We start from the raw sequence: 144,179 nt of genomic DNA on the forward strand, positions 1-144,179 counted from the left end.
ACATACATTACATTACTGGTCCTGAGTTACATCCTGTATTATACTCCAGAGCTGCACTCACTATTCTGCTGGTGCAGTCACTGTGTACATACATTACATTACTGATCCTGAGTTACATCCTGTATTATACTCCAGAGCTGGACTCACTATTCTGCTGGTGCAGTCACTGTGTACATACATTACATTACTGGTCCTGAGTTACATCCTGTACTATACCCCAGAGCTGCACTCACTATTCTGCTGGTGCAGTCACTGTGTACATGCATTACATTACTGATCCTGAGTTACATCCTGTATTATACTCCAGAGCTGGACTCACTATTCTGCTGGTGCAGTCACTGTGTACATACATTACATTACTGGTCCTGAGTTACATCCTGTACTATACCCCAGAGCTGCACTCACTATTCTGCTGGTGCAGTCACTGTGTACATGCATTACATCACTGATCCTGAGTTACATCCTGTACTATACTCCAGAGCTGTACTCACTATTCTGCATCCTTTAGCCATATTTCCCAGCAGTCTCTGCTTGTACAGACTTTATCTAGTGATTTCCATGCTTTGTATAACACATTTGGTCTTGGAGACACCTGCGACACATCAGTGAGTGAGTGCAGTGATCTAGTATAACCTGTCCTCCTGGGTCATGAACTCATCTTCTGCTCCAGGTCCAAAGTTCTTCTCCTGGTGATCTTCATGTTCTTACTTCCAGAAAATCTCAGACTATTAGGAGGTGGCGGGTTTATATAATATTTACATAGTAGATTACCAGACTTGATCTCCCTTGTAAGGGAACGGAGTCACCATATTATCCACTATGATTACTGCACTGGAGTGTAGCGCCTGGTACCTGAGTGTGGCCACTGGCTCAGCTGCCACATTGGGAACATTAGTATAGTGGGCGCTATGCTAACTATATAATCACGTCCCGGTACTAGTAGTGTTGGAGGAGCGCTCTGCTCGACCCACACCACTAAAGATGTGCTGGAAACTGCAGGTAACTTTTGCAGCTTACTTAAAGAGACAGTTTTAGGATAATACTGGTAGAACCGTTTCTATATGGACATGTGGTGACCTGAAGGCAGGGAACACCACTAATCACTGGTATTGGGGGTTTCACTACAACTCTGGCCCTGTCGGAAACAGCCCACCCGGTAGATTTTTGCTAGCAGTTTGTGGCGGAGTACGTCTTTAAGTTTAAACCTAGTTGTTACTACGTCTTCAGCACTTTTAATGATTCCCAAGGAATTCCCTTATGAGGAGCAGAAGAAAATGTATGGGGAAATGAAGAAGTCCGTGAGCCCACTGGCTGAGAGATGGGTGGGAAACAATATGGCTCCGGAAAGCTTGCCACCCAGCTTTCCCAGACTACTGCATGGCAATTATGACTATATAAATAATCCTACCCTCCTGATAGAGCAGAGTAATGCGGCCTTTTTGTAGCAGTATTTTTTATGTCACACAGGTGGCGTTGACCGTGTCTGATATGCAGTGTCATGTAATAGTTTGTGCGCCCCTGGTAAAAAAAATTCCTGTTATTGTGAACAGTTCAGCAAGTTGAAGATGAAATGATCTCTAAAAGGGCGAAAGTTACAGATGACAGATTTTATTGTATTTTAGGCAAAAAAAAATGTGTATATATACACTGCTCAAAAAAATAAAGGGAACACTAAAATACCACATCCTAGATATCTCTGAATGAAATATTCCAGTTATAAATCTTTATTCATTACTTAGTGGAATGTATTGAGAATGATAAAACATAAAAATGATCAATATAAATCACAATATCCCATGGGGGTCTGGATTTGGAATAATACTCAAAATCAAAGCGGAAAATCAAATTGCAGGCTGATCCAACTTCAGTGGAAATGCCTCATGACAAGGAAAAGATGCTTAGTATTGTGTGTGGCCTCCACGTGCCTGTATGACCTCCCTACAACGCTTGGGCATGCTCCTGATGAGGCGGCGGATGTTGTCATGAGGGATCTCCTCCCAGACCTGGACTAAAGCATCTGCCAACTCCTGGACAGTCTGTGGTGCAACGTGATGTTGGTGGATGGAGCAAGACATGATGTCTCAGATGTGCTCAATCGGATTCAGGTCTGGGGAACGGTCAGGCCAGTCCATAGCTTCAATGCCTTCATCTTGCAGGAACAGCTGACACACTCCAGCCATATGAGGTCTGGCATTGTCCTGCATTAGGAGGAACCCAGGGCCAGCCGCACCAGAATATGGTCTCACAAGGGGTCTGAGGATCTCATCTTGGTACCTAATGGCAGTCAAGCTACCTCTGACGAGCACATGGAGGGCTGTGCAGCCCTCCAAAGAAATGCCACCCCACACCATTACTGACCCACTGCCAAACCGGTCATGCTGAAGGATGTTGCAGGCAGCAGATCGCTCTCCATGGCATCTCCAGACTCTGTCACGTCTGTCACATGTGGTCAGTGTGAACCTGCTTTCATATGTGAAGAGCACAGGGTGTCAATGTCAAATCTGCCAAACACTGTTCTCTGGCAAATGCCAAGCGTCCTGCACGGTGTTGGGCTGTGAGCACAACCCCTATCTGTGGATGTTGGGCACTCAGACCATCCTCATGGAGTTGGTTTCTCACCGTTTGTGCAGACACATGCACATTTGTGGCCTGCTGGAGGTCATTTTGCAGGGCTCTGGCAGTGCTCCTCCTGTTCCTCCTTGCACAAAGGCTGAGGTAGCGGTCCTGCTGCTGGGTTGTTGCCCTCCTATGGCCCCCTCCACGTCTCCTGGTGTACTGGCCTGTCTCCTGGTAGCGCCTCCAGCCTCTGGACACTACGGTGAAAGACACAGCAAACCTTCTTGTCACAGCTCTCATTGATGTGCCATCCTGGATGAGCTGCACTACCTGAGCCACATGTGTGGGTTGTAGAGTCCGTCTCATGCTACCACGAGTGTGAAAGCGCAACTAACATTCAAAAGTGACCAAAACATCAGCCAGAAAGCATTGGTACTGAGATGTGGTCTGTGGTCCCCACCTGCAGAACCACTCCTTTATTGAGGGTGTCTTGATAATTGCCAATAATTTCCATCTGTTGTCTATTCCATTTGCACAACAGCATGTGACATTGATTGTCAGTCAGTGTTGCTTCCTAAATGGACAGTGTGATTTCACAGAAGTTTGATTTAGTTTGGAGCTATAGTCTGTTGTTTAAGTGTTCCCTTTATTTTTTTGAGCAGTGTATATTTAATATTTTATATTTTAAAAATTACAAAAAATGGGCCGATGTAAAAGTGTGGGCACCCTGCATGGTCAGTACCTAGTAACGCCCCCTTTTCCAGGTACCACAGCTTGTAAATGCTTTCAATTCTTGTTTGAAGTATTTTCATCCATTCTTCCTTGGAGAATTCCTCCCGTTCTGTGAGATTCCTGGGTCGTCTTCCATCCGCTGCTATTTTGAGGTCTAACCACAGATTTTCAATGAAGTTCAGATCAGGGGACTATGGGCCCTTTGTAAATCCTGCAGCTTGGGCCTTTTGAGGTCGTCTATTGTGGATTGTGACGTGTGTTTGGGACCATTCTCCATGTGTAGCTGCCATCCTCATCCTCTTTTCACCTTCAGCTTTTTTACAGATGGTGTTATGTTTCCATCAAGAATGTGTTTAAAATGTAATTGAATCCATTCTTCCCTCTTCCTGTGAAATATTCCCCATGCCATTGGCTACAACACAACCCCAATGCTTGATTGATCCACTCCAATGACTAATGGTTGATGAGATGTTCTTTTCCTGCTATTCTGTGCCCTTTTTCTCCACACATACTTTTGATCATTGTGGCCAAAGATTTCTATTTTTACCTCATCGGTCCACAGGACTTGTTTCCAAAATGCATCAGGCTTGTTTAGATGTTCTTTTGCATACATCTGATACTGAATTTTATGGTGAGGACGCAGGAGAGGTTTTCTTCTGATGATTCTTCCATGAAGGCCATATTTGTGCAGGTGTCTCTGAACAGTAGAACAATGTACCACAACTGCAGAGTCTGCTTAATCTTTCTGAAAGTGTTTTGCAGTCAAGCGAGGGATCTTATTTGCCTCTCTAGCAATCCTACGAGCAGCTCTCACTGAAATTTTGCTTGGTCTTCCAGACCTTATCTTGACCTCCACTTTTCCTGGTAACTGCCATTTCTTAATTACATTACTGAGGAAAGGACAAGTTCAAAACGCTTTGCTATCTTCTTATAGCCTTCTCCGGCTTTGTGCTTCTCCACCATTCTCAGAGTGTTGGGCAGCTGCTTAGAAGAACCCATGGCTGCTGTTTTTTGGCACAAGGTAAGAGGAGTCTGGGTTTTTATAAAGCTGGGAAATTTGCATCACCTGGACTTTCCTAATGATGATAGTGAACAAGCCATAACCCTAACAGGATAATTAAAGTCTGAAACTTTGGTCAAAGTTATCTGAGCACGCAAATCTTCAAGGGTGCCCAAACTTTTGCATCGGCCCATTTTCCTTTTTGTAATTTTTAAAATGTAAAAGATGAAAATATATATTTTTTCTGCCTAAAATGCAAAGGAAATGTCATGTGTAACTTGAGGGCTTTTAGAGATCATTTCATCTTCAACTTGCTAAACTGTTCACAATAAGGCTAAGTGCACACGTAGCAGAAACCGCACCTATTTTTCCTCGGCTTTTTTGTGCTTTTTTTTTGCGCGGTTTTGATGCGTTTTTGATGCGTTTTTTTCCGCAGCGGTTTCAAAACGCATGGAAGAAGCCAAAACCGCGGAAAAATCCACAAAATTAATTAGCATGCTGCGTTTTTTACCGCGATGCGTTTTTTTCTCGGTAAAAAACCGCATCAATGTGCACAAAAAGTGCAAAATGCATAGAAATGACTGGGAAGCTTATTTTTAGCGGTTTTATAGTGAAAACCGTGGTAAAAACCGCTAAAAAAACGCTGTGTGTGAACACAGCCTAACAGTAATTTTGACCAGGGGTGCCCAAACTTTTACATACCACTGTAGCTGTAATATTAGTGCACCTGTGCGGTATTTTTTGTGTTATAGGTGGCATTGCCCTCTGTTGATATATGGTTATAATATATTAGTGCACCTGTGCAGTATTTTTTATATTGCTCGTGGTGTTTTCACGTCTACTGATATATAGATATAATATACTAGTGCACCTGTGCGGTATATTTTATGCTACACAGGTGTGTTGACCTCTTCTGATATATGGGTATGATATATTTCTGCACCTGTGTGGTTGTGGGAACTGCATGTGCAGGTCGGTTCAGGTTTAGTCAGGCTGGATGAGGACGTTGTAGAAGATCTATGGGACCTCAGGCTGTTTTTTCTTTTTTTCAGTTTTTGCAATCAGTAAGCATGCTGAGACTTATAGTTCCATCATATATTATGTGGCAAGGGTTTAATCCTAAACACAGGCATAAAATGAAGCTCTTTGGACCCAATGCAAAATATCCAACAGGGTCATCAACTATTAATAAAATGTGTCTTATTTGATGCAAAGGGACCTTTTGGGGACCCCCTGATCCAAAGGGGATAATATGGGAACAGATACCCTCAGGATAATGCACAGGTGCAGCTGAGACCAAGTGTAGACTGTGGGGGTCCACTGTATCACCCTTCCCCCTACACCTGGACAATTACATGCTGGGGTGGGAGGAGGAGGGCAGAGGTGTCTGGGTGGGGAGGGGTGAGGTTTAGGGGAGAGACAGGACATGCTGGGTTAGTTGGGAGAAAGTTTTTCTTCTGTGCAAGAGACAGAGAGGAGGAACCTGGGCTGGTGAGTGTTACCTTATATTATAGGGGGGCCCTTATAATTTACCGTCATGTGACCCAGGACAGGGGCCCTGGCACCGGGCTCTAAATGTAGGGTAATCTGTGCGGTCACCCAGAACTAATCAACTGCCCATGCTGAAAGGGCATATACCAGAAACTGCACAACTTATGGATCGCTGTATGGCGGTATTATTCACTAGTCCTAGTACCGTAATGTTTAGTATGGTGGCATTATGTGAGCGCGGTGTGGTATGGTGGAACAGTATGGCATTATTTGACCACCACCGGTGTACACCTAAGGCTGTGTTCACATGTTGAATGCGGTGTATTTCTGCCAAATTTTGGCTGCAAAAAATGCTGCATGTGAACACAGTCTAAAGACCATGTTTCCACGATGGCGTCAGGTATTCTGCACCCATTATAGGCTACTTGCATTTTTTTTGTTTTTTTTTTAAAAAAGATGCACAGTGCAAAAAAGCGCATGGTGGGAACATGGCCTAAGCTTACCCACACTGCTCATCCCTCGGACCCCCCTGGCAGCCGCTTATCTCCTGTGTGAACAGACAGATAATTGGGGGTGTTGAAATCCATTTCTTCCCTAGGAGTGAAGTGGTGACTCCCAACCCCATATGCGTTATGTAATATGTGGGGACGTCTCCACTACCGAAATCTGGTGGTTCTGAACAAAATGGAGAAATGGCGGCACAAACGCTGCTTTTTCCATTGATTTGTAGCCTAATGTTGTGGGGCTCGGTGGCCATAAGTGTTCAGGATGGGAATAATCCTGCAGTCTGGCCCAGGCAGCCATGATGGCCATCTCCTCTATTCTGGATTATCGTGGTGGTGTCTGTATCTAGGGTCGCTCGGTGACCACCACAATGGCCGCCATTCTGCCCCCCTCTGGATTGTGTTCCTACGCGTCTAATTCCCCCAGTGACCTCTGATCTTAGGGGCTTTTTTTATGAGCAAAACGCCCGTATAAAAATCAATAAGTAGCGGCCTGTATCAAGGGTAACGTCCTAATCATGGCTCCTGGGGTTAGTGCAGGCCCGGCCTACTGTGAATGCTATAGTCCTTGTTCCCGTTTCACTACAGATCAGGACTCTGGGAAAGCTGGGTGACAACCATTGTACAAACATGTCAGTCACGGGGGCCTTCAGCGGTGTGTTTCCAGTTTTCTAAGAAGATGGCCGCTCTTCCGATTGTCACCCGTCACCATGGCCATAAAGACGTAAGCCACGCTTTACTGGAAGCTCCCGCCATCCTGGCACCTCGGCTCCTTAGACATATTCTCCTTGACACTGAGGTGATCGGAGTTTGTACTCGTTCATTGTTCTCAGAAAAGTCTCCAAACTCAGAGAGGGTCCGTGTGCTGCCATTACTGACAGTCACTACAGGATGTCGTCTGGTAACCAGAAGCCGGCACCTATACAACATGAGATGAGGAGAACATGGCTGCTTCCACTTATGATCTATTCCCATCTTGCCGTGTTCCCATTGCATAGACCGCCTTAAACGGCTGTATCCTAATCTCCATATAGCCCTCCTGGCTGTTATAACCTGATATAGCCCTCCTGGCTGTTATAACCTGATATAGCCCTCCTGGCTGTTATAACCTGATATAGCCCTCCTGGCTGTTATAACCTGATATAGCCCTCCTGGCTGTTATAACCTGATATAGCCCTCCTGGCTGTTATAACCTGATATAGCCCTCCTGGCTGTTATAACCTGATATAGCCCTCCTGGCTGTTATAACCTGATATAGCCCTCCTGGCTGTTATAACCTGATATAGCCCTCCTGGCTGTTATAACCTGATATAGCCCTCCTGGCTGTTATAACCTGATATAGCCCTCCTGGCTGTTATAACCTGATATAGCCCTCCTGGCTGTTATAACGTGATACACTGGCCTCGGCAGACAGTATCACACACATGATGAGATTAGATACACCGGCCTCGGCAGACAGTGTCACACACACGATGAGATTAGATACACCGGCCTCGGCAGACAGTGTCACACACACGATGAGATTAGATACATCGGCCTCGGCAGACAGCGTCACACACACGCGACGAGATTAGATACAGCGGGCTCGGCAGACAGCGTCACACACACGCGACGAGATTAGATACAGCGGGCTCGGCAGACAGCGTCACACACACGTGACGAGATTAGATACAGCGGGCTCGGCAGACAGTGTCACACACACGCGACGAGATTAGATACAGCGGGCTCGGCAGACAGTGTCACACACACACACGCGACGAGATTAGATACAGCGGGCTCGGCAGACAGTGTCACACACACACGCGACGAGATTAGATACACCGGCCTCGGCAGACAGTGTCACACACACACGCGACGAGATTAGATACACCGGCCTCGGCAGACAGTGTCACACACACACACACACGACGAGATTAGATACACCGGCCTCGGCAGACAGTGTCACACACACACACACGCGACGAGATTAGATACAGCGGGCTCGGCAGACAGTGTCACACACGCGACGATATTAGATACACCGGCCTCGGCAGACAGTGTCACACACACACGACGAGATTAGATACACCGGCCTCGGCAGACAGTGTCACACACACGCGATGAGATTAGATACAGCGGGCTTGGCAGTATACGGACATATAATGGCCGCCATTTCTTGCTGTATTGCAGGTACCCGAGCCCAGCTGGGCATTATGACGGTGACATACACGGCCCGTGTGGCTAATGCCCGGTTCGGGGGCTTCTATAAGCTGCTGCTGCTGTGGCGGGGCAGTATATACAAGCTGCTATACAAGGAGTTCCTGGTGTTCTTCATGATGTACGCGGGCCTCAGTATCACATACAGGTAAGATGGCCGCTGTGGGCGTCACTCACCGGGATCTCGTGGTTTTTAGCGCCTTTTTTCTGTTTTCTCAGGTTCTTCCTCACTGACAATCAGAGACGCTGCTTCGAGAAAGTGTCACTTTACTGCAATAACTACGCCAACCTCATCCCCGTGTCCTTCGTGCTCGGTGAGGGCCTCGAGACCACCGCTGACCCCACGCGTCACTGATATATGGTCGAGTAACATTTAGCCATAGAGCGTGGATGTAACTGAGGCGTGGGTCATACCGTGCCTCCATTACATCATTCCTAGGCGGCGCTCTTGACACGTGCCACATTTCCTTCTCTCAGGTTTCTATGTCACGCTGGTAGTGAACCGCTGGTGGAACCAGTACCTCTGCATGCCAATGCCGGACAGGGTGATGTGTGCCATCTCCGCCACCGTCCATGGCTCCGACGAGCAGGGGAGAATGTACCGCCGCACACTGATGCGTTACTGCAGCATGTCCGGTCTGCTCATCCTGCGCTCAGTCAGCACGGCCGCGTTCAAGAGATTCCCCACCGTAGATCACGTGGTGGAAGCAGGTGAGGCTTCCCCCCCTCCCTCCCGTGCTGCTGAGGCTTCCCCCCCCCCCCTCCTGTGCTGCTGAGGCTTCCCCCCCCCCCTCCTGTGCTGCTGAGGCTTCCCCCCCCCTCCCTCCCGTGCTGCTGAGGCTTCCCCCCTCCCTCCCGTGCTGCTGAGGCTTCCCCCCTCCCTCCCGTGCTGCTGAGGCTTCCCCCCCCCTCCCGTGCTGCTGAGGCTTCCCCCCTCCCTCCCGTGCTGCTGAGGCTTCCCCCCCCCCTCCCTCCCGTGCTGCTGAGGCTTCCCCCCCCCCCTCCCTCCCGTGCTGCTGAGGCTTCCCCCCCCCCCCCTCCCTCCCGTGCTGCTGAGGCTTCCCCCCCCCCTCCCTCCCGTGCTGCTGAGGCTTCCCCCCTCCCTCCTGTGCTGCTGAGGCTTCCCCCTCCCTCCCGTGCTGCTGAGGCTTTCCCCCTCCCTCCCGTGCTGCTGAGGCTTCCCCCCCCCCCTCCCGTGCTGCTGAGGCTTCCCCCCCCCCCCTCCCGTGCTGCTGAGGCTTCCCCCCCCCCCCCTCCCGTGCTGCTGAGGCTTCCCCCCCCCCTCCTGTGCTGCTGAGGCTTCCCCCCCCCCCCTCCTGTGCTGCTGAGGCTTCCCCCCCCCCCTCCCGTGCTGCTGAGGCTTCCCCCCCCCCCCCCGTGCTGCTGAGGCTTCCCCCCCCCCTCCTGTGCTGCTGAGGCTTCCCCCCCCCCCCTCCTGTGCTGCTGAGGCTTCCCCCCCCCCCTCCCGTGCTGCTGAGGCTTCCCCCCCCCCCCCGTGCTGCTGAGGCTTCCCCCCCCCCCTCCCGTGCTGCTGAGGCTTCCCCCCCCCCCTCCCGTGCTGCTGAGGCTTCCCCCCTCCCTCCCGTGCTGCTGAGGCTTCCCCCCCCCCCTCCTGTGCTGCTGAGGCTTCCCCCCCCCCCCTCCTGTGCTGCTGAGGCTTCCCCCCCCCCCTCCCGTGCTGCTGAGGCTTCCCCCCCCTCCCGTGCTGCTGAGGCTTCCCCCCCCCTCCTGTGCTGCTGAGGCTTCCCCCCCCCCCCTCCTGTGCTGCTGAGGCTTCCCCCCCCCCCCTCCTGTGCTGCTGAGGCTTCCCCCCCCCCCTCCCGTGCTGCTGAGGCTTCCCCCCCCCCCTCCTGTGCTGCTCTGCATGTAATTGTAACAAAACCCCAGTGGGGTCTGTACGTGTCACTAGGAGGATGGGGGTGATTGCGTGACTCTGGTGCCCCTTTATTTTCCCGCAGGGTTTATGACTCGTCACGAGAGGAAGAAGTTTGAGAATCTGCGCTCCTCCTATAATAAGTACTGGGTCCCGTGCGTCTGGTTCTGTAGCCTGGCCGCCCAGGCGCGGAGCGAGGGCAGAATCCGGGATGACCATGCATATAACATGCTGATAGAGGTGAGGGGGGCTGGCGATATGGGGCGATGCTCTGCAGGATCTTATTACACTCAGGCCGGTTTCACACATCAGTTTTTTTCTCAGTTAAAATCCGCTAAAATGGCGGATAGCGGGTCCGTTCCTGCACTGACCACAACGTTTGGCACCGACCGTTGTTTTAATGGATCCGTCAAAGGAAGAATTTTAAAGGAACCGCTGCTTGGGGAGGGGGGGGGAGAATTTTTTTCAGCCGCCAGAACAGAGTTTAGGGTTAAATTTGCGGCCGAGGCAAATCCTCCGGGCATGCGCAGTGTAAAATGCAGATCCGGCCGCCCGAAAAAACATTGCAGGGTCCGTCCAGACATGTCGGCGGACGCCAATATTTTGGCGTATCCGCAAAAAAATGGATCCAACGGATGGCCGTCCGTCAAGACCCGCTGGTAACGCAACTCAATGGGGAAAAAAATGGATCCGCCAAGCAAAATGGCGGATCCGTTTCTTTTGCAAAATGGCGGATCTTGACTGATTTGGAAAAACTGATGTGTGAAACAGGCCTAATGGACACCCATCATCTCCTGAATGTTAGACAGTAGATATGCGAGAATATTCCTTTACATTTTTTTTTTTTTTTAAATCTTTCCTAGACCACTAGGGGGAGCTCACTGCTTATGGATTTTCTATACAGAGCGCAAGAAGCTGCAAAAATCCATATTATGTGAGCTCCCCCTAGTGTTAGGTGTAGCCCATACAGTTTTTTAAATAGGTTTTAGCTAGGTGGTGCTGCTTTCAAGTGTCCACCACAAGGTGGCACTATTAGCATGTGATGAACACTAGGTGGCGCAATGATCATATAGTGAACAAATGCCATTGTTACACTGATATGAACAGTAGGGACCTCACATTTTTTGTGTGTAGCCATATTGGAATTCTTGAATTCAGTAATTGCAGTCATGTTGCAATATATATATATATATATATATATATCTGTGTGTGTATGTCCGGGATTGGCATCCTCACCGTCAGTCACAAAATTTGGCACAGTCACACGTCTGGACCCCGAGAGCGTCATAGGCTATGTTGTGAGGCGAAATTTTAACCCCACGCGTTCCAATTCACCAAACAATTTTGCCCCTATCTACATAATGGGGAAAAAGTGAAAGGAAAAGTGTTGGCGGCAAATTGACAGCTGTCAGATGTGAACAAGGGGGACTTAAAGAATGAGAGCGATGGCGCCAAACAGTATATACCGTACAGTTACTAAGATGGGGCCCTGACATGGGATACTCACCACACACGGGGATATGAACACACAACATGCGCCACACACTACCACGTGCTTCACCACATCTACCACCCTCAGCACACATTTCACCACACATACACCAACCTCGCCACATAAAAGTCCAAACACAAAAGTCGCCACTCAAAACTCGCCACGCTGTCCCAGAGCTGTTTAAGAGATGAACGCTGAGCTGTGATTGGCTGCTATCAGCAACAGTTTTCTTTGTAGACAGTTGTGGTAACTGAGGCCTATTATTCTTATCATTTCTATGGTGTTATCGTCCTTCTGTAAAGCTGGAAATAACACAATATATTACCGTGCCAACACAGACCACCCTCTGACACAGACTGCAGGGGGAGCCCAGTATCACACAGGATAGGATTAGATACATGGCCCAGTATCACACAGGATAGGATTAGATACACGGCTCAGCAGTCAGTATCACACAGGAGAGGATTAGGCCTGTTTCACACTTCCGTTTTTTCAAATCCGTCAAAATCCGTTGTTTTCCGTTAAAAAACGGATCCGCCATTTTTTGCAGGATCCGTTTTTTTTGTCCCATAGACTTCCATTAGCGGTTACCGCGGATCCATCAAAAAACGGAAACGGATCCGTTTGGCGGACACAAAAACGGAAGTGTGAAACAGGCCTTAGATACACGGCTCAGCAGTCAGTATCACACAGGAGAGGATTAGATACACAGCTCAGCAGTCAGTATCACACAGGATAGGATTAGATACACGACTCAGCAGTCAGTATCACACAGGATAGGATTAGATACACGACTCAGCAGTCAATATCACACAGGATAGGATTAGATACACGACTCAGCAGTCAGTATCACACAGGATAGGATTAGATACACGACTCAGCAGTCAATATCACACAGGATAGGATTAGATACACGACTCAGCAGTCAGTATCACACAGGATAGGATTAGATACACGGCTCAGCAGACAGTATCACACAGGAGAGGATTAGATACATGGCTCAGCAGACAGTATCACACAGGAGAGGATTAGATACACGGCTCAGCAGACAGTATCACACAGGAGAGGATTAGATACACGGCTCAGCAGTCAGTATCACACAGGAGAGGATTAGATACACGGCTCAGCAGACAGTATCACACAGGAGAGGATTAGATACACAGCTCATCAGACAGTATCACACAGGAGAGGATTAGATACACGGCTCATCAGACAGTATCACACAGGAGAGGATTAGATACATGGCTCAGCAGTCAGTATCACACAGGATAGGATTAGATACACGGCTCAGCGGTCAGTATCACACAGGATAGGATTAGATACACGGCTCAGCGGTCAGTATCACACAGGATAGGATTAGATGCACGGTTTTTACAGTCATATGTGAAAGTTTGGGCACCCCTATTAATGTTAACCTTTTTTCTTTATAACAATTTTGGTTTCATATATCTAATAACTGATGGACTCAGTTATATTTCTGGATTCAAATGAGGTTTATTGTACTAACAGAAAATGTGCAATCTGCATTTAAACAAAATTTGACGGGTGCAAAAGTATGGGCACCTCAACATAAAAGTGACATTAATATTTCGTAGATCCTCCTTTTGCAAAAATAACAGCCTCTAGTCACTTCCTGTAGCTATTAATGAGTTCCTGGATCCTGGATGAAGGTATTTGTGACCATTCCTGTTTACAAAAAAATTCCAGTTCAGTTAAGTTTGATGGTCGCCGAGCATGGACAGCCCACTTCAAATCATCCCACAGATGTTCAATGATATTCAGGTCTGGGGACTGGGATGGCCATTCCAGAACATTGTAATTCTTCCTCTGCATGAATGCCTGAGTAGATTTGGAGCGGTGTTTTGGATCATTGTCTTGCTGAAATATCCATCCCCTGCGTAACTTCAACTTCGTCACTGATTCTTGCACATTATTGTCAAGAATCTGCTGATACTGAGTTGAATCCATGCGACCCTCAACTTTAACAAGATTCCCGGTGCCGGCATTGGCCACACAGCCCCAAAGCATGATGGAACCTCCACCAAATTTTACTGTGGGTAGCAAGTGTTTTTCTTGGAATGCTGTGTTTTTTAGCCTCCATGCATAACGCCTTTTTGTATGACCAAACAACTCAATCTTTGTTTCATCAGTCCACAGGACCTTCTTCCAAAATGTATCTGGCTTGTCCAAATGTGCTTTTGCAGACCTCAGGCGACTCTGTTTGTGGCGTGCTTGCAGAAACGGCTTCTTTCGCATCACTCTCCCATACAGCTTCTCCTTGTGCAAAGTGCGCTGTATTGTTGCCCGATGCACAGTGACACCATCTGCAGCAAGATGATGCTGCCGGTCTTTGGAGGTGGTCTGTGGATTGTCCTTGACTGTTCTCACCATTCTTCTTCTCTGCCTTTCTGATATTTTTCTTGGCCTGCCACTTCTGGGCTTAACAAGAACTGTACCTGTGTTCTTCCATTTCCTTACTATGTTCCTCACAGTGGAAACTGACAGGTTAAATCTCTGAGACAACTTTTTGTATCCTTCCCCTGAAAAGCTATGTTGAATAATCTTTGTTTTCAGATCATTTGAGAGTTGTTTTGAGGAGCCCATGATGCCACTCTTCATAGGAGAATCAAATAGGAGAACTACTTGCAAGTGGCCACCTTAAATACCTTTTCTCATGATTTGATACACCTGGCTATGAAGTTCAAAGCTCAATGAGGTTACAAAACCAATTTAGTGCTTCAGGAAGTCAGTAAAAAGTAGATAGGAGTGTTCAAATCAAGAAAATGATAAGGGTGCCCATACTTTTGCACCGGTCAAATTTTGTTAAAATGCAGATTGCACATTTTCTGTTAGTACAATAAACCTCATTTGAATCCAGAAATATAACTGAGTCCATCAGTTATTAGATATATGAAACTGAAATAGCTGTTGCAAAAACCAAAATTGTTATAAAGAAAAAAGGTTAACATTAATTGGGGTGCCCAAACTTTAACATATGACTGTATGTGCAATATAATCATTATAATTTGTTATTACTAACCGTAGTTAGTTACTATGCCCAGGCAACGCCGGGCTATTCAGCTAGTGTATATATATAATATTTAGTCAGCCATTTGCATTAATTTGATACTATAGGTATGCAGGCCGGATCCTATATACTTTTTTTTCATGGTAGACGCCAGGTGGCGCAGTTATAATGTAGTGGACGCCAGGTGGCGCTGCCGTAATGTGATGGACACTGTTATCATTTGCCTCTAGATGGGTGTAGAGTGCCCCTTGTGGCTGATAGGAGAATAGCAGCTCTTGAAAGTCCATCTCTATAAGCTGCACTAATTCTGTTCTCCATACCCCTGCGATAGAATTAGGACTCGATCATATGTTCTCTTCCTTTCCACATTTGCAGGAACTAAACGCTTTCCGTGGGAATTGCAGCATGCTCTTTCACTACGACTGGATCAGCGTTCCGCTTGTGTACACTCAGGTGAGGGCGAGCCATTTAGTCTTCCTGACATCGACACCGGCCCTTTAATTCTATCCTGCTGAACCACATAAAATACATTTCCCCAGGAATAGCGCCACGCATGGCTGTTTGTAGTATTGCAGCTAATTCTTTTGTAAGAGAATGTGGCTGAGCTGCAGTTCCACAGTCAGACTACAGACGAGAGTGGCGCTGTTTCTGAAATAAGCAAACTTTTTTTTACTTTTGGGTAAACTTTTCCTGGCATTAGGTGGTGACCATCGCTGTATACAGCTACTTTCTGACGTGCCTGATAGGACGGCAGTTCTTGGACCCCTCTCAGGGTTACAGCGGCCATGACTTGGATCTCTACGTCCCCGTCTTCACCCTCCTGCAGTTCTTCTTCTATGCCGGCTGGCTGAAGGTATTGCCTTTAGTGCTAGTGGCAGGTTTCTACGTAGCATTGCACTGTGTGTATATGGGTCATATGGTATCCCCCTCCCCCACACTTTCTAGGTGGCGGAGCAGCTCATCAACCCATTCGGGGAGGACGATGATGACTTTGAAACCAACTTTTTGATTGACAGGAATTTCCAGGTAATGAAAGTTTCACTAGCAACTTCTCTGCAGTTCATTTTTGACGCCCTACACAATTATTATTTTTTTTTTTTTTATTATTAAACCAAACTTAAAAGTTAGTTATATTATTTCTGGTCATTTCTCATATTATTGGAGGACTAGTGGGTAATATTAAGGATACCGGCCCCCTTCATGAGCTCCAAAGACCCCATTTTCCCTTACAAAGCTATAGATTTGTGATCACATTCTGTATACCTGCTGCCGCCACTAGGGGGAGCTCACTACATAGGGATGGATACAAGAAATTCCTATGTGGGTGAGCTCCCCCTGGTGGCAGAAAAAGGTTTTATCATAAAATTCTGCTTCTGACCAAATGCTCTAAAAGAAATTTTCAGATACTAAGACCCCCCCAACACCACCCTAACTGTACCCCAGGAATAGGGTATATGGCTTGCCCACTTTATACCTACCAAATCTCCTAATTACTCTGTACTACCCTCGACCCATGTGTAGGTGTCCATGCTGGCTGTCGATGAGCTGTATGGTGATGTTCCCCTTCTGGTGAAGGATAGATACTGGAACGACTCGGACCCTCGGCCTCCATACACTGCTGCCACTTTGTTCCAGAAGCACCAGCCTTCCTTCCAAGGATCCACATTTGACATGGCGTAAGTATGAAGTACTTTATTGCTTGCAGGAAGCTGAGATATAGAGGGCTGTTTGTTGGGGGGTCTTTACACCACTGTCCTGGGAGAGATGGTGGAAGCGCTGCAACAATATGACTACCATGCTCCTTCCATGTTAAGGATCTCATCAAACAGCTCCTCAAAGCTCAGCTTCCTGGGCCACCAGTGGTCACTTCTGGGGGATTTTAACATTAATCACCTTTGAATTTTTAGGTTTGGATTCAAGATAATATTTTACTGAGAACTCCAACGAACAGCTCCTCATATCTCAGCTTCCTGGTCCCATCTGGGTGTGACATATGGACAGTAGCACCCTGAATTTAAGTGTTGAGTGATGTTGACAGCAACTTTATGTCGCACCCAAAAATGTCCAGGAAACGGAAGCAGCTGTTTGATGGGGTTCTTGATATTTAAATTGGTATTCCGATCTCCAAGATCCCATCCCAATATGTAGTAGATGTAATAATAATATCCGGAAATATCTCCAATTAGAAATGTAGTATAGTTCTTCTGATTCGCTGTGTCTCTTAACTCACGTGCAGGACTTTAGGTATCCAGGTAACCTTGGGCATCTATGGTTGCAACCACTAGCAACTAGCTTAACTCACTGTATCAGTGTTCGTAACCATGGATACCTAAGGTCTTGCAATGCCCTACACCTGAGGAAAGAAACATGGCTAATCAGAAAAACTATACAACATTTCTAACTGGGAGTTATTTGTTATTATTTATTATTATTACACTTACTACATATTGCGATAGGATCTTGGAGATGGGAATACCCCTTTAACGCTTTAGTGTGGGAACTCCATCAAACAGCTCCTTATATCTCAGCTTCCTGGATATTTTGGGGTGAGATGTCAGGATGGTATTGGTATTTACAGTTAACTTTACTCAACGCCTCCAAAATTCAGGCTGTGACTGTCTCGATCACCCCTAGAAACCTCCAGGAAGCTGACATCTGAGGAGCTGTTTGATGGAATCCTTACACTGGAGAATTAAAACCTGTTCATTTTTAGGTTTGGATTTTTTAGGTAATAAATTCTACAATGTGAGAACCCTATCCTACCCCACCTCATATCTCAGCTTCTGGGACCGCCATGGGTGTGACACTAGGGCAAGGGGATTTCGCACCTCCATGAAGTTGTTTCAGGTTTTGAGAGGAATTAACCATTTGTGTTCCACTCAGTCTGACCAAGGAGGACATGCTGTTCCAGCCCCTTTCCGACATTGAGGAGATGAACGAGGAGACCTACACCCGGCCGTTCCCGCTCTTCAGCCGTCTCTTCCCGGGAGTGGGACCCTCTCCACTATCGTCATCCGCTGCTCTCACTGCCCCATTAGTGGCCCCCGAGAGCCAAATGACTTTACTAAGAAGATCAACTAGCTCTTCCTCCAGGACTTCTGACAGTCTGTATCAGGAGGGTCCTGTAGACCCCACACAAGCAGAGACCCTCCCTCATCCTGAGACACGACCTCCTGACGTCCCAGTCCAGTCCATATTCCAGGCTGAATCCCCCCCGCCTGCCAGTGAGCGGGTTGCCCCCATAACAGACACCATTGCTTCTGCCCAATAGGCTTCGAGAGGCAGACTGTGATGTTCATGGACAATGCAGATGAGAATGCGCTTCATCACTGCGGAGTATCGCTGCACTGCGCCAAATACGTCGTCCATGCGCTGCACTCTCTTATCTGCTGCCATAGACCACTGATTATGGATGAACGGCTTCTCTATTCTCCATGATCCTCTGAAAAAGACTACCGTAATTGTTTGTTGTGGTAAAATAATTCCTAGATCACTTCTGTCTTTTTGTGGCATAAAAGTATTTACGCCTTGTTTTTGGCTAAACACAGTATTAACAATGTAATCTATTTTATTGTACAACGTAAAAAACACAAGTAACATAAAGACCCGATGTAAACAATGTACCGTAACTATTGGACGATGCATCCCTCTTACTAATAAAACTGTCTTATTACCATTATAAATAGTCACTTCAAAGCTGTTACTCAGTTTAGTGCCCTTGTAAGGCTGTGTAAGCAGTTTATTCGCGGGTTTTTTTTTAAGCGTTTTTACCGGCAAAAACGCTTAAAAGAAGCATCCCATTCATTTTAATGAATTCCGCACTTTTTGTGCACATTGATACGTTTTTTTATTGCAAAAAAACGCATCGCGGTAAAAAACACAGCATGCTCATTAATTTTGTGGAAAAATCCACATTTCTAACTATACTCTGAGACTGGGGATGCTCCGGAAAAAAATTCATAAAAACGAGCAAAAATCGTGCGAAAAACGCGCGTTTCCGGTGAAGCAGTCAGGAATTTTCTGCATACGTGTATACATAGCCTAATAATGCAGACCAAATAATGGTACCTGAACATTAATAACACACCACAACACAAATAACTACTATAGTACTAAGAGGCAATATTATAGTAGTTATATTCTTGTACATAGGGGGCAGTATTATAGTAGTTATATTCTTGTACATAGGGGGCAGTATTATAGTAGTTATATTCTTGTCCATAGGGAGCAGTATTATAGTAGTTATATTCTTGTACATAGGGTCAGTATTATAGTAGTTATATTCTTGTACATAGGAGCAGTATTATAGTAGTTATATTCTTGTACATAGGAGCAGTATTATAGTAGTTATATTCTTGTACATAGGGGGCAGTATTATAGTAGTTATATTCTTATATATAGGGGCAGTATTATAGTAGTTATATTCTTGTACATAGGGGGCAGTATTATAGTAGTTATATTCTTGTACATAGGGGGCAGTATTATAGTAGTTATATTCTTGTCCATAGGGAGCAGTATTATAGTAGTTATATTCTTGTACATAGGGTCAGTATTATAGTAGTTATATTCTTGTACATAGGAGGCAGTATTATAGTAGTTATATTCTTGTACATAGGAGCAGTATTATAGTAGTTATATTCTTGTCCATAGGGAGCAGTATTATAGTAGTTATATTCTTGTACATAGGGTCAGTATTATAGTAGTTATATTCTTGCACATAGGGGGCAGTATTATAGTAGTTATATTCTTGTACATAGGAGCAGTATTATAGTAGTTATATTCTTGTACATAGGGGGCAGTATTATAGTAGTTATATTCTTGTACATAGGGGCAGTATTATAGTAGTTATATTCTTGTACATAGGGGGCAGTATTATAGTAGTTATATTCTTATATATAGGGGCAGTATTATAGTAGTTATATTCTTGTACATAGGGGGCAGTATTATAGTAGTTATATTCTTGTACATAGGGGCAGTATTATAGTAGTTATATTCTTGTACATAGGGGGCAGTATTATAGTAGTTATATTCTTATATATAGGGGCAGTATTATAGTAGTTATATTCTGGTACATAGGGGCAGTATTATAGTAGTTATATTCTTGTACATAGGGGCAGTATTATAGTAGCTATATTCTTGTATATAGGGGGCAGTATTATAGTAGTTATATTCTTGTACATAGGGGCAGTATTATAGTAGTTATATTCTGGTACATAGGGGCAGTATTATAGTAGTTATATTCTTGTACATAGGAGGCAGTATTATAGTAGATATATTCTTGTACATAGGGGCAGTATTATAGTAGATATATTCTTGTATATAGGAGCAGTATTATAGTAGTTATATTCTTGTACATAGGGGGCAGAATTATAGTAGTTATATTCTTGTGTTTCAGCCATTGGGTGGTGTGAGCATTGTCTTACTGACTTGTTCACACTTGTGCATGTCACATATGTTTTTAATCCGTTTTTCCTTGCTATGCATGGTTTGGGAGACCCCACCCCTCTCCTGTGTGACATGCACATAAATGAGCTGTCTTACACCACAACCCCATATACTAGGAGGCGCCTGTCTGTATCCTGTTTATTTAGACACTGTTCTCATATTCAGGTTTTAAATACATTAGATAGGGACTGCTTCGTGAAGGGTTACCGTGACGTGGTGAAGCGGCTTGGTATACATTTTTTGCAAAAAACGTATCAACTAAATACCCTGTATTTGTTATACAGCACTTGCTGATTACTGTCATGTTTTTTACTGCAGAGTATTTTTGCAAATTTGTCATTTTGTGTTCTTTTGTTGTGTATAAATATTAAGAGGCAATATTATATTAGTTATATTCTTGTACATAGGAGCAGTATTATAGTAGTTATATTCTTGTACATAGGAGCAGTATTATAGTAGTTATATTCTTGTACATAGGGGGCAGTATTATAGTAGTTATATTCTTGTACATAGGGGGCAGTATTATAGTGGTTATATTCTTGTACATAGGAGCATTATTATAGTAGTTATAGTCTTGTATACAGGAGACAGTATTATAGTAGTTATATTCTTGTACATAGGGGACAGTATTATAGTAGTTATATGCTTGTACATAGGGGCAGTATTATAGCAGTTATATTCTTGTACATAGGGGCAGTATTATAGTAGTTATATTCTTGTACATAGGGGGCAATATTATAGTAGTTATATTCTTGTACATAGGGGGCAGTATTATAGTAGTTATATTCTTGTACATAGGGGGCAGTATTATAGTAGCTATAGATAGTGATGAGTGAACGTGCTCGCATAAGGTGTTATCCACATGCTCGGGTGCTGATTGTCTTCGGCGTGCTTGAATATGTTCAAGTCCCCGCGGCTGCATGGCTCACGGCTGTTGAGCAGCCGTAACACATTTCCTGTTTGTTTGGCAATCTTTGCCTGTGTTGTGGCTGTCGAACAGCTGTGATGCAGTCGCAGGGACTCAGACATATTTTTTGAGCACACTGCAGACTCCCGGTCAGCACCTGAGCATGATCGGATAACACCTTATCCGATCACATTCGCTCATCATTAGTTATAATAGTAATTGGCAGAAAATTTCGAATGGTGATTAAAGAAGAACCGCAAAGTGGATTTTGTCACCAAAGGTATCAATGTAGTCTGTATAAGGGTGAGTTTCCACTATGCGCATTGGACGGAGCGGAAACCCCGCCCCCTTCTGTACGCACGGTGATTCCAGATGTGCTCACTGAATCGCCGCACTGTATACATAGAGTAGGCTGTTTACCTTGTGGAGACTGAGCGTCTCCACAAGGTAAACAGACATGATGTGATCTAAAAAGACGCGCCGCATGTCCGGAAACGCAGGGCCGCCGGATGTGTGTTCGCATGCATAGTGGAGACGGGGTTTCATAAAATCCCCTCCACTATGCTGTAACATCTGGACACTGCGGCTGTACACAGCATTCAACCTGCAGCTAATCTGGATGTAATCCGGAAAGTGGAAACATACCCTAATGGCACCATTACAACTGGTCTTGTTGAGGTAGCTTTTGAGGGAGGGCTAAATTAACCCTTCACGGTTGACCAAGTGATTTCCAAATTAATCCACGGGGCATTGCTAGCAACTGGGAATGACCAGACGGAGACGGGGGTCTCTGTATGGGAGGATCAAGGCAGATCACTAAGCCCGTTTATTTTGTCACCTCTTTTTATAGTATTTTGCTTAATTATGCAAAGTACTCAGCTACCAATAACATCGTCGTAATACATTTACTTTAAGCCAATAGTATTGCAAGAAAATTGGAATATGTCCCTAGCTGCGTGATGTAGAAAATAGAACAATAGCACATTCTTCAGGGTCTCATATCTTGTACAAGCTGGAACAGTCTGGTTTCATAACAACCGTGAATGTTATGATTGAGTCACCGAAGGAGGCAAAAACAGAAATGCTAGCTAAGTCCAGAAAACCAGAGAGGTTGGCAGCTATCGGATTGCAGACCCCTGAACCTATTAACACAGCTAGCAGTAGCCGTGGGGGGTTCCTACGATGCCCTAGACCCCTCGATCACAGCCGGAGAATTAAATAGCCTAAAGACAGAAAGGGAAATCTAAACTGCCCCAGAGCAGACCCCAAAGCAAAAGGCAGCCCCCCACATATAATGACGGTGAAGCAAGGAGAAAGAGCACAACACAGACAGATAGACTGAGCAAAGACGGGGCCCAAGCTAACTAGATAGGAAAGGACAGGAAGGCTGCTGTCTGCAATCCGTGAAAAACCCTATGAAAATAAGAGCCAACAGACTGACAGTGAAAAAGGCCCTGAAGACGCTAGGCTTCAAAAAGACTGTCAGTACTCAGGAATATTCTGAAGACAGAGCAACCGGCAAAAGGAGAATCAGCTCACCCCAGCAGGGAATGGCAGAATCCAGAAAAGCAAGGCAAACAAAAACAAAACACAAATGCTAAAAGGCAAAGCAGAAAACTTAGCTTTAGAGGAGCAGGAATCAGACTGGTTTCCTAGAAGTCCACAGAGAAATCACCCGCAGGGCAGAAGGGCGTCGGCAGCCTTATATCCAGTCCGTGACTCCACTCAGCCAGTCATCCTCATTAGGCTCAGGTGCCTGATAATCAGGCTCATTACCTTCCTTTACCAGAATAGGGAGTTCACCAGACCTCAGTGACGAAGGGGAAAATGAACTCACAACACGTGAACTTTTATCTAGTTAAGTTGCAAAATTTACCTCGTAAACAGCAAAATGGCGTCGCAAGCACAAAAAAGGAGTCTGGAGAACAAGATGTCCCGTAAATCTGAATACTGTACTTCACAATCCCCCCTAGATAAATTTTGTTAACTAATATGCAGCATCAGAGATGCTATCCCAAGCCATAAGCTCGAGGGGTACTGGTCTTCACATGGCTGATGCCGTGTTATCAGTCATGGCTGTTGAGGCACACCCATCCCCCCTGTATGCTGCAATTTACGAATAACAATTTTTGATAACGGTGGTGGAGATCTTTTGAAGGTAGCCATGCACTTGGCTTCAACATCTTCATCAAGTAACCTTTTGATATCGGTGCAGAGAAGAGCAGGGGCGACGACACCTTTGGTATCATCATTAGCTGTTCTAGTGTAGAATTTCCTAATACATACAGAAATACACCAAAGAACAAGTTTTAGTATCACATATACAACAAGGATACAGGCAGCAACGTGTAACAAGCTTTGTAAGATCCCAGCTATCCAGCCCCCAATTCCCTTAAACCAATCGGCTGGATTGAGAAAGGAGAAGGTGTCTGACCACCAACTGTCCTTATTACAATCATCGTCTTTATCATATTGATCTCTGAGTCTTTGAATATCTTCTAACTTTTAACTTCTACCAATAATAGTAATATGGAAAATACGAAAAACCAAAACATCATGTCCCCTTTATTTGCTATTGGCTTGTTGGGTGATGAGGAGGACTTCATAGGGACCGTCATACAAGGGTTCTAGTCCGTGCTTCCTGACATGCCATTTCACGACTACAAAATCACCAGGCTTCAGATTATAACAGGTGTCGGTTTCTGCTGAATCTGGAAGAGAAGCGGAAACTAGAACATAGGTGTTAGCAAGATTTTTACTAAGCAGAATAACATATTGAACAGCACGGTCAGTTTCTTCTGATAACTGCTGGGGCTGGAAATTTGCAACTGGGGGCCTAGTACCAAACAATATCTCATACGGGGACAAGCCATGTTTTGTAATAGGGGTAGTACGGATGTGGTATAGTACAATGGGTAGGAGCTCTGGCCATGGAGCCGTAGTCTCCTGCATCATTTTGGTCAATTATCCCTCAGTGTGCCGTTCAGCCTCTCAACTTTCCCACTGGATTGTGGGTGGTACGGAGTATGGAGGGCTACAGTGGATCCAAGCATTGTCAGAACTTCTTGGTACACATGAGAAGAAAAGGCCGGACCTTGATCACTTTCAACAACTTCTAGAACCCCATATCTGCATATAACTTCCATCACCAGTTTCTTCGCTGTGGTTTTTGTGGTCATGTTGGTAACAGGGAATGCTTCCGGCCAACTGGAGAACATGTCAACAACAACCAAACAGTATTCATACCTTCCAGACTTAGGTAACGTGATAAGGTCCTCCTGGAGACTTTGGAAAAGATAGTCAGACTTAGCAAGGTGCTTTGGTGGTACACGTTGAAGTTGACCGGGATTGCAGGTCTGACAGATATTACAGGCACGGATGAGCGCTGTCAAAACTGTGGAAATTCCTGGGGCCCAGTAGAATTTTTGCACCAGTGCGAGGAATTGATTTTTTTCCCTCGATGTGTAGGTCCATGTGCCCATGTGGCAATAGCAGGGTACATCCGCTTAGGGAGACACACGAGTTGGTCCTTTTCCAGAGACCATTATACATACGTGCCTCATCAGTCTTCCATTGCTTCACCTCTTCCTTTGGAGACATTCTCTGCATCGTCATTAAGCGGTCTCGAGGGGTCGGACAGACAACTTCAGTCTGTTGTAGATCATCAGGTTCTTGTAGGGTCAGTGCTTCTTGTAACTGTTTACACTGAGAGTGTGTGGTCACCATAGTTGGTATGGTTGGTTCAACGGGTAAGAGAGCGGCGGCTTTCGCTTGCATATCCGCAAATGCGTTGCCAACAGTCTGTGGACTGTTCCTAGGACCGTGCGCATTAACTCTGATAATGGCCACCTGTGTTAGGAACGGCGGAACACACTAAATAAAAATAATAATAAAGTGCGTACGCCGCTCGGGGTCCACCGTGCAGTAGGTGATATAATGGCTGCTAAGTGGTGGCAGGAGCAATATGGCGGAAATGCGCACAGGGTTAAACGTCACCCAGGTGCGCAGAGCAATCTCAGTTAATTCACAGAGATGCCAAATAAACACAAACACAAAAGACTGAGCCTGTTGTAGTCACAGTACTCAGTATAAATACACACACGGTATAAGGTCACAGGAGTAGCCCCAGATGGCGGCACTACGTCCGTCTAGACCTACCATGTGCGGAGCGTCGCAACTGCGAACGCAAAGGGGCTGCTACTGCAGCGCGGCGTGGACACTGCCGCCAAACGACAAGGCTAAGGCCCAAGCGCAATGTCGGACGCAGGCAGCTGTGGCTGTTGCAGCAGAGGAGCGCTGGCGCTGATTCTCAGTCCCTAACCACATACGTAATATCAGAGGGAAGGGGTTTCATAATGAGTCATTCACCAGAATCATACATCCGTCCTCATACACACAGCAGCAAGTAAGTCTACACTAGCCCATGGCGGAACAGCCATGCGCGCCTTTTATAGCAGCCGGGACCTTCTGCGAGCCTCCAGATCTCTGAGATGGACCAATGAGATCTGGAGCAGGACCTGAGCACATGACTCCCGATATCCAATGGGAGATCGTCCCATGAGCATGCTCAGTAGAAGGACAGAAGGACTTGGCCTCATGAGAGATTTGCTGCAAGGCCATCTCCTCTGCAGTAGATAAACAGCAGGAGACTGCTGAGATGTGAGGTTCTGGATCCGTGCAGAGTAAACGCAGAAATCTGACGCCTAACAACCTGAGTAGGTAATTTGATCGAGTCCATAAGGGTTTTAACTGCTTCAGCATTTTTCACTGGGGTTCCGGCAGTAGTAATAAACCCTCGATTGGCCCGTAGAGCCCCCAAATCATGAGCAATACCAAATGCATACCGTGAGTCCGTGTATATATTAGCCCGTCTGTTCTTGGCCAAAGTACATGCAGTAGACAGAGCCTGGAGTTCTGCTTCTTGTGCTGACTGTGAGGGTGGGAGCGCAGCTGCGTGCTCTACAGTGTCTTCTGTGGTAACAGCGTATCCCGTGTGGAATCTACCAAACTCGTCAGCATATCTTGAACCATCCGTGTAAAACACCAGATCAGGATTTGGGAGTGGATTCTCACTGACATTTGGTGGAGTAGCTGTTTCTTCAGTCAGAAGTTGGCAACAATCATGTTGGAGGTAATCCTCATCACTGCCATCTTTCCTTATAATTCATTATTCCGTCTTTTAAGGCGTTGTAAAGGGGTTGCATTATGCGAGATGCATCCGGTATCCACTGACAACAATAAATACATAGTCCAAGAAAACGCTGCAGTTCAGCTTCATCTTTTGGGAAAGGAAGGGAGCTGATTGTTGTGTGCCACTGATAAGGAAGAGCTATGTGCCTGCAGCTGCGGCGGGGTCAGTGGGGGATATTGGGACAGCAGCTGGCTGCTGGTTTGCTTTTTTTTTCCTGCTGATACAGAGTGAGTTAATTTCTTCTGGAAACTTTTTTTTTTATACTTTTAATGCATCGTCCGGAGTGGAATAAATCTCTCGATTTGCTGCAATTTGCCTGTAGAAGGCCATGGGGGAAGTCTCTGGATCGGGTGACTAAAGTAGGAGGGGGTGGATACTCATAACCTCTAGCAATATTAGGCATAGCAGGGACTGAGGCTGGCGGCGGTGGCTGATAATAGGTACCGTCAGCGTTTCTCCCGGTCTCCTTGTTCCACAATTGTAACAGACCTCTCTCCACTGAGGATTAGTAACTCTGCATATGGCACAAATCCACCCGGCAGGATCATAGGGTGGGGGCGCACAGAGTTTTGGTAGTCCAGGATATATTGGTGCCCTGGGGTTAAGGGGCACAGAGCTTACAGTCGGGAGGAGAAGCTTGATTTCCTGGGGAGGGACCTTATCATCTAGCAGGGAGACCTCTTGTTTCAAATCATCACTTTTAACTGTTTGTCTGCCTGACACATTAGTCTCAATCTCAGTTCCTTCTTAATCAATCACTTTCTCACACCACAGTCACTTTCTTGTACCACAAAACATCCAGTCCTTGCCATAATAATTGACAATTTTTTCCTTCAATCAGAATTCGCTTCCTCTGTTCTTCCTAACACCTTCGTCACACAATTAATGTGCCAAGCCACGAAATTCTTCTTTTTCTTCCACGGATTCTCACCTTTAGAGCTAAATATCCTTACTTCAGTTGTGCACAGTACTGGAGCGGCCGTTCAGTCTGTTCCACAGGGTCAATCCCCCTCTGGGATACCCAAATTCAACGCGGTACTCAGTGAAAGGAGGAGGGCGTCTCAGACTATCCCTCCGGACACCTCTGGTTATATATATATATATCTATATATACCTGAGTTACGTATCCTACCCAATCTTCGATCACCTCTCCACGCCCAATACTAACAGTGATCAGGATTTCAGGATATTTTGACTATAAAGAGAGTCACAATCACTGGTCAATCCGGGGTGTCCGTCCCTTATAAGGTACGGTTCGAGCACTGGGCCCCCAACGGGACTGCACCTCTATATGATTCCACCCAAGGATCACTCTACCATCAAGGACAAACCTCAGATCCTCTTTGCAGCAAAAAGCACAGGAAAACCACACCAACGGTCAGTCTGAACAGTATAACTACCAACTTACCGTGGTTGTCGTGGGGGATGATCAGTCCCAATTTTCCAGCACCTGTGTCCAGTCCGAGGGTCCTTTGTCTTGTTGTCCTCCGGGGGCAGAGGCGTCCCTGTTTGGGGGCCCCACGCTGGCCAGCCAAACTGTTTTGGGAGGGCTAAATTAACCCTTCACGGTTGACCAAGTGATTTCCAAATTAATTCACAGGATGTTGCTAGCAACGGGGAATGACCACACCGAGATGTGTCTCTGTATGGGAGGATCAAGGCAGATCACTAAGCCCGTTTACATTTACTTTATAAGCCAATAGTATTGCAAGAAAATCGGAATATGTCCCTAGCTGCGTGACGTAAAAAATAGAACAATAGCACATTCTTCAGGGTCTCATATCTTGTACAAGCTGGAACAGTCTGGTTTCATAACAACCATGAACTTTCATCTAGTTAAGTTACAAAATTTAGCTCGTAAACAGCAAAATGACGTCGCAAGCACAAAAATGGAGTCTGGAGAACAAGATGTCCCGTACATCTGAATACTGTACTTCACAGTCTTTACTTTACAAACTGTCATGAAACCTTACTTTTTCCCATCTGACAAACATTGCCACAATTAAAAGATGTTACTCCAGCAGGAGACCTTTCACCCTTGGTACATGCCCTAATGACCTCACGGCTGGACTACAGTAATCTAGAATGTGGATGATATTCACTTGTAAAGTTTAATGTATAATTTGTGCTAAGCCCAAGGGGGCGTTACCAGCGATTTTCTTGGGGTGTGTTCTTTTTCCCCTGCATGACATTGACCAATCATAAGAAGGAGGCATGGTGTAAAGTATAAAAACAAACCCACTCCCCTACAAAAGGTCAGTCCTGCTCTCCTCACCGTCGGCATCTAGTGTGTTAAGCACAGCAGAGCTGTGTGTCATTAGAAACACCCTCAAGGCACTGTCACCTCTGCTCTACTTCCCCTCACCCCACGCTGACAGTGTTTTGAGCTGCAAGCATGGTTTGTAATGACACCCAGCTCTGCTTACTCTACACACTAGATGCCGACAGTAAGATCAGTGATGACAGTAGTGCTGTATGTCATTACATGTCACAAAGAAAGCTGACTAACATTCTCTGTGGGTGTGGTTAGCTTTTTTTTAACCACCCCCTGCTTATGATTGGTCAACAACATGCAGGGGGAAAAGTACACACCCACATGTTTTAATAAATACTACCCTAAACTTCACAAGCTAATATTTTCACATCAGCAAGAAATAAATTAAAAAAAATACATTTTATTCAGCTCTGCGGACACCAACGGTGGAACAAAGTCACTTTGGAAAACTGCAAAAAGAGAAATAGAGGGGGTTGAATTGTTTCAAACCTCAGATATTGAGGATTCCTCCTTTACTAATAACTGGACTTTCAGCGCACTTTATTGGAACTTCTTACGGGTTCTGACAAAAGAACCTTAAAACAGATCAAAACCGATATTGAGATTATACATGAGAAAATCCAGCGTTCTCTCACTGTGGATGAGTGCAAAGGAGATAATTTAACCGAATAGGAGGCTGGTGTACAAAATATTAAGAGGAAAAAGTTCCCGTGATATTTAGAAAAATATTCAGGATTGAGAGTCCTCAGTAGTTGATACCTTTTACCGTGATATTTAGGTGATGATCAATCTAATCTCACATACTCATGGCATTATAAAACTGAGAACTTCAGATCTTATCCTCCATCTTTATCACATCTACTTGGTCTGAGGAAGAATGTGGAGGACGTTTTTTAGGCAAACGCACGGTACTTCTAGAGGTGGGCGTCCAAGAATATCTGATACAGCATTTCAGAATCCCCATTGCCAAAAGGAAAAAAATGCTTGCCGAAAGTCAGGGACAAAAGATTAAAGAAATTCTAAAGAATTAATCTCACCATTCCACAAAGGGAGGTCTGATCTAGAGGCTAGTCCTACCTAGTTGGGGGATTTGATTACTTCACTGTTGTTAAAGACTTAAGCTTTTGCTCATAAATTCCTTTTCAAGAAACATTTTCATCCTAATTCCACTCCATTATTTACTACTGAGGTGGAATTACTGGCCCTTATGGATTTGGAATCGATGCTTATTGAGCAACTGCATCTTCCAACCCGTGCATCTGCATTCCCTATCTCCCACAGGTTGAGATTTTTTGTTGGACTGGTCAAGGATGAATTCTCTCGCCATAATGGTGGAATTGTTCATGGTAACCTTACCTGGCCTCAAAGACAGGCCATTGAAGAACTTAAGGATATGGATGATTAAACGGGTGGACGGGCGTGGAAATGTGGTTTTATGGCCAATACAATGTTAGGCGTCGGGTTCCTGTCTCTGCCCAGCAGGAATCCCGAGCCTCGCCGTCGGCGGTCTCCCATTCCTCTCCGGCAGCAGAGAAGCCTGCTCAGCCAAGACGTCGTCCTCGGCATCTTGCTCAGCCTGCTGCTGTTGGCTTGGTTACTGATGCTAATCAGGGTTCAGCGATTGTAACCTGCAAAAGACAGCAGCGTCCGTCTTTCGGTCCACTGAGCTTGCCCGTGGGAAGTCCTCTCATTGGAAGTCTGAGGTTACATGCTTAGGTCCTATTGCTGCTCCCATTGGACCACTAGGAGTGGGAAGGTCCCGGAAGGACGCTGCTATAAAAGAGTCGCACTGCCACACGGCCATGTGCTAGTATAGACAGTAATGGCTAGTGATGTGTGTGATGATGGATGCTTGTCAACCTCTGAATGACTCATTAAGAGCCCCCTTCCCTTTGATACATATGTTGGCAGGGTTTAGAGTCTGAGTCAGCGCCAAGCGGTGGCACTGCATAGCGCCGCAGTGCTTCCTGCACCTCTCACACATTAAGTCAGAGCGTCTCATCTGCACCTCTGTACCGCATACGCCGCAGTGTTCATGTCAGTGGTGCCGTGTGCAGTTTCTGCGCCTTCCAGCGCTAATCATAGGCTGGTTAGTGGCTTCCGCCAGGGCGGCGCTGTACACACGCAGTGCGGTAACACAACTTTTGGCTGCACCCTGTGACTGCTAACAGGGCACAGCGTTTCTCTAGGGTTAATCCCTGGCGCCGCAGTAGCGGTTCCCTAAGCCGTAGTCTGTGAGGTAACAGGCCTCGGCGTCTCTTTCTGCGGCTCTGTGCTGTAACAGAGTTTGCTCCTGTGCACACCGGGTCAGCAGTTACTCCGCCGGTGTTCAGTGAGCGTCTGCCATTACCAAGCAGCAGTTTACTATCTCTGCACAGTGGACTCCGGGTTGCGATCGCACTTTATTATATTTTATATTTAGTGCGATCCGCAATCCTAACAGTATACTAGCGCATGAATCTGGCTCTAATGGCGTATGAGCAGCGACTTTTTGTGTGCATCCGGCAGCTGGAGGGCAAGTTGGCGGCTCTTGAGCATCCAGCCTCAGCTGCGGATGTTACCACGGTCGTGCTCCAGGCAGCCACTGAAGCTGTCTCCCATGTGTCCACTGCCATCCCTGTCCCGACTTTGTCCCAACTCCCGCTGCCCGAGACGTTCTCGGGCGATAGTGCGTCATGTAGGGGTTTCGTGAGCCAGTGCTCTATACAGCTAGAGTTGCTGGCTGCACGATTACCCTCCGAGGGGGCTAAGGTGGGATTTATCATTTCTGTCTTGCTGGGCAGGGCTTTGGAGTGGGCCACACCGCTGTGGGAGCGTGGTGATCGTGTGGTGCAGAGTACCACTCAGTTCTTGGCCACTCTGAAGCAGGTCTTCTTGGCACCGCAAATCTCCCATGACACCGCGCTGCGGCTGCTGGCATTATCGCAGGGCTCGTCCTTGGTCAGCCACTTCGCCATCCAGTTCAGGACGCTGGCCTCTGAGTTAAAGTGGCCAGATAAGGTCCTCATATCAGCGTTCTGGAGAGGTTTAGCTGACCATGTGAAGGACGCCCTGGCCACCAGGGAGGTTCCCGCCACACTGGAAGAGCTCATCACCGTCTCCACCCGTATAGACCTTCGCTTCATTGAGTGAAGGATGGAGCAGTCCCAGTGTAGGCAGAGGTTTAGGTTGGCACCTAGTTTCGCTAAACCTCTGGAACCTTCCGATCGGGCATCCGAGCCTCAGGGGGCTCCTTGTGCTGGATCCTGGTCCCAGTCCGCTCGAGCACCTGTGGTCTGTTATGCTTGCCGGCAGTCTGATCACCTTGTCAACCGGTGCCCACAGCGGTTGGGAAAACACTCGCCTCTAGTGGACATAGGAGGGAGTTCACTAGAATCAGCGGCGTTTTCCTCCAAGCTGACCTTTAAGGGAACGCTTGAGGTCGGTTCATCCACTCTGGAGGTTTGCATGGACTCCGGAGCGGAGGGCAATTTCATGTCTTCTGCCTTCGCTCAACGGCATGCAATACCTCTGGTTATGATGGCCAACTTTACCCTCACAAATTACCCACCAGACCGCCCCGTTGATACTCTCGGTGTCTCCATCTCATCAGGAGACGATATCCCTCCTCGTCATGCCGAATGGTATCGATCAGGTCCTTTTAGGGGTTCCCTGGTTGCGGTTCCACTCTCCCCATATAGAGTGGTCCTCAGGTATGATTCTCGGTTGGGGTAAAGCCTGTGAGGGTAGATGTCAGAGGGAGTGCGTTTAGGTTGCTTCCACCGAAGTCCCCGCAGATCTTTCCTCTCTCCCCAAACACTATCAACAGTATGCAGATGTGTTCTCCAAAAGGGCGGCGGAGACTCTTCCGCCCCATCGCCCCTACGACTGTCCTATTGACCTCTTGCATGGTGCAGAGCCTCCTCGGGGTTGAGTCTATCCCCTTTTTTTCCTGGAGACAGAGGCCATGTCTCAATATATCAGGGAGAATCTGGCAAGGGGATTCATTACGAAGTCTGTGTCACCAGCAGGGGCGGGATTCTTCTTCATCCAGAAGAAGAGTGGAGAACTGTGTCCATGCATCGATTACAGGGGTCTTAATGCTATCACCGTTAAGAATAAGTACCCTCTGCCCCTCATATCTGAGCTGTTTGATAGGCTACGGGGAGCGAGAGTGTTTACCACACTCGATCTGCGGGGGGCTTACAACCTGATTCGCATCCGTGAGGGGGACGAATGGAAGACGGCAATTAACACCAGGTATAGGCACTATGAATACCTGGTGATGCCCTTCGGGCTCTGTAATGCCCCTGCTGTCTTCCAAGAATTTGTGATCGATATCTTCCAGGATATGCTTACCACCTCAGTAGTAGTCTATCTGGATGATATTCTCATCTACTCTCCAGATATCGACTCCCACCTAAGAGATGTTCGCAAAGTTTTCGACCTCCTGCGGGCAAACTCCCTCTATGCCAAGTTGGAGAAGTGTGTGTTTGAGCAGGAGTCCTTGCCTTTCCTAGGCTATATCATCTCCGCCCAGGGATTGGCTATAGATTCTGCCAAGCTACAGGCGGTGATCGATTGGCAGGAGCCCTATTCTTTCAAAGCGGTGCAGCGCTTTATGGGGTTCATAAACTACTATCGCCAATTCATCCCCCACTTCTCGACTTTGGTAGCCCCCTTGGTGGCCCTCACCAAGAAGGGTGCAAATTCCAAGTTGTGGTCGGTGTCTGTCTCCAAGGCCTTCTCCTCCATTAAGTCCCATTTCGCTAGTGCTCCCATTCTACATCGCCCCGATGTAGATAAGCCCTTCATACTGGAGGTGGATGCCTCTTCCGTCAGTGCTGGAGTGGTCCATTTTACAGAAGGACAAGCAGGGTTGGAAGCAGCCATGCTTCTTTTTCTCCAAGACCTTCACATCGGCGGAGAGGAATTATTCCATCCGGGACAGGGAGTTGCTAGCGATGAAGTTGGCCTTTTCGGAGTGGAGACACCTCCTGGAGGGGGCTCGCCACCCTTTCCAGGTGTTCTCCCACCACAAGAACTTGGTGTATTTGCAAACGTCCCAGCGGCTGAACTCTCACCAGGCCAGATGGTCCCTGTGATGTACAATGTCTGTGAGGTATGGGGTTTTGTCTACAAAATATGATGTTTTCTGTTGTAACTTTCCAGAAAAATCCAGCCCTCTATGCCAATGCAGGCTGTCAGCTCATGCAGCACCTTCCCCCCTCCTCTTTTCGCCCATGGCTCACTCACACACTGACCAGTGCCCCCCTGCCTGGGCTAGCTCTGAAACCTTAAACCAACTTCCTCTCGAAGAGCAGGGGGAAGGGATCCCTTTGTTCGGAAAAACACAGGCTGTATGCCGGTATATGGGAAACATAAAAGTCATATTACGAAAACCATACCCAGTAGAGATATGAAAATCATATTTCTGCGATCCGAGCAGACCCAGCTTCGCTGTGGTGCCTGTTGCAAAACTCTCGGATGTCCAGAACCTGAGATATGATTTGCGCCCAAATGGACGGTCATATCGCATAGATGTTTGATGTTTTCTTGATGGGCTCATTACGCTGGGAAACATGATACCACTGATGAGTCCATACCAGCTTCTCCCATAAAGTTATAGCTAATCTAAGTTTTGTAGCCAAAACATAACTTGGATAAGAGAGGTGGGATCAACCCAGAATGCACCTCTCCGTGATGTCACATAGGAAAGTCTATAAGGCATTTCCTGGGCAAACCAGGTCAGAACAGCTGCAGAGTCCGTGCTGACAAGAACTCCAGATGAATGGAGACGTGTGGCTCCTCCTCCCTTAAAGCCGCATGGTCTGCCTAAGGAACAATATGGAACTGTGAGTGTAATCTCTTTGTTTTCTCCACTTTTATTTTATACCTGTACTGTACATATTTTATGTCTCAATTTTATAGCAACTTTTATCTGTAATCACTGTCCTCTTTCGGAAAATAAATGAAATTATTTAGATCTGTCTCCATGCTCTAAGAATCGAACTATACGCCTTTGATAGATAATCGCTACTAATTCAAGGGGTTTGCCACGGACCCTCTTAATTTAACACTGTGAATTAAGTAACCGTGACTGGTGGCAGCGCGTTGTGTACGGCTATTACGGCTTGCTGGCAGTCTAGAAGGGTCTTATATTGCTGAGTAAGGGGCTTCAGCCACAGCATTGATAATTCCCTTACTGCAGAAGCCTAATTGCCGGTTCACAACAGGCAGCCCGTCCGGCGACTAATTATCCTAGGTGCAGTTCCCTGACTGACCTGAGGGTAAGGGGGGCGCCGGAGAGCTGCGAGTTCCAAAGTGGAACTGAGAAAGTGGGATATACATAAATCCCCGCAGAACTTGGAAGATTGATAGCAGTGGTGGGGCATCCAAATTAAACTCCCCCTGCGGCAAATTGTAGAGCGAGATTAGCTTGCTGGATATTTTTGGTCACATGGTGCCAGTGTTGGGATAACTAAGATAAGCCCCACTGCGCCTGTGATAGCCGTGTGCCGGCATTGTGTCACGCCCCTCCGTCCGCTGATACACCGGTGTCAGTGGTGGGATCGTGACATAGTGGTGACACAGGGTCCGCTGTCCGTCGCGTTTTGGTGGCAGCGGGACCCCCGTTAGTCGTCGCCCGTAAGTGGACGAACGGCCGTGGGCTGTTCGTCACATATTGGTGGCAGAGCGGTGGGATAATCCTAGAGCATTAGTGATTTGGTTTGAGCAATCATTCCTCTCACTAAAGACCTGCACGGTTCCTGCGGGAATCCTGCATCATAGGTTTTGGAGAACAGACTCAGTGGTTACTAGTCCTGAGACATTAGTGTGTACTTGCAAGTATCCCCCTCCCGTTTCTTCGTTTTTCTTTTTCTATCTTTTATTTGGCAACCATGGCGGCGATGACAGTGGAGTGGTATCAGAAGCAGAAAAAGGACACCCTTGCTGGGTTATGCACGTACCGAGGCATAGACGCCGCAGGAGGAACCAAAGATCAAATGATCGCGGCTCTAGTGCAGCTGGACAACGACCAGAATCCAGCGAGCGCAGAAGTTGGCCCAAGTGGCAATGGGGCTGCAGCAGAGGCTCCACTCCTGAGCGCTGGCCCCACATTCAACCAGGACGGGGTGGACCCCTATCTGCAAATGGCCTTGGACGCACTCCCCGCCGAAGACAGTGATGGGCGGGTGAGGCTGATCCAGCAATATCGGCAGGAGGCCCAAGCCGAGCGTCAAGCCCAGGCTGAGAGAGCTGAGCGCCGAGCGGAGGCTGAGAGAGCAGAGCAGCGAGCCGAGAGGGAGGCGCAGAGGGCCCATGAGCTGGAGATGCTCCAGCGGGGGTGGAATGCCCCCACAGCCCGAAGCCGTGAGCCCAGCAGCGTCCAGACTCCTAAACCCCGGCCAGAGCATTTTCCCGTGATGGAAAAGGATGGGGACTTGGACACGTTCCTGCGAGCCTTTGAGAAAGCCTGCAGACAGTACCAGCTGCCTAGAGACCAATGGGCAAGGTACTTGACCCCAGGGCTAAAAGGCAAAGCCCTGGAGGCATTTGCTTCTCTTCCGCCAGAAGCCGATGACGACTATGACGCCATAAAGCAGGCGCTGATCGCCAAATACCGGCTGACACCTGAGGTATACCGAAAGAAGTTCCGACACCTCCAACGTGGCCCACACGATAGCTACAGTGATGTGGTGCAAGGACTCAGGACCCACTTTGACCAGTGGATCCATGGACTGTCCGTTGAAACCTTTGAGCAGCTACGGGACCTGATGATCAAAGACCAGTTCCTGCATCTCTGCCCAGCTGAGGTCCGACAGTTCATCCTGGACCGCGAACCAACGAACGCGGACAAAGCGGCGCAGATCGCCGACAACCACGAGGCCAACCGGAAGCCCGAGACGCGGAGGCCAGTCGCCACCAGCTGGAAAGGGGGTAAGCCAGCAACCAACCCCAATGCCCCAGCTAGCCGTCCCTCCGGAGGCCCAGTCCCTGTTGCCAACAGCAGGCCGGCTACTGACAGTCGCCTGTGTCACCACTGCCAGCGGCCTGGTCACTTCTTTTACACCTGTCCGAATAGGCCGAAGAACCCCCCAGCCAAGGCCCCCGGGCCCAACGCCTCTGTTCTTTTGGTGGGAGGTGTGGTTGGGAGGGCTGACGACAACGTTCAACCTGTTCAGGTGGGGGCCCGTCTTGCTACAGGCCTCAAGGACACCGGGGCTGAACGAACCCTCATCCGTCCTGGACTGGCGGCCCCTGAAGAGTTTGTTGAGGGGAAAACCCTGACTGTCACCGGGATTGGAGGCACCCGTTGTCCCTTGCCAGTGGCACGAGTTTTTCTTGACTGGGGTGCCGGGAGCGGGTTGAGGGAGGTGGGAGTGTCTGAAAATTTGCCCACTGATGTTTTATTGGGGACTGACTTGGGGAGGATGGTTGCATACTATGTCCCTGACACCCTTCCCCAAACTGATAATAAGGGTAACGTTAACCCTGATGATGTTGATGATGGGAAACTGAATGTGTTACCTGCTAATGCCTTGATGAGTAATGATGCAACTAACAACCATTCTTTCCCAAGGTATGATGCTGATGTGATTGTACCAAAGCAAACTGATAACCATTCTTTTCCTAGGAATGATGATGTTGATGTATCTGTGCCGACTGAACCCGTTAACCCTTTCTTTGAAACGGTAGATGTGTCCACAGGTACCGAGGTGCTCAGCCCCGTCACTCTGCGGAGTGAGACGGCTGAGGAACCCCTGGCAGGAGCAAGCAACGGTGCTCAAGAGAATGGGGAGGTGCATGGGGACCATGAGGAAGGTAATGCCATGCAGCTGACCAGTGCCACCGAGGAAGGTAACTGGCCCATAAGTAGCACTGCTCCTAAAGTGTTGGGGGTGGATGGGGAGGTAGAGCCCAGGGCAGCACCAGCTGGTGGGTCTGTAGAAATCCCCAGGGAGACAGCATACATAGCAGCTGTCACACGCAGTCAGAGTGCCCAGATCGCAGGTAACGCACTGTCTTCTGGACCCTCTGCTGCTACAGGAGAGACTGAACCAGAGGTGAACCCAGAGCCGGTTCCAGAGGGTCCCAGTAAAGAGGGGACCCTGACGTCACTTCTGGCAGCCTCCAGCATGGAGTTCCAGGCTGCTCTGCACTCAGATGCCAGCCTGGAGAAATTGAGAGGTCTCGCCGAGACGCCCACCTCCAAGTCTGATAAGGAGAGGGTGTTCTGGGAACGAGGAAGGTTGTACCGGGAGACAGTACCCGGAGATCCTAAAAAGGAGTGGTTGAGGGAAAGGCAGCTGGTCGTCCCCTATCAGTTCAGAACCGAGTTGTTGCGGATTGCCCATGAGATTCCACTCGCTGGACACTTGGGGATCAGCAAAACAAAGGCACGGCTGTCTCAACACTTCTATTGGCCCAAGATGGGGACAGATGTATCACACTACTGCCGCTCCTGCGCCACCTGTCAAAAAGTGGGTAAGGCGGGGCCTGCTCTTAAGGCTCCCCTTATTCCTTTGCCGGTGATAGAGGAGCCTTTCCAGAGAATCGCGGTGGACCTTGTAGGACCGCTGTCCGTCCCCAGCAGCTCCGGAAAGCGATACATTCTCACCGTGGTAGACTACGCTACCCGGTACCCAGAGGCAGTAGCTCTGTCTTCAACCAGGGCAGATAAGGTGGCTGACGCACTGGTGACCATCTTTTCAAGGGTAGGATTTCCCAGGGAGATGCTTACCGATCAAGGGCCCCAATTCATGTCTCGCCTAATGGAGGCTCTCTGTGAGAAAATGCAGGTGACGCACCTGGTATCGAGTCCGTATCACCCACAGACTAATGGTTTGTGTGAACGCTTCAACGGTACCCTCAAACAGATGCTCCGCATACTGGTTGAGACCCAAGGGCGCGACTGGGAGCGGTACCTCCCACACCTGCTGTTCGCTTACAGAGAAGTTCCGCAGGCCTCGACCGGGTTCTCCCCCTTCGAGCTCCTGTATGGCAGGCGAGTCCGGGGACCCCTTGGGTTGATAAGAGAATCCTGGGAAGATGAGCCAAACCCCACAGAAGTGTCCATCGTGGATTATGTCATGCGCTTCCGTGACAAGATGCAGACCTTGACGCAGTTGGTGCATGACAACATGACGCAGGCTCAGGCTGACCAGAAGCACTGGTACGACCAGAACGCCCGGGAGCGGACCTACCAGGTGGGTCAAAAGGTGTGGGTGTTGGTCCCGGTACCAACGGATAAGCTTCAGGCAGCCTGGGAAGGCCCATACGTCGTCCACCAACAGCTCAACCCGGTCACCTACGTGGTCACGCTTGACCATGCTCGGGGTAGGCGCAAGGCCTTTCACGTCAACATGCTGAAGGCGCACTACGAACGTGAAGCTTGCGTCCTACCGGTCTGCAATCTGCCAGAGGATGGGGAGGAAGATTCCCTCCTGGACATGCTGGCCCAGGCCAAGGCCAATGGGTCCATTGAGGACATGGAGATAAGTGGTTCGCTCACCGTGTCCCAGCGGTTGCAGTTGATGGCCACCCTGGAACTCTTCCGGCCCGTGTTCACCAACCGTCCTGGGAGGACGGAGTTAGCGGTTCATGAGGTGGACACCGGGAATCATGCCCCATTACGGCGAACACCTTATCGGATCTCTGAAACGGTGCAACAAGTCATGCGCCAAGAGATCGATGAGATGTTAAGGCTGGGGGTGATTCGACGGTCAAAAGGTGCGTGGGCTTCACCTGTAGTCCTCGTGCCTAAAAAGGATCGAACCACCCGGTTCTGCGTGGACTACAGGGGGCTCAACGCCATCACAACCTCTGATGCCCACCCGATGCCGCGCATCGAGGATCTGCTCGAGCGGTTGACAAACGCCAACTACATATCCATCATGGATTTGAGTCGGGGATACTGGCAGATTCCCCTGAGCCCTGAGGCGCAGGAGAAATCCGCCTTTATCACCCCCTTTGGACTGTACGAGTCCACGGTCATGCCCTTCGGCATGAAGAATGCCCCTGCCACTTTCCAGCGGATGGTCAACCACCTGCTTCGGGGACTGGAGGAGTACGCCGTGGCGTACTTAGACGATATTGCCGTCTTCAGTTCCACCTGGGAGGAACACCTTCAGCACCTCCAGGAGGTGCTCAAGCGTCTTCACCAGGCAGGCCTGACCATCAAGCCGGGGAAGTGCCAGATAGGCATGCACAAGGTCCACTACCTGGGGCACCGGGTAGGCGGGGGTTCCATGAGTCCGGAGCCAGAAAAAGTGGACGCAATCGTGTCCTGGCCCACCCCCAGGACCAAGAAACAGGTGAAGTCCTTCTTGGGCACTGCAGGGTACTATAGGCGGTTCGTACAGGACTATAGCGCCCTTGCCAAACCCTTGACTGACCTCACCAAGCAGAGGCTACCCCAAACAGTCAACTGGACAGATGACTGTGAGGCGGCTTTCCAAGCTTTGAAAGCAGCCCTGTGCAACTCTCCAGTGTTGAGAGCAGTCGACAGCAGTCGCCCGTTTCTGGTACAGACCGACGCCAGCGAGTTTGGCCTCGGTGCTGTGCTTAGCCAGGTCGACTCGGGGGACCAAGAGCACCCCGTGTTGTACCTGAGCCGGAAACTTTTGCCGAGGGAAGTGGCATACTCGACCATCGAGAAGGAGTGTCTGGCCATGGTGTGGGCACTGCAGCGTTTGCAGCCCTACCTGTATGGGCGCGCCTTCACGGTGGTAACCGACCACAACCCTCTGAGCTGGTTGCACACAGTGTCCGGAACCAATGGAAGGTTGCTCCGCTGGAGCCTTGCCCTTCAACAGTACGACTTCACTGTAAAACACAGGAAGGGCAGCGAAAACGGCAATGCCGATGGGTTGTCCCGCCGGGGCGAACCCGCTGAGGTGCGCATGGCCGATTACCGAGAGGTAATGCCTCCTTAGCGCCCTCTTAAGGGGGGAGGTGTGATGTACAATGTCTGTGAGGTATGGGGTTTTGTCTACAAAATATGATGTTTTCTGTTGTAACTTTCCAGAAAAATCCAGCCCTCTATGCCAATGCAGGCTGTCAGCTCATGCAGCACCTTCCCCCCTCCTCTTTTCGCCCATGGCTCACTCACACACTGACCAGTGCCCCCCTGCCTGGGCTAGCTCTGAAACCTTAAACCAACTTCCTCTCGAAGAGCAGGGGGAAGGGATCCCTTTGTTCGGAAAAACACAGGCTGTATGCCGGTATATGGGAAACATAAAAGTCATATTACGAAAACCATACCCAGTAGAGATATGAAAATCATATTTCTGCGATCCGAGCAGACCCAGCTTCGCTGTGGTGCCTGTTGCAAAACTCTCGGATGTCCAGAACCTGAGATATGATTTGCGCCCAAATGGACGGTCATATCGCATAGATGTTTGATGTTTTCTTGATGGGCTCATTACGCTGGGAAACATGATACCACTGATGAGTCCATACCAGCTTCTCCCATAAAGTTATAGCTAATCTAAGTTTTGTAGCCAAAACATAACTTGGATAAGAGAGGTGGGATCAACCCAGAATGCACCTCTCCGTGATGTCACATAGGAAAGTCTATAAGGCATTTCCTGGGCAAACCAGGTCAGAACAGCTGCAGAGTCCGTGCTGACAAGAACTCCAGATGAATGGAGACGTGTGGCTCCTCCTCCCTTAAAGCCGCATGGTCTGCCTAAGGAACAATATGGAACTGTGAGTGTAATCTCTTTGTTTTCTCCACTTTTATTTTATACCTGTACTGTACATATTTTATGTCTCAATTTTATAGCAACTTTTATCTGTAATCACTGTCCTCTTTCGGAAAATAAATGAAATTATTTAGATCTGTCTCCATGCTCTAAGAATCGAACTATACGCCTTTGATAGATAATCGCTACTAATTCAAGGGGTTTGCCACGGACCCTCTTAATTTAACACTGTGAATTAAGTAACCGTGACTGGTGGCAGCGCGTTGTGTACGGCTATTACGGCTTGCTGGCAGTCTAGAAGGGTCTTATATTGCTGAGTAAGGGGCTTCAGCCACAGCATTGATAATTCCCTTACTGCAGAAGCCTAATTGCCGGTTCACAACAGGCAGCCCGTCCGGCGACTAATTATCCTAGGTGCAGTTCCCTGACTGACCTGAGGGTAAGGGGGGCGCCGGAGAGCTGCGAGTTCCAAAGTGGAACTGAGAAAGTGGGATATACATAAATCCCCGCAGAACTTGGAAGATTGATAGCAGTGGTGGGGCATCCAAATTAAACTCCCCCTGCGGCAAATTGTAGAGCGAGATTAGCTTGCTGGATATTTTTGGTCACATGGTGCCAGTGTTGGGATAACTAAGATAAGCCCCACTGCGCCTGTGATAGCCGTGTGCCGGCATTGTGTCACGCCCCTCCGTCCGCTGATACACCGGTGTCAGTGGTGGGATCGTGACATAGTGGTGACACAGGGTCCGCTGTCCGTCGCGTTTTGGTGGCAGCGGGACCCCCGTTAGTCGTCGCCCGTAAGTGGACGAACGGCCGTGGGCTGTTCGTCACAGTCCCTGTTCTTCTCCCGGTTCCATTTTACTCTACATTTTCTCTCCGGGGAGAACATCCACTCCGATGCTCTTTCTCGCTCTGTGGTGTCATCGGAGGAGGAGGGGCCTCAGCTGATTGTCCCATCCGAGAGCCTGAGGACCGTGGCTCCGGTCGCCCTTGAGTCAGTCCCTCCGGGTAAGACATTTGTCCCTGCCCGTCTGCGACCGGAGGTCCTCTCTTGGGCTCACTCTTCCAGGGTGGGTGGACATTTTGGGACAAAACGGACCTCTGAGCTTCTGGCGAGGACGTACTGGTGGCCGCATATGGCCCGTGACGTCAGGGACTATATTCAGGCTTGCGTCTCTTGGGCCCAGAATAAGTCTCCTCGGCAGAAGCCCCTGGGCTACTATACCCCCTGCTAGTAGCGGACAGGCCCTGGGAGATGGTTGGTATGTGTTACACCTGGTCCCTGTCCTGGCGCTGCGCCCAGGTCTGCCGCTGTTACACCTGGCCCCCGTCCTGGCGCTGCGTCCAGGCTTGCCGCTGCTCTCCGTTCTGGGCAATCACCTCGAGCCTCTCTTGCTGCTGCTCAGCGTTCTGTCCTCCCTCCTGCCTCCTCCTCCTGGCTCCTGTGAGGAGATCTGTAACTAAGGCTATTAGGGCACGCCCGCCCGCTCTCTTACCTTCTTAAAGGGGCGACGTGCATTATTCAAAAAAATGCAATCAACCAATGGCGGCGCACTGGCTGCTATTTCTGGCCTCTCCTCCATAGGGAAAGCGCCGGAGCAACGAGTATCTATCATTGCTACATCCGGTTCTCATGCTAACCTGTCTGCACTGCATCTGCAGTCTCTGTGCTTTGTCTAATGCTCTCTGTTTCCACAGCATATTAGTATCCTGTGTTACCTGGTTATATCATCAACCATCTGGGCCTAAGCCATCCCGTTCCGCCTACAGCCATCCGAGTCTAAGGACTGTGTGAAGGTCACTGGAGCCGACTCCTTACCAATTAACCGGATCCAGGACCCAGCGCATTACGGACTCTGCTGTAACTGTAACTTTTGTTATCCCTTTTGGTCCCGCTGGGACAGCTGCCATGTGTTCGGGGTCTAACTGGAGGTAGCACCTGTGTCCTCCGGGTATTCCATTCTGGCCCTGCCTGAGGGGCTTTACTACGGGTACCCGGGGCTCACTAGTCACGCCCCCTTCGGAGCCCCCCAGACCGTGGTCCCGAGGTTCCACTTAAAAAATAAAAACGAATGTGAACTTCACCATCTCTGCCTCCGCTTCCATTCATTACAGTATGGACTTCGTGGTGGGACTGCTCAAGTCCAGTGGCAGCACGGTCATTTGGGTTGTCACCGACCATTTCTCTAAGATGGTACACCTGGTACCTCTCTCCCGATTACCTTCTGCACGGGGCCTGGCAGCATTGTTCATTAAGCACGTTTTCCGCCTGCACGGTATGCCGGACAAGATTGTCAGTGACCGGGGTCCCCAGTTTGCGTCTCGGTTCTGGAGAGAGCTCTGTAGCCTGCTCAGCATTGAGCTAAATCTCTCCTCGGCCTACCATCATGAGACGAACGGGTTGATGGAGAGAGCCAACCAGACCCTGGTCACATATCTATGACATTTTGTCTCGGCCAGGCAGGATGACTGGGCATCCTTGCTGCCGTGGGCGGAGTTCGCTTTGAACAATGCTGTGGCCAATTCCACCGGTCAGACCCCATTCCTCCTTAATTACGGCCAGCATCTGCGCGTTCCTGTGCCCATGCCCGTGTCGTCCACCGACTCTAGGGTGGCAGACTGGGCGGTGGAGGCACGTGACATTTGGGACCGCACTCAGGATGTCATGCAGGCCTCCAAGGAGAGAATGAGGTTGCACACCGGCAACCCGCTCCCATCTTTGCTCCCGGCGACTTGGTGTGGCTCTTTGCTCGTAACATCAGGCTGCGGGTTGAGTCCACTAAGTTCGCGCCTTGCTTTATAGGTCCCTTCAAGGTCCTTGAGCAAGTTAACCCTGTGGTCTACTGTCTGGCCCTTCCTCCATGCCTGGGTATCACTGACACTTTCCACGTGTCCCTCCTTAAGCCTATTCACATGTCCCGGTTTTCGGAGTCACCTACCGGGACATCAAGCTTGTCCTCGGACGAGTACGAGGTGAACGCCATCGTGGGGTGTAAGGTGGTACAGGGCAAAAAATACTAGTCAGTTGATTGGAAGAGTAATGGCCCAGAGGATAGGACCTAGGAGCCTGTGGAGAACATTTGTGCTCCCTTGCTCATTGCAGCCTTTGAGCATTGCGAGGCACAGGGGGGGAGGGGGCCCTAGGAGGGGGGGTAATTTTAGGCGTCGGTTTCCTGTCTCTGCACAGCAGGAATCCCGAGCCTGGCCGTCTGCCATTCCTCTCCGGCCGCAGTGGAGGCTGCTCAGCAAAGACGTCGTTCTCGGCATCTTGCTCAGTCTGCTGCTGTTGGCTTGGTTACTGCTGCTAATCAGGGTTCAGCTATTGTAACCTGCAATAGCCAGCAGCAAGCAGCTCCTGGGACTAAGTCCTTCTTTCAGGCCACTGAGCATGCCCGTGGGAAGTCCTCTCATTGGAGGTCTGAGGTCACATGCTCAGGTCCTATTGCTGCTCCCATTGGACCACTGGGAAGGTCCCAGAAGGATGCTGCGATAAAAGAGTCGCATGGCAGCACGGCCATGTTCTTGTATAGACAGTAATGGCTAGTGATGTGTGTGATGATGGATGCTTGTGAACAGCTCAATGACTCATTAAGAGCCCCCTTCCCTTTGATACGTATGTTGGCAGGGTTTAGAGTCTGAGTCAGCGCCGAGCGGTGGCACTGCATAGCGCCGCAGTGCTTCCTGCACCTCTCACACGTTCAGCCCGAGAGTGTCATCTGAACGAGACACCTCTGTACCCCATACGCCGCAGTGTCCATCTCAGTGGTGCAGTTACTGCGCCTTCCAGCGCTAAACTTAGGCTGGTTAGTGGCATCCGACAGGGCGGCGCTGTACACACGCAGTGCGGTAACACAACTGTCGACTGCACCCTGTGACTGCTAACAGGCCCAGCGTTTCTCTAGGGTTAATCCCTGGCGCTGCAGTAGCGGTTCCCTAAGCCGTAGTCTGTGAGGTAACAGGCCTCGGCGTCTCGTTCTGCGGCTCTGTGCTGTAACAGAGTTCGCTCCTGTGCACACCGGGTCAGCGGTTACTCCGCCGGTGTTCAGTGAGCGTCCGCCATTACCGAGCAGCAGTTTACTATCTCTGCACGGTGGACTCCGGGTTGCGATCGCACTTTATTATATTTTATACTTAGTGCGATCCGCAACCCTAACATACAGATGTATAAGGCTGAGGCAGTTAGGGGTTTCTTTGTGTTGTAGGTGGTTTGCCAATAATCCATTACAGACTTTTACAATGGAACTTTCAGAGTTATCAACAGAGGGGTGAAGTCATCCATGATTCATCACCATCAAGGTGTAGGAATCCTTGCTCTCGGAGCATCCGGTGGCCCTGATATATTCACAAGGATCCCCTCAACCTCCTGTGCAGACCCATTATCTCGGGTAGTGGAGGTCCTTGTGAACCTATGGATAGGTTTGTTGAGTTTTATCTGCAGAGATGCGTTGATACCCTGCCTTCATTTGTTAGGAACATCACGGATGTTCTGAGGAGATTGGATGGTATACAATTAGAGGATGACATGCGTCTGGTTACTTACAATGCAGAGTCAAGGAACACATCTATATGGCACAACTCTGAGATACATGTGGCTAAAAAAATTTTTTATATATGTATGACCAATTTCAGATTGATTTTATTTTGTCGTGGTTACATTTTGCTCTAATCCATATACCGTACTTTTTTTTAGTTTAAAGACCGCCCTCCTACAGTTACAGGGCACAGCTATGGGGGCAACCTGCGCGCCTTGGTGTGTCAACTTTTACCTGGGTTTGTGGGAGATGTGGGTGGTCCTTAATACACAGGGTCATGAATCTGTTGTCTTGTGGTATATAGATGATGTGCAGTTCATCCCCATTGCAGCTGGATGATTTTCTTGGTCATTTTAACATTAAACTAACATGGAAATATAGTCGAACACATGATTTCCTTGATCTGCTGATTATCAGGACAGATGATGGTACTCTAGCCACTGATATGTTCCATAAAGCGATGTCCACAAAAGCCAAGTAACGCTACATCTTCACATATTTCATAATTCAAACAAGCTATCTCCATAGGCAAATTATTGAGAGCTGGAAAGATTTGTTCTAATGATTGGACTTTTATGAAACAAGCCAAGGACTTTAGACAAAGATTTCAAAATAGCGGCTATAACCATGTAGACATCGAGAGTTTTTATTACAGCTAGAATATCTGATACACATGCCCTTTTGGCCAACCGACAGATTAATAGGAGGGTTAAAATCGATATACAATCTAGATTTAATACTAGACTTAATACAAATAGGAGAGCAATTAAAAAATCCTCTCCAAGCATTGCCCCAATCTCAAAAAACTATTGACTATGTGTCACCTGGGGGAGGTCATGAAAACTTAGTTACATGTTGACTAACAGCCGTTGTATCCCACCAAGAAAACGTCTCTTTGGAGTAAAGGCCCTTCTCCTGTTGTGGGTGTATTTTTTACAGACCACTGAATTTTCTAATTCAGGAGGTGACATTTCGGATTGTTCCTCATGTTACATCTGACACAGAGGCAGTTGTGTATTACACCACATGCGGCTTAATTTGCATAGACATGAATACCAGATCCCTTAGGGTGCGTGTTCAGGAACATGTGAGGGATACTAAAAATACAGTAAAAACAATGAACTATTCCTAAAACATTCAAGATTTTCAAAATTGGAATCCGAATTTTCTGCATGTGGAATAGACCATGTTTATTTGGGCATTACGGGCTGATGAGATTTGCCATCTCTCCCATCATGCTCTGCGCATGTCTGTTGCATGATCACTGGGAGTCGGGCATCATGCCGAGGTGGCCGCCTGAGGGAGGTGAACGTCGACTTGATATCTACAGTTGAATATTTCACATAAATAGCCTCCTGACGAAGCCCAGTGTTGGCGAAACGTGCGTCATGATGCCAGTGCGTCCCCTTCTGCTCCTCTCTTTGGTCTTTCACTGGTAAACGATGTCTCAAGGTATATGTATCATATAGTGTTTGTGCGATGGAATGTTTATTCAGATGTTTCTTATAATTTATTTGCATGTGATTATTACCAAAAAAGTATAGGCTGGGTTTTGTTTTTGCCTCTCGCATCAGGAATGTTTTCCGATATGTCTCTCTCTGTGTCTTTTAGCTTGATCCCACCCTTGCCGCCATGTGTTTACTTGGTAATAAACCTTATTTAGCCTCTTCACGCCCAGGCAATTTTCAGTTTTTGTTTTTCTTCTCTTCTTCCAAGAGCCATAACTTATTTTATTTTAAATTTAAAATAAAAAAAAAACAAAACAAGTCTTTGCTTGTGTCACCATTTTCCAATATATTTAACCCTTTTATTTTCCTGGATATGGAGCTGACATTTTTATTGAAACCATTGTGGGGTGGGTACGTTGTTTTAATCGCCTCTTACTGCATTTTATTGCAATGTTGTGGAGACCAATAAACCTTAATTCTGGAGGTTTTTTTTTCCTCTCCTTAGGTCATTTACCAATCGGATTAATTTACTCTATATATTGATAGATCGGACTTTCACTAATGCAATGATACCGAATGTGTATTTATTTTTTATTAATACTTTTAGTGGGGCAACAGGGGGGTGTCAAGTAGAACCGTGGGGATAGAGTCACATAGATTCCACCGCTGCAAACAATATATCACGGAAGATACTGGTGGTGGGGTCATACAGACCTAACCGCTGCCACCGGTTTATGAGAGAATACAACCCCGCTGCCTCCAATCATCAGTGCAATTACACAATTGACTGACGAGTCCATTGTAGAAGGGAAGTGTCAAAAAATGTGTATCATTATAAATATTACTGCATGTTAGCCCATATATTTTACGCTCAAACGATCACTAACAACTCCGCAATAACAAAAGAACTACTCGCTGTCACCAATTGTTTCTTCAGGCTTATTGGACAACCATTACAGGTAGCGTATGGCTTCAGGGGTGCGGTTTACAGAGCAAGAGGAACAGAGCTATTAGGCTGAGTTCACACGTGGCGTTTTTTTCGCGTTTCCGCGGCGGTTTTAACTGCTCGATTTTGCCGCGAAAACGCGAAAAATAAGGATCCCATGCATCCCTATGGGATTCCGCAATGCTGTGCTAATGCTGCGGTTTTTACCGCGGCGGAATCGCTTCGCGGTAAAAACCACAGCATGCTCATTAATTTGCGGAATCGCGGCGATCCCGCACCCATAGGAATGCATTGTTCCGCTTACTTCCCGCATGTGGCTGTGCACACCATGCGGAAAGTAAGCAGAACATTTGCGGATGGTACCTAGGGGGGTGGAGGAGAGGAGACTGTCCTCCGGGCTTTGGGTACCATATCCCTGTAAAAAATAGAATTTAAAATAAAAAATATTGTTATTCTCACCCTCCGACGTCCCGCGCAGCCTTCCCGCCTCTCTCCACGCTCTCGTTCCCAGTAATCCTTTGCGAAAATGCCCGCGATGGCGTCCGTTCTCACGGGATCGCGAAGTCTTGCGGTCATTCGCGCGATGTCATCGCGAATGACCGCGAGAACGGACGTCATCGCGGGCATTTTCGCAAAGGATTACTGGGAACGGATGCGCGGGACGTCGGAAGGTGAGAATAACACCATTTTTTTTTTTTTTTACATTCTATCTTTTACTACTGATGCTGCATAGGCGGCCTCAGTAGTAAAAAGTTGGTCACACTTGTCAAACACTATGTTTGACGAGTGTGACCAACCTGTCAATCAGTTCTCCAAGCGATGCTACAGATCGCTTGGAAAACGCTAGCATTTTGCAAGCTAAATACGCTTGCAAAATGCTAGTTTTTCCGCGGGAAAATCGCGGGAATTTAAAATGCGATTTTCCAGCGGAATGGAATTCCGGAATTCTCGCGGTAATTTCCGCGAGAGTTCCGGTCCGTGTGAACTTAGCCTTAAATTTATATATCTAATCCGGAAAGGTAAGGCAGTGTTTATAAAAATATACAAAGATCATGCAAAGTGGTAATAAACAATACGGTATATACACTGTTCAAAAAAATAAAGCGAACACTCAAATAACACAGCCTAGATCTGAATGAAATATTCTCACTGAACACGGTTCTGTACAAAGTTGAGTGTTCTGACAACAAAATCACATCAATGGAAATCAAATTTATTAACCAATGGAGGCCTGGATTTGGAGTCACACACAAAATTAAAGTAGAATGTAATGTTCTTAAAACAATTCAAAATGATGCTCAGTATTGTGTGTGGCCTCCACATGCCTGTGTGACCTCCCTACAATGCCTGGGCATGCTCCTGATGAGGCGTCGGATGGTCTCCTGAGGCATCTCCTCCCAGACCTGGACTAAAGTATCCGCCAACTCCTGGACAGTCTGTGGTGCAACGTGATGTTGGTGGATTGAGCAAGACATGATGTCTCAGATGTGCTCAATCGGATTCAGGTCTAGGGAACGGGCGGGCCAGTCCATAGTTTCAATGCCTTCATCTTGCAGGAACTGCTGACACACTCCAGCCACATGAGGTCTGAGGAACCCAGGGCCAACCGCACCAGCATATGGTCTCACAAGGGGTCTGAGAATCTCACCTCAGTACCTAATGGCAGTCAGCCTACCTCTGGCGAGCACATGAAGGGCTGTGCGGCCCTTCAAAGAAATGCCACCCCACACCATTACTGACCCACTGCCAAACCGGTCATGCTGAAGGATGTTGCTGGCAGCAGATCGCTCTCCACGACGTCTCCAGACTCTGTCACGTGCTCAGTGTGAACCTGCTTTCATCTGTGAAGAGCACTGGGCGCCAGTGGCGAATTTGCCAATTCTGGTGTTCTGTGGCAAATTCCAAGCATCCTGCACGGTGTTGGGCTGTGAGCACAACCCCCATCTGTGGACGTCGGTTTCTAACCATTTGTGCAGACACATGCACATTTGTGGCCTGCTGGAGGTCATTTTGCAGGGCTCTGGCAGTGCTCCTCCTGTTCCTCCTTGCACAAAGGCTGAGGTAGCAGTCCTGCTACTGGGTTGTTGCCCTCCTATGGCTCCCTTTGGAAGCATACTTTTGTGCTTGTACATAGGGAACAGTATTATAGTAGTTATATTATTGTACACTGGAAGGACTGGGTAGAGTCAGATTATAGAATCATAGAATGGTAGAGTTGGAAGGGACCTCCTGGGCCATCTGGTCCAACCCCCTGCTCAAAGCAGGATTCACTAAATCATCCCAGACAGATGTCTGTCCAGCCTCTGTTTAAAGACTTCTATTGAAGAACTCACCACCTCTCGTGGCAGCTTGTTCCACTCATTGATCACTGTCAAAAAGTTTTTATAATATCTAATGTCTCCTCCCATTCAGTTTCATCCCATTGCTTCTAGTCTTTCCTTGGGCAATTAATAAAGATGATCCTTCTGCAATGTGACAGCCCTTGAGACATTTGTAGACAGCTATTAAGTCTCCTCTCAGTCTTCTCTTTTGCAAGCTGAACATTCCAAAATCCTGTAACCATTCCTCATAGGACATTGTTTGCAGACCGGTCACCATTCTAGTCGCTCTTCTCTGAACTTGCTCGTTTGTTGACATCTGTTTTAAAATGTGGCGCCCAAAATTGGACACCGTATTCCAGATGAGGTCTGACCAAAGAGGAGTAGAGGGCAATAATGACTTCACGTGATCTAGACTGTATGCTTCTATTAATACATCCTAGAATTGCATTTGCCTTTTTTGCTGCTGCATCACACTGTTGACTCATATTCAGTCTGTGATCTATTAGTATACCCAAGTCTTTTTCACATGTGCTGTTGCTTAGCCCTATTCCTCCCATTCTATATATGCTTTTTTTCATTTTTATTGCCCAGATGTAGTACTTTGCATTTTTCCCTGTTAAAAACCATTCTGTTAGTTGCTGCCCACTTCTCCAGTTTATTTATATCTTTTTGAATCCTCTCTCTCTCTTCTCTAGTATTAGCTATCCCTCCTAGCTTTGTGTCATCAGCAAATTTAATCAGTTTACCCGCAATTCCTTCATCTAAATCGTTGATAAAGATGTTGAACAATACAGGGCCCAGGACAGAGCCCTGTGGTACCCCACTTGAGACATTCTTCCAACTGGATGTGCAGCCATTTACGACCACTCTTTGGGTCCGATCACTAAGCCAGTTATGAATCCACCTAACAGTTGCCTTGTCCATTCCATACTTAGTCATTTATTCAATAAGGATTGTGTGAGATACTTTAGAAAAAATGAAGAGGAGCAGCATCTAATCCGGGTGAAAAAGTGTTCAAAAGTTTATTTTGCCATCAGAATATACAACGTTTCGACGACAGCAGGAAAAAGACCATGCTGTGGTCGAAACGTTGTATATTATGATGGCTGAATAAACTTTTGAACACTTTTTCACCAGGATTGGATGCTGCTCCTCTTTATTTTTTTCTGGATTTTTCATGTCCAATTGGGTCTTATAGAATCATAGAGTTGGAAGGGACCTCCTGGGCCATCTGGTCCAACCCCCTGCTCAAAGCAGGATTCGCTAAATCATCCCAGTCAGATGTCTGTCCAGCCTCTGTTTGATCACTGTGTCAAAATTTTTTTTCTAATATTTAATCTGTGTCTCCTCCCATTCAGTTTCATCCCATTGCTTCTAGTCTTTCCTTGTGCAAATAAGAATAACGATGATCCTTCTACAATGTGACAGCCCTTTAGATATTTGTAGACAGCTATTAAGTCTCCTCTCAGTCTTCTCTTTTGCAAACTAAACATTCCCAAATCCTGCAACCTTTCCTCATAAGACAGGGTTTGCAGACCGGTCACCATTCTGGTCGCTCTTTTCTGAACTTGCTCCAGTTTGTTGATGTCTTTTTTAAAATGTGGTGCCCAAAACTGGACACAATATTCCAGATGAGGTCTGACCAAAGAGGAATAGAGGGAAATAATGACTTCACGTGATCTAGACTGTATGCTTCTGTTAATACATCCTTTGAGCGTGCATGTCCTTGATCCTGAACGTGCTGTCGGCTGCTTTCTCCTATGGTATGAGATACTTTGTCAAATGCTTTGCTGAAGTCAAGATATACTATATCTACAGCATTTCCTTGATCCACCCAATCAGTGATTCCGTCATAGAAGGAAATTAAGTTAGTCTGACATGACTTATTAGTTACAAACCCATGCTGACTCTGGTTAATCACTTCATTCATATCCAGGTACTGACATACATGTTGTTTAATAATTTCTTAATTATTATTTAATCTTTGTATGTTTAATCCTCTTTTTAGATTGCAGATTCTTGAGGTAGTAGATAACAATGGCATAAGGATTGGTCCTAGGAGTTGTGGGAAAGGTGAAGATGCAGTGAGTCCATTTCTTCCGTCCTCCATAGTAAAGCTGGCACCATATAAGAGACTGACCTTGGTGAGTGCACAGTCCTCTGTTATACTATTGGTCACAGCTTCCAGTTGGATGAGCAGCTCTGGAGCACACACTGCTGCTCGGACAGCCATAATAAGGTGCAGACGGCACATAGAAACAGATACATAAGAACTCTGTAGGAGTTATTAATGAAAAAAAGAAAATTATTTTTTCTGGTAAAAAGAGATAAAAGTTTATTTGCAGAGTATAAAATTATTTAACTTTATAAACAATACTACGGATGGTAACTAACAGCAGATAGAACAGACATCTGTGATTTGGGGGTCTCCCCAAGATAAGCCTATAATCATACAGCAGCTACAGATATCAGGCGTACACAGCGCCATCTACAGGTCTTGGGGAAGTACTGCACCTCCATCAAGATGGTCTGAAATGAGTGTGAATTTCTGTTTCCAACCTCAAAAAAAAACTTTTCTAAAAGCAGCTCATTTCCTATGAAGTTTTAAAAGTATAGCACCCTAAATATTACTTAAATAGAAAGGGTCGGGGGAAAACTAAAAAAAAAAAAAAAAAAAAAGGGGGGGGGGGGGGGGACGACACAAACCAGATACATAACAGACAAAAAATAAAATAAAACGTACAAATTCAGAAAAAGGAAGCAATTCACAGCTTAGAATGAATATAAATACAGGAGAAAAACAATAGAGACTAAAACATCCCGAAAAAAAAGACGACCCAACGGAAAAATGGCAACAGCGAGGGTTAAAGGGGCTTGTGTAATACTAGTGTAATACTAGTGTGTGTATATATATATCCCCCCCAAGAAGCGGTCCGTGCTTCTCACAAGGGATAATAAGGCAATGATTCAGGGCGTAAGGAGGCCATGTCTGTACCTTTAAGGACCCTCTATTGCACACGTAATATTAGTGTTACCGACTAAAAAATAAATGCCAGGGACATTGTAAAAGCAGTAATATCCCTATGTCGTCCAGAATCGATAGCGGTGAATGTGCAGCCTACGGGGAGGTTCTTTGGTTTGTGCTCAGCTACGATATAATTAAAGTGCGCCAGTCAAGAAGATAGGAAGGGAAATCTAGCAAAAAAAAAGTTATTAACCAGGGGACAATAAGTGGAAACTTTAAAAAAAAAAAAAAAAATGCTCTATTTTGTCCGCACTGCAGTACCTATAGACAGCCACCGGGTGGTGCCGCAGCAGAGCAGGTGCAGGACGGGGGACGTGGAGGGGATCCCGTGTCCCCTTTAATGTGATAATTACCGTGTGATCTTGTGTATGGAGGGGATTTACAGACACACTGACTAATACAGCCATGTTTCTATAGAAGGGAGTCAATACTCAATGAGCAGATTTGCAGGAAGGAGGACTTCTATACAGATGGCTCATACAGGTCTAGAAGTCCCCCAGATCTCCTGTAGTGAGCACTGCGAGTGATCCACTCATTAGGATTGCTAAGAGAACGCAAAGGAGTGTAATACGCAGAGTAAAAGGAGGCAGCAAAAGTTATAAAAAAAAGGCAGGACCCCCCCTCCTTCCCAAAAAGGAGGGGAATGGTTTTCCAACAGAGGACAATCAGCGCCCCCTATAGGAGTGTGACCGTCAGGGCAGTGACAGGTTAGTCCCTAGCAGAAGCTAACCCTGACCCCCCTTTCAGCGATCCCCGGCTCCGTCGGTCACACGTCATGCCGTGCTCTGGCGCTTGTCGCTGTATTTGGGCAGCAATGAGCGGGAGTGCTGCCCACGTCGGGCATTGGTAGCCAGTCTCTGCTGGGCCAGGAAGGACTGCGCTCCGCTAGGGACCTGAGTCCTCTCGTCTGTGACCTTCTGCTGCAGCGCCATCCCCTGGGGAAAGAGAATGGACAATATATATATAGTCTGTGCCAGCCTACCCGTCCCCCCCCCCATAACGGGCCCCTTCGAACAGTCACCCACCATGTTATACCACGCGCTTATTATCAGCTTCTCCTCCTGGTCCCTCTGAGTCTTCGTCTTCTCAAAGTCATTCTAGAGAATAAGGAAAAAGTTGGAGATTAATCCCCCCGTAATAAATATAAGGACCCCCATCGTCGTCCTCCTCACCTCCAAGTGCCGGATCCTGGTGTCCTTCTCCTGCAGTTGGTTCCTTAAGGCCTGGATCTCCGGAGGATTGTAATTCGGCTGCTTGGGATCCAGGGTTTTAATGACCTGAGAAAGTGATCAAGGGAAATCAAAAATCTGTGGGATAATGAGACTCGCGCCAAAGTGTATGTGAGAGATGGGAGGAATATGTGACGACCCCAACGCAGAATGACCATGAGCAGCAGTCTGCAAGCTCACCTCCAGGGGGCGCAGTGAAGCCTTACAAGTGCTCGGCACATCAGGCGTCATTCCGTACAGCGCTGTTGTATTTTTATAGCGCCGCCATAGTCATCAGGGGCATTAGGTGAACGACAGAGGCCACCGAACACTTCTATGCCATAAATGTATAAAGCGTGGGGGTCCGAGACCCCCACAGCTCTTAGTCGCTCACCGTTCGGGCTTTCTCCACGTAACGCTTGTATCTCTCCTCCATGGCTTGCATGTCCTCTTCTTTCTGCTGTAAGATCTGCTGCAACTCATCCACTTTCCGAGACACTGAAGAGAAGCAGTGTGAGATAAGATAATCAGTTATTAACACGGGAAGGAGAGAATCCCGCAGCAAATCTCAAAGTGGCCCCCATTGTAAAGAGGGAGAAAAATATACATATTTCTGTCCACCTGCAGCCACCACTAGATGGTGCTCACTGCACACGTATCGTTCCAGGTGTGTGTACAGTGAGCTCCCTCTAGTGGCGACTGCAGGTATACAGTAATTAATAAGAAAAATAAAAATACAATAAAAATTATACAAAAATAGGAAAAAAAAAAAAAGTATTACTGTTCAGATCAGCTTTAGGTTGCAGGGTTTCGATATATTCCCGTTTTTTCTGCAATTCTGAGTGAGCCTCGTGCAGCAACTCCCTAAACATAAAGCAGAGATATCAGTGCGCTCGATATTATGACCAATGTTTATAGCATTTCCAAAAATCACAAGTAATCTATCCATTGGGGACATCGCTGGAGGTCAGAGCGCTGAAATATGCCTCGATTGTAGCAGTGGTGCACATGGTCAGCCTCCTCTTATTGTCTATGGGACTGCCAGAGAACGCAGAGAACAGCCCTCCACTATTTCTGGAAGTCCCACAGTCAATGAATGGAGCCCCGATCTCCGGATGGGTGGAGGTCACAGTGGTCGGACTACCAGCAATCAAAGTATCCGATGTATCCACCATCCGTGCACGGCTCTGTAATCCGGCACTCAGCCACAGTGCAGGGGTACGTCTGTGTGTATAAGAGTGCCAGCTCCAGTGCCCCAGCCCCGGGCAGGACATGTACTTACAGATGTTCATCCAGTTTCCTCTTCAGCTGTGAAGACTGTAACAGAGGAGTGAGACATTAGGGTCCTATTCGGACAGTACACACCGACGGTCACACATAGGGGGCGCACTCACGTCTTCTGCCCGGCTGCCTTGCTCCTTCAGTTGTCTCTGCAGATCCTCAATCTGAGCTCTCAGCTCCTGGATCTGCTGCTGATTCAGCCTGAAATGAGGAACAGTAAGCATCGATGGAGGTCTGTACAGGGACCACGCCTGGAGGGGTCAGATGCTCACGGACCCCCACTACCTCCTCACCGGTTTTCGCTCTCCTGTCTGTTGCGGCCGCGGTTCGATTCTTCTAGCAGATTCTGCAGCTCGGACAGAAGCTCCTGGTACGAGGCCTCCTGCACACACAGCATCTTATTCTCCTGCTGCAGACGGAGCACGGTCTCCCTACGGGATGCACAGGGGTGAGTACAGAGCCACTGTATACAGCCCCTACCCAGCGCGGTATACAGGCAGCAGACTCTTACTTCAGCTCTGCGGGAAGGATCTCTGCAGCCAGGTTGTCCACCGGAGGAGGCAGTCCAGAGAGGGCATCTGGCAATAAATGAATATCTACAGTAAGGGCAACATCAGCACCCATGGGCGAAACACCTCCTACCCTATGCACCCTCAGCACCCATGGGTGAAACACAAATTATATGCATCATCCGCACCCATGGGTGAAATGCCTCCTATCCTATGCACCCTCAGCACCCATGGGTGAAACACCAATTATATGTATCATCCGCACCCATGGGTGATATGCCTCCTTCCTATCCTATGCACCATCAGCACCCATAGGTGAAATGCCTTCTGTCCTATATATCATCCGCACCTATGAGTGACATGTTCTATCCTATATACCAACAGCACCCATAGGTGAAATGCCTCCTATCCTATATATCACCTCAACCATAGCAAGTACGTATGTAACATGGAGACAGCATCCTCTCACCTGCTTGCACCAGGCACGTCTGCTGGAGGTGAGAGCACCGCAGCTCTTCATTCGTCTCACGCAGAGAGTCTCGTTCTGCCAGCAGCCGCTAAGAGAAAACACATGACACCGGTTGGTCGGTGACGGTGCCCCCTGCTGGTGAAGAAGCAGCCGCGCCTGCGAGAAATTCTTATATGCCTGACGCCTCCTATAACACCCGGCTACCCCCTGGGATAAGCAACAGGCCCCCCAAAGCCCCCCCACCCCCCCGTTCTCCGGATTCATCTTTGGGGAGACTACCCCATATGTGTAGGACGCCTCCTCACCTCTCGCTCCTTCTGTAAAGCCTCAAACTTTTCCTTTAAGGTCTGGAACTCAAATTGCCACTTCTCCGCCCTCAGAGACTCGGCGGAGTGCTTCCTATTCATCTCCTGGACCTGCCATGGTGACAGAGGACAAGGTAACGCTGCACTGATCACACACCTCCATGTTGTTGTAGTCCGCCCTGGATGTTGCCATCTCACCTGTCGGCTCAGGCGCTCCACCTGTCCCCGGGACGCGTGCGCCTTGTGCAGCTCATCCTCCAGCTGACACGTGCGCTGCATGTACACAGTGTTTCGCTCCTCTAGGAGCTTCACCTGGCGGCGCAGATCGCCCAGATCTTCCAGCTTCTTCTTGTAAGATTCAACCAGAGATTCCAACTTCCCCACACGGTCTGAAGAGTGCCTGATGGGAGAGAGGCAGAAACGAGGGGCCACAGTCACATCCGTGCTGAGGTGTCCCCACAGGTGCCCTCGGCACAGCTCAATTCTGACGTGAAAGTGAGCGTTCTCGGAAAACCATTTGTCAGCAACTGTGCCGAAATCCAGAATACTCCCCTTATGATCGCTGGAGACCTCAATGATCTGATCGGGTCTTTTTGGACGGGTCCCTACCCTTACCTGAGTATGTCCATCTCGTCCCGCAGAGACTGGGCCTCGTGGGCCAGACCCGTGAGGTCCTGGTTACGCTGATGTAGGTCCTGCACCTCCCGATCCAGCTCCTCACTGCGTTGCCGGTAGTCATCTCGTGCACTCTCCAGCCTGGAAGAAAGAGACGTGGTCACCGATGCAGGCAAGGTCGGCCATCTTTGACCATGGGGATCATTACCAAGCATTAGACAGCCCCTGAGTGACAAGGTTCTCAGCTCAGCTCGTACCTGTAGTTCTCTTCCTGCAGTTGCTCGATCTGACTCTGCAGCAGGAGCATCTTCTTGCCAAACACCTGTTGGTTCCCAGGTTCTCCGTCGGGTGAATCCTGCCGCTCTCGGAGGGCTCGGTTCTCGGAAATCAGATTACGCTTCTCTTCCATCAGCAACGAGATCTTAAAGGCGTAAGAGGTCGGGGGAGGGAAGGGTGGCACGACACGGGAAGGAAAGGAGCAAGGTGCACAAACATGGCGTGAGAAGGGTTAAAGACAACAGAGGAAGAGGTGGATAAGGGGAACAACGGGGGTCGTGTCAACAGGGGTCAGCAGCGCACCGCCTGCTGTCGAACTACAACTCTCAGCATGCTCTTGGAAGTTTTAGGTTCACAGCAGGTTACGGTGTGAGGATCAACAGCTACTGGCAAAAGTGGCTTCAGGAGTAGGCTGCTGTGGGACTACAACTCCCAGCATGCTGTCTCAGCTGAGAAGGCCCAGATCGCGCCAGCACAACCCTTTTTGGAATCGTGACTTGTAAAAACATTTCTCGGGCAATCCCATGCACAGGACGGATATCGCATGCAACATTCTGCAAGCCCCCTCACCCTCGGCGTCCCACCGTACGTCCTGGGGTGGGGGGAGATCTGGTCTTGTATGGCACCTATGGCAGAGGAGACCGTGGCTTCTAGTCTGTGCCCGCACACTGGCGTCCAGAAGATATATATATAGCACAACCCGGTCTGGAAATGGGAAAAAGCGGCACAGCTGACGGGCGACAGCTGCTCCATTCTTCCCTTTCTCCACCCCGCATGCACAGTAAGGACGAGGGGGATATGTGCGGCCATTGTGAGACGGGAGGTCAATGCCCATGTTTGTGTGCAGGTGAGCACAATCTCTAGCCCTCCCACCCCCAGAAATCGTGACCTGTGCCCACCAGACATATACAAGTGACACACAGAAGACAAGGGGCACAGGCAGCAGAGAAGCACACGGAGACCAGGCAGAGCGCATCAGTGTCAGGGCCGATCCCTGGCACTGTGATTGCTGGGCACTGCCCCAGGTTAGGCATTGCTGGCATGCAATAAAAGGGTTAGGATTAGAGGCGGCGGGTACGAGGCAGGCATTACACTCACCCAACATCTCCGGATGCCAAACCAAACTCAGCTTAAAACCTTTTTAGAGGGTGAAATCACTCAGTGAAGAGCCACGTTTAGAAAAAGCCCGGCCCACCACCACCCCCCCCCGAGTCTGCAGGTCAGAGGCCACGCTGGGGGACGGGCCACGTCAGACGATAGGGGAAAAAACAGGAACTTCCCCTCTAAAATGTGTGCATAACGAGTCCAGGTATTGTAAGATTACAATTTGTCGGTCAATGAGGATTGTCATAGGGACGGGGCTCTGACAACCCCTGTAAAATGCATTTCACAGCCATGGTGCCCACGGCGTGGAGTCTCACTGCAGACCGTCAGCAAATGCTAGATGCAAAGGTAGATGGTGACGATGCCCATGACCCCCCCTCCCCAGGGATATTTAATATCAGGGGTTCATAATCCCCCCAAAAAATGCAGAATACGCTGCCACCATCATCACAAACATGTGCAACGAGCAGTAAAGGCGCCATCACCACGGAGGGGGCGCTCTCCCCGCACAGCAGTACCTGCTGCTCCAGCTCGTGACAGCGATGCAGGATGCCCGTCTTCTCATCCGTGTCCTCGCTGATGAAGTAATATTTACGGGACTGGGAAGAAAGAAGACAAAGTGGAAGATGATTATTATTATGCATTTATATAGCGCCATTTATTCCATGGCGCTTTACATGTGAAAAAGGGAAATATAGACAGGTACAATAAACATGTGTAAGACAAGGGACACACAAGTACATAAGGAGAGGGGACCCTGCCCGTGAGGGCTCACAGTCTACAGGGATGGGTGAGGATACAGTAGGAGAGGGTAGAGCAGGTCGTGCTGTGGTTCAGTAGACCGAGGATCATTGCAGGCTGTAGGCTTGTCGGAACAGGTGGGTCTTCAGGTTCTTCTTGAAGGTTTCCGTTGATGGTGAGAGTCTGATGTGTTGCGGCAGAGAGTTCCAGAGTATGGGGGAAGCACGGGAGAAGTCTTGTATGCGGTTGTGGGAAGAAGAGATAAGGGAGTAGAGGAGATCTTGAGATGAGCGAAGATTGCGTGCGGGTAGGTACCTAGAGACCATGTCACAGATGTATGGAGGAGACAGGTTGTGGATGGCTTTGTATGTCATGGTTAGGGTTTTGAATTGGAGCCTCTGGGCGATAGGAAGCCAGTGAAGGGCCTGGCATAGGGGGGAGGCTGGGGAATAGCGGGGAGACAAGTGGATTAGTTGGGCAGCAGAGTGTAGGATGGACTGGAGTGGAGCCAGAGTGCTAGAGGGGAGGCCAGAGAGTAGGAGGTTGCAGTAGTCGAGGCGGGAGATGATAAGAGCATGCACTAGTGTTTTTGTGGTTTCATGGTTGAGGAATGAGCGGATCCGGGAAATATTTTTGAGTTTGAGGCGGCAGGAGAGGGCTTGGGTATGTGGTTTGAAAGTGAGCGCAGAGTCGAGGATCACCCCAAGGCACCGAGCGTGCGGGACTGGGGAAAGAGAGCAGCCGTTGACATTGATGGATAGGTCTGGTGGAGGGGTAGAGTGAGATGGGGGAAAGATGATGAATTCTGTTTTCTCCATGTTCAGTTTGAGAAAGCGAGCAGAGATAGACAGACATTGTGGGATTTCAGTCAGTAAGGAGGCGAGGTCGGGTCCAGATAGGTAGATCTGCGTGTCATCGGCGTAGAGGTGATACTGCAAACCGTGGGATTCTATGAGCTGTCCCAAGCCGAAGGTGTAGATGGAGAATAGTAGGGGTCCTAGGACAGAGCCTTGGGGAACACCGACAGACAGGGGGCGAGGTGAGGAGGTGGTGTGTGAGAGGGAGACACTAAATGTTCGGTCTGTTAGGTATGATGAGATCCAGGATAGGGCCAAGTCTGTGATGCCAAGATGATGAGGAAATCTAGCGCCTGTTCTACTCCGGTCACATCCAAAGCTGCAAGAACACATTAGGTTTCTTGCAGCTTCCTGGTGCCCTGCTGGTTCAGTATCATCACTAAGCATTGTGGGGTCGGACTGGTTACACAGGGGTCTGTAACGTGCCCTTCACCTGCGGATTACAACTTCCAGAATGTCCTAGCATCCTGGGAGTTGTAGTTTCACAAGAGCTGGAGAGTCGCAGGTTACAGAATTACATGTCTCACCGGAGACAACTATGGACGGGACACCGAGCTGCGTGGGGGCCACTTACCTGACTGTCGTAGTTGACGTAGCTGTCGGGTGTCACAGTGTCTGTAGGTTCCTTGCTCAGGAGCTGAAGGGGTTAATACACAGTCAGCAACTACAGCCGCCATGTGGTACAGGACCTCACTGGGGGCGTCCCACCAGCCATCCAGGACCTCCCGGGAGCGTCCCCCCCAACCACCAAGGGTATCACGGTCGCATCCCCCAGCCACCCAGGACCTCCAGGGCGCATTCCCCCCCCCCCAGCCACCCAGGACCTCCCGGGCGCATCCCTCCAACCACCCAGGACCTCATGGAGGGCATCCCCCCCAACCACCCAGGACCTCCCGGGCACATCCCCCTCCAACCACCCAGGACCTCATGGGTGAGTCACACCCCCCCTCCCCCCAATTACCCAGGGCCTCACTGGCGACCCCAAACACCACAATGCCATGACCCGGGGGGCACAGCACCTTCCCTCTAGACCCATGAGCGCTAATCCCCGAGCATTAGTGATAAGGATACTCTGGCAGGCGCGGCCATCTTTGGGCGGCACTTACCTCCTGTATGGACTCCATGACGGCCTGCTGCACCGACTCTCCCAGGGTCATGATCTGCTGGATGTGCTCTGAGCAAACACAAAATGCAATAAAAGTTCAGAGATCCTGATATACGAGGCCGGTCACATGCCAGGGGCGCAGGGCAAACATGTAGACGCCTTCCGTGATCCTCACCGCCATGGTGCATTTAACCCTATAAGGACCAGGACGATTTTTTTTTTTCTACTAAACAGGATCTGGAAACTTTTACCTAAATTTTCCTAACTTTTTTTTTTTGTTTTTAATGGTAAGAAATGGAGAGGGAAATCTACTGAACTCAAGCATAACATTTCCCACGTCTCCTTTGTAAGCATTTTTCTTAATGTTTTTTTTTGTTAGGAGGATTAATAGCTTAGCGGTAATTTCTCTTAAATTAGATTAAAATGTAACAAACCTGATTTTTTTTTTGTAGGGATTACTTTACCTTGTAACTCTGAGGTGCCTACATGTCAGAAAAAAAACAAACAAAAAAAAAAACAAAACCAGGCCCCCTTTTATAAAATTCCGCACCCCTCACTGTAGTCAAAATTGGATTCATGAAGTTACTTAACCCTTCGGAAAAGAAATTTTTTTTTTTTTTAATAAAATGTTTCTTTAAGCCCAAACGTAATCATTTGACAAGGATAAAAAGGAGCACACGACTGGTTGTGCAATTTCTTCTGAGCGCGCAGATACCCCCATACGTGGTGGGAATCTAGTATTTGGGCACACGGCCGGGCTCGGAAGGGAAAGAGCGCCATCCGACTTTTGGAGTGCAATTTTTACTGTAACGTATTGTAGAGGCTCCTGAGGTGCCAAAAAAAATGAACTCTGCCGCCCCCCCACTATCCGGGCATAGACATGCTTGTCTGCATCTGGTGGCCCATGAGAAGACGGGTGGCATAACGCAAAGCAAGGAGAGAAAAGAATCTCTGATTCGCTATGGGCCCCTCGCCGTAACCCCCAAATATTTGCAGAATTTACTTTATTTCTCATCTTGATTGCGGAAGTATTCAGTTGTAAAGTTGAGTTTACCACAAGACCAAAGGGGGTGTTAGCAGAGATTTGACTTTTTCTCCTGCATCAGGTTGACCGATCTTGAGCAACAGGTGACATTCCAGTAGAAAAAAAAAAAAAAAAAAAAATATTTCCCCAAAAAAGGTCAGACTGGCTTTCTCCTGTGAGATATGTAGTCTCTGCTTTCCTCCATGATTTCACTGCTGGCATTTATTGTGCAGAGTTCAGAAGAGATGTGTGTCATTACCAACACCTCCACACTGACTGCTGGGACATGAGAGCTGCTAGAAGTGTTTATAATGACTCTTCTCTACACAGTAGATGCCACTTACTTAATGCAGTGATTTACTGATGCCTATTAGATCCTCACTATGGCATATAGCAGACATGGAGGATGATGGGCTGACACCGGGAGCGTAAACTACTCAGAGACCACAGCCTCTAAGGAATTGACCTGCAGGGTTCGGTGTGTTGACTGGTAAAATTGGGGGCAAATCTTCCCTTCTTGTCCTGCTATGTCTCACCTTCCTTCTTGTCACAGCTGATGGCGCACCCCAGCACTAGCTGCACCATTTTCTTTAGTTCTGTGGTGTTGGAAAACTCCCCGATCATCGCAACATCTGGTACGTGATCCTCCGAAACCGGGTGTCCGAGAACCTGGTCATGAAAAACCATCTCATAATTGCGTCGGCTTCAGAGCCGAAATCTTCCTTTATCATTCTCTGCACAGATCTTACGCTGGTTATGTAAAGTCTGGGGTCAGTCACCTAGTGCTGAAAAATACTACTCCAATGCGCTATACTGCAAACCCAGCAAGCTTGCTGACTGTTTCCAGGATCAGAGCAAAACAAATGAAAGTTTACAAAGTTGCTCTTTTTGGAAAGCACATTATCTCTATTCTCTTCATACAGGTAACCAGCTTTTCCAATCTCTGCTCTGAATCCACTCCTGTGTCTCCATTCAATGCCAGCAAGCAGTTAATCCTGAATGCTATCTATGTGTTTTCAACTCTGCAAGCTTATATCTGGTAACCAGCTTTTCCAATCTCTGCTCTGAATCCACTCCTGTGTCTCCATTCAATGTCAGCAAGCAGTTAATCCTGAATGCTATCTATGTGTTTTCAACTCTGCAAGCTTATATCTGGTATATAGTTTTTTTCAACTTACTCTGCTTGTCCCCTTATGTTGTGAGGTCAAGAAACTTTTCAAAGTGCTTTATGATCCATGTAGTGCTGGAGATGTGTTTATTTGACCACAACATTTTATTGGGTCCTGGTGTCTCAATTTAGTGTGATTGATTAACGAGAAGAGAGCCAAAAAAAAAAAAAAAACTTAGCCTTAACCTCCTATATATTCAGACCTAGCTAGGGGGAGCATTTATGCACATGTAATCGAAGTACATGTATCAAAGTACTTCTGGCAGTTATAACATGGCAGATAGACAGGGCAGGAGACAGGTAAGACATTTATATACATCTACTCTCTGTACATTTGGAGTACAACAAATATATACCATATGCATTTGTGTAATTTATATCCTGGCCGCTGCATTCACACACATCCACCGCCCTGGCATTAACTCTCCACACTCCATCCATATTGGCCCCTCGCTTCTTTCCTCTCCTATGTATAGCATTCATGCTCTTTTCACATTGTTAAATTGCACAGATCCAGGCAGTCCCACCATTCAACACCAGAGACGCTCTCACAAATCACTTAACCATCTGCTCACTCTTTCTATCCTCCTTCTCCTAGTTGCAGGAGACATTGCTCCCAACCCTGGTCCCCCATGTTATAGAAAGTCAAACCCCCCCACTGCTACACTCAGAAACCCCTCTAATCTTATTAATATTCCCTGCATGCCATCTGTCTCTCTTAATTGTGCACTTTGGAATTCTCGCTCAGTGTGTAACAAACTCTCCTTCATTCATGACTTTTTCCTTTCTAATTCTCTTAACCTCCTGGCTCTTACTGAAACCTGGATCCAGCAGTCAGATACTACCGCTGCTGCTGCTCTTTCATACGGGGGGCTACACTTCTCTCATACCCCAAGATCAGACAATAGAGCTGGTGGAGGCGTTGGTCTGCTCCTATCACCAAAATGTACCTTTCAGGTTATCCCTCAAGTACCCTCACTTGTCTTCCCTTCTTTTGAGGTCCATGCCGTCAGACTCTACACCCCCTTCTCCATGCGAGTGGCGGTGGTGTATCGTCCTCCCGGCCCCTCCCATCAGTTCCTGGATCATTTTGCCACTTGGCTTCCACATTTTCTCTCCTGTGACATCCCTACCCTCATCATGGGAGATTTCAACATCCCCATTGCTCTTCCCCCTCCCCATCTGCTACTCACCTTTTATCTCTAACCTCCTCATTTGGCCTTTCGCAGCTTACTAATTCTCCAACGCATGAAGACGGAAACTCCCTCGACTTGGTCTTCTCTCGGCTTTGTGCAGTGGATGATTTTGCAAACTCCCCTCTCCCGCTCTCTGACCACAATCTTCTTTCATTCTCTATAAAGAACTGCCAGGCTGCTCAGGTCACCCCCACTGTCCAGACTTATAGAAACATACAGGCCATTAACACCCAGAAACTTCTGAAGAACTTGCAGTCTTCATTGGCCCCTATCTCCTCCCTCTCATGTCCTGATTCTGCATTGAAGCATTACAATGAAACACTTCAAAGTGCCCTGGATGAATTTGCACCCCCTATAAATAGAACAACACGACACAGATGGCGACAACCCTGGCACACGGTGCAAACACGTTTCCTGCAGCGGTGCTCCAGGTGCGCCGAACGTCTGTGGAGAAAATCCAATCTACACGAAGATTTCATCCATTATAAGTTTATGCTTAGAACATACAACACTGCCCTTCACCTCTCAAAACAAACCTATTTCAACACCCTCATCACCTCACTGTCCAATAACCCGAAATGTCTCTTTGACACTTTTCATTCTCTACTCAACCCAAGAGTACAGGCCCCAACCACGGAGCTCCGAGCTGACGATCTGGCCAATTACTTCAAAGAAAAAATCGACCAGATCCGACAGGAAATTATCTCCAAATCCCCTCATACCATGCACTGTCCTCCCTCCCCCACTGCATCTAACTCACTCTCTGATTTTGAACCAGTCACAGAAGAAGTAAGCAGGCTCCTTGCATCTTCTCGCCCAACTACTTGCACCAGTGACCCATTTCCGTCACATCTCCTCCAGTCCCTTTCCCCTGCTGTCACCCCTCACCTAACTAAAATATTTAACCTCTCTCTCTCTTCTGGTATTTTTCCCTCCTCATTTAAGCATGCCATCATACATCCACTACTTAAAAAACCATCCCTCGACCAAAACTGTGCCGCTAACTATAGACCTGTCTCTAATCTTCCCTTCATCTCTAAACTCCTGGAACGCCTGGTCCACTCCAGTCTTATCCGCTATCTCTCAGAAAACTCTGTTCTCGACCCTCTCCAATCCGGTTTCCGCTCTTTACACTCCACTGAAACTGCCCTCACTAAAGTCTCTAATGATCTGCTAACAGCTAAATCAAATGGTCATTACTCCATGCTAATTCTCTTGGATCTCTGCAGCATTCGACACTGTGGATCATCAGCTCCTACTCACTATGCTCCGCTCCATTGGCCTCAAGGACACCGTTCTCTCCTGGTTCTCCTCCTATCTCTCCGACCGCTCCTTTACTGTTTCTTTTGCCGGCTCCTCCTCCTCTCACCTTCCCCTTACTGTTGGGGTTCCTCAAGGATCGGTTCTAGGTCCCCTCCTCTTCTCCTTGTACACTGCCCCTATTGGTCAAACAATCAGTAGATTTGGTTTCCAGTACCATCTCTATGCTGATGACACCCAATTATACGCTTCTTCTCCTGACATCACGCCAGCCTTTCTAGAAAACACTGGCGATTGTCTAAACGCTGTGTCTAACATCATGTCCTCACTATATATGAAACTGAACCTGTCAAAGACTGAACTCCTGGTGTTTCCTCCCGCTACTAATGTACCTACACCCGACATTGCCATTTCCGTGTGTGGTTCCACTATTACTCCCCAGCAACATGCCCGCTGTCTTGGGGTCATACTTGATTCCGAGCTTTCCTTTGCCCCGCACATTCGATCACTGGCTCGCTCTTGTCATCTGCACCTCAAAAACATTTCTAGAATTCGACCTTTTCTTACTTTTGACTCTGCAAAAACTCTTACTGTTTCTCTTATTCATTCTCGTCTCGACTATTGTAACTCTCTTCTAATCGGTCTCCCTCTTACCAAACTCTCCCCTCTCCAATCTGTCTTGAATGCTGCAGCCAGGATCATATTCCTCACCAATCGTTACACCGATGCCTCTACCTTGTGCCAGTCATTACACTGGCTACCCATCCACTCCAGAATTCAGTATAAACTTATTACCCTCACCCACAAAGCCCTCCATGGCTCAGCACCACCCTACATCTCCTCCCTTGTTTCAGTATACCACCCTACCCGCGCCCTCCGTTCTGCTGATGACCTGAGGTTAGTATCCTCAATAGTCAGAACCTCCCACTCCCGTCTCCAAGACTTTACACGTGCCGCGCCAATTCTTTGGAATGCACTTCCCAGGTCAATACGATTAGTCCCCAATCCCCACAATTTTAAGCGTGTCCTGAAAACGCATTTATTCAGACTGGCCTACCGCCTCAACACATTAACCTAATCTATCCCTGTGTGGCAGAGCCAAAAGTTTTACCATAACCAGGTTCCCAGCATCATGTTCCCACATGCTTTATGCATCCATTAGCCCTCTGTGTCTGTACTGTTACACACTTAACATTATGGCTGGTCCATACAATCAGAGCAACTGTTACCACCCACCTTTCGTGTCTACCTCTTTCCTCATAGACTGTAAGCTTGCGAGCAGGGCCCTCACTCCTCTTGGTATCTGTTATAATCTATGTGATTATTGTTATGCTGTAATGTCTATTGTCTGTACAAATCCCCTCTGAAATGTAAAGTGCTGCGGAATATGTCGGCGCTATAAAAATAAAATTTATTATTATTATTTATTATTATCTATAGGAAATCCGTTAAAGGAACAGATACCTTATTAATACACAGTGGCACTCTGTGACCACCAGTTGGCAGCAAGAAACAGCACAACGCAAGTCAGACGTCCTGATGGGTGCGCTGTCGTGTACGAGAAAATGTCATACCGCCAAAAAAAAGGATCTGACCCAACCTCCTGAACGTCCCCAGACTGCCCAAACCATCCGTCTCCTGCCCGCTGGACTGTGGAAATATTATACTGTAAATACAGAAACTAATGGAATTGATAAGTTTTTGCCTTTTCAGTGAGCAGTATAGACCTGTATTCAATGGATATAAAAAGTCTACACCACCCCTGTTATAATAAAAGGTTTTGTCTTGTAAAAAAAGGAAAAAAAAATCCTATTAAGAATAATTTCAGATCTTTTTCCACCTTTAATGTCGCCCATAGTCTGTACAGATCCATTGAGAAACTGAAATAATTTTTGGAGGAAAAAAAAAAAAGGCAAAATAATGTGGTTGCATAAGTGTGAGCGCAGTCTTATATTTGGGGATGTGGTGGTGTTCAGAATCAGCCAATCACATTTACCCTCATGTTACACAGTAGTCAGTGAATGGCCGCCATCATTTACAAGGATTCTGATTAGCCACATAGAAAGTTTCGCTGTTCTAGGAAGATTTTCCTGACATTTTCTTAGTTGCATTTTACAGTAAAAGCCACAACAGCCAACAACACAGCAAAGGGATCTCATAGTCGAAAGTTATATCAGTCAGGAGAAGGGTAGAAAACATGTCCAGGGCATTAGATATAACATGGAAACTGTGAAGACGTCATCAAGAAATGGCTCAAATTTGTCATAACAACAACATTACCAAGAACTAGACGTCCATCCGTAATTGGTAAAAAAAAAAAAAAAGAAAGAAAATCAGCTCAGTAGGCAGGAAGAGGCCGACAGCAACATTAAAGGAGCTGCAGAAATTTCAGGCCAGTGCTGGTTGTGTCCTGCATGTGACAATCTGCTGTATTCTTCATATGTCCGGCCTGTGGGGAAGGGCGACAAGATGGAAGACTTTCCTTACAAAAGCAGGAAACCTGTTATGTTTTGACGAGACCAAGGGGGAATTTTATGGCCAAAAATTCCTCAGATTGCAAAGCCGATACTGTGCATCACCAGATCACCATCCCCACAGTGAGGCACGGTGGAGGCAGTGTTGCGCTTTGGGTCTGTTTTTCAGCAGCTTTTATTTGGGGCTTTAGCCAAGGTGGAGGGAATTACAAACAGTCACAAATATCCGTCAATTTTTGCATTAAAACCTTCAGGCCTCTTCTAAAAAGCTGAAGACGAATTTCACCTTCTAGAACAACGACACTAAGCTCCTTCCAAATCACCAAAAGAAAGGCTTCACTAGAAGAAGATCAGAGTTGTGGAATGGCTGATCCAGAGTACAGACCTGAACCCAAGTGACAATCTGTGGGTGACCTGACGAGGGCGTTGCGCACAGGAGAAGCCCCCATAATCTGTGGAGCTACTGCAAGAAGGAGTTGGGGGGGGGGGGAATAAATAAAAATCGCAAACTCTAGATCTGCCGTGCTGATAGACCCTGACCCAAAAAGACTGAATGCTGCCAGAAATTCACAGGGGACGGCAACAAGAGTATTAGTGTAAGGGTGTGCAGGATTTTATCACATGTCAAAAACTTGGGAATTATAACAGGGGAGTGTAGACTTCTTATATCCACTGTATTCCTAGCACTGGCTATAAATCTTTCATAGTGATCATCGGAGCCGACAATGGATATCGGGCCCGGTTTTCTCTTGCATGTGTAGGCACCTTAGGAGAGCTAAACTTCTGAACCCCTGGCCGATACACTGTAGCAAACAGTCAGCTCAATAAACCAATATACTGATATCTTTACAGATTTTTGCACTTTAACACTAATGTATACAGTACCGGTGAAAGGTTTGGACCTGTTCATTCACTGGGTTTCCTTGCTCCTATTGGAACGTGCACATTGTAGTTTCAGACTGAAGGACGCAAAACAACAAAGAGCATTGGAACAATAAGGAAACACGACTGAGAAAAATCAGAATATATGTTATACCTTAGAGCCCTCATCACCCTCTGATGACAGTGTGTCTCTCAGCAGCGTCATAGGGTGGTCACCTGGAATGGCTACCTACAGTCTGGGAAGACCACCAGAGACACCAAGGACTTGATCGCTGCTTTGCCTTCTCTCTGAGTCCAACTCTTCCCAAACCATCTCCATTGGGTTGATGGTCAGTGATTGTGGGGGCTATGACCTCTGACACAGCCTTCATCCCGCTCCTTCTTACGTAGCCTGGAGGTGTTTTGGGTCTTTTGCCTTTAGGAACAAGTAATAGTCGCACTAAGTGCAAAACAAATGGGATGCCACCATCAGTGGGCACTACATACGTAGAAACCATCCGCTCGCCATTTTTGAGTCTCAATCAGGCATGGATGTTTGTACAAAAAATGTCAAATTTTGACTCATCAGAGCACAGCACAGATGTCCTATGATCTAACGTCCAGTCCTTGTGGTTCTTGGACCAAACAAGTCTCTTCTTGTCTGCAGTACTAGGTAGTTTCTTCTTTTGCAGCAATTCGGTCATTAAGTCTTCCCTGGACAGTTGATGTTGAGATATACCTGCCATTTACTTTCTGTACATGACTTGAAGTGCTGTCAGTTCACATTTTCTGAGGCTGGGAAAACTTTGATGAACTTATCCTCTGCAGCAAAGATAATTCTTAGGTCTGCCTTTCCTGGGACAGTTGTCATGAGAGACACTTTTGTCGCAATGACTGGATTATTTTCATAATTGCACTAGAAGATACCTTCAAGGATCTACAATTTTCTGAATTGCCTGACCTTTTATCTTTAATGTTGGACTGTGGTTTCTCTTTACTTAAATGAGTGGTTCTCGCCATATTCTGGCTTAGAACATTTGTGGAAAAGGGCTGAGCACTGCACCGGCCCTGTGTACCAACACTGGTCTGAAAATCACAGAGGATGGTCACAGACACTGTCTAAAAGCCAACTGAATACAAACACATGGGCCATGCACAGTGTGAACAAGTCTGTAGGGCAGTGTTCACACCACCAGAAGACTGAAACACAGAAAAACACAGTAAAACAAACGTATAAAAATACTCTGCCGTAAAAAAGTAACAGTAAACAACAAGTGCTAGTAAAAAGATAACTCTACCAAACGTCAAGGTATACCCATGAGAGCAGTCCCTAACTGATGTATTTAAAAACCTGATCATGTGTATAGTACCTATATGAGCAGGATCCAGACAGGTAATGTCCAAAGTGGACACGCTGTAGAAGACATCCTACAGACTTGTTCACTGTGTGCATGGCCCATGTGTTTGTATTCAATTGGTTTCTTGTTTTTGCAAGATTAGGGAGGTCATAGAATCATAGAGTTGGAAGGGACCTCCTGGGCCATCTGGTCCAACCCCCTGCTCAAGGCAGGATTCGCTAAATCATCCCAGTCAGAAGTCTGTCCAGCCTCTGTTTGAAGACTTCCATTGAAGGAGAACTCACCACTTCTCGTGGCAGCTTGTTCCACTCATTGATCACTCTGTCAAAAAGTTTTTTCTAATATCTAATCTGTGTCTCCTCCCATTCAGTTTCATCCCATTGCTTCTAGTCTTTCCTTGTGCAAATGAGAATAAAGTTGATCCTTCTACAATGTGACAGCCCTTTAGATATTTGTAGACAGCTATTAAGTCTCCTCTCAGTCTTCTCTTTTGCAAACTAAACATTCCCAAATCCTGCAACCTTTCCTCATAAAACAGGGTTTGCAGACCGGTCACCATTCTGGTCGCTCTTTTCTGAACTTGCTCCAGTTTGTTGATGTCTTTTTTAAAATATGGCGCCCAAAACTGGACACAATATTCCAGATGAGGTCTGACCAAAGAGGAGTAGAGGGAAATAATGACTTCACGTGATCTAGACTGTATGCTTCTGTTAATACATCCTAGAATTGCATTTGCCTTTTTTGCTGCTGCATCACACTGTTGACTCCAATTCAGTCTGTGATCTATTAGTATACCCAAGTCTTTTTCACATGTGCTGTTGCTTAGCCCTATTCCTCCTATTCTGTATATGCTTTTTTCATTTTTATTGCCCAGATGTAGTACTTTTCATTTTTCCCTATTAAAAACCATTCTGTTAGTTGCTGCCCATTGCTCCAGTTTATTTATATCTTTTTGAATCCTCTCTCTCTCTTCTCTAGTATTAGCTATCCCTCCTAGCTTTGTGTCATCAGCAAATTTAATCAGTTTACCCTCAATTCCTTCAACTAAATCGTTGATAAAGATGTTGAACAATACAGGGCCCAGGACAGAGCCCTGTGGTACCCCACTTGAGACATTCTTCCAACTGGATGTGCAGCCATTTACGACCACTCTTTGGGTCCGATCACTAAGCCAGTTATGAATCCACCCAACAGTTGCCTTGTCCATTCCATACTTAGTCATTTTTTCAATAAGGATTGTATGAGATACTTTGTCAAATGCTTTGATGAAGTCAAGATATACTATATCTACAGCATTTCCTTGATCCACCCAATCAGTGATTCCGTCATAGAAGGAAATTAAGTTAGTCTGACATGACTTATTAGTTACAAACCCATGCTGACTCTGTTTAATCACTTCATTCTTAGCCAGGTATTGACATACATGTTGTTTAATAATTTGTTCAAAGATCTTTCCTGGTATAGAAGTCAGACTCACCGGCCTATAGTTGCCTGGGTCCACCTTCTTCCCCTTTTTGAAAATAGGAACAACATTTGCTCTTCTCCAGTCTTCTGGGACTTCTGCTGTTCTCCAAGAATTTTCAAAGATTATGGAGAGGGGTTCAAATATTTATTCTGCCATCTCCTTCAGTTCTCTGGGGTGTAATTCATCTGTACCTGGAGACTTGAATTCATTTAGGTTAGCTAAGTGTTTCCTCACTATCTTTCTGTTTATAGACATCCTGGATTCTTCTATTCCTTTAATAGGACAGTGAAGAACAGTTGATGTTACATTTCCTTTCTGAGAGAAAACAGATGCAAAATAGGAATTTAAAAGTTCAGCCCTCTCAACATCCTGTCTTACCATTTCATCATTTTCATCCTGTAAAAATCCTATAGCATCTTTGACTTTTCTTTTACTTTTGACATATCCCCAAAATCCTTTATTATTGCTTTTGACATCTCTTGCAAACCTCAATTCATTGTCAGCTTTAGATAATCTGATTTGTGCCCTGCAGGTTCTGCAGACAGCATTATATTCTTCTTTAGATATGCCTCCCTCTTTCCATTTTATAAACATTTTTTTCTTCCTTTTTAGCATGTGCTTAAGTTCTGTGTTCATCCATCCTAGTTTCCTTAAATGCTTCCTATTCTTCCCTCTTTTCGGAATTGTCTCCACCCTCCCTTGCGGGCCGTGCACATAAAAGCCGTCTTACACAGTGTGTCCACATTGGACATTACCTGTCTGGATCCTGCTCATACAGGTTGACATGATCAGGTTTTTAAATACATCAGTTAGGGACTGGTCTGAGATGGGGTATACCTTGACGTTGGTAGAGTGGCTTAGTATACTTTTTTGCGAAAAACATATCAATCAAATACCCGGTTTTGTTATCTTATTACTAGCACTTGCTGTTTACTGTTACTTTTTTACAGCAGAGTATTTGTATACGTTTTACTGTGTTTTTCTGTGCTTCACTTTCTGAAGTCATAGATAGAAAAAAAAAAAAGAAAAAAAAAAAGATCTTTTGACAACGGCTCATTGGCAGCCATTCTAGGTTGACCTAATGAAGTTCCTGAGAAATGGAAAGACTGTGTACATCTGTCAGAGTAAAAGGGGGTTACTGTGAGGAATCTAAGGTGCACCACATATTGTGGCCTGTGTCACTCATGCTCCTTTACACTTTCCTTCGTGGGTTTCCTGCCTTCAGTCTGAATCTACAATATGAACATTCCAAAAAGAACAAAGACAAAAAAAAAACCAAACCATTGCATGAAAGAGAGTGTGTCCAAAGTTTGGAGCGAAAATGTATATGGACCATAGTGCGGCCCCAGCGTCATACACTGCGGACAGAAAATAAACATTTTTCTTTTTTTTTGTTGTTGCCAGGCTTGATAATGATTCATCCTGATCACAGGGGACATTTCCATAGGACAGGACAGCTGGCGAGGAGGAAGTGCAGGCGGAGGACAGAACTTTACATAGATAAGAGCAATGAAATTCCAGATAGGGAAAACCCAACCAGACAAAAGCACCATTGTGCATACAGCAGTGGAACAAGGTAGTGATAGGGGAAGGACAAGGCGATGATCACAGGTAAGCCCTGGAGCTGAAGGGAGGGGGATTCATGAAGGAAAAAAGCTTAAACATCACGTAGACACTGTACATTCCAGAACAGAAGTAAAGATATGATCAAAATGTGACAAAATTTAGGGTAGTTTCCCTGACAACACAGAAAGGAAATAAATGTTCCTATCTACAAGAATATAACTACTATAATACTGCCCCCTATGTACAAGAATATAAGTACTATAATACTGCCCCCTATGTACAAGAATATAAGTACTATAATACTGCCCCCTATGTACAAGAATATAACTACTATAATACTGCCCCCTATGTACAAGAATATAACTACTATAATATTGCCCCCTATGTACAAGAATATAACTACTATAATACTGCCCCCTATGTACAAGAATATGACTACTATAATACTGCTCCTATGTACAAGAATATAACTACTATAATACTGCCTCCTATGTACAAGAATATAACTACTATAATACTGCTCCTATGTACAAGACTATAACTATTGTAATACTGCCCCCTATGTACAAGAATATAACTACTATAATACTGCCCCCTATGTACAAGAATATAACTACTATAATATTGCCCCCTATGTACAAGAATATAACTACTATAATACTGCCCCCTATGTACAAGAATATAACTACTATAATACCGCCCCCTATGTACAAGAATATAACTATTATAATACTGCCTCCTATGTACAAGAATATAACTACTATAATACTGCTCCTATGTACAAGACTATAACTATTGTAATACTGCCCCCTAGGTGAATAACTGGACAGACCATCTTTTCTTTGTGTACACACAATATACTCACATCCTGATAATACTCGAGGACGCTCTGCAGGATTCTCTTCAGATTACTGACCTGATGGAGGAGAGAATATAGCACAGGTTAGCAGTGTATGCTCTGGCGGTTATCTGTCTGCCGGAGAAGCCATCGTCCCCTCTCACTGCCCGGACAATGAGCCGTGTATGTAGCATTAGGGGACCACTCCCCCTGTAGGGGCATGGTCCTGGTGGTCTCCTCTGCGCCCCTTCCTATAGAGGACACTTACCTTCAGCCTCCAGTTATCGCTAGAGTCGGGCTTTATCCTCATCAGCCAGGCTTCATTAAACCACGAGGAGTCTCTGCAGACACAAGACAAAGAATGAAGGATCCAGAGCAGTGGCCGCCATTAATAGTCATCACAGGTGCAGTAAAGCGACAAGTGTTGTAACGTGGCCCACCTGACTGGCACAGAGCGCCTCCCCTGGCACAGTGCAGGTACAGCCTGGATATATATATACTGTTGCTGCTCCATGGGACCCCCTCATATTTCCACAATGGGGTCACAGGGGTCTTAGGATTCTAACCCCTATTATGTACTCACATGAGATTCAGCACCTGGGCGATGGCCAGTCCTCCCGCCAGGTCCTGGTAGGACGCACACGGACCAGACACCTGAAATGTTTGCATCTATGGAGGAAAGATACACGACGGGGTTAATTCTCCAGCTCAGCATTGAGCGATGAGTCTGCGGTAACATGGAGGAGTCACCAGCAGTCTGTACTGGTCCCTGCGTGTGGTGGTGGTCTTCAGGGGCACGCAGCCACAGAGCGGGACCCCACTGTAGGATAAGAGTGCAGAACTCTTCTTGGATTGTGAAACCTGGGCAGACCATCGGACCCCCCGACCTGAGCGCCCCGCCTCCGAGGCACATACGAGGTCAGGCTGGGAATTGTGGGGCCACTATAGGAACACGCCTGTATCACTCAGTAATGGAGGAGCACTGGCCACACTGCCTGGATGCGGCAGAAAGAGGAGCCGTCACCAGATTCCTGAGGAGGCCGCTGCTCAAAACCCCTCGAGTGGCGGCAGCACTGAGGTCTCGGACTGTACTAAACTCTGAGGGTCTTCCTGTCCGATCTCCAAGACGTCGCCTCTAATGACCCAAAAGCTCAAGAGATTTCGGCTCCAACTTGCACAAAACTGGGGGCTCGTCACCACGGAGGAAGCACGGCGGGGGCTCGGCAATGGCAACCACGGGAGAAGCATGGCAGGGGCCGCGGCGATGACAACCACGGGAGAAGCATGGCAGGGGCCGCGGCGATGACAACCATGGGGGGGGGGGGGGGGGAAGCACGGTGGGGGCTCAGCGAAGACTGAAGTGAGGGGGGTGACAGGGGCTCAGCGATGACGAGCGCAGGGGAGAAGCATGCGGGGGCTCAGCGATGACGATTGAACGGGGGGGGGGGGGAGGGTGGCGGGGGCTTGGCGATGACTGGGGGGGGGAGCGGGGCAGGAGCTCGGTGATGACGACTGAAGGGGGCTCGGTGATGGCGACCAAGGGGGGGGGGGGGGGGGGGGGGGTCACAGTTTCATCCAGACTTCTACCCCATAGAAAATCTTTGTTGGAACATGAAGAATATTGGTGACTGGAGGCCGTGGTCCATGAGGACTGGGCTCAGATTCCTCGGGAACCATGCCAGATGCTGCTGTGACTATTGCATCGTGTGTGCAGCAGGTTGTAACAGCCAGAGGGGATCTTCTCAGGGATAATGCGGAGCCTGCAGTGGTCGGTGGCATTTTGTGGTGAATGTGGAGGACACTTTGTACTTGATGCAGATGAGCTCCTGCAGCACTTCATGTGCAGGGACGATCACTGCTGTGGGGCCTTAGGGTATGTGCACACGCTGCGGATTCTGCTGCAGCGTACAGTAGCATAATATCCTATGGATATTAAAAACCGCAGTGCAGACGGTGCAGATTTTTCCGCGCGGTTTTCCTGCGGTTTCTAAACCACAGAAAGAATTGACATGTCAATTCATTCTGCGGATTCCGCTGCGGTTTGCCATCTCCTCCATTGTGGAGATGAAAAACCGCAGGTAAAACCGCAGAGCAATCCGCAGGTAAAACCGCAGAGCAATCCGCAGGTAAAACCACAGAGCAATCCGCAGAGTAATCCGCAGGTAAAACCGCAGAGCAATCCGCAGGTAAAACCGCAGAGCAATCCGCAGAGTAATCCGCAGGTAAAACCGCAGAGCAATCCGCAGAGTAATCCGCAGGTAAAACCGCAGAGCAATCCGCAGGTAAAACCGTGGGTCTTTTGACCTGCAGATTTACCTGCGGATTTTACAAAATCCGTGCGGCCAAATCCGCATTACAATCCGCAGCGTGTGCACACAGCCTTACGATCACAGCCCACGCACTCGGACAGCAGACACAGGAGTGATACCGAGCGATGAGTACGGGAGTAACAGCAGGAGAGGCGCTGACAGCACCATCCCCGGGGACGCATACCCATGTCAGCAGGGGGTCGCCCTGCTCCCCTCTCCTCTTGCCGCTCATCTCCGCTTTATCACCGGCTCTGTTCCCTTCTGAACATACGTTACAGCCACCAGAGGCCACGCCAGGCGAATTTCAGCCGCTTTTGTCCCTCACCGACCACCGTAGCGTTCACGTAGGCCGCACACCTCAGTCAGCCGTAAAGTAAACGCCCATTTCTAAAAAAAAGATCCTCCATTCGGCAGGCTGCTTTCTCCGGTTGCTAAAGGCGACACTTCCTAGTGAGGGGGCTTTCGTGAACTCCTTACTGGAATGAGGGCTGTCCTCGGTTTTGCCTGTTTTATACTATTTTGGGGTTCTAGAATGAGAACGCCTGACGTGTCGCCCACCCCTGACAGGACGCGCCGCTGACCCGTGGCTCTGTCACTGACTGTGACTCTGCTCCCTGGATAGTAGCCTTTTTTTTTTATTTTTGCTATCCACTCTGTGCTAGATGTTACAAAGAAACACTTTAGCTGGATTAACCCTTTAAGAACACCACTTTTTTCTTTTTTTTTGCCACTCTACATCCCAAAGGCCATAACGTTTCTCAATTATAATTTTTTTAAAAAAAAAAAAAAAAACAGAAAAAGAAACTTTTCCTCCTTATGACTTTTTGGCCCCTGGTTCGCAGTGTGAGACCCCCGACCGGTGACAGAACGTTGTCGTTTCTGACCGCCTAGATGCTGAGGCCACTATTGCCTGCGGCGTCTGAGGGGGTGACCGCTGCCGCACCATCCCTGTAAATGAACGCATCGGGTCGCCGAGGGGTTAATCACTGGGCATTAACCGCTTCCCCACTGCAGACACAGTTTTTGTGCTACGGTTTTTCCCTCTTCTAAGAACCAGAGATCACGCTGTCATTTATCCGTCCACATTTCCTTTTTCTTTTTTGCTGTCTGGTTTTTACCTATGGGGTTAATAATTTTATATTTAAGATTGCTGTACTTGTATGTATTATGTACACCCCTCCATGGAATAAATGGCGCCATAATAATAAATAATAATAATTTTCATGAGAGATAACTACTCGATTCATAGGACTCTGGTGAGGAATCTGTGGCCGGACGAGAGCGATCCCCAATGTGGCCGTTGGGCCGAGGGCCGGTGAATCGGGGCGCTCCTCTCTAATATTCAGAGATCGGACTCTACAGATGTGACGATACCAAATATACTAATCTTTTATTTTATTTTTGGATGAGGAGCAGAGGGGTGATTCACATTTCTGGGTTTTATTGTTGTTTTTTTTTGTATTTTGTTCCATCACACTGAATTTTTGTAACGCCCCTAAGGCCTCATTCACACGGTCAGTATTTGGTCAGTATGTGACCTCAGTGCCTGTAAGCCAAAGCCAGGAGAGGGTGATAAATCCAGACGTGGTGCCGGGTTCTATGATACATTTCCTCTGATTCGTACTCTCCTGATTTTGGCTTACACATACTGATGTAAAATACCAAATACTGAACATGTAGCCAAGGCCTAAAGAACTAGAGCGTGTGCTCATCTGATCTCCTGCTCTTTGTACTGTATTGCAGTGATAACATCTACAGCGGAGGGGGTCTTAGGCATCGATACCCTAGAATAACAATCGTAGGGTCAACCAGCACCCAGAAGGACACCAAGGCTGGATCCGTGTCACTTAAGTACTACCAGGGTTGGACTGGCCCACCAGAGAACCGGGGAATCCTCCGGTGGGCCCTGGCTTCTTCTTTAGGAGAGCTCATAGTGCAAACCTTGCAGCTTCCATGGGACTCTTGAGTGGGGGAGAAAGGTGCGCCCCCCGAATCAAATCCTCTGGTGGGCCCAATGTTCTTCAGTCTGACACTGAGTACTACTGTCAGAGTCAGGGAAACACAACAGCAATTGGAGCTGGTCCCGAGAGGCCAGATCCAACTGTACAACACAGCTCTTGAGCCCGCTCCGTACACCCAGTCCATGCCAGGAAGGGGTTAAACAGCAGAGGTGTGTAAAAAAAAATAGCCCCCTTCTTTCCTGGGGGCCATTTTTGGGGGGATCTAGTTGCATTTTCCAACACTCGGAACCCCAATTATCAACTGTTTGCAGCACAGCGCTGTTCACTGTGTAGTGGCCGCTCTTGGGTACTGCGGCTCAGCTCCTATTGCAGTGAATAGAGGCTGATGTGCAGTACCTGGGAATGTCCACTACACTGTGTGGCGCTGTGTCGGTTCTATGCACTGATATCCGGAATCTGTGGGAGCTGATCAGCGAGGGGGCAGATATCAGACCACCACCAATTTGATATTGATGACCTATCTCACATATATGTCAGTCCTGGAAATCCCCTTTAACTCAGTAGAATCTTATCTCCCTCTAATGGCAGCTGCTTGCGCTTCCGTATCTCGTCTGCAGCCTGCGACTGGACCGATGGCTTTACTATGACAGCCGGGGCCCTGCCGAAGGCTCTGCCGCCACCATCTTGAGTGTCTGCTCAAGCTCGGCTATCTGCTGAGCTTCAACGGAGACCAGGACTTACAATATATACTATAGAGCAGTATATGGTATAGACAATCATAAGTTAAAAGAGAATAAAATATAAAATAAAATATATATGTTTTTAAATAAAAAAGTTTAATCCCACATTAAAAATAAAAGAATTAAAAAAACTAATATATAAAGCTCAATGTGTGTGTGTGTATGTCCGGGATTGGCATCCGCACCGTCACAGCCACAAAATTTGACACAGTCACACGTCTGGACCCCGAGAGCGTCATAGGCTATGTTGTGAGGCAAAATTTTAACCCCGCGCGTTCCAATTCACCAAACAATTTTGACCCTATCTACATAATGGGGAAAAGTGAAAGGAAAAGTGTTGGCGGCAAATTGACAGCTGTCAGATGTGAACAAGGGGGACTGAAAGAATGAGAGCGATGGCGCCAAAGAGTATATACCGTACAGTTACTAAGATGGGGCCCTGACATGGGATACTCACCACACACGGGGATATGAACACACAACATGCGCCACACACTACCACGTGCTTCACCACATATACCACCCTCAGCACACATTTCACCACACATACACCAACCTCGCCACATAAAAGTCCAAACACAAAAGTCGCCACTCTGTCCCAGAGCTGTTTATAAGATGAAAAGTGAGCTGTGATTGGTCGCTATCAGCAACAGTTTTCTTTGTAGACAGTTGTGGTAACTGAGGCCTATTATTCTTATCATTTCTATGGTGTTATCGTCCTTCTGTAACGCTGGAAATAACACAATTTATTACCGTGCCAACACAGACCACCCTCTGACACAGACTGCAGGGGGAGCCCAGTATCACACAGTATAGGATTAGATACACGGCTCAGCAGTCAGTATCACACAGGATAGGATTAGATACATGGCTCAGCAGTCAGTATAACACAGGATAGGATTAGATACACGGCTCAGCAGTCAGTATCACACAGCATAGGATTAGATACACGGCTCAGCAGTCAGTATCACACAGCATAGGATTAGATACAGGGATCAGCAGTCAGTATCACACAGGATAGGATTAGATACACAGCTCAGCAGTCAGTATCACACAGGAGAGGATTAGATACAGGGATCAGCAGTCAGTATCACACAGGATAGGATTAGATACACGGCTCAGCAGTCAGTATCACACAGGAGATGATTAGAGACACAGCTCAGCAGTCAGTATCACACAGGATAGGATTAGATACACAGCTCAGCAGTCAGTATCACACAGGATAGGATTAGATACACGGCTCAGCAGTCAGTATCACAGGATAGGATTAGATACACGGCTCAGCAGTCAGTATCACACAGGATAGGATTAGATACACAGATCAGCAGTCAGTATCACACAGGATAGGATTAGATACAAAGCTCAGCAGTCAGTATCACACAGGAGAGGATTAGATACACGGCTCAGCAGTCAGTATCACACAGGAGAGGATTAGATACACGGCTCAGCAGTCAGTATCACACATGAGAGGATTAGATACACGGCTCAGCAGTCAGTATCACACAGGACAGGATTAGATACAAAGCTCAGCAGTCAGTATCACACAGGATAGGATTAGATACACGGCTCAGCAGTCAGTATCACACAGGATAGGATTAGATACACAGATCAGCAGTCAGTATCACACAGTATAGGATTAGATACAAAGCTCAGCAGTCAGTATCACACAGGAGAGGATTAGATACACGGCTCAGCAGTCAGTATCACACATGAGAGGATTAGATACACGGCTCAGCAGTCAGTATCACACATGAGAGGATTAGATACACGGCTCAGCAGTCAGTATCACACAGGACAGGATTAGATACACGGCTCAGCAGACAGTATCACACAGGATAGGATTAGATACACAGCTCAGCAGACAGTATCACACAGGATAGGATTAGATACACGGCTCAGCAGGCAGTATCACACAGGATAGGATTAGATACACGGCTCAGCAGTCAGTATCACACAGGATAGGATTAGATACACGGCTCAGCAGTCAGTATCACACAGGATAGGATTAGATACACGGCTCAGCAGGCAGTATCACACAGGATAGGATTAGATACACGGCTCAGCAGTCAGTATCACACAGGATAGGATTAGATACACGGCTCAGCAGACAGTATCAAACAGGATAGGATTAGATGCACAGCTCAGCAGTCAGTATCACACAGGATAGGATTAGATACACGGCTCAGCAGTCAGTATCACACAGAATAAGATTAGATGCACAGCTCAGCAGTCAGTATCACACAGGATAGGATTAGATTAGACGCACGGTTTTTATGTGCAATATAGTCATTATAGTTTGTTATAACTAACCACAGTTAATTACTATGCCCGGGTAACGCCAGGCTCTTCAGCTTGTATATATATATAGTCACTGTTACTTCCTAAATAAAAATACAGTAAAAAAGATCAATAGGCCTTGTATCCCCCAAACTGGTAGTAATAAAGCCGCCAGCTTGTACACAACAAACAAAGCCTCATACAGCTCAGCTGGCGGAAAAATAAAACATGTCATGGGTCTCGGAAAATGGTGACATACACCCCCCAAAAAATGTTTTTACGAATTTCTGATTTTTTTTCTCCATTTTCACCCCGTATGTATGTTATGAAAGCAAAACCCAAAAAATTGAAGGGGAGGGGAAAAAACCCCAAAACATTTCTTTCTCGCGCTGATGTTTGTCACAGTGTGTCGGTGCAGTTTTCACATCGTCTCCCTTATTGCTATGCACACGAATGGCTGACATGTGAGCTCATCGAATTGCACAGACCTTATTTTCCTTGAAAGCTAAGTTCACGCTGTGAGTCACAGTATAGAGCCGCAATGTGACACCTGTAATAAGCCGGCTGCCGGGAAACTACAACCCTCAGTATATTCTGGCAGCTCCGGCTATTGGGAGTTGTTGTCCTTTGGTACAAAGTCTTATAGGGGGATGTCCATGATTAGAAAAACATGGCTGATTTCTTCCAAAAACAGCGCCACTAATGTCCTTAGGGTGTGTCTGACATTGCAGCTCTTGAAGTAAATGAGGATGAGATGCAATACCAGACATGTCCTGTAGACTGGATGGGCGCTGTTTGTGAAAGAAAGCAGCCATGTTTTTCTAATCCTGGAAATCCGTTTAAAAGCTTCTGAAGTCATTTGCCGTCTGAAAAGGATAGTGGCAGTGCTGGCGTTCTTGCCTGTGTCTGGTATGGGTAAGGTGGGTGCCCATGGAACTGGCACCCCCCAAGATCCTCCAGCCACATGCACAGCGCCCACCTGGGATTGTGCACATGTAGGGAGGCAGGGAGACAACGGCTGCTCCCTGGTGGCATCTGCCTATAGTCTCAGCAGATAAAGGGTCAAGGACTCTTCTGACTTGTCTTTACTGCCCTCATACTGCCCAATTATCATTGCAGACACTCGCTATCAACACTGGATCAGTAACCGGCCTCAAAATAATGTATATAGTAAAAAAGGGTCAACGAAGATATTACCGTCCTCTGTCTTCATTGTCCTGGTGGTCTGGTCTGAGCTCTGTAAAGAGGGGGCTGGCCTGGGGTCCAGGGATGTAACTGGAAGAGCAAGGGCTTCATAGCAAAGTTTTGAATTGGGCTCCCCTTGCCCTTCTACAGCGCTGCCTGTTGACACCCTCCTGTAGAGCCACCAACTCTGACACCATTATTTATGGGGTACTTGGCTTAGAGAGGATGAGAAAACCCTACTTTAGATGGTTATCCAGTATCACTGGAATCGGTGGTTGCAGCGGGACATTACGGCCATTGTGTATAGCCACCTCATGGCCCCTGTGTATGACCACCTTATGGCCCCCTCCCAGCAGCTCCTCACATGCCCCTTTCCTTTTGTTTGCTGGTGGATGAGGAAGTTCAAGTGTGGATTTCCTGCTTCCTCAGATGACCTCACCTCATAAAATACATGTGTGATCAGTGCCGTACACCATGCACTGTCATTCTGTTTCTTCCACTACATATATAGAGTGTAAGCTCTGCGGGTGCCACATACTTTGGGGGATTTCCATACAAGTGTCTATGGTGATGAGTGATGTGAATACGGAAATATAGGAAGCCCCAGGTAAACTACAGGATCCGTCAACAGTATTGTAACATACATGCTGTAACATACATGAAAGGCTTACGCCCAGGTATTTGGCAGAAAAAAACCCAAATATGGCTAATGTGTTTCAGATAAATGGGAAGAGACCTTAAGCCGATTCCATCAAATGCAAACCTTGAGGGGGTGAGGAGAGGTAGTGAGATCCAGCACCAGCATTTTAGAATATGCTGCGCTCCATCGGCCTCAAGGACACCATTCTCTCCTCCTACCTCTCCTTCTCTGTATCTTTTGCCGGCTCCTCCTCCTCTCACCTTCCCCTTACTGTTGGGGTTCCTCAAGGATCGGTTCTAGGCCCCCTCCTCTTCTCCTTGTACATTCCCCCATTGGTCAAACAATCAGTAGATTTGGTTTCCAGTACCATCTCTATGCTGATGACACCCAACTATACATTTCTTCTCCTGACATCACGCCAGCCTTTCTAGAAAACACCGGCGATTGTCTAACCGCTGTGTCTAACATCATGTCCTCACTATATCTGAAACTGAACCTGTCAAAGACAGAACTCCTGGTGTTTCCTCCCGCTACTAATGTACCTATACCCGACATTGCCATTTCTGTGTGTGGTTCCACTATTACTCCCCAGCAACATGCCTGCTGTCTTGGGGTCATACTTGATTCCGAGCTTTCCTTTGCCCCCACATTCGATCACTGGCTCGCTCTTGTTATCTGCACCTCAAAAACATTTCTAGAATTCGACCTTTTCTTACTTTTCACTCCACAAAAACTCTTACTGTTTCTCTTATTCATTCTCGTCTGGACTATTGTAACTCTCTTCTAATCGGTCTCCCTCTTACCAAACTCTCCCCTCTCCAGTCCGTCCTGAATGCTGCAGCCAGGATCATATTCCTCACCAATCGTTACACCGATGCCTCTACCTTGTGCCAGTCCTTACACTGGCTACCCATCCACTCCAGAATCCAGTACAAACTTATTACCCTCACCCACAAAGCCCTCCATGGCTCAGCACCATCCTACATCTCCTCCCCCCGTCTCAGCCTACCACCCTACCCGTACCCTCCATTCTGCTGATGACCTGAGGTTAACATCTTCAATAATCAGGACCTCCTACTCCCGTCTCCAAGACTTTCCATGCGCTACACCTATTCTTTGGAATGCACTACCCAGGTTAATACAATGAATCCCCAATCCCCACAGTTTTAAGCGTGCCTTAAAAACGCATTTTTTTTCAGACTGACATACTACCTCAACGCATTAACCTAACTACGTCATTCAACATTTTTTACCATAACCAGGTTCCTCGCATCATGTTCTCACATGCTTTTTGCATTTAATAGCCCTCTGTGCCTGTACTGTTACATATTTAGACTGTTAACTGGTTCATGCAGCAACAGGAACACCCGATTCTTACACTAGGGATGGTCCAAACAACAAAAGCAATTGTTACCATCCACCTTTCGTGTCTCCCTTTTTCCCTCATAGACTGTAAGCTTGCGAGCAGGGCCCTCATTCCTCTTGGTATCTGTTATGATCTATGTGATTATTGTTATGCTGTAATGTTTATTGTCTGTACAAGTCCCCTCTGAAATGTAAAGTGCTGTGGAATATGTTGGCGCTATAGAAATACAATTATTATTATATACAGTCAGTTAAAATGGTACTGAAAATCCAGCATGGGTGATCTAACACAGATACATCAAGTACAGTAGTAAACTTGGTAGAAAAAAAGATCAGTCAACAGCATTCTAACATATACAGCTGAAAAGCTTCAAAAGTCAGCCAAAAAATTCAACATAAGTGATCAGGTACAGGCATATGGGAGCCTTCAGGCACAATAAATCAAGTGCAAGTCTTATTAACAAAAAAAACCAAAGAAAAAAGATTTGTCAACAGCATTTTAATGTATATAACCAGTTAGCTTCAAAGGAGAACAAAATCTATGTAAATGGAACACCAGAGATCTGATCCGGACATGTGGGAAGCCATCAAATAAATTAAACCAAGCACAAATTTTGGCTATAAAAAAAAGAGAGAGAGAGGATCTATCAACAGCATTCTCATCTATAAAGGCAGCTAATTCCAGGAAGCTGAGGAAGTTAACCTCAACACATTACATCAAGAGCAAACCTTGGATGATCTGTCAACAGCATTTTATTTATTTTATTTTACTCACTTATATTATTATTTTAATATATTGTGAATTGTGAATAATATAATTGCACAGAATTAGTCTATTATCTACAAGATTTATGAAGCTGCAGCTTCCACCCTCTCTTTCATGTTATTACTCCAAGTGGCGGCAGATAACAGAGAACTTCTCTGGAAAAAAAGAGCACAGCTAGTGAAACTAGGTACATATAGCAGTACAGAAACTACACGCTGCTCAACACCATGCCCTGTACTAGTCTTATTACAGCCTGCCTATATAACGTTACATCCATCATGTCTAATAGCACCTGATACATCATATTACACAGTAACACCCGGCACCGGATCCTCTTATTACAGTAACCCGGCTCCTGATCCTCTTATTACCCCTGTAACCTCTAATTACAGTAACCCGGCTCCTGATCCTCTTATTACCCCTGTAACCTCTTATTACAGTAACCTGGCTCCTCATCCTCTTATTACCCCTGTAACCTCTAATTACAGTAACCTGGCTCCTGATCCTCTTATTACCCCTGTAACCTCTTATTACAGTAACCCGGCTCCTGATCCTCTTATTACCCTGTAACCCCTTATTACAGTAACCCGGCTCCTCATCCTCTTATTACCCCTGTAACCTCTTATTACAGTAACCCGGCTCCTGATCCTCTTATTACCTCTGCATCCTCTTATTACAGTAACCCAGCTCCTCATCCTCTTATTACCCCTGTAACCTCTTATTACAGTAACGCGGCTCCTGATCCTCTTATTACCCCTGTAACCTCTTATTACAGTAACCCGGCTCCTGATCCTCTTATTACCCCTGTAACCTTATTACAGTAACCCGGCTCCTGATCCTCTTATTACCCCTGTAACCTTATTACAGTAACCCGGCTCCTGATCCTCTTATTACCCTGTAACCTCTTATTACAGTAACCCGGCTCCTGATCCTCTTATTACCCTGTAACCTCTTATTACAGTAACCCGGCTCCTGATCCTCTTATTACCCCTGTAACCTCTTATTACAGTAACCCGGCTCCTGATCCTCTTATTACCCCTGTAACCTCTTATTACAGTAACCCGGCTCCTGATCCTCTTATTACCCCTGTAACCTATTACAGTAACCCGGCTCCTGATCCTCTTATTACCCCTGTAACCTCTTATTACAGTAACCCGGCTCCTGATCCTCTTATTACCCTGTAACCTCTTATTACAGTAACCCGGCTCCTGATCCCCTTATTACCCCTGTAACCTCTTATTACAGTAACCCGGCTCCTGATCCTCTTATTACCCCTGTAACCTCTTATTACAGTAACCCGGCTCCTGATCCTCTTATTACCCCTGTAACCTCTTATTACAGTAACCCGGCTTCTGATCCTCTTATTACCCCTGTAACCCCTTATTACAGTAACCCAGCTCCTGATCCTCTTATTACCCCTGTAACCTCTTATTACAGTAACCTGGCTCCTGATCCTCTTATTACCCTGTAACCTCTTATTACAGTAACCCGGCTCCTGATCCTCTTATTACCCTGTAACCTCTTATTACAGTAACCCGGCTCCTGATCCTCTTATTACCCCTGTAACCTCTTATTACAGTAACCCGGCTCCTGATCCTCTTATTACTCCTGTAACCTCTTATTACAGTAACCCGGCTCCTGATCCTCTTATTACCCCTGTAACCTCTTATTACAGTAACCCGGCTCCTGATCCTCTTATTACCCCTGTAACCTCTTATTACAGTAACCCGGCTCCTGATCCTCTTATTACCCCTGTAACCTCTTATTACAGTAACCCGGCTCCTGATCCTCTTATTACCCTGTATTCTTTTACGATAGTGTATATATTTACACATATATTATTGCTGTCTTCTAGTTTTGGACTTCCTTATTGCTGCGCGTCACATAAATTGCGTGGTCCTTGCCAAACAGGACGTGTAATTAAATTGTCACCTCCCGAGGACACTTAATGACATGTAATTATACACTTAGACGCGCCTATAATTATCGTGACGTGGAATCTCGCCCTCTCGTTAATCCGCTTGAGGATCGGATAATAAGGCAGCTGAGTGGAGGTGGGGAGGACATGTCGGTGATCTATACTGTAGCGTAGTTCCAGCCATTACGCCTTGTTTTCCTTCCTGCCATCTCTCTGGTTTGGGATCTCTCCAGCTCTGAGAGTTGTTTCTGGGAAATACAGGCACCTGGCATCTGTCTTCCCATGTTTAACCTTCCCCTGGAGACAAAGACTTGAACTTTCCCGTTAACCCTTTGTACGCATTATTTAACTCCCTGGTGATGGCATTTTTCAAGTTGCAGACCACCTTAACACTTTCCATACGTTATAGATAGGAGTCTGCGAGGCCCCCCTAGCATGCATACATGAATTTTAGCCCAAAATACATGTATTTATGTAAAAAAACCTCCAAAAGCGTGCAACACCTATAAGGTTTATTCAAACGCTGCGGTTGTGCCATGGTAAAAAGGAGCTGTTTTGTGGGGTCCCTATACTGTAGGACTTCATAAAAGGTTAATTTGGCCTGAAAAGTGGTGGTCTGGCCATGGACAACTACAGAAGGAGCTGATGGGTGGTGGTCCGGCATCCCAGCTGACACTGCATAAGAACAGGAACAGCCAGGCGCAGATGGATTACCTCCTTTAGAGGGTTATTCCCGTCCTCATAGTTGGATGGCGTCCGGCTAGTTCATGTAAAAACAAACACTTTTGTAATTTACTACTTTTAAACATTTGCAGCCGTTTTTGAGATATCAACGCTTTTGTTTTGTCTCCAGCTTGTTCCCTAGGAGACCGACCACCTCTGCGGCCTAGCTTGTAAAGCACTGCACTGAACCTGGTCGAGATTAGGTGGTAACAGCACGCTCTGGATATCCTGGTTTACTTAATAAAAAAACAAGAGCTTACAAGCTCAATAGAAAAGAACTTGAAAGCACTGTGCACCTTCTGCTATCTAGCAGCGGTGGTCGGTTTCCGAGGCAACGAGCTGTAAACAAAATAAAACTGTTAATAACTGAAGAACGGCTGAATATTTTAATAAGCAGTAAATTGCAAAATTGCTTGGATTTACAAGCGCTATCCGACAAGACACCAAATTATGAAGCTGGAATACCCCCTCTAAGCCACACTTTGCCTGTGACGGAAGCGATCAGGAGTGATTTCCCTTTCCTTACTCGCAGTTGCTATGTTTTATGAAGTGTAGGGCTTCATTATTGACCCTCCTTGTCCAGGGGGTATACATCAGCTTCCTAGATCCCTGGCAGTGTGATCTGACAGGTGGATTTTAGGGTTACCCTAAATCGATCTTGAACCCAAAGTAATCCATTAACCACTTATCTGCCCCCCTCCTCACATATACGCCGCACGGAGGGCATCATTTCCGAACTTCCTCGTTATGTTTTCCAGACAAAGAATTTCCTCCTCAGGGTCAGAAAACATGTTTATGTCTGGATGCGGAAAAATAAAAAAAGAGACGGACACCCCCCTTCTCTCAACACCCAGAAAGACAGACAGACACCCTGCCCTGTCTGGGACATGTGACTCACCTCCCAGGGACTGACCCCAGACACACACAGGTCACCCCCCAAGGTGTGTGAGTCACCCGCAGAGCACACAGACAGACAGACGTGCGCTGCACTGAGGTCAGCCACACCGACACTACATAGGTATATATATTTACATGCACACACATATGGCCGCCATTACGGCTGTCACTCAGCTTCCACGGACTCTTGAACCATCCTACGCGTCAGTATTTTTGCCCGTCTACACATGGTTGCCATGTGAAGGCCGCATAGCAACCATGCTGAGGCCACATCGGCGGCCATTTTGGTTGCCATGCAGCTTTTCCTGACTCATGGTTAATACATGAAGGGGTGAATGGACGCCGTTCCTAAAGACGTATGATTGGGAACAGCTGGTGAGGGACACAAGGAGGGTGTGATACAGCGACTTAATTAAAGGATAATGGGCCCGGCTTGCGGCGGAGTGTAAAGGACACCATAAGGGGGTGGCGGATCATCGCCGGTACTGAGGGACTCTAGCGGAGGATTAATAGAGAGGGGTGTGTGGAGGCTTACAATTATTGGGTTATTTTGTAAATCTTTTCTTATAACGCCCATGGATCAATCAGGACATTAAACGTAGATAATAGCCCGTTGAAGAGGATGTGACAACAGGTCAAAAGTGGCCATTTTTTACTCTTATTTTATCGCCGTTGCTCCCATGGGTTTTCCTTTGTAATAAACAGATATGGGCCTTTTATTAGTGCTAATTTTTATGTTCTTTACTAAGGGGGCACCGCTTACAAAATAATAATACAGAGCAGCCTAAAGACACGTCCCCCCAGAAAATACTGCTAGACACGCCCCCAAGGAATACTGCAAGACACGCCCCCAAGGAATACTGCGAGACACGCCCCCAAGGAATACTGCGAGACACGCCCCCAAGGAATACTGTGAGACACGCCCTCAAGGAATACTGCGAGACACGTCCCCAAGGAATACTGCGAGACACCCCCAGAAAATACTGCTAGACACGCCCCCAAGGAATACTGCAAGAGACACCCCCAGGGAATACTGCGAGACACCCCCAAGGAATACTGCAAGAGACACCCCCAAGGAATACTGCAAGAGACACCCCCAGGGAATACTGCGAGACACCCCCAAGGAATACTGCAAGAGACACCCCCAGGGAATACTGCTAGACACCCCCAGAAAATACTGCTAGACACGCCCCCAAGGAATACTGCAAGACACCCCCAGGGAATACTGCAAGACACGCCCCCAAGGAATACTGCAAGACACGCCCCCAAGGAATACTGTGACACATGCCCCCAAGGAATACTGCCAGACACCCCCAGGGAATACTGCAAGACACGCCCCCAAGGAATACTGCGAGACACCCCCAGGGAATACTGCGAGACACGCCCATGGAATACTGCAAGACACCCCCATGGAATACTGCAAGACACCCCCATGGAATACTGTGAGACACCCCCCCCAGAGATTGCTACGAAACATGCCCCCAAAGAATACTACGAGACACCCCCAGAAAATACTGCTAGACACGCCCCCAAGGAATACTGCGAGACACCCCCAGAAAATACTGCTAGACACGCCCCCAAGGAATACTGCGAGACACCCCCAGGGAATACTGCAAGACACGCCCCCAAGGAATACTGCGAGACACCCCCATGGAATACTGCAAGACACCCCCAGGGAATACTGCGAGACACCCCCAGGGAATACTGCGAGACACCCCCCCCAGAGATTACTACGAAACATGCCCCCAAAGAATACTACGAGACACCCCCAGAAAATACTGCTAGACACGCCCCCAAGGAATACTGCGAGACACCCCCATGGAATACTGCAAGACACGCCCCCAAGGAATACTGCGAGACACCCCCATGGAATACTGCAAGAGACCCCCAGGGAATACTGCGAGACCCCCCCCAGAGATTACTACGAAACATGCCCCCAAAGAATACTACGAGACACGCCCCAAGGGAATACTGCGAGACACCCCCAGAAAATACTGCTAGACACGCCCCCAAGGAATACTGCGAGACACCCCCATGGAATACTGCAAGACACCCCCAGGGAATACTGCAAGACACCCCCCCAGAGATTACTACGAAACATACCCCCAAAGAATACTACGAGACACGCCCCCAGGGAATACTGCGAGACACCCCCCAGTGAATACTGCGAGACACGCCCCGAAGGAATACTGCGAGACACCCCCCAGGGATTACTACAAGAAATGCCCCCAAATAATACTACGAGACACGCCACCAGGGAATACTGCGAGACACCCCCCAAGGAATACTGCGACACATGCCCCCAAGGAATACTGTGACACACGCTCCCGGGGAATACTGCGAGACACCCCCCAAGGAATACTGCTACACATGCCCCCAAGGAATACTGTGATACACGCTCCCAAGGAATACTGCGAGACACGCCCCCAAGGAATACTGCGAGACACGTCCCTAAATACTGGGAGACACACCCCCAGCGAATACAGCGAGACACGCCCCCGCAACTACTGTGAGGAACGCCCCCAAGGAATATTGCGAGACACGCCCCCAGGAAATACTGTGAGACATCGCCCATCGAATACTGTGAGACATGCTCCCAATGAATACTGCAAGACACTCCCCCAGCAAATACTGCAGAATACATCCCCAGGCAATACTGCGAGGCACGCCCCCAGGGAAAACTGTGAGTTATGCTTCCAGCGACTACTACGAGACATGCTCCCAAAGAATAATAAGAGACACACCCTTAGGGCATACTGTGAGACACTAACCCAGGGAATACTGCAAAAACATGCCTCCAGGGAATAATGTGAGACACGTCTCCAGGGAATACCGCAAGACACTACCCGATGGAATATTGTGAGACACGCCCCCAGAAAATACTGCGGGACACGCCCCTTGGTAAAGATAATAAAAATTATAGCTAAATAAAAAACGCCCATTAATCTGGCTTGTTTTTGTTAAGAGATGTGTTTTGTAATCCATTCACAACCTTTGACATATACGTATGTCGTGTTCCTGCCTTTGATGCAGGCTCTGTCGCTGAGCCCGCATATTTCCCCGCAAGTGCCTTTAACAGCAGCGGGTGGAGCTGTGCTCCATCAGCGGCTGTTAACCTGTTAAATCCCACTGTCAATCACTGACAGCAGGACTTAAAAAGCGCCAGCCGGAAGCACGGCACAAATTCTGCAACTCATGTGATCACGGGGTGTCAATGGGTTGTCAGGACAGGCGGGGGTCTCATTCACTGTGAATTGGTGTTCATAGATTGGATAATCGCAGCTTCAAGTTGAAGTCAGTTAAAAGTGTGAAAAAAAAGTTTGCTGGGTTTTTTTTTTTAAACACAAAAGTCCAAAACACCCCCCTTTTATCCTTATTGATAATAAAACAATAAAAAAAAACACATTTGATATCACTGCGTTCAGAATTGTCCGATCTATCAAAATATTAAAACAATCCGATCATTCGTTCAACAGCGTAACAAGAAAAAACAAAAGCCAGAATTACTTTTTTTCGGCCACCTCAACACTGCACTGAAGTGTAATAAGCGGAGATCACAACATCATATCTACCCCAAAATGGTATCAAAAGAAAACATCAGCTCAGGGCGCAAAAGGTGAGCCGTCACCAGATCCTGAAAAAATGAAAAAGAAGGGGAGGAAAAGTGTCATGATCCCAGTGCAGGTTTTTGAGCTGCACGACAGGGGTTAATGTCTGGAGCTCAGTGCAGGTTTTGACCTGCACACCTGGGGTTAATGATTGTGGCCTCTTTTTGGTTCTGGGGGAGGCTTCTTAAACCCCTGGGAAGCTCCCATCCCTGTCAGTTATACTTTCGCCCTTGGCATTGTGTGGTGACACCTGAGTGTATTAGTGCTGTGTTCTGGTTGCTTGATTCTCTGTGTATGACTCGGTCTGTTCTCTGGATATTGCTTGCTGGATTCTGCTTGGTACCTTCTATGTCTGTTTGGTTTTGACCCCTGCTTGGCCCCGACTATCCGTTCTGTCTCATCCCTGGTACTTTACTGCTATCTCTGTGTATGACCTCTGTTTTGCCTGACTCTGAGTATTTCTGTTTAGTGTCCTGCCATCTCTGGAAGCAGGACGCTAAGCCCCTCCCCTTGCAGTCACATGACCGTAGGTCCTTCACTGCTTGCTAACCTTCAGCGTCCCCAGGTCCTGTTTGTACTTTCCAGCTGTACCTGACCCCGGGCCCCCCTACAGTGCGGGTGAGCCCCTGCTCAGTGGAGGCTGCACGCCGGCACTGACAGGACCCTGACAAAAAGGTGAAAGCGCAAAAACGCACAATTTTGGGGTACATATAAACTTTAGGTATTAAAAACAATTTCCATTCTTTTCTCACGCTGTTTACCACTCGGTATACACACGTGGTCAAAATTGTTAGTGCACCTTCTTTAAAGACAGAACAACCCACAACGGTCACAGAAATAACTTGAATCTGACGAAAGTAATAAATAAAAAAATCTATGAAAATGAACAAATGAAAGTCAGACATTGCTTTTCAGCTATGTTTCCACAGAATTTGTAAAACAATAGCAGTCATGGAATAGGCCTGGACAGAAATGATGGTTCCCCTGAAAATAATGCGACAAAAGGGACGTGTTACATCGCGGTGTGTCCACTAATTAGCATCACAGGTGTCTACAATCCTGGAATCAGTGAGTGGCCTGTATAGAGGCTACAGATCCTCACTGTGCTGTTTAGTGACATGGTGTGCATCACACTCAACATGGACAAGAGGAAGCGAAGGAAAGAGTTGTCTCAGGAGATTAGAAAGAAAATTATAGACAAACATGTTACAGGTAAAAGTTATAAGACCATCTCCAAGCAGCTTGATGTTCCTGTGACTACATTACACATATTATTCAGAAATGTAAGCTCCATGGGACTGTAGCCAACCTGTGGCCGCAGGAGGAAAATTGTTGACTAATCAAAGAGACGGATAATACGAATGGTAACAAAAGAGCCCAGAAAAACTTCTAAACAGATTAAAGGTGAACTTCAAGCTCAAGGAACATCAATGTCAGATCGCACCATCCGTCGTTGTATGAGCCAAAGCGGACTTCATTGGAGACGACCAAGGAGGACACCATTGTTGAAAAAAAATCATAAAAAAGCCAGACTGGAATTTGCCAAACTACATGTTCACAAGCCACAAAGCTTCTGGGAGAATGTCCTATGGACAGATGAGACACAAATGGAGCTTTTTGGCAGGGCACATCAGCTTTAAGTTCACAGACAGAAAAATAAAGCATATCAAGAAAAGAACACTGTCCCTACTGTGAAACATGGAGGAGGCTCTGTTATGTTCTGGGGCAGCTTTGCTGCATCTGGCACAGGGTGTCTAGAATCTGTGCAGGGTACAATAAAATCTCAAGACTATCAAGGGATTCTAGAGAGAAATCTGCTGCCCAGTGTCAGAAAGCTTGGTCTCAGTTGCAGGTCATGGATGGGTCTTGCAACAGGATAATGACCCAAAACACACAGCTAAAAACACCCAAGAATGGCTAAGTGGAAGACACTGGACTTTTCTGAAGTGGCCTTCTATGAGCCCTGACCTAAATCCTATTGAGCATCTTTGGAAAGAGCTGAAACATGCTGTGTGGAAAAGGCAACCTTCAAACACGAGACAATTGGAACAGTTTGCTCTTGAGGAGTGGGGCCAAAATAACTTTCGAGAGGTACAGAAGTCTCACTGACAGTTACAGGAATCGTTTGATTGCAGTGATTGCCTCAAAAGGTTGTGCAACAAAATATTAAGTTAAGGAACCATCATTTCTGTCCAGGCCTATTTCATGAGTTTTGTTTTTTAAAAATGTTCCGTGGAAGCATGGCTGAAAAGCAATGTCTGACTTTCATTTGTTCATTTTCATAGATTTTTTATTTATTATTACTTTTGTCAGATTCAAATTATTTCTGTCACCATTGTGGGTTTTTCTGTCATTAAACGAGGGGAACAAACAATTTTGAGCACATGTGTATATAAAAAAAATATTAAAATGTTATTAAGACTTGAGTATACATTTTTCAGTCCAACTCGGGGGATATGATATGAAAATGTGATCACTTAGAATCATAGAATCGTAGAGTTGGAAGGGACCTCCTGGGCCATCTGGTCCAACCCCCTGCTCAAAGCAGGATTCGCTAAATCATCCCAGTCAGATGTCTGTCCAGCCTCTGTTTGAAGACTTCCATTGAAGGAGAACTCACCACTTCTCGTGGCAGCCTGTTCCACTCATTGATCACTCTAACTGTCAAAAAGTTTTTTCTAATATCTAATCTGTGTCTCTTCCCATTCAGTTTCATCCCATTGCTTCTAGTCTTTCCTTGTGCAAATGAGAATAAAGTTGATCCTTCTACAATGTGACAGCCCTTTAGATATTTGTAGACAGCTATTAAGTCTCCTCTCAGTCTTCTCTTTTGCAAACTAAACATTCCCAAATCCTGCAACCTTTCCTCATAAGACAGGGTTTGCAGACCGGTCACCATTCTGGTCGCTCTTTTCTGAACTTGCTCCAGTTTGTTGATGTCTTTTTTAAAATGTGGTGCCCAAAACTGGACACAATATTCCAGATGAGGTCTGACCAAAGAGGAGTAGAGGGAAATAATGACTTCACGTGATCTAGACTGTATGCTTCTGTTAATACATCCTAGAATTGCATTTGCCTTTTTTGCTGCTGCATCACACTGTTGACTCATATTCAGTCTGTGATCTATTAGTATACCCAAGTCTTTTTCACATGTGCTGTCACTTAGCCCTATTCCTCCCATTCTGTTAAAAACCATTCTGTTAGTTGCTGCCCACTTCTCCAGTTTATTTAAATCTTTTTGAATCCTCTCTCTCTCTTCTCTAGTATTAGCTATCCCTCCTAGCTTTGTGTCATCAGCAAATTTAATCAGTTTACCCTCAATTCCTTCATCTAAATCATTGATAAAGATGTTGAACAATACAGGGGCCAGGACAGAGCCCTGTGGTACCCCACTTGAGACATTCTTCCAACTGGATGTGCAGCCATTTACGACCACTCTTTGGGTCCGATCACTAAGCCAGTTATGAATCCACCTAACAGTTGCCTTGTCCATTCCATACTTAGACATTTTTTCAATAAGGATTGTATGAGAGACTTTGTCAAATGCTTTGCTGAAGTCAAGATATACTATATCTACAGCATTTCCTTGATCCACCCAATCAGTGATACCGTCATAGAAGGAAATTAAGTTAGTCTGACATGACTTATTAGTTAGAAACCCATGCTGACTCTGTTTAATCACTTCATTCTTATCCAGGTACTGACATACATGTTGTTTAATAATTTGTTCAAAGATCTTTCCTGGTATAGAAGTCAGACTCACCGGCCTATAGTTGCCTGGGTCCACCTTCTTCCCCTTTTTTGATGGCTCATATAAAACACTGTCAGCGGGTGTAACAAGATGGCAGATCTGCGGGCATATGTTAACTCTTCCAATACTGCTGTTGCTATTGGACACAGCATCTAATGGAAAGGGAATCTGTCGTCAGGATTTCACCCCTCCAAGCTGTTTATATGCGCATGTAGCTCTTTCAAAGATAACTCCAGCTGTACCTTTACATGGCCGGTCCCTCCGTCTGTTACTGAGAAATCAGCATTTGAATTTGCATTCAAATGAGCCTGAAGAGCTATGGTAGATCTGAAGCCTCTCTCACTCCAGCTCTATTCCCTGCCTCCTCCTGCTTGACTGAAAGACTGTATGCTGTGTGATTTCAGGCAAAGAAATGGTCAGTGAAGCAGGAGGAGGCGGGGAATAGAGCTGGAGTGACAGAGGCTTTAGATCTACCATAGCTCTTCAGGCTCATTTGCATAGCAATTAAAACGCTGATTTCTCAGTAACGGAGGAACAGACCGGCCATATAAAGGTATAGTTGGAGTTGTCTTTGAAAGAGCTGCAAGTACATATAAATAGTCTGGGGGGGTGAAATCCTGCTGAGATTCCCTTTAGACGCCCTCTAATTCCGGCTGCTGTAGAGATAATTCTCAGGGCTACATTTAAAGGGGTAATCTGCAGTGTCTTGGCCATATGTTGTAGACTTGAAAGTTATCTATTGTTCACTGGTATCAGCCATTTCAGACTGGGTATGACAAACAGGAAGTGCATGGAACCCCCCGCGATCACTACCAGTATTATATGTTACGACCATGTATGTGTCTCATGTTACTGTACTATTATAAGCTGCCGCTTTATTGTCCCTTTATAAAAGAGATTGGACTTTTCTTAGTGTGTAACCCCAGGTCAGGACGAGCAGCGGCTACACGTGATGCGGCACTGGTTCTGGGGCCATCCGTGCACATCTGGCGTTACGGTGCTGATCCTTCCCTCTGGCTGTGTCTCACATCTCTCTGTGGGGCGTCCGGCTGTAAAGCTGGGATTTTTACAGATGAATCACCCCAATCTTCCCCTAACCACAACGTTAACTATTTCTTATCTGAGCAGTATCAGCGGCAGACAGCAGATGACTGGGAAACTGTCAGAAGAGCACAGTCTATACATCAGACGACTGATGGCAACGTGGAGATCATTAACAAGCAGCTGTCAGTTCTCTCGCCAGTAATAACGCGCCTATTTGGGGGTCATGTGGATGAAGTGCACGGCCAGCAATACCTGATTACATGGAAAATTATAGGGAAATCTCTTGATGGCAGCTAGCCTACTTTCTGATTGTTTCCACTTAGCTATTGCCTCCAATTACTGGTAAGACATAGGTAGTACATTGTGCTCGTGTGGCGGCAACAGCTACAGCAGGAATATACTCACATTTGGTATAATTTGGAGGACACAACAAGCAGATGATTAGTTATTGGCACCCAACCACTAAATGATGATTATTGGCCTCAGCCCATAACAATAACAGCAACAGAGCCCCTATAAAAGTGATATCCATTGTCCCCCCATAATAGTGACATCCATAGTGTCCCTGAAGTCACATCCACAGTGACCCCATAGCAATGGCATACACAGTACCCCATAACAATGGAATACACAGTGCCCCATAACACCGTCATCCACAGTGCCCCATAACACCGTCATCCAGAGTGCCCCATAACACAGTCATCCACAGTGACCCCATAACAATGGCATACACAGTGCTCCATAACACAGTCATCCACAGTGCCCCATAACACTGGCATACACAGTGCCCCCATAACAGTGATATCCACAGTGCCCCATAACACTGTCATCCAGAGCCCCCATAACAGTGATATCCACTGTGCCCCCTAACACTGTCATCCAGAGCCCCCATAACAGTGATATCCACTGTGCCTCATAACACAGGCATACACAGTGCTAACATTACACTGGCATACACAGTGCTGCTATAATAGTGACATCTAGTGTTCCCATAAGTGACATCCTCAGAACTCCCATAACAGTGACATCCACAGTGTTCCCATAACACAGGCATACACAGTGCTCCCATAACACAGGCATACACAGTGTCCCATAACAGTGATATCCACTGTGCCCCATAACTCTGTCATCCACATAGCCCCCATAACACTGACATACACAGTGCCCCCATAAGTGACATCCACTGTGCCGCTATAATAGTGACATCTAGTGTCCCCATAAGTGACATACTTGGGACTTCCATGACATTGACATCCAGTGTTCCCATAACATTGGCATACTCAGTACCCCCATAAAAGTGACATACACTGTGCCACCTTAAGTGACATTTAGTGTCCCATAAGTGACATCTACAGAACCCCCATAACAGTGGCATCCAGAGTGCCCTCATAATAGCGACATCCACATTGCCCCCATAACAATAACAGCTGTAGTTCTCCTATAACAAAGGCACAGAACCTCTAAAACAATAAGAGCAACATGACCCCCACAACAGTGACAGCAACAAGGACCCAATAAGTGGCCACCACTGCCTCCTAAAGATAGTGATAGTAACAGACTGCCCAAAAGCATAACAGCTATAGGGAACCCATGACAGCAGCAGCCCGGGGACTTCCATAACAGACAGCAAATAGGACTACCAAAACCTGTGAGAGCCACAGGTACCTAAAAGAGTGACTATGTAATGCAGACTATGTGAAATGTAGAGAACATGAAGAAACAGCCTTGTCAAGGTCCAGAGAAACCGGCTAGTGGGAATTTACCGTAAGAATGGTGGAGAGAAGTCCTGGATGTGAGACTATGGAGGAAGGGAGAATGGTGGCGACATGTCATGGATATGAGAATATGGAGGAGGGAAGAAGAATGGTGGAGAGACGTCCAGGATATGAGAACATGGAGGAAGGGAAAAGAATTGTAGAGTGACATCCTGCAATATGAAAATATGAAGGGAGGGAGAAGAATGGTGAAGAATAATCCTGGATATAAGAATATGGTGGAAAGGACAGAAATGGTGCAGAGACGTCCTGGATAAGATAAAATGGAGGAGTCGAGGAGAATAGTGGAGAGAAATCCTGGATATGAAAATATGGAGGAGGTGAAAAGAAAGGTGGAGACATGTCATGGACATGAGATATGGAGAAGGGAGAAGAATGGTGGAGAGATGTCCTGGATATGAGAATATGGAGGAGGTGAGAATAATGTTGGATATGAGATGATGGAGGTGAGAAGAATGGTGTGATGTCCTGAATATGAGAATATGGAGGAAGGGAGAAGAATGGTGGAGAAACATCATGCATATGAGATGATAGAGGTGAGAAGAATGGTGGAGAGACATCCTGCATATGAGATGATAGAGGTGAGAAGAATGGTGGAGAGATATCCTGCATATGAGATGATAGAGGTGAGAAGAATGGTGTGATGTCCTGAATATGAGAATATGGAGGAAGGGAGAAGAATGGTGGAGAAACATCATGCATATGAGATGATAGAGGTGAGAAGAATGGTGGAGAAACATCATGCATATGAGATGATAGAGGTGAGAAGAATGGTGGAGAGATATCCTGCATATGAGATGATAGAGGTGAGAAGAATGGTGGAGAAACATCCTGCATATGAGATGATAGAGGTGAGAAGAATGGTGGAGAGACATCCTGCATATGAGATGATAGAGGTGAGAAGAATGGTGGAGAGACATCCTGCATATGAGATGATAGAGGTGAGAAGAATGGTGGAGAGACATCCTGCATATGAGATGATAGAGGTGAGAAGAATGGTGGAGAGACATCCTGCATATGAGATGATAGAGGTGAGAAGTATGGTGGAGAGATATCCTGGATATGAGATGATAGAGGTGAGAAGAATGGTGGAGAAACATCCTGCATATGAGATGATAGAGGTGAGAAGAATGGTGGAGAAACACCCTGCATATGAGATGATAGAGGTGAGAAGAATGGTGGAGAGACATCCTGCATATGAGATGATAGAGGTGAGAAGAATGGTGGAGAGATATCCTGGATATGAGATGATAGAGGTGAGAAGAATGGTGGAGAGATATCCTGGATATGAGATGATAGAGGTGAGAAGAATGGTGGAGAGATATCCTGGATATGAGATGATAGAGGTGAGAAGAATGGTGGAGAGATATCCTGGATATGAGATGATAGAGGTGAGAAGAATGGTGGAGAGATATCCTGGATATGAGATGATGGAGGTGAGAAGAATGGTGGAGAGATATCCTGCATATGAGATGATAGAGGTGAGAAGAATGGTGGAGAGACATCCTGGATATGAGATGATAGTGGTGAGAAGAATGGTGGAGAGATATCCTGCATATGAGATGATGGAGGTAAGAAGAATGGTGGAGAGATATCCTGGATATGAGATGATAGAGGTGAGAAGAATGGTGGAGAGACATCCTGGATATGAGATGATAGTGGTGAGAAGAATGGTGGAGAGATATCCTGCATATGAGATGATGGAGGTGAGAAGAATGGTGGAGAGACATCCTGCATATGAGATGATAGAGGTGAGAAGAATGGTGGAGAGATATCCTGGATATGAGATGATAGAGGTGAGAAGAATGGTGGAGAGATATCCTGCATATGAGATGATAGTGGTGAGAAGAATGGTGGAGAAACATCCTGCATATGAGATGATAGAGGTGAGAAGAATGGTGGAGAGATATCCTGGATATGAGATGATAGAGGTGAGAAGAATGGTGGAGAGATATCCTGGATATGAGATGATAGAGGTGAGAAGAATGGTGGAGAGATATCCTCGATATGAGATGATAGAGGTGAGAAGAATGGTGGAGAGATATCCTGGATATGAGATGATGGAGGTGAGAAGAATGGTGGAGAAACATCCTGCATATGAGATGATAGAGGTGGGAAGAATGGTGAAGAGACATCCTGCATATGAGATGATAGAGGTGAGAAGAATGGTGGAGAGATATCCTGGATATGAGATGATAGAGGTGAGAAGAATGGTGGAGAGATATCCTGGATATGAGATGATAGAGGTGAGAAGAATGGTGGAGAGATATCCTGGATATGAGATGATGGAGGCGAGAAGAATGGTGGAGAGATATCCTGCATATGAGATGATAGAGGTGAGAAGAATGGTGGAGAGATATCCTGGATATGAGATGATAGAGGTGAGAAGAATGGTGGAGAGATATCCTGGATATGAGATGATGGAGGTGAGAAGAATGGTGGAGAGATATCCTGCATATGACATGATGGAGGTGAGAAGAATGGTGGAGAGATATCCTGCATATGAGATGATGGAGGTGAGAAGAATGGTGGAGAGATATCCTGGATATGAGATGATGGAGGTGAGAAGAATGGTGGAGAGATATCCTGCATATGAGATGATGGAGGTGAGAAGAATGGTGGAGAGATATCATGCATATGAGATGATGGAGGTGAGAAGAATGGTGGAGAGATATCCTGCATATGAGATGATGGAGGTGAGAAGAATGGTGGAGAGATATCCTGGATATGAGATGATGGAGGTGAGAAGAATGGTGGAGAGATATCATGCATATGAGATGATGGAGGTGAGAAGAATGGTGGAGAGATATCCTGCATATGAGATGATGGAGGTGAGAAGAATGGTGGAGAGATATCCTGCATATGAGATGATGGAGGTGAGAAGAATGGTGGAGAGATATCCTGCATATGAGATGATGGAGGTGAGAAGAATGGTGGAGAGATATCCTGCATATGAGATGATAGAGGTGAGAAGAATGGTGGAGAGATATCCTGCATATGAGATGATAGAGGTGAGAAGAATGGTGGAGAGATATCCTGGATATGAGATGATAGAGGTGAGAAGAATGGTGGAGAGATATCCGGCATATGAGATGATGGAGGTGAGAAGAATGGTGGAGAGATATCCTGCATATGAGATGATGGAGGTGAGAAGAATGGTGGAGAGATATCCTGGATATGAGATGATAGAGGTGAGAAGAATGGTGGAGAGATATCCTGGATATGAGATGATAGAGGTGAGAAGAATGGTGGAGAGATATCCTGGATATGAGATGATAGAGGTGAGAAGAATGGTGGAGAGATATCCTGGATATGAGATGATAGAGGTGAGAAGAATGGTGGAGAGATATCCTGCATATGAGATGATGGAGGTGAGAAGAATGGTGGAGAGACATCCTGCATATGAGATGATGGAGGTGAGAAGAATGGTGGAGAGATATCATGCATATGAGATGATGGAGGTGAGAAGAATGGTGGAGAGATATCCTGCATATGAGATGATGGAGGTGAGAAGAATGGTGGAGAGACATCCTGCATATGAGATGATGGAGGTGAGAAGAATGGTGGAGAGACATCCTGGATATGAGATGATGGAGGTGAGAAGAATGGTGGAGAGACATCCTGGATATGAGATGATGGAGGTGAGAAGAATGGTGGAGAGATATCCTGGATATGAGATGATGGAGGTGAGAAGAATGGTGGAGAGATATCCTGCATATGAGATGATGGAGGTGAGAAGAATGGTGGAGAGATATCCTGCATATGAGATGATGGAGGTGAGAAGAATGGTGGAGAGATATCCTGCATATGAGATGATAGAGGTGAGAAGAATGGTGGAGAGATATCCTGCATATGAGATGATAGAGGTGAGAAGAATGGTGGAGAGACTTTGAGGCTATGAGAACATGCTGGTGAGAAGGTTTGAATGGGATACATGGGAGGAGCAGAGTTGTACCGGGCCTCGGTGCAGTAATTTGCACAGGGGAAGACTGACACAGAGCTTTGGCATTTGAGGAACAGGAAGAGGAGTGGATGATATGCGCGGCAGAGCTGGGGATGGATTGTACAGGTGCCAGTCAGTTCCTTGATAAACCACAGAATCACAAGTAGGGAAAAAACCATAACAAAATTATTCAAAAGCATCGCCCGCATGCTGACGGTCTCCAATAAGCAAAACTAGAAAATTAAAAAGACCTCTTAGTACAGCTGTACCATGACGGCTTTCACCTTTCCGGATTATAGTCTGTATAATACATATGGCTTAGCGCAATCTTCCTCCTAGCCTCCATAAGTCGCTCTGGGTGGGGGTTGCTTTTTGGCAATAAAGTGAGAGCGAATCCTGTGCCTCATCACTGACTCATTCTCACTCTCAATGGAGCTTGTGTAATGTGCCGGGAGGATTGGGGAAATTCTTCCTCCCAAAATCCTCAAATTACCAACAGATGTCAAACATTGCACTGGGTATTGTGGTCCCTGGCTGGAGTAAATACATTGCCCCCCACCTAATATCTCCGTCGCCAAGGTCAGTGTATTTTTTTGCCACATGTTCCCGTCCCTATTTGCCATGTCCAGCAGAAAGTCTGGAGGGATCTCTGGGCAGCGCTCAGCGTCAGGGAGCTGCCACAAAGGCTTTGATAGTTTAATTTCAGTAGGCATCATGTAATGCTTAACTTAACCTATGGTGGCGCTACAGGGAAAGCAAACACTCGCTGGAGGGTTTCCGCACAGACTACAGCTGATGGTTGAGCGTTCTCTGCACTCCTAGCCGTGCTGCAGTCACATCGCAGAACCTTCTGCTACGTCTTCTCCATGGCAGCATCTGCTAAGTGGCAGATTCCCTTTAGATTTCCCCTAAATGTCAGGAGGCGATACCGCCTAATCTTCACATCTTTCTCAGAGTGGTTAAAAATGCATTTCTGGTGTAACGTCGCCTGGTGCGTGAACGCTGGGCTTGTGCACATTCAGGACAGGAAAGGGTTAACGAGTTCTTCCCAAAACTGATCCTCCGTCATTTCCCGCTGTGTCATCGGATATTAATAGGATGAGGGAAGTATGGGCCGAGCCAGAGAGAGCACCCCTGTGCTGTAGGCCCACACCTCCCTCCTGTCACCCCGTGCTGTAGGCCCACACCTCCCTCCTGTCACCCCGTGCTGTAGGCCCACACCTCCCTCCTGTCACCCCGTGCTGTAGGCCCACACCTCCCTCCTGTCACCCCGTGCTGTAGGCCCACACCTCCCTCCTGTCACCCCGTGCTGCAGCCCCACATCTTCCTCCTGTCACCCTGTGCTGTAGGCCCACATCTCCCTCCTGTCACCCTGTGCAGTAGGCCCACACCTCCCTCCTGTCACCCTGTGCTGTAGGCCCACATCTCCCTCCTGTCACCCTGTGCTGTAGGCCCACACCTCCCTCCTGTCACCCTGTGCTACAGCCCCACACCTCCCTCCTGTCACCCTGTGCTGCAGCCCCACATCTCCCTCCTGTCACCCTGTGCTACAGTCCCACACCTCCCTCCTGTCACCCTGTGCTACAGTCCCACACCTCCCTCCTGTCACCCTGTGCTGCAGCCCCACACCTCCCTCCTGTCACCCCGTGCTGCAGCCCCACACCTCCCTCCTGTCACCCTGTGCTGTAGGCCCACATCTCCCTCCTGTCACCCTGTGCTGTAGGCCCACACCTCCCTCCTGTCACCCTGTGCTGTAGGCCCACACCTCCCTCCTGTCACCCTGTGCTGTAGGCCCACATCTCCCTCCTGTCACCCTGTGCTGTAGGCCCACACCTCCCTCCTGTCACCCTGTGCTACAGCCCCACACCTCCCTCCTGTCACCCTGTGCTGCAGCCCCACATCTCCCTCCTGTCACCCTGTGCTACAGTCCCACACCTCCCTCCTGTCACCCTGTGCTGCAGCCCCACACCTCCCTCCTGTCACCCTGTGCTACAGTCCCACACCTCCCTCCTGTCACCCTGTGCTACAGTCCCACACCTCCCTCCTGTCACCCTGTGCTGCAGCCCCACACCTCCCTCCTGTCACCCTGTGCTACAGTCCCACACCTCCCTCCTGTCACCCTGTGCTGCAGTCCCACACCTCCCTCCTATCACCTGTGCTGCAGCCCCACACCTCCCTCCTGTCACCCTGTGCTGCAGCCCCACACCTCCCTCCTGTCACCTGTGCTGCAGCCCCACATCTCCCTCCTGTCACCCTGTGCTACAGTCCCACACCTCCCTCCTGTCACCCTGTGCTGCAGCCCCACACCTCCCTCCTGTCACCCTGTGCTGCAGCCCCACACCTCCCTCCTGTCACCCTGTGCTACAGTCCCACACCTCCCTCCTGTCACCCTGTGCTGCAGCCCCACACCTCCCTCCTGTCACCCTGTGCTACAGCCCCACACCTCCCTCCTGTCACCTGTGCTGCAGCCCCACACCTCCCTCCTGTCACCCTGTGCTGCAGCCCCACACCTCCCTCCTGTCACCCTGTGCTGCAGCCCCACACCTCCCTCCTGTCACCTGTGCTGCAGCCCCACACCTCCCTCCTGTCACCCTGTGCTGCAGTCCCACACCTCCCTCCTGTCACCTGTGCTGCAGCCCCACACCTCCCTCCTGTCACCCTGTGCTGCAGCCCCACACCTCCCTCCTGTCACCTGTGCTGCAGCCCCACACCTCCCTCCTGTTTCACCCTGTGGCGGGAGGGGCAGACTCCATGTCAAATAGCTCCTCCCACCTGTCACCCTGTGGAGGGAAGGGCAGACATGTCACATAGCTCCTCCCTACTGTGTCACCCCGTGGTGGGAGGAACAGATTCCATGTCACATAGCTCCTCCCTCCTGACTGTATCACCCTGTGGTGGGAGGAGCAGACTCCATGTCACATAGCTCCTCCCTCCTGACTGTATCACCCTGTGGTGGGAGGAGCAGACTCCATGTCACATAGCTCCTCCCTCTTGTCTATCACCCTATGCTGGTAGATGACTCCCTGTCAGTAATTGCCCTGGCAGGTGGAGGAGCTGTCGGTCTTGTACCTGTCACAGGTGAGGCTTCCGTGTACATGTAAGGAGTGTCCTCCGCTTGCAGCTGACGGAGGTGACAGGCGCAGGCTTGTGCCAGGCCTCTCCCAGCGCATTTCACAACCGCGGCTCTGACCTTAGGTGAACACCTCTGTGACCTCACACAAGAGCAGCCGCTGCGACAGAAAGAGACCAAGAAGGAAAGGGTTAACTGGTGGCAAGCGACGACTAGAGCGCATGCGTGGACGCCGGCAGCGGGCGAGTAACGCGGTCACTAGGGCCTATAGCCGGCCACGTTATTATCATGCCCGGCCGGCCGGTGGAGGAAACCCCGGAGTGACGAGCGGTGACAGGTGCTGACACGTGGGACAGGCCAGTCCTGCAGCATGCCAGCACTGGAATCCCAGGAATCCTGGCAGCACTCAGTCACCTCCCTGCATGGGGCGCGGCACATCCGGATTCCACAGGGTGCCGAGCGCCCCGGGCCAAGGAGCAGCCGGCCTGCTGCCTCTCCCCGGACGGCCCAGATCGCCATGAACTTGGCGCTTCCACAGCAGCTGCCGATCCCGCTGCTCTGCCCGGCAAATACCATCGGGGGAGTAAAAGCTGCCGCCATTACCCCTGCCCCATCATCTTCCCGCTCCTCATATATCCGCCTCTGTAACTGGCCACAGAAAGAGATTATTTTCTCCAAGTACATCATTGTCCTCACTTTTATATATCCCTATAATTAAAAGGTCTTTACATACAGCGCCCCTTCTGTGCACAGGTTGCGTGTGGTGTTGCAGCTCAGTTCCACTCACTGTAAAGCAGCTCTTCTGCAATACCAGCCACGACCTGTAGACAGGGGTGGCGCTGTTTAGAAAAGTCAAGGAACAAGGCCCCATCCTGTGTGACACGTTGGCCCAAAATGGTGAACTCTGACCCCCCCGATAGCAGGAGCTGTATTTCTCTCTTTTTTATGGGCTGTGATAAGGACATTTTCCTCTGCTTGATTAGTGAGATTGATGTCAGAGAACAGCTACAAAGTGGACAGACATCCCACTGTGTAATACTGCAGCTCTCCTGTGGGGGCGCTGCAGGGAAACTATAGAGCTGATGCCCCGATCAGAACTGATCGATCGGTCCCATCAGCAGGTCGCCCCGTGATCAACGCGTCGTTGGGAGAATCTTCTAATTACAAAGTGGAAACCCCCTTAAAGACTAATAACTTTTTTTGCCCCCAAACCCTATTACCCATCATAGCCCCCTCGATCATTAACCCCTGATAAGCCACCTTTTCTCCTCATCGCTCCTATACCCGTATGTCTCCTCATGTCTATTATTATCGCCCTACATTCCTCTCCTCGCCCGATAATTATCACCCGTCCTATCATTATGTCTCCTCTTTTCCATTAACCCCTCATTATTCCCAACCATCCTGTTCTCTACGTCTTGTAATGGCGGACGGGCCCAAGACTCGGTGCTTTGGACAAACTGCCATCCTGACATGCGGCGTGGCTTTACCGGGCAGCGAGATGCCCCCATGGTCTCCTGGGCAGCGGCGGACTGGCACCAGGAGAGGACACGAATCGGTAATGTGATCATAGAATGGGCCATTGTACACCATCACTTACCGGATGGCGATTCCTCCATAACAGTGTGCCAGTCAGTGGTACCCCCATAATAGTGGGATATACAGGTGCCCCATAACAGTGTGCCCGCCAAGGATGCCCTCGTAAGAATGCGCCACTAAGAGGTACCTCCATAGTGGTGGGATCTACAGATGCCCCCATAACAATGTCTTCCACATAACAATGTGTCAGCTACAGCCCCCCCCAAGCATACTAGTAACTGATGCCCCCATAATATTGGGATCTATATGTCCTATAATATTGAAGATTACCAATGTTCCAATAATAATAGGGTTTCCCCACCATAGCGAGATCTACAGATGCCCCATAACTACGACCATGCCTAGATCCTGCTGTCAGCTACAGACCCCCATAACACTGCCAGCTGATGCCCCGTGACAAGGCGCAGCCATGGATGCCTCAGAACCCCTGCCTCTCTGTCCTCCCCAATGCAGACTTTTCCACTCAGGTCCTCCCTGAATACCCCCTTACCCACCTGTCCTCCCAGACGACACTCTACAACAGCACCCTGTCCTCCCTCCTGTCCTCCCTCCCCGACTACCCTTCTGCTCTCCCTGTCTACACTCCCCCTGTCCTCCCTGACTATTGTGCTGTCCACCATGATTACCTTTTACTCTCCATGACAGCCCCCTGTCCTCCCTCACTACCATCCTGTCTTCCCTGGTTATCTCATGTCCTCCTTGAATACCCTACTGACTAGCCCTGTCTGCCCCCTAACCTCCCTGGCTTCCCTACTGTCCTCCCTCCTGCCATCCCAGACTACCCAATACCCCCCCGTCCCCGCTAACTACCATCCTCTCTTCCCCAACTACTCTCCAGTCCTCCCTGACTGCCCTCTATCTCCTCTCTGTCAACCTGTGCCCTCCCCGATTCCCTTACTACCCCTCTGTCCTCCCTGATTGTCCTCCTGTTCTCCATGACTACCCCCTTCTCTCCTGGATTCCCTGATGACCCCTGTCCTCCTTTACTAACCCCGTCCTCTCGGGCTCCCCCAGTCATCCCAGACTACCCAATACCCCCCCGCTAACTACCGTCCTGTCTTCCCCGCTACTCTCCAGTCCTCCCATACTACCCCCGTCTTCCCGGGCTGCACTCCCCCGTCCTCCCTCCGTCCTCCCGGGCTGCACGCCCCCGTCCTCCCTCCGTCCTCCCGGGCTGCACTCCCCCATCCTCCCGGGCTGCACTCCCCCATCCTCCCGGGCTGCACTCCCCCGTCCTCCCTCCGTCCTCCCGGGCTGCACTCCCCCGTCCTCCCGGGCTGCACTCCCCCGTCCTCCCGGGCTGCACTCCCCCGTCCTCCCGGGCTGCACTCCCCCGTCCTCCCTCCGTCCTCCCGGGCTGCACTCCCCCGTCCTCCCTCCGTCCTCCCGGGCTGCACTCCCCCCGTCCTGCACTCCCCCGTCCTCCCTCCGTCTTCCCGGGCTGCACTCCCCCGTCCTCCCTCCGTCTTCCCGGGCTGCACTCCCCCGTCCTCCCTCCGTCTTCCCGGGCTGCACTCCCCCGTCCTCCCTCCGTCTTCCCGGGCTGCACTCCCCCGTCCTCCCTCCGTCCTCCCGGGCTGCACTCCCCCGTCCTCCCTCCGTCCTCCCGGGCTGCACTCCCCCGTCCTCCCGGGCTGCACTCCCCCGTCCTCCCTCCGTCCTCCCGGGCTGCACTCCCCCGTCCTCCCTCCGTCGTCCCGGGCTGCACTCCCCCGTCCTCCCTCCGTCCTCCCGGGCTGCACTCCCCCGTCCTCCCTCCGTCCTCCCGGGCTGCACTCCCCCGTCCTCCCGGGCTGCACTCCCCCGTCCTCCCGGGCTGCACTCCCCCGTCCTCCCTCCGTCCTCCCGGGCTGCACTCCCCCGTCCTCCCTCCGTCCTCCCGGGCTGCACTCCCCCGTCCTCCCGGGCTGCACTCCCCCGTCCTCCCGGGCTGCACTCCCCCGTCCTCCCGGGCTGCACTCCCCCGTCCTCCCTCCGTCCTCCCGGGCTGCACTCCCCCGTCCTCCCTCCGTCCTCCCGGGCTGCACTCCCCCGTCCTCCCGGGCTGCACTCCCCCGTCCTCCCGGGCTGCACTCCCCCGTCCTCCCGGGCTGCACTCCCCCGTCCTCCCTCCGTCCTCCCGGGCTGCACTCCCCCGTCCTCCCTCCGTCCTCCCGGGCTGCACTCCCCCCGTCCTGCACTCCCCCGTCCTCCCTCCGTCTTCCCGGGCTGCACTCCCCCGTCCTCCCTCCGTCTTCCCGGGCTGCACTCCCCCGTCCTCCCTCCGTCTTCCGGGCTGCACTCCCCCGTCCTCCCTCCGTCCTCCCGGGCTGCACTCCCCCGTCCTCCCTCCGTCCTCCCGGGCTGCACTCCCCCGTCCTCCCTCCGTCCTCCCGGGCTGCACTCCCCCCGTCCTCCCGGGTTTGCACTCCCCCCGTCCTCCCGGGCTGCACTCCCCCCGTCCTCCCTCCGTCTTCCCGGGCTGCACTCCCCCGTCCTCCCGGGCTGCACTCCCCCCGTCCTCCCTCCGTCCTCCCGGGCTGCACTCCCCCCGTCCTCCCGGGTTTGCACTCCCCCCGTCCTCCCGGGCTGCACTCCCCCCGTCCTCCCTCCGTCTTCCCGGGCTGCACTCCCCCGTCCTCCCGGGCTGCACTCCCCCGTCCTCCCTCCGTCCTCCCGGGCTGCACTCCCCCGTCCTCCCTCCGTCCTACCGGGCTGCACTCCCCCCGTCCTGCACTCCCCCGTCCTCCCTCCGTCTTCCCGGGCTGCAGTCCCCCGTCCTCCCGGGCTGCAGTCCCCCGTCCTCCCGGGCTGCAGTCCCCCCGTCCTCCCGGGCTGCAGTCCCCCCGTCCTCCCGGGTTTGCACTCCCCCCGTCCTCCCGGGTTTGCACTCCCCCCGTCCTCCCGGGCTTGCACTCCCCCCGTCCTCCCGGGCTTGCACTCCCCCCGTCCTCCCGGGCTTGCACTCCCCCCGTCCTCCCGGGCTTGCACTCCCCCCGTCCTCCCTCCGTCTTCCCGGGCTGCACTCCCCCGTCCTCCCGGGCTGCACTCCCCCGTCCTCCCTCCGTCCTCCCGGGCTGCACTCCCCCCGTCCTCCCGGGCTTGCACTCCCCCCGTCCTCCCGGGCTTGCACTCCCCCCGTCCTCCCTCCGTCTTCCCGGGCTGCACTCCCCCGTCCTCCCGGGCTGCACTCCCCCGTCCTCCCTCCGTCCTCCCGGGCTGCACTCCCCCGTCCTCCCTCCGTCCTCCCGGGCTGCACTCCCCCCGTCCTGCACTCCCCCGTCCTCCCTCCGTCTTCCCGGGCTGCACTCCCCCGTCCTCCCTCCGTCCTCCCGGGCTGCACTCCCCCCGTCCTCCCGGGCTGCACTCCCCCCGTCCTCCCGGGTTTGCACTCCCCCCGTCCTCCCGGGCTGCACTCCCCCCGTCCTCCCTCCGTCTTCCCGGGCTGCACTCCCCCGTCCTCCCGGGCTGCACTCCCCCCCGTCCTCCCGGGCTGCACTCCCCCCCCCGTCCTCCCGGGCTGCACTCCCCCCCCGTCCTCCCGGGCTGCACTCCCCCGTCCTCCACTCCCCCGTCCTCCCGGGCTGCACTCCCCCGTCCTCCCTCCGTCCTCCCGGGCTGCACTCCCCCCGTCCTGCACTCCCCCGTCCTCCCTCCGTCTTCCCGGGCTGCACTCCCCCGTCCTCCCTCCGTCCTCCCGGGCTGCACTCCCCCGTCCTCCCGGGCTGCACTCCCCCCGTCCTCCCGGGTTTGCACTCCCCCCGTCCTCCCGGGCTGCACTCCCCCCGTCCTCCCTCCGTCTTCCCGGGCTGCACTCCCCCGTCCTCCCGGGGCTGCACTCCCCCGTCCTCCCGGGGCTGCACTCCCCCGTCCTCCCTCCGTCTTCCTGGGCTGCACTCCCCCGTCCTCCCGGGGCTGCACTCCCCCGTCCTCCCGGGGCTGCACTCCCCCGTCCTCCCCCCGTCCTCCCCCCCGTCCTCCCCCCCGTCCTCCCGGGGCTGCACTCCCCCGTCCTCCCCCCCCGTCCTCCCGGGGCTGCACTCCCCCGTCCTCCCGGGGCTGCACTCCCCCCGTCCTCCCGGGGCTGCACTCCCCCCGTCCTCCCGGGGCTGCACTCCCCCCGTCCTCCCGGGGCTGCACTCCCCCGTCCTCCCGGGGCTGCACTCCCCCCGTCCTCCCTCCGTCTTCCTGGGCTGCACTCCCCCGTCCTCCCCCCCCGTCCTCCCGGGGCTGCACTCCCCCGTCCTCCCGGGGCTGCACTCCCCCGTCCTCCCCCCCGTCCTCCCGGGGCTGCACTCCCCCGTCCTCCCCCCCCGTCCTCCCGGGGCTGCACTCCCCCGTCCTCCCCCCCCGTCCTCCCGGGGCTGCACTCCCCCGTCCTCCCCCCCCGTCCTCCCGGGGCTGCACTCCCCCCGTCCTCCCTCCGTCTTCCTGGGCTGCACTCCCCCGTCCTCCCCCCCCGTCCTCCCGGGGCTGCACTCCCCCGTCCTCCCCCCCGTCCTCCCGGGGCTGCACTCCCCCGTCCTCCCCCCCCCGTCCTCCCGGGGCTGCACTCCCCCGTCCTCCCCCCCCGTCCTCCCGGGGCTGCACTCCCCCGTCCTCCCCCCCCGTCCTCCCGGGGCTGCACTCCCCCGTCCTCCCCCCCCGTCCTCCCGGGGCTGCACTCCCCCGTCCTCCCGGGGCTGCACTCCCCCGTCCTCCCCCCCCGTCCTCCCGGGGCTGCACTCCCCCGTCCTCCCCCCCCGTCCTCCCCCCCCGTCCTCCCGGGGCTGCACTCCCCCGTCCTCCCCCCCGTCCTCCCGGGGCTGCACTCCCCCGTCCTCCCCCCCCGTCCTCCCGGGGCTGCACTCCCCCGTCCTCCCCCCCGTCCTCCCGGGGCTGCACTCCCCCGTCCTCCCCCCCCGTCCTCCCGGGCTGCACTCCCCCGTCCTTTCTCCGTCCTCCCTCCATCCTCCCGGGCTGACAACCTTCCCCCCTCCCCCCTGTTTACAAGCAGCACGAGTTTCCTGGCACTGACGTCACACGCACGCCTCCCCTCTCCTCACGTAGACAGCCGTGACGTCCCTAATGTCTGGGCCAATCAGCGCTCGTCTTGTCGCTTCCGGGGGCCGGGTCGCAGTATAAAGCCTATGGCGCCCGGGCAGAGCTGTCAGATGAGAGCTGAGGTTCCGTGTGACAGCGCTGCCAGTGCCAGGAGAGGAGTGACCGCCGCTCGCCTGTCCGCTCACCAGTTTCCCGCCTTCTGCCCGGTCTCATGTGCTCCAGGATGGAGCAACCCTTCTACCACGATGACTCCATGCTGTCCCCGTACTCCCGGCCGGAGGCGTCTCTGCTGAAGCCCGGCCTGGCCTCCCTCGCCGACCAGTACCGGACGCCGAAGCCCGACATGTCCTACTACACGGAGCAGCCGAGCCTGAAGATGTCCGCCCCGGAGCTGGAGCGACTGATCATCCACAGCGGGCCCGGCGTCATCAGCAGCCCGGCCGGGGGGCAGCTGTACTACCGGGGCGGCACGGAGGAGCAGGAGGGCTTCGTGGACGGCTTCGTGCGGGCGCTGGACGATCTGCACAAGATGAACCGGGAGGTGGCGCCGCCCAACGTGTCCCTGAGCGGCGGCAGCAGCAGCGTGTCCCCGGTGACCGGCGGCCTGTTCGGGGGGGACCCGGCCGTGTACACCAACCTGTCCGCCTACAACTGCTACCGCCAGCCGTCCGCCACCATCAGCTACCTCCCGCCCGCCGCCGGCTACGGCCCGGTGTTCAAGGAGGAGCCGCAGACCGTCCCGGAGGCCGGCGGCAGCAGAGACAGCACCCCGGCGCCCCTGTCCCCCATCAACATGGAGGAGCAGGAGAAGATCAAGGTGGAGCGGAAGCGGCTGCGGAACCGCCTGGCGGCCACCAAGTGCCGCAAGCGGAAGCTGGAGCGGATCGCCCGCCTGGAGGACAAGGTGCGGGAGCTGAAGAGCGAGAACAGCGGCCTGAGCGGCACCGCCGGGGCCCTGCGGGAGCAGGTGGAGCAGCTGAAGGGCCGGGTGCGGGAGCATGCGCGCCACGGCTGCCAGCTGCTGCTGGGGGGCAAGGGGCACGCGGTGTACTGAGGCCCCGCCCCCGAGGAGCTGACCTGCAAGGATGACTACAGTGCCCTCTGCTGTCTATAGACTGCAACATCCAGTGTGTCCGTGCCAGGGGTGGTTAAGGACCCCCTGCTGTCGATAGACTGACCTGCAGGGATGACTACAGCGCCCCCTGCTGTCTATAGACTGACCTGCAAGGTTGACTACAGCGCCCCCTGTTGTCTAAAGACCTGCAACATCCAGTGGGCCCTGCATGCCAGGGGTGGATAAGGACTACAGCGCCCCCTACTGTCTATAGACTGACCTGCAACATGTAGGTGGCAAAGGTGGATGACTACAGCGCCCCCCTGTTGGGGAGAGTGCTGTCTATAGACTGGCCTGCAACACCTGAATGCCTGGGGTGGATAAGGACTACAGCGCCCCCTGTTGTCTTCCCTATCTTTACACTCCGGAGGGTCGGACTCTGCCCTCTACTGACCTACAGCATCCAGTGGACATCGGTGCTAGGGGTGAAAGACTACAGCGCCCTCTGCTGGTTACAGACTAATCTACCAGAGTTTCAGAGAGCGCCCCCTGCTGTCTGCCCCATGTGAAGACTCCAGAGGGTGGGGTGCATCCCATCTGTAGACTGAGCCCGCGGGGGGCACGGCGGGGAGAGACTTGTTATCGGGGGCTGATGCCACCCATCCATGGTATTGCTGCTCTAAGGACCATGACTTGGGAGAGACTCTTCCCTCTTTACTGAGGAACTACAAGCCCCAGCCGTTTTTTATTTCTAGTGCTGAGACTTGTGGACCCTCAGTAATCAGGTGCTGGGAGTCTATTAACCTTTCCTTTGCCCACGTGGCAGCGGCAGGGTTAATCGTAGCTGTGCGCTGACTAATCCCTTCCCCCGCCAGCACTTAATGTCTTCCTAATTTGTGTTGTATCACGATGTGAAATGAGGAAGAGGGCATGTGACTGGCATGGAGGGGAGGCGGGCACGGCCTGTGGTATAGGGACCACCCTCGCCAGTCACGCACTGTAATGGGGACTGCACCTGACTGGCGATCACGACAAGTGCAAATATTGGATTTCTTCCAGTGTGAGGTTTACAGACCAACGTTGTGACTCCTATCGCTGGGGGTGCGTGCTGTGCGGAGGAAGGGTCCTGCTGGGCAGGCCGGGCACACAGCACCACCTCCGCTGTAGAGCTGGGCAGGGGGGCTCCGCAGGCCTCGGACCACCCTCCTGCCCCTCTAAGGTTATAAGTATTTAATGCACAGTAGTTTATTTAAGGTACTTCGCTGCCGGAGATTTCTTGGAAGTGTCGGAGCTTATTTTTGTCTGTTTTTATACTGCGCCGTCTCCAGATGTTTTCTATGTAGTTTCTGTATTTAAGTAAAATGATTGTTTACAGATGTGCGATTGTCTGCAGCCTTCATTACACCACCGAGCCGGACTGCGGGGGGCAGCACCCCCAATAACTGTCTGCAGGGGTACAGCCCACAGGATGAGAGCCGTACTCCGGGGGAAGCACCCCCAATATGTGTCTGCAGGGGCACAGCCCAGGTGGTGAGAGCCATACTCCGGGGGACGCACCCCCAATATGTGTCTTCAGGGGCACACCCCACAGGATGAGAGCCATACTCCGGGGGAAGCACCCCTAATATGCGTCTGCAGGGGCACAGCCCACAGGATGAGAGCCGTACTCCGGGGGAAGCACCCCCAATAACTGTCTGCAGGGGTACAGCCCACGGGATGAGAACGGTACTGGGGGGAAGCACCCCCAATAAGTGCAGGGGCACAGCCCACAGGATGAGAGCAGTACTCCAGGGGAAGCACCCCCAATATGCGTCTGCAGGGGCACAGCCCAGGTGGTGAGAGCCATACTCCGGGGGAAGCACCCCCAATAACTGTGCAGGGGTACAGCCCACAGGATGAGAACGGTACTGGGGGGAAGCACCCCCAATAAGTGCAGGGGCACAGCCCACAGGATGAGAGCAGTACTCCAGGGGAAGCACCCCCAATATGCGTCTGCAGGGGCACAGCCCAGGTGGTGAGAGCCATACTCCGGGGGAAGCACCCCCAATATGTGTCTGCAGGGGCACACCCCACAGGATGAGAGCCATACTCCGGGGGAAGCACCCCCAATATGCGTCTGCAGGGGCACAGCCCACAGGATGAGAGCCGTACTCCGGGGGAAGCACCCCCAATAACTGCAGGGGTACAGCCCACGGGATGAGAACGGTACTGGGGGGAAGCACCCCCAATAAGTGCAGGGGCACAGCCCACAGGATGAGAGCAGTACTCCAGGGGAAGCACCCCCAATATGCGTCTGCAGGGGCACAGCCCAGGTGGTGAGAGCCATACTCCGGGGGAAGCACCCCCAATAACTGTGCAGGGGTACAGCCCACAGGATGAGAACGGTACTGGGGGGGAAGCACCCCCAATAAGTGCAGGGGCACAGCCCACAGGATGAGAGCAGTACTCCAGGGGAAGCACCCCCAATATGCGTCTGCAGGGGCACAGCCCAGGTGGTGAGAGCCATACTCCGGGGGAAGCACCCCCAATATGTGTCTGCAGGGGTACAGCCCACAGGATGAGAGCCATACACTGGGGGAATCACACCGCACATGAGCCGTGCGCCGGAGGGATCTCATTGAACATAACCTATATTCTGGGGGAATCACACTGCACATGATGAGGGCCGTACTCTGGGGGAATCACACTGCACATGATAATAATAAATTTTATTTTTATAGCGCCGACATATTCCGCAGCACTTTACATTTCAGAGGGGATTTGTACAGACAATAGACATTACAGCATAACAATAATCACATACAGTAGAATATAACAAATACCAAGAGGAGTGAGGGCCCTGCTCGCAAGCTTACAGTCTATGAGGAAAGAGGTAGACACGAAAGGTGGGTGGTAACAGTTGCCCTGATTGTATGGACCAGCCATATTGTTAAGTGTGTAACAGTACAGACACAGAGGGCTAATGGATGCATAAAGCATGTGGGAACATGATGCGGGAAATCTGGTTATGGTAAAACTTTTGGCTGTGCCACACAGGGATAGATTAGGTTAATGTGTTGAGGCGATAGGCCAGTCTGAATAAATGCGTTTTCAGGACACGCTTAAAATTGTGGGGATTGGGGACTAATCGCATTGACCTGGGAAGTGCATTCCAAAGAATTGGCGCGGCACGTGTAAAGTCTTGGAGACGGGAGTGGGAGGTTCTGACTATTGAGGATACCAACCTCAGGTCATCAGCAGAATGGAGGGCGCGGGTAGGGTGGTATACTGAAACAAGGGAGGAGATGTAAGGTGGTGCTGAGCCATGGAGGGCTTTGTGGGTGAGGGTAATAAGTTTATACTGAATTCTGGAGTGGATGGGTAGCCAGTGTAATGACTGGCACAAGGTAGAGGCATCGGTGTAACGATTGGTGAGGAATATGATCCTGGCAGCAGCATTCAAGACAGATTGGAGAGGGGAGAGTTTGGTAAGAGAGAGACCGATTAGAAGAGAGTTACAATAGTCGAGACGAGAATGAATAAGAGAAACAGTAAGAGTTTTTGCAGAGTCAAAAGTAAGAAAAGGTCGAATTCTAGAAATGTTTTTGAGGTGCAGATAACAAGAGCGAGCCAGTGATCGAATGTGGGGGGCAAAGGAAAGCTCGGAGTCAAGTATGACCCCAAGACAGCGGGCATGTTGCTGGGGAGTAATAGTGGAACCACACACAGAAATGGCAATGTCGGGTGTAGGTACATTAGTAGCGGGAGGAAACACCAGGAGTTCAGTCTTTGACAGGTTCAGTTTCAGATATAGTGAGGACATGATATTAGACACAGCGTTTAGACAATCGCCGGTGTTTTCTAGAAAGGCTGGCGTGATGTCAGGAGAAGAAGCGTATAATTGGGTGTCATCAGCATAGAGATGGTACTGGAAACCAAATCTACTGATTGTTTGACCAATAGGGGCAGTGTACAAGGAGAAGAGGAGGGGGCCTAGAACCGATCCTTGGGGGACCCCAACAGTAAGGGGAAGGTGAGAGGAGGAGGAACCGGCAAAAGAAACAGTAAAGGAGCGGTCAGAGAGATAGGAGGAGAACCAGGAGAGAACGGTGTCCTTGAGGCCAATGGAACGGAGCATAGTGAGGAGGAGCTGATGATCCACAGTATCGAATGCTGCAGAGAGATCCAAGAGAATTAGCATGGAGTAATGACCATTTGATTTAGCTGTTAGCAGATCATTAGAGACTTTAGTGAGGGCAGTTTCAGTGGAGTGTAAAGAGCGGAAACCGGATTGGATGAGGGCCGTACTCTGGGGGAATCACACTGCACATGATGAGGGCCGTACTCTGGGGGAATCACACCGCACATGATGAGGGCCGTACTCTGGGGGAATCACACTGCACATGATGAGGGCCGTACTCCGGGGGAATTGCCCCCAGAAAGGGGCTTGAGTAAACATAGTCGTGTACTAGGTTCATGCACATATGTGGTGCTGCCTCCAGGGGGCAGCACAGGGTGGATATAGCTTGTGCCCCCTCATACAGTTGTGAGGACTGTAGTCACCCCCGGGGGCTCTGCTGACCTGCATATAAGGTCCAGCATTAATCTTGGCTCCGGGACTCTGATGGGGGGGGTCTGTTATACACCGGTGACTATGGAGGGCGCCCTATACAGGATATGGCGTCCATCCATCCCAGGCCACGGGTCATCAGCCGGTGACTCCTTTCTGGGTGGTGTCATCGCCTCGTTATAGGCTGCCGTGATGCGATGTCCTGGGATCACACCCCGCCTGTCATCTTTTACTACCTGACCCTATGGCTGTGTGCACACGGTGCGGATTCTGCTGCGGATCCGCAGCGTTTCTGGCCCTGCGGGTCCGCAGCAGTTTCTGCTGAGTTGTACAGTACCATTGTTTCCAATGGTAAAACCAAAAAGGCTGTGCACATGCTGCGGATTTTTCCGCAGGTTACAATCCGCAGCATGTCAATTGTTTGTGCGGAATCCGCTGCGGTTTCACTTCTCCATTGTAGAGGTGTTGAACCGCAGGTCTTTTTGACCTGTGGTTTTTCCAAAATCTGCACCACAGAAAACTACGTGTGCACATAGCCTATAAATCTGCTGCTCCTGCTCCTGTATAATGTGAGGCTGTGATGTCATCATGGTTCTCTGCAGTGATTGGCTGATAGATGGTTATAAGGTCCCTTTATCGTGGAGCAGAAGGTTCCACCATGTCGTGGTCACCTGTAGGCTCCATCCAGTACAATGACCCCGTATCCTTCCCTGTGTTAGTGATGTTCGGCATAAATGAGTACACCCCCTCCTAAAAGTAAGATTTTAATCAATATCTCACTGGACACAATTTCCAACATTCTGACAATTCAGAGAACATTTTTTAACCTATAACATTACTCCTAAATCCTATATTGTGTATGACCTCCATGATTATTAAGGTCCGCACCGAGTCTTCTAGGCCTGGAAGGAACAAGATGGTGACATATTACATCTTACGTCTTCCATTCTCCAAGGACGACCTTAACGGAGAGTGATGACAACGTGTGTCTTCAGAGTTCCCCATAGGTGATCGGTTGGGGTCAGATCAGGAGACACTTGGCCACTGAGTCACTTTCACCTGTTCTTCAGACATGCAACAAATGTGAGTATTGTATCACTGAGATGCTGGGAAAGTGAACGTCTATGAAGGGCACGGAGTGATGGCAGCTAATGTGCCCCCCGACACCAGCAGCTCACGAGTCCCCCCTGACACCAGCAGCTCACGGGCCCCCCCCGACGCCAGCAGCTCACGGGCCCCCCGGCACCAGCAGCTCACTTGCCCCCCCGACACCAGCAGCTCACGTGCCCCCCGACGCCAGCAGCTCACATGCCCCCCGACGCCAGCAGCTCACGTTCCCCCCCGACGCCAGCAGCTCACGTGCCCCCCCGACACCAGCAGCTCACGTGCCCCCCCGACACCAGCAGCTCACGTGCCCCCCCGACACCAGCAGCTCACGTGCCCCCCGACACCAGCAGCTCACGTGCCCCCCCGACACCAGCAGCTCACGTACGCCCCGACACCAGCAGCTCACGTGCCCCCCCCCGACGCCAGCAGCTCACGTGCCCCCCCCGACGCCAGCAGCTCACGTGCCCCCCCCGACGCCAGCAGCTCACGTGCCCCCCCCGACGCCAGCAGCTCACGTGTCCCCCCCCCCCCGCCACCGGCAGCTCACGTGCCCCCCCCCGACACCAGCAGCTCACGTGCCCCCCCCCGACACCAGCAGCTCACGTGCCCCCCTCCCGACACCAGCAGCTCACGTGCCCCCCTCCCGACACCAGCAGCTCACGTGCCCCCCCGACACCAGCAGCTCACGTGCCCCCCCGACACTAGCAGCTCACGTGCCCCCCGACACTAGCAGCTCACGTGCCCCCCGATACTAGCAGCTCACGTGCCCCCCGATACTAGCAGCTCACGTGCCCCCCGATACTAGCAGCTCACGTGCCCCCCCGACACCAGCAGCTCACGTGCCCCCCCGACACCAGCAGCTCACGTGCCCCCCGACACCAGCAGCTCACGTGCCCCCGACACCAGCAGCTCATGTGCCCCCGACACCAGCAGCTCATGTGCCCCCCCCCGACACCAGCAGCTCACGTGCCCCCCGACACCAGCAGCTCACGTGCCCCCCCGACACCAGCAGCTCACGTGCCCCCCGACACCAGCAGCTCACGTGCCCCCCGACACCAGCAGCTCACGTGCGCCCCGACACCAGCAGCTCACGTGCCCCCCGACACCAGCAGCTCATGTGCCCCCCGACACCAGCAGCTCATGTCCCCCCCGACACCAGCAGCTCATGTGCCCCCCGACACCAGCAGCTCATGTGCCCCCCGACACCAGCAGCTCATGTGCGCCCCGACACCAGCAGCTCATGTGCGCCCCGACACCAGCAGCTTATGTGCGCCCCGACACCAGCAGCTCACGTGCCCCCCGACACCAGCAGCTCATGTGCGCCCCCCGACACCAGCAGCTCATGTGCGCCCCGACACCAGCAGCTTATGTGCCCCCCCCGACACCAGCAGCTTATGTGCACCCCGACACCAGCAGCTCACGTGCGCCCCGACACCAGCAGCTTATGTGCGCCCCGACACCAGCAGCTCACGTGCCCCCCGACACCAGCAGCTCATGTGCGCCCCCCGACACCAGCAGCTCATGTGCGCCCCGACACCAGCAGCTTATGTGCACCCCGACACCAGCAGCTCACGTGCCCCACGACACCAGCAGCTCATGTGCGCCCCCCGACACCAGCAGCTCATGTGCGCCCCGACACCAGCAGCTTATGTGCACCCCGACACCAGCAGCTCACGTGCCCCACGAAATGTGCATTCTGAAAGGAAATTTAAGATTTTCTGAGAAATCTGTTGGGGTGTACTCATTTTTGCTGGTCACTGTATTTACTCTTTGTTATGATTACAATCAGACGTGTTTGTGACTGATGGATCAGAAAAAGCAAAGCTGCAATATAAAGCACAGAGGAGGCAAAACAGAGCTGGTGCTTATGTAAAACAGGCAATCAAAAGAAGCAGTGCAGCAGTGTAAAGCAGGACAAGTGACAGGCCAGCTGCTTTTCTGACTCCAGTAAACAGTGCAAGAAAACTTCAATCATAGTTAGCAGTATGTCTTCTTGAATTTTACGGTTACAGCCCCGAAGCAGTCCGATGTATCTCCATGGTAACAGACTACAAATAAACCCCATGTATTCTGACTGTACAGTCAACAGGATGAAACAGACTGATCCTTGTGCAAACTGGACTGCCCTTTTAAGGATGGAATCTAGGAGCTGTGTAGCACATAGGTCTGCAGGGGGACTGCGTACACGGCCTGTGCTAGTCATGATGCTTCTTGTATGGACACGATATTTATTGTAATCTTGTGTTCTGGACTTTTTTGCAGTTTTTTTCCTGTTCTGTCACACGTACAGAAAATAACACATTGCGGCTTCCTGTGATTCCTAACACTTCTGTCCACTTCCTCTATTCTACACCGATCTATAAGGGCAGAGACGAGGATTCCATATCTCACAGCATCAGTGTATATAGGGATCTGTATACATGGAGGGTCAGTGTATAAAGGGATCTGTATACATGGAGGGTCAGTGTATATAGGGAGCTGTGTATATGGAGGGTCAGTGTATATAGGGATCTGTATACATGGAGGGTCAGTGTATATAGGGAGCTGTGTATATGGAGGGTCAGTGTATATAGAGAGCTGTGTACATGGAGGGTCAGTGTATATAGGGATCTGTATACATGGAGGGTCAGTGTATAAAGGGATCTGTATACATGGAGGGTCAGTGTATATAGGGAGCTGTGTATATGGAGGGTCAGTGTATATAGGGAGCTGTGTACATGGAGGGTCAGTGTATATAGGGATCTGTATACACGGAGGGTCAGTGTATATAGGGAGCTGTATACACGGAGGGTCAGTGTATATAGGGAGCTGTATACACGGAGGGTCAGTGTATATAGGGAGCTGTGTACACGGAGGGTCAGTGTATATAGGGAGCTGTATACATGGAGGGTCAGTGTATATAGGGAGCTGTGTACATGGAGGGTCAGTGTATATAGGGAGCTGTATACATGGAGGGTCAGTGTATATAGGGAGCTGTGTACATGGAGGGTCAGTGTATATAGGGAGCTGTGTACATGCAGGGTCAGTGTAAATAGGGAGCTGTATACATAGAGGGTCAGTGTATATAGGGAGCTGTATACACGGAGGGTCAGTGTATATAGGGAGCTGTATACACGGAGGGTCAGTGTATATAGGGAGCTGTATACACGGAGGGTCAGTGTATATAGGGAGCTGTATACACGGAGGGTCAGTGTATATAGAGAGCTGTATACATGGAGGGTCAGTGTATATAGGGAGCTGTGTACATGGAGGGTCAGTGTATATAGAGAGCTGTATACATGGAGGGTCAGTGTATATAGGGAGCTGTATACATGGAGGGTCAGTGTATATAGAGAGCTGTATACATGGAGGGTCAGTGTATATAGGGAGCTGTGTACATGGAGGGATAGTGTATATAGAGAGCTGTGTACATGGAGGGTCAGTGTATATAGGGAGCAGTGTACATGGAGGGTCAGTGAATATAGAGAGCTGTATACATGGAGGGTCAGTGTATATAGGGAGCAGTGTACATGGAGGGTCAGTGAATATAGAGAGCTGTGTACATGGAGGGTCAGTGTATATAGGGAGCAGTGTACATGGAGGGATAGTGTATATAGAGAGCTGTGTACATGGAGGGTCAGTGTATATAGGGAGCAGTGTACATGGAGGGTCAGTGTATATAGGGAGCTGTATACATGGAGGGTCAGTGTATATAGGGAGCTGTATACATGGAGGGTCAGTGTATATAGAGAGCTGTATACATGGAGGGTCAGTGTATATAGGGAGCTGTGTACATGGAGGGATAGTGTATATAGAGAGCTGTGTACATGGAGGGTCAGTGTATATAGGGAGCAGTGTACATGGAGGGTCAGTGAATATAGAGAGCTGTATACATGGAGGGTCAGTGTATATAGAGAGCTGTATACATGGAGGGTCAGTGTATATAGAGAGCTGTATACATGGAGGGTCAGTGTTTATAGAGAGCTGTGTACATGGAGGGTCAGTGTATATAGGGAGCTGTGTACATGGAGGGTCAGTGTATATAGGGAGCTGTGTATATAGGGAGCTGTGTACATGGAGGGTCAGTGTATATAGGGAGCTGTGTACATGGAGGGTCAGTGTATATAGGGAGCTGTGTACATGGAGGGTCAGTGTATATAGGGAGCTGTGTACATGGAGGGTCAGTGTATATAGGGAGCTGTGTACATGGAGGGTCAGTGTATATAGGAGCTGTATACATGGAGGGTCAGTGTATATAGGGAGCTGTGTACATGGAGGGTCAGTGTATATAGGGAGCAGTATACATGGAGGGTCAGTGTATATAGGGAGCTGTATACATGGAGGGTCAGTGTATATAGGGAGCTGTGTACATGGAGGGTCAGTGTATATAGGGAGCTGTATACATGGAGGGTCAGTGTATATAGGGAGCTGTATACATGGAGGGTCAGTGTATATAGGGAGCTGTGTACATGGAGGGTCAGTGTATATAGGGAGCTGTATACATGGAGGGTCAGTGTATATAGGGAGCAGTATACATGGAGGGTCAGTGTATATAGGGAGCTGTATACATGGAGGGTCAGTGTATATAGGGAGCTGTGTACATGGAGGGTCAGTGTATATAGGGAGCTGTATACATGGAGGGTCAGTGTATATAGGGAGCTGTATACATGGAGGGTCAGTGTATAAAGGGATCTGTATACATGGAGGGTCAGTGTATATAGGAAGCTGTATACTTGGAGGGTCAGTGTATATAGGGAGCTGTATACACGGAGGGTCAGTGTATATAGGGAGCTGTATACACGGAGGGTCAGTGTATATAGGGAGCTGTGTACATGGAGGGTCAGTGTATATGGAGAGCTGTATACATGGAGGGTCAGTGTATATAGAGAGCTGTATACATGGAGGGTCAGTGTATATAGGGAGCTGTATACATGGAGGGTCAGTGTATATAGAGAGCTGTATACATGGAGGGTCAGTGGTCAGTGTATATAGGGAGCTGTATACATGGAGGGTCAGTGTATATAGGGAGCAGTGTACATGGAGGGTCAGTGAATATAGAGAGCTGTATACATGGAGGGTCAGTGTATATAGGGAGCAGTGTACATGGAGGGTCAGTGAATATAGAGAGCTGTGTACATGGAGGGTCAGTGTATATAGGGAGCAGTGTACATGGAGGGATAGTGTATATAGAGAGCTGTGTACATGGAGGGTCAGTGTATATAGGGAGCAGTGTACATGGAGGGTCAGTGTATATAGGGAGCTGTATACATGGAGGGTCAGTGTATATAGGGAGCTGTATACATGGAGGGTCAGTGTATATAGAGAGCTGTATACATGGAGGGTCAGTGTATATAGGGAGCTGTGTACATGGAGGGATAGTGTATATAGAGAGCTGTGTACATGGAGGGTCAGTGTATATAGGGAGCAGTGTACATGGAGGGTCAGTGAATATAGAGAGCTGTATACATGGAGGGTCAGTGTATATAGAGAGCTGTATACATGGAGGGTCAGTGTATATAGAGAGCTGTATACATGGAGGGTCAGTGTTTATAGAGAGCTGTGTACATGGAGGGTCAGTGTATATAGGGAGCTGTGTACATGGAGGGTCAGTGTATATAGGGAGCTGTGTATATAGGGAGCTGTGTACATGGAGGGTCAGTGTATATAGGGAGCTGTGTACATGGAGGGTCAGTGTATATAGGGAGCTGTGTACATGGAGGGTCAGTGTATATAGGGAGCTGTGTACATGGAGGGTCAGTGTATATAGGGAGCTGTGTACATGGAGGGTCAGTGTATATAGGAGCTGTATACATGGAGGGTCAGTGTATATAGGGAGCTGTGTACATGGAGGGTCAGTGTATATAGGGAGCAGTATACATGGAGGGTCAGTGTATATAGGGAGCTGTATACATGGAGGGTCAGTGTATATAGGGAGCTGTGTACATGGAGGGTCAGTGTATATAGGGAGCTGTATACATGGAGGGTCAGTGTATATAGGGAGCTGTATACATGGAGGGTCAGTGTATATAGGGAGCTGTGTACATGGAGGGTCAGTGTATATAGGGAGCTGTATACATGGAGGGTCAGTGTATATAGGGAGCAGTATACATGGAGGGTCAGTGTATATAGGGAGCTGTATACATGGAGGGTCAGTGTATATAGGGAGCTGTGTACATGGAGGGTCAGTGTATATAGGGAGCTGTATACATGGAGGGTCAGTGTATATAGGGAGCTGTATACATGGAGGGTCAGTGTATAAAGGGATCTGTATACATGGAGGGTCAGTGTATATAGGAAGCTGTATACTTGGAGGGTCAGTGTATATAGGGAGCTGTATACACGGAGGGTCAGTGTATATAGGGAGCTGTATACACGGAGGGTCAGTGTATATAGGGAGCTGTGTACATGGAGGGTCAGTGTATATGGAGAGCTGTATACATGGAGGGTCAGTGTATATAGAGAGCTGTATACATGGAGGGTCAGTGTATATAGGGAGCTGTATACATGGAGGGTCAGTGTATATAGAGAGCTGTATACATGGAGGGTCAGTGGTCAGTGTATATAGGGAGCTGTATACATGGAGGGTCAGTGTATATAGGGAGCTGTGTACATGGAGGGTCAGTGTATATAGGGAGCTGTGTACATGGAGGGTCAGTGTATATAGGGAGCTGTGTACATGGAGGGTCAGTGTATATAGGGAGCTGTGTACATGGAGGGTCAGTGTATATAGGGAGCTGTGTACATGGAGGGTCAGTGTATATAGGGAGCTGTATACATGGAGGGTCAGTGTATAAAGGGATCTGTATACATGGAGGGTCAGTGTATATAGGAAGCTGTATACTTGGAGGGTCAGTGTATATAGGGAGCTGTATACACGGAGGGTCAGTGTATATAGGGAGCTGTATACACGGAGGGTCAGTGTATATAGGGAGCTGTGTACATGGAGGGTCAGTGTATATGGAGAGCTGTATACATGGAGGGTCAGTGTATATAGAGAGCTGTATACATGGAGGGTCAGTGTATATAGGGAGCTGTATACATGGAGGGTCAGTGTATATAGAGAGCTGTATACATGGAGGGTCAGTGGTCAGTGTATATAGGGAGCTGTATACATGGAGGGTCAGTGTATATAGGGAGCTGTGTACATGGAGGGTCAGTGTATATAGGGAGCTGTGTACATGGAGGGTCAGTGTATATAGGGAGCTGTATACACGGAGGGTCAGTGTATATAGGGAGCTGTGTACATGGAGGGTCAGTGTATATAGGGAGCTGTGTACATGGAGGGTCAGTGTATATAGGGAGCTGTATACATGGAGGGTCAGTGTATATAGGGAGCTGTGTACATGGAGGGTCAGTGTATATAGGGAGCTGTGTACATGGAGGGTCAGTGTATATAGGGAGCTGTGTACATGGAGGGTCAGTGTATATAGGGAGCTGTGTACATGGAGGGTCAGTGTATATAGGGAGCTGTGTACATGGAGGGTCAGTGTATATAGGGAGCTGTGTACATGGAGGGTCAGTGTATATAGGGAGCTGTATACATGGAGGGTCAGTGTATATAGGGAGCTGTATACATGGAGGGTCAGTGTATATAGGGAGCTGTGTACATGGAGGGTCAGTGTATATAGGGAGCTGTGTACATGGAGGGTCAGTGTATATAGGGAGCTGTGTACATGGAGGGTCAGTGTATATAGGGAGCTGTATACATGGAGGGTCAGTGTATATAGGGAGCTGTGTACATGGAGGGTCAGTGTATATAGGGAGCTGTGTACATGGAGGGTCAGTGTATATAGGGAGCTGTGTACATGGAGGGTCAGTGTATATAGGGAGCTGTGTACATGGAGGGTCAGTGTATATAGGGAGCTGTGTACATGGAGGGTCAGTGTATATAGGGAGCTGTGTACATGGAGGGTCAGTGTATATAGGGAGCTGTGTACATGGAGGGTCAGTGTATATAGGGAGCTGTGTATATGGAGGGTCAGTGTATATAGGGAGCTGTATACATGGAGGGTCAGTGTATATAGGGAGCTGTGTACATGGAGGGTCAGTGTATATAGGGAGCTGTGTACATGGAGGGTCAGTGTATATAGGGAGCTGTATACATGGAGGGTCAGTGTATATAGGGAGCTGTGTACATGGAGGGTCAGTGTATATAGGGAGCTGTATACATGGAGGGTCAGTGTATATAGGGAGCTGTATACATGGAGGGTCAGTGTATATAGGGAGCTGTGTACATGGAGGGTCAGTGTATATAGGGAGCTGTATACATGGAGGGTCAGTGTATATAGGGAGCTGTGTACATGGAGGGTCAGTGTATATAGGGAGCTGTATACATGGAGGGTCAGTGTATATAGGGAGCTGTGTACATGGAGGGTCAGTGTATATAGGGAGCTGTATACATGGAGGGTCAGTGTATATAGGGAGCTGTGTACATGGAGGGTCAGTGTATATAGGGAGCTGTGTACATGGAGGTCAGTGTATATAGGGAGCTGTATACATGGAGGGTCAGTGTATATAGGGAGCTGTATACATGGAGGGTCAGTGTATGTGATCAGTCGGGCAGTTCTTCTTTCTCTCTACTGTTTGTCGGGCCCGCCCGCATTCTCCTCACTCCTCCGCAATCTGCCCTTCCCGGCGATGACGTCTGAACACGGGCGGGTCCTGTCAGGAATACCCGGGAGGAAGACATCCATATATGGGCAATTGTTGGTACAGTGATGTCAGAGATACTTTCCGGGAAGCCACGCCCATAACTTCCGGACAACCTGATTACAGGTCACGTGATGTGAGGGGAAATCCCATCAGCAAACAGCTCAGCTACAGAAGTATATAGTAATGTCCCGTATGCAGCCGGTATATAGTAATGTCCCGTATGCAGCCGGTATATAGCAATGTCCCGTATACAGCCGGTATATAGCAATGTCCCGTATACAGCCGGTATATAGCAATGCCCCGTATACAGCCGGTATATAGCAATGTCCCGTATACAGCCGGTATATAGTAATGTCCCGTATACAGCCGGTATATAGCAATGTCCCGTATACAGCCGGTATATAGCAATGTCCCGTATACAGCCGGTATATAGCAATGTCCCGTATACAGCCGGTATATAGTAATGTCCCGTACGCAGCCGGTATATAGTAATGTCCCGTACGCAGCCGGTATATAGTAATGTCCCGTACGCAGCCGGTATATAGCAATGTCCCGTACGCAGCCGGTATATAGCAATGTCCCGTACACAGCATGCAGCCGGTATATAGCAATGTCCCGTATGCAGCCGGTATATAGCAATGTCCCGTATACAGCCGGTATATAGCAATGTCCCGTATACAGCCGTTATATAGCAATGTTCCCTATACAGCCAGTATATAGCAATGTCCCGTATACAGCCGGTATATAGCAATGTCCCGTATGCAGCCGTTATATAGCAATGTTCCCTATACAGCCAGTATATAGCAATGTCCCGTATACAGCCGGTATATAGCAATGTCCCGTATACAGCCGGTATATAGCAATGTCCCGTATACAGCCGGTATATAGCAATGTCCCGTATACAGCCGGTATATAGCAATGTCCCGTATACAGCCGGTATATAACACTGTCCCGTATACAGCCGGTATATAGCAATGTCCCGTATACAGCCGGCATGTAGCAATGTCCCGTATACAGCCGGCATGTAGTAATGTCCCGTATACAGCCGGTATATTGTAATGTCCCGTATACAGCCGGTATATAGTAATGTCCCGTATACAGCCGGTATATAGTAATGTCCCGTATACAGCCGGTATATAGTAATGTCCCGTATACAGCCGGTATATTGTAATGTCCCGTATACAGCCGGTATATAGCAATGTCCCGTATACAGCCGGTATATAGCTATGTCCCGTATACAGCCGGTATATAGCACTACAGCCGGTATATAGCAATGTCCCATATACAGCCGGTATATAGCAATGCCCCGTATGCAGCCGGTATATAGCAATGCCCCGTATGCAGCCGGTATATAGCAATGTCCCGTATGCAGCCGGTATATAGCAATGTCCCGTATGCAGCCGGTATATAGCAATGTCCCGTATGCAGCCGGTATATAGCAATATCCCGTATGCAGCCGGTATATAGCAATGTCCCGTATGCAGCCGGTATATAGCAATGTCCCGTATCCAGCCGGTATATAGCAATGTCCCGTACGCAGCCGGTATATATATAGCAATGTCCCGTATACAGCCGGTATATAGCAATGTCCCGTATGCAGCCGGTATATAGCAATGTCCCGTATGCAGCCGGTATATAGCAATGCCCCGTATGCAGCCGGTATATAGCAATGTCCCGTATGCAGCCGGTATATAGCAATGTCCCGTATGCAGCCGGTATATAGCAATGTCCCGTATGCAGCCGGTATATAGCAATGTCCCGTATGCAGCCGGTATATAGCAATGTCCCGTATGCAGCCGGTATATAGCAATGTCCCGTACGCAGCCGGTATATGGCAATGTCCCGTATACAGCCGGTATATAGTAATGTCCCGTACACAGCCGGTATATGGCAATGTCCCGTACACAGCCGGTATATGGCAATGTCCCGTATACAGCCGGTATATAGCAATGTCCCGTATACAGCCGGTATATAGCAATGTCCCGTATACAGCCGGTATATAGCAATGTCCCGTATACAGCCGGTATATAGCAATGTCCCGTATACAGCCGGTATATAGCAATGTCCCGTATACAGCCGGTATATAGCAATGTCCCGTATACAGCCGGTATATAGCAATGTCCCGTATACAGCCGGTATATAGCAATGTCCCGTATACAGCCGGTATATAGCAATGTCCTGTATACAACCATTAACTGTAACATTAGAGAATGTGGAAAGATGTCTTTGTTACCCATAGCAACCAATCACAGCACATCTTACATTTATGCATTGTGCTCTTTAAAAATAAAAGCTGGGTTCTGATTGGCTGCCCTGGGCACTTAGACTGTGGAGATCCGTGTGTCTTATACAGTGCCTTCCCCCCTCCCACCCGTCCCGCAATAAAACACAGCCATGCCTTGACTCTGGAGAGGTCGATTTCTCCTGACCCAATTTGCCCCCAAAGGTCCCCCGCCCCCTCTTTTACGTTAAGTAAAGACAAGCGACAACCATTTTCTTTTGGGTAATAACGGCCACAGCAGCCCATTTATTGATAGTCTTTGGTAATCAAAGACACTTGGTGAGGTCCTCGAAGTTATAATTGTCTGGTGTTTTTTTTTAAATGGCATTGCCCCTTTCCCCCAGCCTTACTCCTAGCCTCCTCTGACTCAGAAGCACCATGCACCGAGGGAAGGGGTGCACTGTTGATCATGTGATCCCGACGTTCCATCGCCGGGTATCACCCAATCCCATACTGATGTGAACCCGGCTTTCCATCGCCAGGTATTACCCACCAACTCGTGTTACTGTGATCCCGACATTCCATCGCCGGGTATCACCCAAATCTCAAGTTAGCGTGAATCCGACGTTCCATCGCCGGGGATCACCCAAAACTCACCGGACCACCACCACATCAAATGATGGGGATCCATGCATTTAACGAATCCTCAATCCTAATTTTACCCAACTTCGAGGACTCACCAGCGCCTCAAAAACATTAAGACCCAATGTAGCAGAGACCTTCTGCTCATGAAGAGCCATCCGTCAGTACTCGGGAGAGGAAACCCCCCCCCCTTTTTTTTTAGGTGGAAACCTCCGGGGAACCAAGACTGACGGATTGCCCTTCCCCAGGGCTTACACGGTCAATGCAATTAAATTCTCTTTCCTTTATTCTAATTCTTGTATATCAAAATTTTTTTTTTTTTTTTTTTTAGGAAAAACACAATTTACAAACATTATTGGACATGATAATGCCGCCGATGATCGCCACTGTGACCCGAAGTTTTCTCTTTTCTCTGGGGTGTGTGTGTGGGTCTTGCTGTCAGTCCTTCGGAGGTCAGAAAGGGGCTTCACTACCCCTGGTCAGTCCTTTTCTCTACATAATCCCACCTCTACCTATGTCATATCCCCTTTACCTCCAGACCCCTACCCCTCAGCTCATCTTACAGAAACCTCCCCGGCTGTACCTATGTCGTCAGGCCCTCCCAGCCTCATGTCAGCCTCCCCTTATCCCTTCGTTCCCATGTCCGGCTGATACTAGATGGGTTGAAACAGGTTGGTCACAGTTTATTGATTACTTAGCAGAGAAAGGCAATTACATTTCATGACGGGGTCCTGTCTGTGATCGATAGGCGAGCTGGCCAATGAACGGTTACGATGCTCTGCATTACCTGTGTGAATAATGCCTTATACAGACTTTTTTGTGTGCACTAGTATACCAATCACCCCCTCCATGGGTTGGTAGGATGAGAGTGATTGCTAGATTGGTATTACTGCACCTGTGTTGCTGCCATAATTACTTGGGTCCACTGCACCCTGATAGTGCATTTGTTTTGAGCCCCAGGCAGTTAGGCATCTCTGCCTTTTTTCAGTGATTCTTTAATATTTTTAGAGGATTTTTTTAGTCCTTTTTGTGTCAGTGAGGAACCCGTATACCCTAGACTGTGTCCAACCATACGCTCGATCATCCAACAGCTAGCCCACCCAAACCCCTATACATATGCACGCTCTGCTGATCATGCATGTGTTTTCAGTGGTGAGAAGTCACTGTACGTCATTATCAGACATCCCAGACCCACAAAAGGAGACATATGTATTAATACTGTAAGGGGGCCAAAGGAGGTCACAATGGGCATCACTACTGTAAAATGTTTTTTTGGCAACTCTGTTACTGTGCAAGGCGCCAGGGTGGCAATATGGCACTTTCCTTCTTCATCTGGCACAGTGTAGAAGGGAGTAAAAAATAGGAGAGAGTCCTCTAGAAGTGATCTGTTAGAGATGTCTGTGTGTTACATTCTAAAGAGACAAGTCCTGGCAGGAAGAAGTCACTGAATTTACATGCACACTTGCACAATTATTATTATTATTATTATTATATATTTATATATCAATATACTATATACCAAGCTCCTGTATATAATGTGACTGGTGATCACTGCATTACCTGTACACTATACACAGATCTCCTGTGTATAATGTCACTGGTAATCACTGAATTATCTGTACACTAACACTATATACAGAGCTCCTGTATAATGTCACTGGTGATCACTGTATTACCTGTACACTGACACTATATACAGAGCTCCTGTGTATAATGTCATCCATGATCACTGTATTACCTGTACACTATATACGATATACAGAGCTCCTGTGTATAATGTCACTGGTGATCACTGTATTACTTGTACATTATACACTATATACAGAGCTCCTGTGCATAATGTCACTGGTTATCACTGTGTTGCCTGTACACTGACACTATATACAGAGCTCCTGTGTATAATGTCACCCATGATCACTGTATTACCTGTACACTATATACTATATACAGAGCTCCTGTGTATAATGTCACCCATGATCACTGTATTACCTGTACATTATACACTATATACAGAGCTCCTGTGTATAATGTCACTGGTGATCACTGTGTTGCCTGTACACTGACAATATATACAGAGCTCCTGTGTATAATATCAGTGATGATCCCTGTATTACCTGTACACTATATACAGTTCTCCTGTGTATAATGTCAGTGGTGATCCCTGTATTACCTGTACAATGACACTATATACAGAGCTCCTGTGTAAAATGTCACTGGTGATCGCTGTATTACCTGTACAATGACACTATATACAGAGCTCCTGTGTAATGTCACTGGTGATCACTGTATTACCTGTACACTGACACTATATACAGATCTTCTGTGTATAATGTCACTGGTGATCACTGTATTACCTGTACACTATACACTATATACAGATCTCCTGTGTATAATGTCACTGGTGATCACTGTGTTGCCTGTACACTGACACTATATACAGAGCTCCTGTGTATAATGTCATTGGTGATCACTGTATTATCTGTACACTGACACTATATACAGAGCTCCTGTGTATAATGTCACTGGTGATCACTGTACTATCTGGACACTGACACTATATACAGATCTCCTGTGTATAATGTCAGTGGTGATCCCTGTATTACCTGTACAATGACACTATGTACAGATCTCCTGTGTATAATGTCAGTGGTGATCCCTGTATTACCTGTACACTGACACTGTATACAGAGCTCCTGTGTATAATGTCACCGGTGATCACTGTATTGCCTGTACGCTATACACTATATACAGATCTTCTGTGTATAATGTCACTGGTGATCACTGTATTACCTGTACACTATACACTATATACAGAGCTCTGGTGTATAATGTGACTGGTGATCGCTGTATTACCTGTACACTATTCACTATATACAAATCTCCTGTGTATAATGTCACTGGTGATCACTGTATTACCTGTACACTATACACTATATACAGAGCTCTGGTGTATAATGTCACTGGTGATCGCTGTATTACCTGTACACTATATACAGAGCTGTGTATAATGTCACTGGTGATCACTGTATTACCAGTACACTGACACTATATACGGAGCTCCTGTGTATAATGTCATCGGTGATCACTGTATTACCTGTACACTATACACTATATACAGATCTCCTGTGTATAATGTCACTGGTGATCGCTGTATTACCTGTACACTATATACAGAATTGTGTATAATGTCACTGGTGATCACTGTATTACCAGTACACTGACACTATATACAGAGCTCCTGTGTATAATGTTATCGGTGATCACTGTATTACCTGTAAACTATACACTATATACAGATCTGCTGTGTATAATATTACTGGTGATCCCTGTATTACCTGTACACTATACACTATATACAGATCTCCTGTGTATAATGTCACTGGTGATCACTGTATTACCTGTACAATATACACTATATACAGATCTCCTGTGTAAAATGTCACTGGTGATCCCTGTATTACCTGTACACTATATACAGAGCTCTGGTGTATAATGTCACTGGTGATCGCTGTATTACCTGTACACTATACACTATATACAGAGCTCCTGTGTATAATGTCACTGGTGATCACTGCATTACCTGTACACTATACACTATATACAGATCTCCTCTGTATAATGTCACTGGTGATCCCTGTATTACCTGTACACTGACACTATATACAGATCTCCTGTGGATAATGTTACTGGTGATCCCTGTATTACCTGTACACTAACACTATATACAGATCTCCTGTGTATAATGTCACTGGTGATCCCTGTATTACCTGTGCACTGACACTATATACAGAGCTCCTGTGTATAATATCACCGGTGATCGCTGTATTACCGGTACACTATATACAGATCTCCTGTGTGTAATGTTACTGGTCATCCCTGTATTACCTGTACACTATACACTATATACAGAGCTCCTGTGTATAATGTCACTGGTGATCACTGTATTACCTGTACACTGACACTATATACAGAGCTCCTGTGTATAATGTCACTGGTCATCACTACATTATCTGTAAAATATACACTATATACAGAGCTCTTGTGTATAATGTCACTGGTGATCCCTGTATTACCTGTACACTATACACAGATCTCCTGTGTATAATGTCACTGGTGATCACTGTATTACCTGTGCACTATACACAGAGCTCCTGTGTATAATGTCACTGGTGATCACTGTATTACCTGTACACTATACACAATATTCAGAGCTCCTGTGTATAATGTCACTGTTGATCACTGTATTACCTGTACACTGACACTATATACAGAGCTCCTGTGTATAATGTCACTGTTGATCACTGTATTGCCTATACACTGACACTATATACAGATCTCCTGTGTATAATGTCACTGGTGATCACTGCATTACCTGTACACTATACACTTTTTTCCCAACTCCTGTGTATAATGTCACTGGTGATCACTGTATTACCTGTACACTGACACTATATACAGATCTCCTGTGTATAATGTCACTGGTGATCACTGCATTACCTGCACACTATACACTTTTTTCCCAACTCATGTGTATAATGTCACTGGTGATCACTGTATTGCCTGTACACTGACACTATATACAGAGCTCCTGTGCATAATGTCACTGATGATCACTGCATTACCTGTAAACTATACACTTTATACAGAGCTCCTGTGTATAATGTCACTGGCGATCCCTGTATTACCTGTATACTATATACCATATACAGAGCTCCTGTGCATAATGTCACTGGTGATCACTGTATTACCTGTACACTATACACTATATACAGATCTCTTGTGTATAATGTCACTGGTGATCACTGTATTACCTGTACACTGACACTATATACAGAGCTCTTGTGTATGTCACTGGTGATCAACATTACCTGTATACTATACACTATATACAGATCTCCTGTGTATAATGTCACTGGTGATCATTGTATTACCTGTACACTGAAACTATATACAGAGCTCTTGTGTATGTCACTGGTGATCAACATTACCTGTATACTATACAGAGCTCATGTGATTGTCCCCATAGAAAACCTTTGGAGGGATTTGAAAGTCCGTGTTGCCCAGCGACAGGCACAAAACATCACTGCTCTAGAGGAGATCTGCATGGAGGAATGGGCCAACATACCACCAACAGTGTGTGGCAACCTTGTGAAGACTTACAGAAAACGTTTTGACCTCTGTCTTTGCCAACAAAGGATATATAACAAAATATTGAGATGAACTTTTGTTAATGACCAAATACTTATTTTCCAGCATAATTTGCTAAATAAATCTTGCCAAATCAGACAAGGTGATTTTCTGGATTTGTTTTCTCATTTTGACTCCCATAGTTGTGGTCTACCTATGATGTCAATTACAGGCCTCTCTCATCTTTTTAAGGGGAGAAATTGCACAATTGGTGACTGACTAAACACTATTTTCCTCACTGTATATTATTACAGAAATACACTTCTTTCTCCTCCTGGCCTCATCACTCATTCATAATATTCTCAATTCACAAGCAAAATCTGTCTTCCCATTATTGAGATAGGTGACAGTTGGTGCTTGCAAAGTTCTATGAACAGTTCTCCCTCTCAATTCAGGAGAACTAGCAGCGGAATGTTTGTGTATGTCCCTAGCTCCTCCCCTACATAGAATATTACGAGCTCCTCCCCCTTCATAGAATATTACGAGCACCAACTGTTTTATCTCAGTAATGTGAAAATTTGTCTTAACTCAATACTGATTTTATTCCAGAATTGAACGTGAAAAATCCGTCCAGGAGGAGAAAATCTGATTTCTTTGATAAATATTTTACAAAGTCACTCACTGTATTTTCATGTGTACTATTGATTTTTGAAATAAAATGATGGTTACGCTTTAAGGGTTATTCTCAAAATTACATGTTTTCCTATCCATGGGCGGGGGGGGGGGGGTCACTTGTTGCCGTACCAGGATGTAGGTGGGATATGGGGGATCGTTCTGTGTTGGCTCTTAGGTGGTGTACACTCATATTAGAGGTTTCCGATCAGTGGAAGATTATTTTCATATCAGGCCTGTAATTTTTGGACAGCGCTCTGTGCTTGGATTACGCAGAATTCGGCCTTGGCTCTAATTTGGCACGAGACCCGGGTTATTATCTGGAGTAGGCAAATCTCATAGCCTAAAGGTTATAAATGGGCATGTGATTCGGAATTACAGAGTACTAAGGAATTGCCTTGTAAGCGATTCCCTAGTAGATGAGGTGTTAACTCATTGCTTTTAGTTTAGTACAATATTACACGGACAACACAAGGCACAGAAGCTGCTCGATTGTAATAGAAGCGAAAATATTAGTGTTTGCTTCAGTTCTCCCCAACAACACATTCAGATCCTGTCAGCTTCTGGTGTTATCTGGCACAAGGCGCACACCCACGACCATGATTACGAGGGCAAGCGACGTCACTGTGTGCATGAAGATAGCACCGAGCCAGCACTTTACCCACCAGCTAATCATGCGGCAGTGGAGACACTGAGCGACGTACGTGACAAAAAAACTATTATATGGAAGAACAGAGCAGAACGACACAGCAAACGTGTTGGTGAGCGGAGAATCACTGCTATAAGAAGTTACGTAGTAATAAGAGGATCAGGAGCCGGGTTACTGTAATAAGAGGTTACAGGGTAATAAGAGGATCAGGAGCCGGGTTACTGTAATAAGAGGTTACAGGGGTAATAAGAGGATCAGGGGCCGGGTTACTGTAATAAGAGGTTACAGGGGTAATAAGAGGATCAGGAGCCGGGTTACTGTAATAAGAGGTTACAGGGGTAATAAGAGGATCAGGAGCCGGGTTACTGTAATAAGAGGTTACAGGGGTAATAAGAGGATCAGGAGCCGGGTTACTGTAATAAGAGGTTACAGGGATAATAAAAGGATCAGGATCGCGGTTACTGTAATAAGAGGTTACAGGGATAATAAAAGGATCAGGAGCCGGGTTACTGTAATAAGAGGTTACGGGGAAATAAGAGGATCAGGAGCCGGGTTACTGGAATAAGAGGTTACAGGGGTAATAAGAGGATCAGGAGCCGGGTTACTGTAATAAGGGGTTACAGGGGTAATAAGAGGATCAGGAGCCGGGTTCCTGTAATAAGAGGTTACAGGGGTAATAAGAGGATCAGGAGCCGGGTTCCTGTAATAAGAGGTTACAGGGGTAATAAGAGGATCAGGAGCCGGGTTACTGTAATATGAGGTTACGGGGTATTAAGAGGATCAGGAGCCGGGTTACTGTAATAAGAGGTTACAGGGGTAATAAGAGGATCAGGAGCCGGGTTACTGTGATCTGCTATTCTGTTCTCGCACCTGGTTGGAGTCTGTCTTTCTCTCGAACTCCTTGACCCCGCCGCTCTTGTAATTGAGCAATCATTTAGTGTTGAAATCCATCTCACAGAGACATTTCCCTTGAACTTCAGAGAGATCACACCCTCCTTGTACGCAGGGGAAGCAGTGGTGTCTGGAAACTTAAGGATCACAGAGTTCATATTGTGCCATGAGCTTTGCCGCTGCACATCCCACACTGTACATTATACAGTCACACACACACATATATATATATATATATATATATATATATATATATATATATATATTGTGCTCTATTTCTAGAGGTGATGAGATTGTAGTGACCCGTTCCCTACAAGGTGGGAAGTATTTTTAACCCTTTTGGCTCACTTGTATCATAAATCAGGAAATATTTTTGCTAGACTGACTTCTAACCAAGTTATTTGAGGCTGCAGAAACTCGGACCCCACAGTCTTACTAATAATCATCTCTATTTACAGAAATGATGAAAACTTTTGTGATCCCACAGATGGTCCCACTTCCATCAATACTGGAGGGACGGACACTTTTTCTATGGTGATCAGCCTTATCATGGGCCGCACCATCTTCTCTCCTTCCGTGTACTTATCTATATGGTCAATGCATGGATAAGCCTAATAACTTCCAGGGATGCAACCATGAACCCCGGCACTGTCAAGCCTCAGGATCATTACTCATGCCAAGAATGGACTGATCAACCCATTTAACTCATTCATAACTGGATCATAAATCCCTTTATCAGGACGGAAATGCAGGGAGTAAAATTTAGTCTAGACCCTACGTAAGTGCCCGGCCCACGCTAAGCTGTACTGAGTATATTTGGGTGGCACAGCAATAACTACAACTTTACTGTGCGCTGTCAGCAATACTGTCCAGTTTCACTGCATTGTGAATGTCCACACTGCCCTCTTGTGGTGTTAATGTATATTACACTTTGTTTCATATCTTCCTAGAAATGAAGTGTTGGCTAACATGGTCAAAAGTAGTATGTTCAACGTGTACTTGAAAAATAGGGGCCCGTGTACTAATCGAATGAATAAAGGCATATTTTAATGCATATGAATTATCACCTCACCACTGGATACAGGATAATTGTTAATTTGGAGTGCCCAATGCTAGAACCCCCACCTATCAAACCGGGAGAATTCTGACCCCGCTGTTATCTTGGTTGCAAATCCACTGTCAGCAGGAGTTGACTGGAGCTGTCAGTTGTATCTCTACTTTAGAAGATAAGAGCGCAGCTTATTATACTCCCCTGTCTTTGTCGGTGTCATCAACATAGAGCAACAAGATGAAAATGCAAGTGGTTGATCCTTTTAACTCTGCAGCCAGAAGAAAAGAAATGTGTATTTTCAACTGTACAAAAAATATATATATTATATAATAAGTTCAGTGTATATCAGGATGATCTCTACTTGCAAGTTTAAGGGACCGCAATGGGTTCAAATGTAACCCCCTCCAAATGCAAATTCCTTTTAAACCTCCTTTAAAGATAATTATGTAATGTGACTTATATTTATTACACACCAGGGTATAGTGAGGTAAGATTTAAGGCTCTATTATTCTTCACAAGCCACACTGGATCCACCTGTTTGTTAATGTTTGCTTTCGTTATCTGATGTCATCTTTATGGGACTGGACGTTGATTTATTGTAATCCTCTGTCATGATTTACATGGCAGCCTTTTGGAGGTGGACCAAAACAGGTCCTGTGTACTGTTCTACCTCATAAAAGAATTTATGAGCAACTATGAGGGCTACTATTCTTGCTACTATATAGACCGCGAGTCTTTCGACCTGAACAATCACCTTTATGTCAATAACGTGAATGTACTCCCGATATTGTAATTGTATGAAACTAGACCCTCCCTGACTTTTCTGAGGAAGAAGTATTCCCAAACAAGGAGCTTTAATCTCTGGTTAGAGATCCCCAAGTAATCAATTTCACGCTCTGTTCATACACAAGTGCATTTTTTTAAATAAACACCAAGATTCTGCACTTATACCTGGAATTTTGTTTTTCTGCCCCAAGGAATCTGTTATTTTTTTTTTCAACATACGCAAAAACCATCCCCCACACTCCAACAGCATCTTTCATAATATTTTATAAAATTACATCCATTTTGTCAAAGTGTTAAAGCTGATTTCCTGCACACACATATAGTCAGATAAAGAGGTTGGGATTTACTTTATGGGACTGGTGGCATAATGGGGGTCAGATTCCTAAACATACATTGCCATCTAGTGGCACACTACATTTACTACAACCATTCATTTATATCCTTAAACCAGTTAGTCATACTCTACAAAATAATTTATAAATAACATTTTGCACATGTCTACTTTACAGCTGCATCATTTTTGAAAAGTCATTTTATTTTGTTAGGATGTTAAAAGTTAAACGTTGACTCATTTTTCGAACAAAATTTACAAAACCATTTTTCTTTTCAGGACCTCATCACATTTGAAGTCACTTTGAAGGGTCTATATGACAGAATATACCCAAAAGTGACACCATTCTAAAAACTGCACCCCTCAAGGTGCTCAAAACCACATTCAAGAATTTCATTAACCCTTCAGATGCTTCACAGGAACTGAAGCAACGTGGAAGGAAAAAAAATAAATAAACATATGTCAGCAGCAACCTGGGAAAACTGTTCAACAGTATCCTCAGTTTCCTCACTGAGCTCAACATCCTCAGCAAGAGCCAAGCAGGGTTCATGCCAAAACACCGCACTACTGACCACATCTACACCCTGCACAGCCTCATTCAGAGCCACGTTCACAATACAAAGAACGGGAAGATATATGCCTGTTTCGTGGACTTTAAAAAGGCCTTTGATTCGGTGTGGCACCCAGGCTTATTCCTGAAACTGCTGGAGAGCGGAATAGGAGGAAAGACCTACGATTTTATCAAAAGCTCCTACACCGAGAACCTCTGCAGTGTGAGTCTGATCGGTAAAAGAACGGCTTATTTCCAGCAGAGCCGGGGAGTCAGACAAGGCTGCAGCCTAAGCCCAACGCTCTTCAACATTTACATCAATGAGCTGGCTACCGCTCTGGAATCTTCCACAGCACCAGGTCTCACCCTCCACGACGTGCAGGTGAAATTCCTGCTGTATGCAGATGACTTGCTGCTTCTGTCACCAACCGAGAAAGACCTCCAAGAAAACCTGAAAATCTTAGAGAAATTCAGCTCCACCTGGGCTCTACCGGTCAACCTAAAGAAAACCAACATCATGGTGTTCCAGAAGAGAAAATCAGACCAGCACCCTTCATTTATCCTCAACAACTGCGCCCTTACAGGATCGGACAAATATATACCTACCTGGGCCTAGAGAGTCACCGGTCAGGGAGCTTCCAACAAGCCACAGAGACACTGAAAGACAAGGCCTACAAAACCTTCTATGCCATCCGAAGGAAACTCTACCATCTGAAGCCACCAGTGAGGGTCTGGTTAAAAATCTTCGACTCTATCATCGCCCCAATCCTCCTGTATGGCAGCGAAGTCTGGGGCCCTCACACCTACCCAGACTGGTCAAGGTGGGATTCAAGCCCAACAGAAATATTCCACCTGGAATTCTGCAAGTCCATCGGAGCACCTCCAACAGTGCTTGTCGGGCCGAGCTGGGCAGATTCCCTCTACACCTAACGGTTCTAATGAGGGCACTGTCATTCCAGGCTCACCTACGTAGGAGCAATCCAAGCTCCCATCACCATAAAGCCCTAACGTATGTAGGTGAAACAGAAAAACCAGGACCCTCGGAATAGCTCACCCAAACCCAACCTGACCAGAACACCAATCACAACAACCTGACAAAAGCCAGAATCAGGAAGATGGTAGACGAAGGCCAGGAGCGGTACGCAAGTGACTGGAAGAGCGACATCATCAGTTCACAGAAACTGACCATGTACCGGAGTCTACAGAGAGACTACAGACTGGCCCTATACCTGGAGAAACTCCCAGACCCCAGAGACCACAAGATCCTGAGCCGGTATAGACTCAGTACCCACAGTCTGGCCATCGAGGTCGGCCGACACAGGCAGAGCTACAAGCCCAGGGAGGAAAGACTGTGCCAACACTGTGACCAGGAGGCCCTGTAGGATGAGACCCACTTCTTGCTACACTGCTCCAACTACTCAGCAGTGAGGGACACTCACTTCAGGAGACTCTCACATCTCTTCCCGGATTTCATCACCATGAAGGAGGAAGAGAAAACATATCCTGCTGGGGGAAGAAGAGAGAGCAGTGGAGATAGCAGCGCAATATGTGAGCAAATGTCATAGACTGCGAGAAAGAGAACTATGATATACCATGGACTTCTATGGCCCCCACCCTGGATCTGCCCCATGCCCCTCATTCACCTTCCCTATGCTATGGACTTCTATAGCCCCCACCCTGAATCTGCCCCATCCCCCTTCCCTATGCCATGGACTTCTTTGGCCCCCACTCTGGATCTGCCCCATGCCCCCCATCCACCTTCCCTATGCCTTGGACTTCTATAGCCCCATCCTGGATCTGCCCCCATCCACCTTTCCTACAGCCCCTTCCCAACAGCCCTACAGTCCCTTTCCCTATTCCCTTTTGTACACTTGCTTTGGCAAAACTAATGTGTATTTAGTCCTGCCAATAAAGCTTCTTTGAATATAATAATAATAAATAATCTTTATTTTTATATAGCGCTAACATATTCCACAGCGCTTTACAGTTTGCACA

General features: G+C 48.4%; 3 protein-coding genes and 1 long non-coding RNA gene across 10 annotated transcripts; 3 read left to right on the forward strand and 1 right to left on the reverse strand.

The window, feature by feature from the left end:
• Positions 1-5,252: 5,252 nt before the first annotated feature.
• Positions 5,253-18,554, forward strand: BEST2 (bestrophin 2). 3 transcript variants are annotated; one of them, XM_073587410.1, is made up of 10 exons: positions 5,253-5,352; positions 8,452-8,626; positions 8,698-8,792; positions 8,956-9,189; positions 10,437-10,591; positions 15,247-15,324; positions 15,572-15,724; positions 15,817-15,897; positions 16,393-16,547; positions 17,755-18,554. In XM_073587410.1, the coding sequence occupies exons 2-10, from the start codon at positions 8,475-8,477 to the stop codon at positions 18,140-18,142; spliced, it is 1,491 nt and encodes a 496-aa protein (XP_073443511.1). In that variant the 5' UTR covers positions 5,253-5,352; positions 8,452-8,474; the 3' UTR covers positions 18,143-18,554. The 3 variants fall into 3 exon arrangements, with proteins under 3 accessions (XP_073443511.1, XP_073443510.1, XP_073443509.1); XM_073587409.1 differs by lacking the exon at positions 5,253-5,352 and adding an exon at positions 5,623-5,779; XM_073587408.1 differs by lacking the exon at positions 5,253-5,352 and adding an exon at positions 5,893-5,953.
• A 21,590-nt stretch (positions 18,555-40,144) lies between these two features.
• On the forward strand, positions 40,145-43,465 carry LOC141099248 (uncharacterized). The gene is made up of 2 exons (XR_012234463.1): positions 40,145-41,382; positions 43,077-43,465. It is a non-coding gene; the product is annotated as an uncharacterized lncRNA (long non-coding RNA).
• A 9,465-nt stretch (positions 43,466-52,930) lies between these two features.
• On the reverse strand, positions 52,931-107,673 carry HOOK2 (hook microtubule tethering protein 2). Of its 5 annotated transcripts, none has more exons than XM_073587413.1 (22): positions 107,302-107,673; positions 75,914-75,999; positions 75,599-75,671; positions 75,358-75,408; positions 63,681-63,813; positions 62,122-62,189; positions 61,590-61,652; positions 59,936-60,016; positions 58,295-58,458; positions 58,038-58,178; positions 57,621-57,822; positions 57,423-57,533; positions 57,118-57,205; positions 56,651-56,717; positions 56,433-56,570; positions 56,253-56,340; positions 56,141-56,175; positions 55,640-55,722; positions 55,253-55,356; positions 54,823-54,927; positions 54,676-54,747; positions 52,931-54,585 (listed from the first exon to the last, which is right to left on the reverse strand). In XM_073587413.1, the coding sequence occupies exons 2-22, from the start codon at positions 75,997-75,999 to the stop codon at positions 54,424-54,426; spliced, it is 2,115 nt and encodes a 704-aa protein (XP_073443514.1). In that variant the 5' UTR covers positions 107,302-107,673; the 3' UTR covers positions 52,931-54,423. The 5 variants fall into 5 exon arrangements, with proteins under 5 accessions (XP_073443514.1, XP_073443512.1, XP_073443513.1 ...); XM_073587411.1 differs by lacking the exon at positions 107,302-107,673 and adding an exon at positions 77,824-78,122; XM_073587412.1 differs by lacking the exon at positions 107,302-107,673 and adding an exon at positions 77,965-78,099.
• Positions 107,674-113,987: 6,314 nt separating this feature from the next.
• JUNB (JunB proto-oncogene, AP-1 transcription factor subunit) lies at positions 113,988-116,355 on the forward strand. The gene has a single exon (XM_073587416.1). It carries the CDS (start codon positions 114,135-114,137, stop codon positions 114,975-114,977), a length of 843 nt encoding a protein of 280 aa, XP_073443517.1. The 5' UTR covers positions 113,988-114,134; the 3' UTR covers positions 114,978-116,355.
• Positions 116,356-144,179: the final 27,824 nt, after the last annotated feature.

This window comes from Dendrobates tinctorius, unplaced genomic scaffold, assembly GCF_039654945.1.
Source record: "Dendrobates tinctorius isolate UK_male_01 unplaced genomic scaffold, ASM3965494v1 ptg000099l, whole genome shotgun sequence".
In the NCBI taxonomy this organism is placed as follows: domain Eukaryota; kingdom Metazoa; phylum Chordata; class Amphibia; order Anura; family Dendrobatidae; genus Dendrobates; species Dendrobates tinctorius.

Coding starts and splice junctions, on each gene's coding strand:
- JUNB (XM_073587416.1), top strand. CDS start 114,135: ATGTGCTCCAGGATGGAGCAACCCTTCTACCACGATGACTCCATGCTG.
- BEST2 (XM_073587408.1), top strand. CDS start 5,908: ATGCTGAAAGGGCATATACCAGAAACTGCACAACTTATGGATCGCT. Junction 15,325..15,571: donor TTCCGCTTGTGTACACTCAG/GTGAGGGCGAGC, acceptor TCCTGGCATTAG/GTGGTGACCATCGCTGTATA. Junction 15,725..15,816: donor TCTATGCCGGCTGGCTGAAG/GTATTGCCTTTA, acceptor CACACTTTCTAG/GTGGCGGAGCAGCTCATCAA.
- HOOK2 (XM_073587411.1), bottom strand. CDS start 77,871: ATGAGCGGCAAGAGGAGAGGGGAGCAGGGCGACCCCCTGCTGACATGG. Junction 57,206..57,422: donor CTTTACAGAAGGAGCGAGAG/GTGAGGAGGCGT, acceptor GTTTTCTCTTAG/CGGCTGCTGGCAGAACGAGA. Junction 56,718..57,117: donor GACGTGCCTGGTGCAAGCAG/GTGAGAGGATGC, acceptor ATTTATTGCCAG/ATGCCCTCTCTGGACTGCCT.